Source organism: Balaenoptera ricei, chromosome 14, assembly GCF_028023285.1.
Source record: "Balaenoptera ricei isolate mBalRic1 chromosome 14, mBalRic1.hap2, whole genome shotgun sequence".
Taxonomy (NCBI): Eukaryota; Metazoa; Chordata; class Mammalia; order Artiodactyla; family Balaenopteridae; genus Balaenoptera; species Balaenoptera ricei.
The window spans coordinates 89,692,565-89,836,420 of record NC_082652.1 but is presented as its reverse complement, the minus strand read 5'-3'; the positions used below and the strand labels follow the sequence as shown (position 1 = coordinate 89,836,420).

The 143,856-nt window shown below is 45.4% G+C and overlaps 2 protein-coding genes across 3 annotated transcripts; one reads left to right on the top strand and one right to left on the bottom strand.

Moving 5' to 3' along the window:
• Window positions 1-50,535: 50,535 nt before the first annotated feature.
• On the bottom strand, window positions 50,536-58,046 carry TIMM21 (translocase of inner mitochondrial membrane 21). Of its 2 annotated transcripts, XM_059894463.1 has the most exons (6): window positions 57,425-58,045; window positions 53,867-53,929; window positions 53,673-53,770; window positions 51,352-51,425; window positions 51,160-51,265; window positions 50,536-51,064 (listed from the first exon to the last, which is right to left on the bottom strand). In XM_059894463.1, exons 1-6 carry the CDS (start codon window positions 57,723-57,725, stop codon window positions 50,969-50,971), a joined length of 738 nt encoding a protein of 245 aa, XP_059750446.1. In that variant the 5' UTR covers window positions 57,726-58,045; the 3' UTR covers window positions 50,536-50,968. The 2 variants fall into 2 exon arrangements, with proteins under 2 accessions (XP_059750446.1, XP_059750447.1); XM_059894464.1 differs by lacking the exon at window positions 53,867-53,929 and having other exon boundaries at window positions 57,425-58,046.
• Window positions 58,047-58,746: 700 nt separating this feature from the next.
• On the top strand, window positions 58,747-102,403 carry FBXO15 (F-box protein 15). The gene is made up of 10 exons (XM_059893819.1): window positions 58,747-58,884; window positions 65,941-66,051; window positions 71,076-71,180; window positions 74,664-74,906; window positions 75,471-75,680; window positions 79,095-79,221; window positions 80,372-80,454; window positions 81,411-81,553; window positions 100,429-100,553; window positions 102,031-102,403. The coding sequence occupies exons 1-10, from the start codon at window positions 58,757-58,759 to the stop codon at window positions 102,298-102,300; spliced, it is 1,545 nt and encodes a 514-aa protein (XP_059749802.1). The 5' UTR covers window positions 58,747-58,756; the 3' UTR covers window positions 102,301-102,403.
• The last annotated feature ends 41,453 nt before the right edge of the window (window positions 102,404-143,856 follow it).

Sequence of the window (143,856 nt, the reverse complement as noted above, 5' to 3'; positions counted from 1 at the left end):
TGACAAAGTATTAGAAATTACAACTCCTCACCGCTGGTGCTCACCTCGCCATTAAATCACTTCTCAAGCCAGCACAGGAGTAGATTAAAACAAACAAACAAAGAAACAAACCTTGTCAAAACTTCCTTTTCACTCCAAAATTTTGACCATGTTGATTTTAGGGCACAGAAGTTGAGTCAAGCCATCTTAAAGAGAAGGTAGGAGAGTGAGTAGTATGGGATGGAGCCCCAGCTGGGAGCCAGCAGGGTCAGAACCGTCTCCAGGGTCAAGTGGCTTCCTGCTTATTTCTGTCGCGTTCTCTCTTTTTGTACCATTATTTGCCCACTGAATTTGTCCCCAGCCCTTCTCTTTACTTCTGGTGGCCGATATGCTTTGCATTCTCTAGTACAGATGCTGGGAGGACATTTTTGGCTCTGCTAACTATTGGCTAGAGTCTTCTGCACCCCATGGATGAGCCCTCCTGGGTCGGGGGATCTCCATGGTCCAATGGGTGGCCCTGGTCACAGCGTGCAGCCCTAGTGCTTCCCGGTGACAGTGGTACTTCCTCCTGGGGGTTGTTTTGGAAACGTGTGGGGCCCTTTTTGTCTTCTGGCAAAACTGCCCTCGAGCGTTTATGTATTAAAGTATATATTATTCAGTTACGAACTGCTTTCATGGTATTTTCCCTTTATATTAGATTTAGGTTGTTATGATGATTCTTTTCAAAAGTGTGTACAAGCGATATCATCTAGGGATCTTATTTCAGATTAAGATGGCATTAGAAAATCTTAGTTTTAAAAGGGTGAATACGGGGTCTGATAGCATTGAGAACCTATAACTCACATGCCTCCTACATATGAATATAAATTATTTGATTCCAAAGAACGATATATCTTTTCTCATGTTTCACATGTTGACCCGTAACTTGGAACAACCTATAGCGTTTTGGGGAGACACTTCCCCCAGAGTGTACACTGAAGTAATGAATCTGTTGATACATGCACCACAGTGAATGCAGGATGGAAGTCACAGGTGTGGAGTGGGGGGGGGGGGAGTGAGCCCCCTTAAGCTGCTCAGCAGGGTTCAGCTGAGGAAGAGTCAGCGTGCGCCGAGTGCGTTCAAGTTAAGCAGGGTGGTCGAAAGCCTTTGGTAGGCACTGCACGCTTGTTTGATTTTTGCTCTGTCTTATCAGTATGGTGTTTATTTGCTCTTGGTTCCTGCTGCGTCATCTAGACCTTTGATACAATCCTTGGTCACGCATGATCATTACCTCCGGTTCGGAGTGGGTGCAATTTGTTGGACTGGGGAATAGCCCGGGAAGCATCTGGTGCAGAACTCAGTCACTTTACTACACGGCGTTCTCACACTTGCAGTCCCCAGAGCCTTCTTGCTCATTTCTGCCTGTGTCTGGGGCAATGGTTCTATGGAACAATGTACGTCAGTCCCCGAATTGAGAACCGTTTCCCTTTATAGCGACCGCCGTCCATGTGCGCCAGTGGACAGCCACACGCCTAGTTCTCATCCACACGAGGAGTGTTGTTACGCTCCTCCACCTCTTTACCCCAGCTGACGAGGCACTTCGCCTGCAGGAGTATCTCTGGCCGGTCATCTCACCTTCTCACGAATGCCCCAGACATACCCTTTGGTCATCTTTGTTTTTTCCACGTCTCTCCACAGAGCAGAGTTTAAATGTCAGTGTTTAGTCCATGAACACCTGGTCGAGGTGCTGCTTGGGTGAACCGCAAGCTTCCTTTCTGTTGGTCTGAGGTTCAAACCACCCACGATGGCTCTCTAAGCCCCAGGCTACCGTGACAGGGCTGCCTGCCATGTGTCCCCTCGGCCCCCTGCAGGGATGACGTTCCCCACTGAGCCTGCCTCTGAAGTGGGAGGAGGTGGGAGCACAGACATTCCCCCAGGGAATGCAAGTCCTTGGATCGGGTTCCAGCGTTTCTTCTATGCTGTCTGTGCCTGACGGAAGCAGGTGGCCGTACCTACCGTTTCCCGACCACTGCGTGCTAAGCATTGGGCATCCATCATTTCACTCCACCCTCACAACAACCGTGCAAGCGCAGTTAGTTTACAGAGAAGGAAACTGAAATTCAGCAAAGCTCGGTGACTTGCAGAAGGTGGCTCGGCTCGGAGGGCCCACGCGTCTCTGAGTCTTACCTCTTCGTTCTGGCTTCACACAGGTGCAGGCTTCTGGTCCCGGCCCTGCTTTCTGCATCCTTTTCGCCTCTGGTGCCCAGCATCTCTGTGCTCATCCCTGGCAAGCTTTCCTCCAGCCTGGCTTGTAGGAGCTCCTACATTTATTCTTTACAGGTAAAGGAATGTTGATGCCCTGGGTTTTAGGATAGCAGCATTGTATAAGACCTCCAGGTATTGGTGGCCTCTAGAATTTCACATGTCGGTCTGGATAAGGCAGACATGTGATTTTAAGTTGTGGGGAGGTTGATAATCTGTACTTTATTTGGAGCTACACCTGTGTGCTTATTTATAGTGAAATCATATGTGAGAGAGGAACGTTATAGGTTGAATTACGTCTCCCGAAAAAAGACATGTTGAAGTCCAAAGCCCTAGTACCCGAGGATGTGACTTCATTCAGAAATAGGATGGTTGCAGGTGTGATAAGGTGAGGTCTACTGGAGCTGGGTGGACCCTCATCCAATGACTGGTGTCCTTATAAGAAGATGGCCACATGGAGACAGGTGCAGCGGGAGAACGCCTTGTGCTGATGAAGGGAGAGAAAACGAGGGATGCAGCCAAAGCTCAGGGATGACAAAGGCTGCCAGCAGCCACCAGAAGCTGGGAGAGGCGGGAAGGCTCCTCCCCTCCCTGCCAGCACCTTGGTTTTGGACTTCTGGCCTCCAGAGCTGCTGCGGGAGAATCAATTTCTGTTGTTTTAAGCCACCTGGTTTGTGGCCTCTTGTTATGACAGCCCCAGGAGACTAAATCAGGGGAGAAACCGGGATGTGCCCTATTTGAGACGGCTGGTTAGGAGGATCTGAACAGCCGTCATTTACCCGCATGATAACCGGTCATGCGTCTCTCTGTACCTGTGGATCTTGGCCTCATAACAAATCCAGATATTTAAACAAACAAAAAAGTTTAAAGAAAAGGTGTCAATTAGATAAGAATGAACATTAAAAGGCAATTTTAAGGAGTGTTTCGTTTTGTTTGAAAGGCTGTAAAATTAGTATGTTTTTGTTTGTTCGTGCTAAGGATGATGGTAATGCGACGCTGTCTGTAATACGAGCCATCACGGAGAGAGCAGTTTACCAGAAATGCACTCTGGCAGCCACACGGTGGAAGCCTGTGAAAGACTCTCCTTCCACAGCTTTGGAAAAGAGGACTTGGGTTTCCTGCGATCAATGTGCACCAGTTCGTTGGTGCCCAGCTGTCAACTAGCTGTGGGGGCCGCCTTTCAGCTGAACCCGTGTCAAATTCCTAGAGGCGTTTTCCTTAGTTAGAAATGCCTCTTTCTTTCTGTCCCTTCCTTTGGACTTTTGTCACCTGCTTAATGGCCCCCAGAAACATACCCTTTCTCTCATACTTCTTATCACCACATCACCCACTGGGTTTACCACTCACTGGGTCACTGGATAATTTCTCCTGAGCTAAACATTCCTCGTATATTAAGAGCTAATTTGACAATCAGCCACGTCCAGGATGTGGGAAATTGTGTAAGAACCCTGTTTCTTCAACAAGTAAATGGGATTAAAAAAGAGGGAGCACTGTTAAGGGTTAAAATACTCTTACGAGATGGATCCATCACGTTGAATGTATGGGCCTTGTTTATATCTTCATTTAAACCAAGTATAAAAAGACATTTTTGAGATAATTGGAGAAAATTAAGCATGGACTGGGTACTATTAGATATTAGATAATGAGATTACTGCTTTTCATTTTGTTGCAGATGATAATGGTGTTGTCCTTAACTGTTGGAGATGCATATTGAAGTATGTTTACAATTTGCTTTAAAATTTTTTTGCCAAAATGTATGGGGGAGGAAGGGGCGTGGATGAACTAAGAATGGTGGGTGAGGCCATACAGGTTCTTTCATGATTGCGTGTGTTTGAAATTGTTTATAATACAATGGTTTAAAAAGAGGACACGGGCCACGTGCTCTTTGGTGCTGGTGCTGCCCCAGAGTCGTGCATGGGCATCCTGGAATTCATTTCATCGACATGATGGCAGGTGAGGGGTTCAAGGAACTCCCTGTGATTTCCACGAGTATCCCAGAAAGTTCACTGCTCCGTTTTCTGGTTAAAATAACCTGGTGTCTTGCTGTCCAAAGTCACGGGAAAGATTCAAATCCAGCGACCAGTGCCGGGGATCAGATTTTGAAAGCCCCGTCCCGAGTGGGGCTCTCGGTCCCAGTAGCTCCTGCTCAGAGTGGTGCCCTTTTGCACTGGGAGCCCAGTCCTTTATCACAGTGTCCTTATTGATTTTTTCCTCTTAGCCTGAACTCTAGGCCTCTTTGTCCCTGGGAGAGAACATAGAAAGAACCCTGTTATATAATGCTGGTTCCAATAAAAGCTGACCTTGGAAAGGACACCCCGTGATAGAAATGCACTCATTTGTTCAGTCACTCAAGGCATTGTTGAGTGCCGTGTCCACTGAAAGGCCTAGAAGCAAGTACACCTCGGCGGCAATGAACACCTTGTACCCAGACCTTGGTGTCAAATACTATTTCCCACCCAAAGGAGCCAGAACTCCTCCAAGAAATGGCTGATTTCAGGGCTAAGACAGTGTAGGTCCATGAGCGTGGGGTACCTTATGCCACAAAATAAGGAGTGATTAAAAAAGAAAAAAAGATGGGGCATGTCGGAAGGACACAGGAGCCAACTTGATGGGACTCTCATTGGCTAAATCTGGCCCAATTTCAGCAGCCAAACAAGTACAGTAGTGACTTATTAACTATTCAAAAAAAATAGGAATCCTCGAGTTCATAATGATAATTAAAGGATAAATAAATGGGGGGTGCTTCCCTGGTGGTGCAGTGGTTAAGAACCCGCCTGCCAGTGCAGGAGACACGGGTTCGATCCCTGGCCCGGGAAGATCCCACATGCCGCGGAGCAACTAAGCCCGTGCGCCACAACTACTGAGCCTGCGCTCTAGAGCCCACGAGCCACAACTACTGAAGCCTGTGCGCCTAGAGCCTGTGCTCCTCAACAAGAGAAGCCACCACAATGAGAAACCCACACAACGCAACGAAGAGTAGCCCCCGCTCACCGCAACTAGAGGTAGCCTGTGTGCAGCAACAAAGGCACAATGCAGCCAAAAATAAGATAAAAATACAATAAATTTTACAAAATAAATAAATAAATGGGAGAGAAAGGAGGGTTACAGGAATGCCGAGTGTCGGCTGGTGATGCGTGAGGAGTGCCAGCGATGGGAAATCGTGTGCAGCCGTCTCAGTAAAGATGGATTCGGGCAAGAATTACTGATGGATGCTGAGTCTAAGGGGATTATTTTATGAGGACCGGCCTCCGTGTGTCTCCCCACAGTCTGCTTACTCACTGCAGGGGAAGCAGTAGAACCACGCAGTCGGGAAACTGGGTGATGCCTGTGATGGGTACTGCTAGAGAGGGGTCGGTGGGCCCCGCACGTCTGCAGTGGACGCGGCATCGCTTATGTGGTTTACTGGCCAGGAATGCATCAAACCCTAAATGAGGGCAATTCCATTAAAAAGGGGGGAGGAAATTGTTCTTCAGAAATGCAGTGTCAGAAAAGATTTTTTAAAAAGCTGTTGGAATGTTCCAGAGAGTAAAGGTGACTAAGGAGACGTGGCGAATGGATGCAGTACCAGATCCTGGGTGCTGTGCTGTGCTGAAGGAAAAAACTGGTAAAAGGCTATGGGGGTCCACTGGCAAAATCAAAATACAGATGGTGCCCTGGTGGTAGGAGGGGATTGGAGTGTTTCTCACAGTGGCTGCAGGGTGTCCTGTGAGCCCTGGCAGGGCCCTGGGGCGGGACTGGGTTCTCCGTGTCCGCTGCACACGTGTTTCCAGGAGCTGCCCGTCAGGAGCCGGGACACACCTGCCCTGCTTGGTCCGCCCTCCACGCTGCTCGCCCTTGACCCCTCCTTGCACCTCCGTCCTTTCCAGTCGAGCCCAGGCCAGGCCTTCTCTTCTCCTCTAGTTTTCCCTGAAAAGTGCCGAAAGGTACAAACTGTTCATTCTTACTTAGTAGATGGGCTGCCAGTTGGTGAGCTAAAAGACATATTGTTTCTAGCACATTTGACATTGGAGAGTAGTTAATGACTAGCTTCCCTGGTTTTGTTTTTTACGAGTGAATCTCTTCCTTTGGTGTCCTGGGTTCTCAAATATTTGCTTCTGAAGCGGCATTTCTGATCCAGAAGTGTATATAATCGGCGTGCGTGGGTCTCATTAATAAAAGTGTAGTATTTCAGCGGCACTGCCATCACTGGACCGCGCTGTAGCGCCCCTCACTTGGGGCGGTCAGAACCGTCCCGGAAGCTCGGGCGGGCCCTGTGCGTTCTAGAGGATGATTGGGCACTGCAGTGGATATTCACCTGTGAAGAGACCTCGATGATGCCTAAGTCTGTGTAGATGCCCCGGGGTTCGCAAGCCTAGTGAGGGCAGAGGGCAGGGCATCTGACCTGCGTATTTTCAGCCTACCTGAGGAGTCCTCTAAGGCCTGCTCTCCTTGGGGCTGTCGGCTTCCCGCATCTCTCTGCCTGAGGGTGTTCTCTGGCTCTTCCTGGGACCATGGCTGGCCGGCCGGTGGGCAGGCTCAAAGTGCCAGGGAGCCTCTGGGCGGGATGGTGCTGAGGCAAGCTCGACGCCCCCGCCGAGTCCCTGTTACCTGTGCCTGTGTCCCTGCCTCACTGTCACAACCTTCGCTGCTTGTCCTCCCTTCCCTGGCTCACCTCCCACGTTCACTCCTTGCGCTTGTGGGCTTGTCCCAGGGTCGACCTCCGGGTGTGCCCAGTTTGAGACCACGGGCTCCTCCAGCAACAGCCCAAGCTCACGAACTCAGGTTGCATCCAGTCTGTGTCTGTGCTAATGTTCACTGGGTTTATCTTTTCATTTTCCTTTTTAGAAATAATTTTCTAAATAAATCACTCAATGAAATCTTAATTTAAAAAAACCAAGATATCAAAGGGCATATTAACATACTTAAGAAAAATTTCTGAAGTAAAAGCAAGAATGTTCACATTAGCCCTTTATATAGTGCTAAGGTATAATGCTATATAATATTATTATATGACAAGAACAAACTACCTGTAAATATTCTTCCAACAAATATTTTAGGAATTATACTTGTCAGCTCTAGGTTTATTAGAAATCAATATCAAGGACTGTTAACTTGTCACTACTTCACATATATTGCCTGGTTGATTGAGGATACCAGCAAAATAGGTACAGGTGACACATCATCTTTAGAGCTATAGGAATTGTCAGTCTCCAGAAAGTGTAATGACTGGCCATCGCCTTCTACTCATTTGTGCATTCATTTATTGAGCAAGTATTTCTCAAGTGCTACTATGTGTTGGAACCACTTGTTTCTAGAGACACAGAACTGTGAGCACCTAGTGCAGGTGGAGGGCAGGTGCAGGAAGGAAGGGCAGTGGTCTGCTGTCACAGACGTTTTGCCCCATATTCCATGAGAGCCCAGAATGAGAAGCAGACAAGATAACTAAATGTTCGTGACACGTAGAATTCGAAATACTGTACCCTGCACTTTCTTCCCAAATGAGAGCCAGGGTTGTCCCAAGTCTGGCCTTCTCTCAAATTTTTCATTTGAAGTACTGTCTGTTACAATCGTGATTGATATTTCAAGCCCTCTTGCGACACAGATTGGACTGGTGCAATTGTTTGCAGGGCCGACTGGCCTCAGGGGCCACTGGGGCAGGCAAGATGGCTGTTGCCTCATTTTAATCTCCCGGGCTATAAGTGAGAGCACTTCTCTTGTTCTTGGCAACCACCACTGGTTGAAACAGAAAGCAGTACTGGATTAGGAGTTGCGAGAGGTGGGTTTTAAATTTGGGCTTTGCCTTTGACTCTGTGACCTTGGGCAGTAAGCCACGCTCCTCTTTGGGCACAGATGTCTTCACTTGTAGAGCAGTGGATGGTGATGAGCACATCTTGTTGCACAAGAGCCAGTTTAAGGAAAACAGGGTTGACAGGTCTCCTTTGAAAAAGGAAAGAAATGGTAACTTTTAAAATCAGACATCACAACACTGTATCTGCCTTTGAATGTAACTTCTGAGATTTCTTTCTCCTGAAAATAGTGTGTTGCTTGCAGGTGACTCCTCATTAGATGAGGTCATCCTAAGACCTCTTGCAGCTTTATAAGTTTGACCCCCACTATTCTAGCCTCCGGTAGCATTGACGGTCTGACATGTTTTGAGATACTTGATATGTCTTGAAGTTATATGTACAGGGTTGCAAAAGAGGTGTTTGAAATCTGTGGCCTGTGTTTGCCTGTGCATAGTTCCGAATATACCATGAACTTGATGAGTGGGCTAAGCGGCCAGCCCCATTCCAGCTCTACCCAGAGCAAGTCCATGCGCACCTCCGTTGTGTATTGAAGGGATCTGCTGGGCCCAGAACATCACAGTGGGAATGATGAACTCCTTATCTGACATATATGTTTGCTTGTTCGATTTTTTTCTACATCATGTTTTCTTTCCTCTTGACATTTATTCACATTCAGTAGTTCTATTTACAAGTCACAAGAGTTCATTCAGAAGCATCGCTCCAAGTCTTTGGGGTCATTGCACACCAGAGCGCTTCTTTTGGGCACAACCTGCTTTACGTACTTGGGTTCTACTCATCCCAAGCCTGCCTTGCAGGGCGCTGGTTCTTGGCAGTTTTTGCTATCAGATCTATTCCTCACCTGTCCCCTGTTTGGCTCTGTGTCACTTGGGGGTGACCCCAGCAGGCTTCATTTCCTAGACTCTCAGAAGAGCTGATTCAGCCAGTGGGGACCAAGGTTGGAGATTGGCCAAGCAGGGGGAAGGGACAAGCCGCAGGGGTTTCCCTCCCTGTGTTTCCTGGGGTGTCTCAGGCAGTGGCTGCACTTTCTCTTTGGTACTAACTTCTGTCGGATGGGCCTGCCATGATTCCCACCTCCCTGGTCTCTAGGAGTCCCACCTCTTCCCTTTGTCCCTCCAGCCCATCATGGGGTGTCTTCTTTTGTGACTGATCTCTTTGGGTCCTTGATTTGGCTTCTCTGCCTTTCCATCGCCTGTATAACCAATTCCTTTCATGAAATTCCCTCTGTTTTTAATCTTTAAATGATCTTTGTTTTTCAAGTTGGCCCCTGGCTGATCGAGTTCTTGTTACAAGAATTAGTGCCAGAATCAGATCTTCGGGGTGGGATTGGGGGACTTGGCTGCTTCCCTGCTTGAGCACACGGTGGTGCCCTTCGTGCAGATGGAGGAGGGGGATCCTCACTGAGGACATGGATTTGTGTCATGACTGCCTAAACCATCACCTGTTGTTTGAGTCGGAATGCTGGTTGGGTTCAGGGCGTTGGGATACTAACTAGAGGCTGCATTCCACTGATGTGCAGTAATAATGATCACGAAGGTGGTGCTGGAGAGTTTCCAAACGACAATCCTGAATTGCAAGAGCTGGAAGTCTTGGGTTAGGCACAAATGCATCCAGAGGTCAGCCTTGAAACAATCATTCATTTCTTGTAGCCACAAGGCAGGCACGGCTGGGAATCAGGCCCAATAACTAATTGTGTGGGCAGCAGAGATGACAACCATACTAAATCCCTTATGTTAACTTGGTGGCATTCGTTGGGGAGAGGTGGGACCCAGGGATTTGGGAAGGAGACATTTGAGTGGCCTCAACTAAGAACCTTGACAGCCGCTACCCCCAGTTCCTCCAGCCTGTCTTGCTAGATTCCTCCCTGTCTGAGGAAAGGCTTTCTTGCATAAGGACTGTGTGTTGAGGTCTGTTCTCACCAGCTGTCTTGGCCTCCAGACCTATAACTACGGTGGGTCCCAGCATCTTTGTTCCCTGTAAGTGCTGCAGAGAAGGATCTCTGCTGCAGAGAAGACTCAATAATCAGTGGGCAAGATGGTCCATTCCGTGGAGAACAGCATCTTCCTCCAGCTACCTGGAGGCTCAGTGGGCCATGGCAGCGGGGACGGAGATTTTCTACAGCTCAGCACGGACATCCTCTTTCTCAAGTCAGCCTGGGTACCAGCACCGCTGAGGGCCCAATCTGCCAACAGCAAGGCCAGTACTGAGTCCCTGAAAGGATGCGGTGGCCTGGTGGTCGTGGCGGGCAGGGGTGGGAGGGGCTGCTGGAAACCTAGCGGTCAGTTGATGATGTTATGCTCATCTTATCGTGATGGATCCGTCCTGAAGGGAAAGGCATCCTTTCTGGGTATGGATTTGCCCTCCCCGCCTGAAATGCTTTTGTGGACTTCAGACACCCCTTGCCCGTGGTCACGGAACCCTGCATGGGGGAGCATTGTCCATTCAGGTGAAGAAGTGCAGCTTTGGGCCTCTCGCTTCTCACCATGTACGCCACCATCACGTACCCCTTCAGTGGCCTGAAAGAACAGAGGAGCAGCCGGTGTTGGCTGGGAGGCAGCCCCTTGGGAAGCTGGGTACCATCCTACGGGACGTGGTGTATGTCTTAAGCCAGTGATGGGTTGATGATGCTCTTTGTCCCACAGTCTGGGAACAACAGGGTGGGACCTAATAACCCATTGAAGAGTTTTTGCCTTCTGTTCCCACAGCCTTGAGGTCTGCTGGTTTAGATGCCTTAGTTCTCATTGCAAGAGAGGAAAGCTTCAAACAACAAGGTCCTACTGTGTAGCACAGGGAACTATAATCAATATCCTGTGATAAACCATAATGGAAAAGAATATGAAAAAGAATATATATATTATTTTTCATATATATACATATATATAGATATAACTGAGTCACTTTGCTGCACAGCAGAAATTAACACAACATTGTAAATCAATTAAACGTCAGTAAAATAAAATTTAAAAAAGAGGAAAGCTTCCATTAAGGGACATACCACCATGGTTCCATGAATTTGGAAGTTACCTCGATCGCCACCTGACTGTCTTGAATTCCTTGTGCCACACACAGCCACGGGCTGCTTCTCCCCTGCATCTTGCCTTACAGGAGAGATTCTAGATAAACTTTGTTTAGCTACCTTTTTATCAACTGGGAAGGTTTGAAGGTGGAGTAATACCATGTTTTGATCACCTGGAGGGAAGGGTTGACATTAGATAAACTCTTAATAAATCTTAGCATGAAAATATTTGAATGCAGAAGAGAAAGCAGTAATTAGATTAATTCGTAATTAGCAACAGGAGTTTAGAGCAGAATTGGGGAGAAGGTGGGCACCTTTACTGATTCATGTTTTCACATTATGATTTGGAGGGAGGCTTAGGGCTAGTTAGGGATGTCTCTACCTGCTAAACATTGGTGTATCTTTCCGGAACAGCCGAGTAACCTCTCTAGAAAGTTTTCAGCCCATCAGAGACATGCAGCAGGACCGTGTGGGTCCCTCCATTCTTCAGGGTGGAATAGCGATGGGATGGAGAAGAATGCACAGAGCAACTTCCAGAATTCCCTCTTTAGGGTCCAGGAAAGGGAGGGAGCAGGCCCTGCTTCCTTCCTCCAGGCTCGTGGTCCCGGGGGAGCATCTGACGTGGACAGTGCAGCTGGCAGCCCTCGGATTCAGCCAGCCCGTGGTGAAGCCAACCTAGCACCTGGTCACTGGACAGTCATGCAGCCCTGCCTTGCTCCATGTTGCCTTGGGAGTCCCTGGTCCAAATTCATTCCTAGAGGGCACTCTGACCCAGATCAACTCTGGAAGGAAGTCCATGGGGTTCCTAGGGCTGTAGGATGCCAGTGATGGTAGTGCCGAGGGGTGTCCTAGCTGTCCTCTGGGCCAACCCCGGTGTTTTACAGCTACTTGATTCCAGAGGCCCTTACTCTGACTTCCAGTTCAATGCCTTTCCACGGCATCTTGTGTGGAGCTTTGAAAGGGCACACAGTGGTGTGGGGGTATGGCCAGAGGGCCACCGGGAGGCCTCGACTCCAGGTGGGCTCTGACTGGATGACAGAGCAGGCACTTGACCTCGGTTCTCCGGGCTCTACTAGCCTAGACCCGATTTAAGTGTCTGCACTTGGAGCCACGCTGCCTGAGCTCGGAGGCTGGCTCTGTCCCTCGCCAGCGGGGTGACCGTAGGCAATCTGTACAAACTCTGTGTCTGAGTTTCCTCTTTCATAGGACAGAGACAGTAATGGCACCTACTTCTTGAAGTAATTGTGAGAATCCAGTGAGCTAGTTCATGTAAAGGGTTTGGAGCATCTCGTGGTATTTAGTAGGCGTTCAATAAATGGGTTTACCTGGGTTTTGGTAGTAAGGTGATGTCTATCTAGGCACAAGTTCTGTGCCAGAATTTTAACATGTTTAGATTGATGAAATCTAAATAATGAACCATAGTTTAGAAAATACTCCTTGAAGGTATACATGCTTTATCTGCGATTTTTGTTGGTATGTTTGTGTTTTAAATACAGTACATGCCCTGTTTTGTTTTTTGACAGCTTTATTGAGATATAGTTCACATGCCAATACATGCTTTATTTTGAGAATGGAAAATATTCTAAATCTGGAATACTGGCCAAGATTGCAATAATAAGACCATTATTGGACATGCACAGCTAAAAACAAGATTTCTTTTATACATCATGTCCCACAGTTAGAACTATGTCTGGTTATTTTAACATATAATTGCATTTTCAAAGGTAACATGAATTACACAGCAGGCACTAGTTCAAATTAAACATTCTGTAATAATTCTATTATTTTACTTTATTTCTCTCCTATGAAGATCTTTAATTCTGAGTGCTTACAGCATAATGCAAGTATATCACCTTACTGATGAATGTTTACAAGAAACTAAATAAAATTATTGTTAAACACTCAGCATTTTTGTTATCAAACGTGGGTATTCATTTTCTTAAGCTGCTTTTGCTTCTAGCACTGAGTGGAATTGAGCAGACGCGAATAGGAGCAATTTCACTGTTTACTGTTTACTGAACCAAAGTGTTGGACCTTGTCTTCTCCGGGCTTTTTTTTTTTTTTTTTTTTTTTTTTTTTTATTTGACTGCGTTGGGTCTTAGCTGCAGCATCTGGGATCTTTTGTTGTGGTGTGCGGACTCTAGGACGCGCGTGGGCTTAGTTGCTCTGCGGCATGTGGGATCTTAGTTCACCCACCAGGGACTGAATCTGAGTCCCCTGCATTGGAAGGCAGATTCTTAACCACCGGACCACCAGGGAAGTCCCTGGGCTTTTTAATTTCTACCATTTGAATGACATGCTGCTCTCTTTTGATTATATGTCACGGGCTTAGAAATAATATTCCCATATCACACACATGGTATAGTTTTTCTGATAGATGCCATTTCTCATTCTTCCACACTGATTTATTTTTGGTTGACAAAACTCAAGATCTTAAGGCATTTGCTCTTTGGAAAAGAAAAACTAAATGTCTCACAATCTGACTCATGCTGATAATACCCTGGTGTCAATGTCTGCATGAACCTGCTACTGTCCTCTGCCACCTCCTCCCATCCCCTGTCCCTGCTGCCCTTTATGTGGCAGAATTTTCTAGAAGGGACTCCTGGGTGCTCAGTCATAGTCAGTGAAAGACAAAATTTTTACTAATCTCATGGCTCTGAGAAAAAGTGAGTTGCTCACTCCCAGACCACTTAAGCATAGCAGCTTTTAATCTCCAGGAAGTTCAAAAGTGCTCTTAAAACCTAAAGACCATGACCAAAACTTCTCATTAAGTTTTGTCTAAAAAATATATCAGTAAGGTCAAAGGCTACCTCATTGCACCTCATGTAGTGTTTCTTACACTTGAGTGACATTATTCACATTAAAAAACTTGACGATATTTTAAATATTATTTTAAACTCTCCTTTCTTTAACTTCACTTACAAAGACTTAATTTTTCTTGTCCGGCTATTATGACTGTCAGCCTCTAATTATTCAGAATAATTGAGACATGATATCTTTGATGAACTCTTAACTACTTTAATTAGATAACTGGAACTGTCCCAAACTGTCAATTACGTTTCAAATGTAATTTGAATTTATTACAATTATCATCATTACAAATTTAATATTGTGGGAAATGGAAGGTAAACAATATTTACCATGATTGGATTTCCAAAATGAAAATAAATTAGAATAATACATATTTAACATCACCAATTAATAGAACATAACTGATCGCGGATGTTTTAGAGTGGGGGGCACTACGCCGTATGTCTCCTTGTTACAACAGGCAAGGTGGTGTTAATGGTCTCAATTATTCTGATGAAGAAACTGAGGTTCTGCGAGGCTAAGTCACCCAACGACCATGTAAGAGGCTCCCATTTAGCCTGATCAATGTACTCTCGGCACTGGTCATAAGCCCTGAAGTACGCTAGGCATACCCTGAATGGCTGTTGAAGGAAAGATGGTTTTGAATAGCTGGTCTCTATATAGAGCGCTCTTGATTAAAAGAAGGGATAAAAAACTGAGTTATGTATGATCTGACCCCAGGAAGTTGTCTTAAAAAAATAAACACCCCAAATCAGCTTACATACGTGTCACTTGGTTACACCCGTCTGTGCATTGCCAGGTGAGAACCATCCTCCCTCCTCCGCACCCCCCCGCAACAACTTGCCACTTATTTGGAGAATGGCTCCCCCTTCCCCCGCCATTCCAATTCTAACCACGTGGCTCTGGTGCAATTGCTGGGCTCCCGCTAAGACCACACGTGGTGGTCGGGGGTGGCTGTCTCCTAGGACTTTCTGCTGAGAAGGAGCCGGTCCCCTGAGCTCAGAGGCGGTGGGCAGGGAGGTGACCTCCCTAACATTTGGCTATTCAAGCCCAGATTCCAGGGGCTGTTCAATTTCTTTCATGCCCAAACTTGCTGATCTGGTTTCGGACATTTGAAGCTAAAAGCCTGACTTGCAGGAGATTAATTTGTTATGCATGGTGTCAGTTTACTCATGAACAGCACCCATGCGTGCATCCAGATATGTATGGGTGTTGCGTCTGACCCGAGAAGCTGAGTTAGCACTTGGAAGGTGAGCAGATTTCCGAGAAGGGGGATCAGGGCTGTGCTTGCCCCATGGCGGCAGGTCTTCCTATAACCCTGGTTCTCAGGCCTGCAACACACGAGCTGATGGCTTCTCACCTTCCAGTGTTCTTTTCTCTAGAATCTGTGCAGCTCACCACCCTCCTAAACACATTTCTTAGTGTAACATCATCCTTCTTAATTTAGACATATTTTTAAAGCATATTTTTTTTTTAAAATTTCAGCTTTATAGTGGTCTAGTCGACATATAAAATTGAAAGATATTTGAAGTGTACATAGTGGTGATTTGATATACATATACGCTGGGGAAGGAGTGTATATGTATCTAGTTAATTAACCACCTCACATATTTATCTTTTGTGTGTGTGTGTGAGATCATTTAAGTCCTACTCTTTTGGCAAATTTCAGTTATACAACAGTGTTGTCTACTTTAGTCAGCGTGTTGTACGTTTGCTCCTCAGACCTTATTCATCTTATAGCTGACAATTTGTCCCCTTTTACCAACCTCTCTCTATTTCCCCCAACCCCCAGCCCCTGGCAACTACTTTTCTGCTCTCTGTTTCTATGAGTTTGACTTTTTTTTTTTTTAAATTTTATTTATTTATTTATTCATTTATTTTTGGCTGTGTTGGGTCTTCGTTTCTGTGCGAGGGCTTTCTCTAGTTGTGGCAAGTGGGGGCCACTCTTCATCGCGGTGCGCGGACCTCTCACTATAGCGGCCTCTCTTGTTGCGGAGCACAGGCTCCAGACGCGCAGGCTCAGTAGTTGTGGCTCACGGGCCTAGTTGCTCCGCGGCATGTGGGATCTTCTCAGACCAGGGCTCGAACCCGTGTCCCCTGCGTTGGCAGGCAGATTCTCAACCACTGCGCCACCAGGGAAGCCTTTTTTTTTTTTTTTTTTTTTTTTGATTCCACATATACGTGATACCATGCAGTATTAGTCTTTCTCTGACTTACTTCACTTAGCATAATGCCCTCAAAATCCATCCATGTTGTCACCAACAGGTACGTGAAAAGGTGCTTAGCGTCACTAACCATCAGGGAAATGCAAACCAAACCACAATGAGCTATCACCTCACACCTGTACGGATGGCTACCATCAAAGAGAAAAGAGATAAGTGACAGTGAGGGTGTAGGGAAAAGGGAATCCTGGTGCACCACTAATGGGAATGTAAATTGGTGCAGCCACTATGGATGGGGGTTCCTCAAAAACTTAAAAATAGAACTACCATATCATCCTGCCATTCCAATTCTGGGTATATATCCAAAGGAAATGAAAACAGGATATGGAAGAGTTATCCGCACCCCCATGTTCATTACTGTTTGATTCACAATAGCCAAGATATGGAAACAACCTAAGTGTTTTTCAGTGGATGAGTGGCCAAAGAAAATATGGCAAATATATACATATAATATTCCATTATTATATTATATATGTATATATAATGGAATATTATTCAGGCATGAGAAAGAAGGAAATCCTACCATTTGTGAAAACATTTTTATATTCAACTATCAAATTACATTTTAAGTGAGATGATTGCTTTCTAAAGATGTATAAGGAGATGTTAAACTTATCTTTCTTGGATAGTTTCCTTTTAGAAATATTCTCAGAAGGTACTTGATCTTTTTCCTGGTATGTAGCTACATGCTAACTTTCTTCTCAGACTGATACTTGGTTAAACCATTTCCAAGCTTAAAGGAATCTAAAACTCCAACTTATTTGGATGTATTCTTTATTTCTTAATAAAAACTCGATATAAGGACTCTTTCCCCTCCTCAGTGCATGAGATCTGCAAAGCTAAGTTGCCACATTTAGAGATTTGCCTGTTGCTGAATTTCAGTAACTTCACAGTCATGACTTTTGTCTCATGACTTTTGTTCATTAGAGAACTTTTCTTTTGGGGAGACTTTCATGATTATAAGTTACTTAACTGCTCAATTATAGCAAACTACCATTATTCCCTGATGCATTAATGTGCTTTCGCTAGTACTTTTTATATTTGGATATGCTTGCATTTTAAGATAAGTTGGATACTTTTGTCTCAGAACCTGGGAAACAAAGCAGACAACTCTTGAACATTTTTGAAATGTTCTTGTTGGAAGAGCACAACTTGTAAGGTACCACCAGCCTGGGGGCCAGTCTTTTGGAGTTCCTGGACCCCCAAATCTTGGACTCCTGATGCCATGGAAGTCAGAGCTAGAGGAGGGCTTGGAGATCATCTGGCTGACGTCCCTCACCTTACAGACCTGTCAGTGGAGGCTGGGAGGGACTGACCCCAGGTCCCTCTGCCATCACAGAGGAGGACTGTCAGCTCAATACCTTCTTTCTGCTCACCTCCAGACTTCCCGGGCCAAGCTAGGCAGGACTTGGGCGCGTGGAAGCATCCAGTCACCAGCTCGGACCTCGAATCTCTCCTGTGAGGCAAGATGCAGGGGAGAAGCTGCCCGCAGCTGTGTGTAATTTGTGCATTTGAAAGAGGATTAATCAAAGCCCAGGGGCTTTCACTTTTGAGTTCTCAGGTGACAGCAAGGCTATCAAAGCCCTTCCTGAAAGTATTTATATTCCCAGTCCGTGGGGAAGAGGAAAGAAAAGGGACGATATCTTAACACTCAGTAAGCATTTACTTACGTAATCGCATTTAATCCTCACAACCTGCCTGTGAACTAGGTTACTGTATGAGTTTCTCAGGGCTGCCATAACAAAGTATCCCAGGAAGACTTATTCTTTCACAGTTCTGGAGGCCAAAAGCCCCACATCAGGGTGTCGGCGGGGCCAGGCTCCCTCTGAAGGCTCTAGGGGAGGACGCTTCCTGCTTCTTCCACCTTCTGGTGGCAAATCCTTGGTGACCCTTGGCTTGTGGACACATCACTCGTCTACCTCCCCCTTCTCTGTGTCTCTCTGTCCTCTCCTCTTGTCAGGACACCAGTCATTGGATTTATTAGGGCCCTCCCTAATCCAGTCTGACCTATCTTAATTTACATATTAATTACATCTGCGAAGAAGACTCTATTTCCATATAAGGCCACATTCACATATCCTTTTGGGGGACACAACTAACCCCAAGAGTTACCATCATTTTACAGATGAGTGAGCCAACGTGTAGCGCGGTTAAGCCATTTCTCAGGTTTTCGTCTGTAGGAGGTGGGATTCAAAGCCAACTCTGTGCAAGTAGAATCAGTGCCCCTCCTGCTGGGTGGGGCAGCCCTCCCAGCGGCTTGCATCAGCCCTCCCTCACCCACAGCGCAGTCTGCTCCCAGGCCTGTAGCACCTGCACAAAAGCTTCTCCACAACAAACTCAGCTACGATTCCGCAGCATTTGGTTATAAGGGAAGGTGCCAACACAGCCTGCGTGCGGGAGCGACACCCAAGCACGAGGACAGCTGGGCGGTGAGATCAGCCTTGCCGGTGACGCCCGGGCCGCACGCAGCAGGCCAGGGCACGGACCCTCGCAGAGCCGGCTCTGCTTTCGGGGAGAGGCCCTTCCAGAGGCAGGGAACCCACAGGACCGTGTCGCCTAGGCCTTCCCGTCAACACTCAGGCGACTGGAAGGTCTTGGAGCAGCAAGAGAAACTGTGCACGGCCTAAGAGAAGACAAGGAGAATGTTAAGTCCAAGAGCCTTTTGTTCTGTCATTGTGATGTTTAGCAAATCGGGAGGAACGTGAAGAAGGGCAAGCCACTTCACTTATTTAACAAATATCTTAGTGAAGATACACAGATGCTCTGACCTCACGCCTCTCCCAGGAAAGGAGGCCTGCGGAAGAGCTTTTGTTCCAAACAACAGGAAGGGAGATTTTTGGGTCATCTTCCCTTCCCTTTTCTGTTCCGCCTGGCAGGAATCTGAGTAATTTACATCGTTTTCTTTTTTTTTGTTGTTTGTTTTTTTTGTGTGTTTTTTTTTTTAATTAATTAATTAATTTATTTTTATTTTTGGCTGTATTGGGTCTTCGTTTCTGTGTGAGGGCTTTCTCTAGTTGTGGCAAGCGGGGGCCACTCTTCCTCGCGGTGCGCGGGCCTCTCACTATCATGGCCTCTCTTGTTGCGGAGCACAGGCTCCAGACACGCAGGCTCAGTAGTTGTGGCTCACGGGCCCAGTTGCTCCGTGGCATGTAGGATCTTCCCAGACCAGGGCTCGAACCTGTGTGCCCTGCATTGGCAGGCAGATTCTCAACCACTGCGCCACCAGGGAAGCCCCTCTTTTTTTTTTTTAACTGAAGTATAGTTAATTTAGAATGTTATGTTTCAACTGTACAGCAAAGTGATTAGTTATACATGTATATATATCTATTCTTTTTCAGATTCTTTTCCATTATAGGTTATTATAAGATATTGAGTATAGTTCCCTGTGCTATATAGTAGGTCCTTGTTGTTTATCTATTTTATGTATAGTAGTGTGTATATATAAATCCCAAACTCCTAATTTATATCTCCCCTCCCCTCCCCAACACCTTTGGTAACTGTAAGTTTGTTTTCTATGTCTATGAGTCTATTTCTGTTTTGTAAATAAGTTCATTTGTATCATTTTTAAAGATTCCACATATAAGTGATATCATATGATATTTGTCTTTCTAATTTACTTCACTTAGTATGATAATCTCTAGGTCCATCCATATTGCTGCAAATGGCATCATTTCATTCTTTTTTATGGCTGAGTAATATTCCATTGTATATATGTGCCACATCTCCTTTATCCATTCATCTGTCGATGGACATTTAGGTTGCTTCCATGTCTTGTCTATTGTGAATAGTGCTGCTGTGAACATTGGGGTAGTAATCTGAGTAATTTACAGACACCGTATTTCAACTTTTCCTTCCCCACAGATTTTAAAAAACTGTTTTTATTTTTTCTCATGGATTTTGGCTAAATTGAGCACTCCTTACATTAGACATTTGAGAAAATCAGGAGACCTATGCATTTGAGTTTTGTGACCAAAGATAGAAGTGGCACCTTCTGCCCCCCACCCAGAGCCCAGAGCCCAGGGAAGACCTGCCAGCATCGTGCTTCCTGCTGGACCGAGAGCAGAGGGTGGTGGCTGGCAGAGCTCCGCCCCACTAGCCCAACCTCAGCTGTTTTTATGGAGCGCCCCCTGCTCCTGGCCTGCAGGGTAGGATCTGCTTCTCTCCCATCTCTTCTTCCCAATAACGGGCTTATCTCCTTCACGACCGGCCTTAAGAGCCTGAGCCTCATTGGCACAGAACGTGACTGTTGTGAAATAAGATTATTATACCAAGACACATTTTTCTTGTCTCGTTATGCTGATTGTCACACAGTGCACGTGACTGGTATGACTTCTACTTCTCTTTCCAGGGAGAAGGTAATTATAACAATGACTGTTAGCACTCGCTGAGCCAGGCGCTGTCTGAGTGCTCGATGTCTGCTCCCTCATTGCCCTCCTCCCAGTGAGATTTGAAGGGACTGCAAATATCCTGGTTTGCAAATGAGGAAACAGAGCTACCAAGAGACTGAGGAGCTTATTCCAAGTCTCTCAGTTAACAAGACCTCCAGGCTCCATGCTTTTAACCACCATGAGTCTCCTTGTGCAGGAAGCTTCCCAGTGTCCAAGGTGACATCTGCTTTCTTCTCCTCATCATCCAAGGTAAAATAATTACAAGGGAATGTTTAGAGTTTCTATGTGTTGTCCGATGGTTTCCAGAATGGCATGCCAGTCTAGCCTGCCATCATCCTGCACTCTTTCCTGCCTTCCCATCCTCTCCCCAGACAATAAAAACCTTCACTCAGGCAGCTGGGGGGAGCAACCTAGAGAAAGAGGCCACACCAGCACAGTGATGACACTTCCCGCGTCCCTAGGGCATTCCAATTTGAGAGAGGACAGTCATCAGTGGATCCACAGTTCTCCAGTCAGTGGTGTGTGTGTCAGCTTTGTGTCTGGTGTGGGGAGGGGGCAAGATAGACACTTAAAAGTGAGAGCTCTGGTCCTCTTACCAGTTCTGTAACCTCTTCACCTCAGTGACAGGCTGGAAATGCTTCTGAAGGGTGCCCCATGTTGGCATAAGGCTTTTCCAGTTCTACTCTGTACTTCCTAATTGAAATATTTGGAGGTTACGAGCCTCTTCTTGGAACTTGATTGCACCAAAGTGGAGTAGAAATAGATGAAATCCAAAATTAAAAATAATCCCAGGAACAAAGAGCCCATCTTTAGAGGAATAAGAGGCTATTCTGGAATGCAGCATCTAAAAAACCTCCATTTTATCTCTTGGCCCTCTAGCTCCATCACCAAAGTTTCATCCTCCAGTAGCCCTGGGCATTTCCTTTATTAAGATACCTGTCAAATATTAGACAGTCACCCTCAGCCTTCATGAACTTGTTCATGGGGCGAGCTAAGTTGAACTTTTCAGGATGGTGTCTCTGCATCGGCAGAACAGGCTAGTGGTGTAAATACAATTTCAAAGGTGTTTCTAAACACTGAAATGATGGATGGAATGTTTGTAAGTGCCCTCAAGTGTGTCAGAAGCATAATTTATAATCAGGGTGCCACTTGCCAGTCGTTCTTGTGTATTCATCAGCTCGAGTCCCCTAAGACTCGACTCGACTCTAAAATCAACTAACCCTGATTTTAGTTATTATATATAAATGATAGTAATCACCCTGATGTGTACCTGACATATATTATCCTCCAGCTTTTTACTACTTCACACTGCCTTTTCCCCAGCCCCTTGCCTTCAGTGTTTCCCAAACCAAACTCCTCTTTGACAACCTGTCCTTGGTGTCCAAGTTCAAAAACTTGCTGACATCTTCGAATCAACCCTCAACCCTCCCAGTCATTCAGAAACCAAATCCTGTTCATTTTACTGGCCGAACTCCTCCTCTCTTGGTGGCACACCAGCGCTGTGGCCCCAGCCCAGCCCCTGCCAGCTCCCTGGACCTTTGCTGCCGCGCCCACCGTCTCCTTCCGACCCCGCCTGCCCGGGAGCAGCCTTGCTTACCCCCTTTGCACAACAGCGTGAAGTGTCAAAGCGACACAAAAAGGAGAACACGTGGATCCCGCTTTAAGGAGCTTACGGTTTCAGCTCATCCTCTGCGTTGTGTGCAGAGAGACCGCTGCAACACACGTCACCTGGGCCTCCCTGGCCCCCCGCCGTCCCCCACCCCCACTAGTGTAGGACCTCCAGCCCCCATCAGAGCACCTATAATTATGTCTGCGGGTCCCAGAGGGCGTGTCTGGCCTCCCGGACAGCCTGGGTACTCCATGGGGGCCCGCCGCTGACTTCCTTCCCAGGCCCCCTGCTGCGGGGTCTGCTGGCCTCCAGCATCAGCCCAGGAGCCACTTCCTGCCAGACTGGGTCGCTCCTCCGCGCCGGGTCGGCTCTCCCACCTTGGGCATCGTGCCCCGCAGCTGCGCTGGGTTCAGAGTGGGGGGCGGAGGCGGGCGGCTCTTTGAGTCTGCGTCACCGCCGTTACCTGAGCACTGAAGCTGCGTGCTTATCTAAGTGACCGTCCCCGGGCCCTGCTCGCCGGGACCCTGGGGTTTAGGCCTAAATACAAGTGCGTAGGGCCCAGAGGTCACTCACGGAGCTGGACTGTGTCCTCCCAGCCGGCCTTCCTGGGGGGTGCCCTGAGGCACAGCGTCCTCTCTCACCCCATCATCCTCTTCCGCTTCATGCCCACAGATACCTTCCATTCTGATCACGCACCTTCCTGCCTGAAAGCTTAGCGTTTGCTGCCCCGGTGAAGTCCGTTCAGGAGCCTGAACTGCAGGGCTCTGGAGGCACCTGTTCCCCTACACCCCTGACTTGAGCTGTGTGTCCCCCACGCGGGGCTTCGCCAGCACTTCTGATGCCCTTCTCTCCCTCTGCCTGCGAATCCCCCCGCTGGCCCAGGGTCTGGAGTTGGGGGGCCCATTGGGTGCTGCCGCAGCTTGTGGCTGGATGGTTGAGGGCCAGAACCCAGTATCAGACATGGTTTTCCAGGTGGGTCTCTATACCCAGGTACCTCTGCCCCTGGTTTCCAGTCCTGGGAGCTCCTGGGGACAAAGGACTGAACCAAGGCCTTTCAGGGCTTAGAACTCCCTTGACTGTTCTCTAATCTGAGCTGGCTCGGAGCCTGGGGCAGAGGTAAGTGGGACAAACAGCAAGAGTCCTTACCTTTGGACTGGCAGGCATTTCATTTCTTCAGGTTCTCCGTCACCTCCTCCTTATGCCAAAGAGAAGGCACGTTCCCTTTCACCAAGCAGGACACAGCGTGACACCCACCGGATTCGGATTTCTCTGGCTTCTCAAAGCAGGAGGGGAGGGAGTTTCCCTGTCAGGCTACATGGCATGGCTTTTGGAGAAAATACATTTTGCTTTTACCCTTTCTAAAATTAAAAATGTCTTTTAAAGGGTTTCAAAAACTTCCATTTCTTATGGTGCCAAGCAGGCCTCTTTAGATTTCTAATGCAGTCGGGTGTTGGGGATGACCCTGGTTTTTTGTTTGTATGTTTGTTTTCTCTGATCAATCCAATGGTGAACAAATCTCTTTGGGACAGTGTGGGGTGATTACAGACTCCCTAACTCTCAAGTAATAAACACTTGAGGAGTATATAGATTGCCCCACTTTGCACAGGAAACGCATGTTGCTTTACATCGGGGTCAGAGGTCATATTCCCTCTGTGCTCCTGGTCTTTAGCTGACACACACACACACACACACACACACACACACACACACTGCTGAGCCCACTCTCACCAGCACTGCCTTTTCCTGTGTCTACGCTGACGCTTGCCATCCAATGCTGTAATGAATTCTTTACGCTTCTAATCCATCCGTTCTTGAAGACAAGGATTGAGTCTTTCTCCGTTTTGTGGCCTCACTCGTACAGAATGCATGACGCAGCATTTAAATGTTTGTTGAATACTCGGAGGCTATGTGAATAGCTTTTTATTTTAAATTGGACTTCTTAGGCGATCTTGAGATTGAAATGAATACTATATATAAAATGAATACTGAAGAAACAAATTCTTTAACAGACCATCTAAAAGAAACGATTGTCTTAAAAGAATGCCTTTGTAGAGTAAGTAATTGCCAATTTATTGAATTTCATGCATCTGAAATTCATTTTGGTGGGTGTCTGTGGCCCTCTAGTGGGCGCAGAGTGTTAAAGTCTCGGGAAACTTCCCTCAAGATGGCAGCTCACAGGGGAAGCGAGACAGAAGAGAAGGATCCGAAGGTCGGAGGAAGACGGATGTTCCCAGCAGGAAGGGTGTGATCAACTCGAACGGTGACTTGGCCTTTTATACAGACTCCTTAATACTCTTCCTCTGGTTACAAATCAAGGAAACAAAGACCCCAAAGCCTTAGGTGCTGGGGAAACAAAAAGCAAGATCTCCCTCTTTTGAGGAAATGAAATTCTGAACACGTTTGGGGCCCTTGCAGAAAAGTGAAACACACCCCAGTAAAGAGGAGAATGAGTCCTGTCTTCTTTACCTGCATTGCTCATCTCTCCTCTGGATCAACGGGTAAGATAAAGATAAGATTTATTACTCTGTATGTTTCAGAATATTATGAACTATTTTGGTTCCACTTCCCATTTTCCATCATGTGGAATCATTATTTTTAAGCAGCTGATAATTCTGGGTCTGGGAAAGTTGCTTGCGTACCTAGATTCACACACGGGGCAGTCAGCAGTGTGTTCTTTTCCCTCAGGGCCCAGGGAGGCGGGTGAGGAGAGGGAGACCCTCACCTCAGGCACATGCTTTGGGTTGGGGGTGGGAGGTGCCAAATACAGAGTAATCAAGATAAATAACATTTTCATGAAATATTTAAAATATCAAAACGAATGCAAAATATCCATGATAAAATATCAACGTTTTAGGTAAAGACAGGATCCGTAGAGCTGGTTTTTCTTTCCACCTCAGTCTCCAGTGTGGCTCAGCCTGGCACCGCTTTCCCTTTGCTGTTTTTTTGTTAGGAAATCAGCGTCTTCGACTGGTTAAGATACCTGGGTTTCAAACCAGGTGCTGCTACTTACTAGGTGCCTGACATAGGTCGACGTTCATCACGTGGGTCCTTAAAAGTGAAGCATCATTGCTGTCTGGGTTGGAGAGAGGAGAGGGAGGAAGGAGGAGAGATTCATTTGGGGCGCCAGAGGGATGCCGCCCATCTTGCTGGCTTTGAAGATGGAGGATGGGGACCAGGAGTTGCAGGATGGGAGTGGCCCCTAGAAGCTTGGAATGGCCCCCAAATGACAACCAGCCAGAAAACAGTGACTTTTGTCCTACAACCTCAAGGAATTGAGTTTGCCTACAAGTACATGAGCAAGGGAACAGACCCACCCTGTCAACTACCAACTGGCACTTGACACTGGCACTTGCCATCTACCTCTACAAGGATTAAATCATGTGCTGCTGCAGCTGTTGACTTTCAACACCCCCTGAAAGTGGTTCAGGGTGCAGAGCAGAAATGAGGCACTCTGTGCTCTGGCAGAAACTGGAAAAACAGGTCTTCAGACAGTTACTTTAATGAGCTGATTTTATGAGCCCAATTCTTGTATCTGCTCCTATCTAGAAAAGCACTAAGCTCCTTCATGGTGACATCTGCTCCACGTGACTAGCAGTTACCTTCACGAGACTAGCAGAAACCTCTGGAAAATATATGTGCTTGATTGCATGTACTCCCCCTTCACCAAAGTCACATATACACTGACCTTCCCCCCTACCTCTTTGGAGCAGTTTCTCAGAGATATCTGAAATGCTGTCTCCCGGGCTATAGTCCTCATTTTGCCCCCAATAAAACTTAACTCACAACTCTCATGTTGTGCATTTCTTTTAAGTCAGCATCCCCTAGAGCCTACAGAAAGGACTGTGGCCCTGCTGGCACCTTGATTTTAACCTGGTGAGAACCAAGTTGGACTAATGACCTACAAAACTGTAAGATGACAGACTTGTATTGTTTTAAGTCATTAGATTTGTGGAAATTTGTTATGGCAACCATTAAAAATGAATATTTTCCAAATGGCGGAAGCTGGGGTGGTGCTGAGAGCCTTGCCAACATCTACAGGTGCTGGCAGTTAATACTGGGAAACAACACTAAACTGGTGAGAGTGGGGATACAGGTGGGCATCAGTGGTGTTGGCCAGAGTTCTCAATGAACAAGATGGAAACACAAACACACACGCACATGCACACACGCGTGTGCACACACGCAGTGGGGAGGAACAGCAGTCAGACATACACTTCATTTTGTAAACCACCTATGTATAATTTCAAAATGTACCAAGAGGTCACAATAAATGGATTTATTGTCCAAGCCCCAGGGTGTGTGATGAGGGCTGTTTCAGATGCAGATGGAACATGGGTTGTCTTATGGACACAGTCTTACATTTTTGCTTGATTGGACCATATTTCAATTAGTCATTCTTTAAGGACATGTAGTGATGCTAAATAATTTCATATTGATTTCCTCCTTTCTGTTTTGAGGTGGAGAGTTAGAACTACTATAAGAATTAAATGAAACTGATGAAATAAGAGCAAGAAGTTATTACAACTGTGAGACAAGTGGTATCAGGCTATCTACTTGGAAAGAAACCTTCTACTTACCCTCAGGCAGCTCAAGCAGGTATTTCCTGAATCCAGAAAGAAGTTCCTGCTAATTATTTATAGCACCTCATCCTCCTTTTCTTTTTGATCTTTTTTCTCTTTTCATTCTACCATTTCCCTTAGTAATCTCAGCTGCCTCCATATTTATATGCATTTCCAAATCTTTTTGGAAGAAAGGATTTTCCAAATCTTCATCCAATCTATATATTCTGTATTGAGTATTGCCACCTAGATATCCCATGGTTATTTCATAAGTTAATACACCCAAAATAGAACTCATTATCCGCCAGAAAATCCTGTTAGACTTAGCTCTCTGTCTGTCTGCCTGTCTTCCTCTATTTCTGTTTCTCTCCTTTCTATCATTTGAATCAGTTTATAAAAATGCATACACTGCCAAAGGTCAGAAGGTCCCTTCTAGATCCTTCCTCACTGAATTTCTCACTGTTCTCAGAGCCTCTGGGGACTGACAGTCTACGTAGGACGGGTGTGTCCTTGGAAGAGAGCTTTCATTCTAGTCACCCAGGACTTTGACTCTCCCTGTTCTGTCCCCAAACTGCTCCTGTGCGGATCCCTGCCCTATTGGACTGTGAAGTGTTGCTCTGAAAAGCGATCTTCTTGAGAATAGTCTCCCTCTTTTTCTCTCCATCCTTGTGTGTGTCTCTGTGTCTGGTTTGTGGCCCCCTTTTGTCTGAGCTGTGGGAGGATGTCATGGGCTGTGTCCCATCTTGTACCCAGGGAATAGCATCCAGGTCACACAGCACCTGACAGTCTCCTGCCACCGGGCAGGTGCTGCACACTGTCTGCTGCCCCTTCAGATGCAGGAGATGGAAGAACCACAGGAAGATGGCCTAAGGACTTGTTCCTTTATATTAATTTTTGGAAGGACATTATTATTTCCTCTTACCGTTTGTTTTTTTGTTATCCTCTAAGGCTAATTCTGATTGTAGATTGGCAGTTTTCAACAGTGGGAGGAGACAGGGAGTGAGGATGGTCTAAAAAGCTCCTCAGGGAGTCTCAGTTCTAAGATGGCAGGAGAGAGGGTGGCTGTGCCCCCTTCTCTCTTGAGAATTCATCGTGTGGCACCAAGGGCTGGGCTGGGGTGCTCGGCAGAGCTGGAGGACCAGGACTTGGAGGAAGTGTCTGTTGGTGGGTGATGTCGAGAGGAGAGGGTCGGAATCCTGAGCAGTCTCATTCTATGTAAATTATATAAATCAAATTGTTGAGCCCAATTGGAGGTTTAAAAATTAATCAAAATAACTAGGAACTCAGAGTCCCCAGGGTATAATAATCAGCTTAATGTAGTTTTGTCTGTTTTCCCTTTTCCATATTTGGTGAAATTTGTCAATTATAGTGGACAAGGAAGAGGATGATGGTAGTTAATTCAACCTCATCCTTTGTTGTGTTAACGATGTGACATATGCTTTCCCTGCCATTTCATTTATTATCTCCAAATATTTATTCAATAACGTTTTTCATTTTCTTCTCTAGTAGCTTTCAGTTTTCTATTTTCTGATCCAAAGTTTACTTTCTGACACCGGGAAAAAGTATTTTATCTTAGAAATGGAGACATTATAACAATATGCAACATGCTTCTAAATTTTAATAGCATTAAATTATCATCTTGATGAAAACTCTGTAACAACAAATAAACAATTGCTACATTTAGTGTGTTATTATAATATACCTAACTTACTTATGTGTAATCCTTGCCTTGTGGGTTATCATGGCAAATGGATATTATTGCATAGAAACGTGTCACAGTGAAAGTGACGAAAGACTTAAGGTGGCTTCTCAGCAACACCATCCAGGTAAAGACTCTGAGAAGTGCTGTGTGAGGCAGTATACCTCCTCATCCATCTCACGCCAGTGGGGGTTCTTCTCGAGTTTTAAGATGCCTACTGGGGCTCTCCTGGTGGCTCGGTGGTTAGGAATCCGCCTGCCAATGCAGGGGACACAGGTTTGAGCCCTGGCCCGGGAAGATCCCACATGCGGCAGAGCAACTAAGCCCTTGCACCACAACTACCGAGCCTGCGCTCTAGAGCTCGCGAGCCACAGCTACTGAGCCCGTGTTCCGCAACTACTGAAGCCCACACGCCTAGAGCCCGTGCTCCACAACAAAAGAAGCCACCGCAATGAGAAGCCCGCGCACCGAAACGAAGAGTAGCCCCTGCTCGCCACAACTAGAGAAAGCCTGCGCCCTGCAACGAAGACCCAATGCAGCCATAAATAAATAAATAAATTTATTTTTAAAAAATGCTTACTAATCAGGGTATTAGCTAGAGTTGCAGCTCTTGTTTATTGATGATCACATGTAGTCCTCTTTAGTAAATTGGAGCAGAATTTATATTATATATATCATGTCCTGTTACATATATAATATATATAATATAATATTATCTATTACATATAATTTATAATAATATATGCCTTTATAATTTAGAATAATAGTTAATTTTCATCATCAGAATGTTGTCATAATGCACTAGTTTTTGTTAGAAGGAGAGATTTTACTACCATCTGTCAGAAAATGGTTATAAACATTAAAAAATGTCCATTTTGGGGGTTAGCAAAATTATTTTAAGAATAGAAAACATTTCAGCATAGTGGAGATGTCTGCGACGGGAATGGTGGCCCCTGGGTGTGGCGTGCCTGTAGCGCTCACAGCGGGACGGGCCCCTGAGCCCTGCACCCGGCTGCTTGCACCAAGCTCCCCTCCCCTGGGGCCTTTGCACAGCCTGCCCCTGCGTCTAAAATGCCCTCTCCTCCCTGCCCCACACTTCCCCTACTCATTCCTTTGTCCTCCGCTTAGATATCACACCCTTAGCTGATATCTCCCTGCCCCTCTGGGGGCATTTTTCACACTCTGATGATGGCTGTTTTCTCAACTTCTCCACTTGAACGTGTGGTTTCCTCCAGGACAGAAGTGTATTCCTTCTCACCTTTCTGTTCCCGGGACTTAGCCCAAAACCTGGTGCAAAGTAGGGACTCAAAGTTTGTGGAATGAAGGAAGAGGACTTTGGTCTACATCTTCACTAGAAACATCTTCATTTCCTTATTGATAATGGCTCTTATTATGAGTTATTTCCAACATTTCTTTTGGATATTGGTGTTTAGCCTCTTCTCTGATTTTGAGGTGTTTTCCATAGCCTTGATTGTTAGAATAGAAGCCATCACTTTTTAAAAGCCACTTGAGCAAGATAAATCTAACAATGAAATATTTTTGATATATTCTCTGTGGATGTATTGATACTTCTTTTTTTTTTTAACTTAAAGTCCTATATAGTGTATGAAGATGAGCATGGAGTTGGGGGAAATCAGCAAAGTTACTATGTTACTATGAGTTACTATGAAAATGCTCCTTGTTAGTATTTTTGTTGCTCCTCTTCCTATCCTGATGGTGAGTTAAATAACATTGAATGATTACTTAGTAATTATTGCCATGTCGGGAGTTCTATGATCTTGGGAGTAGAAGCATTATGTTCCCCTCAGTTTTGGATGATTTATAATTTACTCTTTGTGGTAATGTGTGTGTTTCTTTCAGATATTTGAGATTTTCATATGTATGTGTGGGGCGGGAAAGAGAGAATGTTTGCAAGTATGCGGGCTGAAACTGTTGCTGGAGTGATTAGAACATTTTTAACGGGAGGATCACCAGAGAAGGCACTTTTTTTTCTCTTGAAATATGTGAAAAGCACTTTTTCATTCCACAATAAGAGCATAAGAGAAGGCACTTTTAAAATAGAGATTTGAAAGTCAGAATGATTTTATTTTTAAAGCAAAGAAGGGGGTTGAAGTTATGGTATGTGGGGTGGGAAAGATAGCATTCTATGGAAAGTGAAAGATGGTGAGTGAATAGAGTGGCTTCATCGTAGCTGGCTCTGGAGACAGGATATCGTGGGAAATAGAGAATTCTCGAAGTATGAGGTGGAGGGTGGAGGTTGGTCTTTGAGAGGCAGTTTGGAAACACAGCATATTACTGAGCAGAGTAATGACATTCTCAGAAGGGCAATTGGGAACACCTGGAAAATGCTTGAATAATGTTATAGATTGAATTACAACCGTATTGAAAATGTTCAACTCCTTAGGCTCAATGAATAACAACTATTTGAATCCAAGAGTATCCCTTTAGGGTAAATCCCTATTTACAGGGAAGAGTTTGTTTGATACAGGCCCAAACTCAGGAGTGGGTCTAACAGTGGAAAATAAGACAATGGGGAGAATTAATGAAGCCCAGCACTAAGTGTCTGACTTGCCAGCGGCCACATTGTGAATCAGGGCTGCCACAACTTAATCTTTACCCAATGCAAACCTCTGAGGGACCCCTAAAGGATGAGGAGACAAACTGTAAATGTGCAAGGAGGCTCTCAAACAAGTAGCTGGACTGACAGGACGCTTGGGCTGTTACTCTGAGTTGTTACCCAAGGGATCTATCCAAGGATTTAAAATTTTCTTCTGCGGCTCCACAGAGAGACAGACATCGTGATTGCTTTAGTTAATTCTGTCTTCGGGGTTTTAAGGGGGACCAATGGGCTGATTTGCACGTTTAAAAGTACCCCTTCCAATGTCGTGCGGAGAACAGATGGGAGAGGAGAGAGGGGCTGGGACCAGCAGGCAGAGAGATCGGAGAGGGTGTGGTGGAGATGGAGAGAAGGAAAGATACTTGGGCTGTTTGGAAGGGACAGCTGGTAAAACTTGTTGAAAAGTTAGATCGAGGTACGAACGGTGAGGGTGTTGATGCTACTTACCAAGGTGGGAAGTCTGGAGGAGGGAATTTTTTGAGTGGTAGCAATTCAGTGCTTTGCTTTGAACATGTTAGGTTTAAGATGCCTATTAGAGACCCCAGAGGAGACGTCCCAGAATCTGCTGCTGAAGACACCTCCTCAATGCTGAGGGTAAACAGGATTCATAGATCAACACTATTAAAGGCCATGGGACCAGGGTGATCGACTAAGGAGAGGGTGCAGACCAAGAAGAGAGGAGGGCTGTGAACCAAGGTGTGAGATTTTCCAACCTTTAAAGGTCAAAGAGAATAGAATAAACCAGCTGAAGCAATGAAGAAGGATAGCGGAGAGGATGAGGGAAGCCCGTGAGAATAGCACGTGGAGGACAGGAGAGTTGTCACTGGCTACTGTCACTGCTGGCAGATCAGGTGTAACGGAGGCTGATGGGATGACTGGATTAGCCACGGGGACAGTGTCGGTGACCTTAACAGGAGCAGTTTTGGGAATGACGAGGAGAGAAAACTCAGTGGAGGAGGTCAAGAGAGAAGGGGCTCACAAACAGTTTTATTTCCTAACCTAGATGATGGGCACATGGTGTTTATTAGGATATTTTTTCTTTGCCTGAAGAATTTCATAATTAAATAACTCAAAGAAAGTACCGCTTATTCTAAAACTTTTTTCTTAATTTGTGACATTCTAAGGGTTAAAATTAATTTAAAAGGTATACTGTCAATTTTATGCCGGTGAGATGTTAAGATGAGCAGCAGAGGGAAAGCGGTGGAAGGTCAGGGTTGGGGGGAGCAGGTGAGGACTGTCAACAGTTATTATGACATGTTACATGGTGATAGTACATCCACAGTATTACTATCATATCAGCAATTATTGTCAACTCTGGGAGCAGAAGAATAAGTCTGGGGTCTAGACTGGATCTATGATTTATTATTTTTTTTAAAACATAAGTGTGCAGAAGTAGACTAGCTAGACTAAAGGACAGTACATTATGAAGGATTTTGATACATGCGACCAGATTTCCCTTCTGGCCGGTTGTGTCCATTGAGATTCTCACCTGCAGAGGATCAGCTTATCCGATTTATCACACCTTTAACCGGCTTGAGTGAATTCTTTAAAAAAAAACCAAAATAACTCAATAGAGGCAGAAAAGGAGAAATGTAGGAATGAAAAACAGAGGAGGCAAAGAAGAAGGTTGGAGTGGAGGTACTCATACGAGATAAAGGGAATTTCAAAGCAAAATGCATTACTAGAGATAAATAAGGGCACTTCATAATAATAAAAGGGTCAATTGAACAGGAACACATGCCAGTCATTCACCTGTGTGTGATCAATAATGGAGCTTCAAAATTTGAGAGGTGAAAATTGACAGAATTAAAGGAAGAAGGAGACAATTCCATAATATAACTTGAGATTTTAACACTTCTCTCTCAAGAAATTGGTGGAGCAACTAGACCAAAATTCAGCAAAGATGTACATTATCTGAACAACGCTATCAGCATCTCGGCTTATTTGTTATTTATATCAATTGTTAGAGCCACAAGGATGGGTCCTAGCCCTCCATGCTTTAGGCTTTTTTTTTTTTTAATTATTAGCACCTTTATTTATTTATTTATTTATTTATTTATTTATTTATTTGGCTGCGTTGGGTCTTCGTTTCTGTGCGAGGGCTTCCCCTAGTTGCGGGAAGCGGGGGCCACTCTTCATCGCGGTGCGTGGGCCCCTCACTATCGTGGTCCCTCTTGTTGTGGAGCACAGGCTCCAGACGCGCAGGCTCAGTAGTTGTGGCTCACGGGCCCAGCAGCTCTGCGGCATGTGGGATCCTCCCAGACCAGGGCTCGAACCCGTGTCCCCTGCATTAGCAGGCAGATTCTCAACCACTGCGCCACCAGGGAAGCCCCCCACTATAGGCTTTTTAACATTCTGGGTGATAATCTAAAATTACTGTCCCTGTGGCTTTCTACAGGAACTTCATCACTGTGCATTGACTTTCTCATTTGTAAAATGAGAATGATCATGGCACCTACATAACTTAATATTATAGGAGATAATGAATAAAAAGTAAGTTAGCATAATGCCTGACACATAGTAAGTGTTCAGTACATGCCAGTTATTATTGTAAAATCAAATAGAAACCATTTGGCTGCCTGGCAGAATTTTAGGGGATTTTAAAAATGATCATTATTTTTATCTTTACTGGAAATCAACCTGCCGTGGAAACATCATCCTGGACCAAGCCTCACTCAGAGTCATTTCCAAACTTTTCCTGTATCCTCTCATTTCAAGTCTCCTCCCCAAACCATGAAGAGCTCACAATCTTTTTAATATTTCAAAGAGGCCTTAGGTGCCCATGCCAAACCTCAAAAGTACCAAATTACCTACATTTAATATTCCACCAAGAAAGGCACACATTTTTCACCTTTCCCATATTGCCCAGTTCTCACAGGCCTGAACCTATCCTAAGTGACAATCATCCAGACCTTCTAGGGTGTTCTGCCGCTCTTGGTAGAAGGAGAAGCACCAGCTCCACCGGGGGTGGCATTGCTGGTGGAAAAGGTCAGACCTGCACTCTCCACCCTTTTGTGCTATTAGGTCTTTCAAAATTAATGTCACACCTCTGCATGATTATTAGTAATATTCCATGGTATATAAATCATCACTGAATTGAGCCAAGGGTCTTGCTTTTACAAAGAAACTAGGTTGAAATGTTTGGTGAAGAGAAGAATCCTTCCTTGGTGCACGTCATTGCTCCATAATTTGTGCATTCAGATTTTTTCAGAGAAGAACAGTCAATAAAAGAAGTATAATAAATAAAATCAAGCAAATTGCCCCTTTCAAGTCTGTCAGTTGTCACACGTCCAGAAGAGTGTTTTCCTCTTGTTCTTCTAAGGAGCAAGGCTCATTTACTTATAGGTATGTGTTCAAGAGTAATGAGGCAAGTTGGAAAAGATCTTCCAAAATACTCCTAGTGAAATCTTATCGTTACTAAGAACTTATGAAAATTTAAAGCCATTTCCCTTTATTAAAACACATGAGCAGTGAAGCTTGCTACATTGGCTTTCTGGAAACCAAAGGAAAGAACCTTGCTTTGCTAAATTTCTCTAAGACAGAAAATACCTTGTGCGTTGGCCTCATTGAGCCAGGATGGTCCAAGAGGTTCTCAAAATGGCAGCTTTAGAGGGACAGTCCTTGAGCCCTGTTCTGTGGTGGTGGCCAGAGTGACCAGACCCATGGTGGAGGGACTGAGAGAAATTGGGAAGGGTCAGTTCTCCTAAAAATCCCCCCTCCTCCCTGGTTTGTGCCTTGCACCCTACAGTCTATGCTCCTGTACTTGGGTGTAAGATTTCAATTCCGCAAACACAGGTACGATGGGCTTCGTGAATGGAGCTGTCAATGGCCTGACTACGGAATGGTGGTTAATGAGTAGTGTGGAGCTTATTCGGGAGAAGGAGGCATGATTATGGTTTTGAAGAGAGGTTTAAAAATAAAAAGAGATAGGTTTTAGAAGAACTAAAACAGAAACACAATTAACAATTTAAAAATATTCAGTACTTAAACTAATTTCAATTGTAATTGATTAAGTTAAAATTAATTTAATTTAAAAGTATGACCTTGAAAAGAAATATTTTCTCCAGCTTCATCATGAAAAGTGGCCCAGTAAGGGCAGCAGGAGCATCACGTCTGTCCTCCCCCACCTGCACACTCCCATGTGTACACTAGGTGTCCAGACGATAGGCTCTAATGTTATACCCGCCCCACCAGCGCTCCTAGAGAGGTAATCTTCTCCATAGACGGGGTCTCAATGATATCAGGACAAAGGAACTAGCACAAAGGGCTTTCTGCTGATCTAATTGCAACAATTTGAGCATCACAAAGAAAATGGCACCCTTAATTCAAGTAAGATAAATTTTTGAAAGTCTGTGAATTTGTAATGACACTCAGGAAGGAAAAGTTAATATCAAATGTACCAAAAAGTACTGTGAATGCAATAGGGCATGTTTTGATTTTCGTTGGTCTTTAAAAGTAGGGGACTGTTAGTGTATGAGTGCATGAGTGGTTATTCTTTTGGGTCCACGTCTATTTATGAAGTACGGGTGTGTTCTTGTTTGGTGGCATTGCCTAGATGAACGAGCCTAAACAAAGCTGGTTATGTGACGGTGGAATCTCTTGACAGCGTATCTCAGTGAAGATGCAATATCGTGATTAGGTCAGACGGACCTGAAGAAAGTAAGAAGCAGGCGTTCGTGTGGGGACTGCCGGCGGTTCCTAGTAGAGCAAAGGGGAGTGAAGAAGGTGATGGTATGGCAGAGGTTCTACTCATGACAGGGAAAGCACGTGTGGTCTCTTCGTGAAGGTCACCTGTCCTGCAGAGGGGAGGAAATGAATGACAGTATGCAGAATAACACATCCTTAGGGGACAGAGGGGAGATGTATGTAAAATTAGGAGGAGTAACGGCCAGAACCTGAGGGACTAAAGCTGCGCTCTCAGTTCAGGTTCTTCATCTCAAGACCATAGAGGCACTTGCTCCCCACAGAGCATGGCTTCCCTCTGCTGGGTTCTGTGCTCCACTCCTGCTGCTAATTTTTCAGTCTTTTTATTACTCTCCACCATCTGTTCCCAAAAACTGAAGAACGTTTGTGTACAGATGAGAATTTTCCTCAAGTGAGGCAGAACAGACAGCAGACCGTAAATATTTTATACTTTCCAGGATCATTTTCTTTCAGAGTATTAAGAATTCATGCCGACAGCTGGTAATGGGTTATCTGAAGAATACTTTGCTTGGTAAAGCATTTATCTTGGTAAAGGATAGGAAGAAAGAACTTGAATAAATTCAGAGCTGAGGTTTCAAAGTGCTACGCCATCATTTCATTCATCGTGGTAGACTTACCTACCTATTAACAACATTTTGTTGTTGTTGTTGTTGTTAATCAGTAATTGGGTTTTTTAAATTTTTTTTACTTTTTGGCTGTGTTGGGTCTTCGTTTCTGTGTGAGGGCTTTCTCTAGTTGCGGCGAGCGGGGGCCACTCTTCATCGCGGTGCGCGGGCCTCTCACTGTCGCGGCCTCTCTTGTTTCGGAGCACAGGCTCCAGTCGCGCAGTCTCAGTAGTTGTGGCTCACGGGCCTAGTTGCTCCGCGGCATGTGGGATCTTCCCAGACCAGGGCTCGAACCCGTGTCCCCTGCACTGGCAGGCAGACTCTCAACCACTGCGCCACCAGAGAAGCCCCTTAACAACATTTTAAATTCTCCTCTCTGAGTATTCTTCTTCAACAATTTTTTTGGAAACAGTCTCCAACTTACAGAAAAGTCGCAAATAAGTGCAGTACAAAGAACTCTTTTTTCTTACACCATCTGAGAATAAGCTGCTGACATGATGTCACATTACTTCCAAATCCTTTACTGAATATTTCCTACAAATAAGGATATTCTCCTACTTTAATGTGCTGAATTGTGTCTCCCCAAAATTCATATGTTGAAATCCTAACCCCCAGGACCTCAGAACGTGACTGTGTTTGGAGATGGGATCTTTTTTTTTTTTTTTTTATAGATCTTTATTGGAGTATAATTGCTTCACAATACTGTGCTAGTTTCTGTTGCACATATGGAGATGATGGGATCTTGAAAGAGGTAGTTAAGTTAAAATGAGGTCATACAGGTGAGCCCTAATCCAGTATGGTGTCCTTATATGTAGAGGAGATCAGGATGCAGACACACACAGAGGGAAGACCATGAAAGGATCGGGGAGAAGACAGCCGTCTACAAGCCAAGGAGAGAGGCCGCAGAAGGACCAACTCTGCTGATACCTTGATCTCCGACTTCTAGATTCCAGGACTGTGAGAAAGTAAGTTTCTGTTGTTTAGCTTCTCAGTCTGTGGTACTTTGCTGTGACAACCCTTGCAAACGAATACACCTACACAACCACAGTACACAACAAGCACAGTACACAGTTACAATACACAACCACAGTACACAGTAGTCATACGTGTTAAATCTATATTTACTTCTACCTCCATCCACGTGAATGAACAGCCACGGGTTCTCCCTGTGCCTCCATCTCTGATTCAACAACACAAGGCTTATTCTTGGTTTTTCCCTTTTCGTATTTGCGGCTCTCTTCTCTGACAGTGTTCCTTGGCTTGTAGCTGCATCCCTGCAATCTCTGTGTCCACCTTCACGTGGCCTTCCTTTCTCTGGATGCCTCTTTCTGTCTCTTAGAAGGATGCTGTCATTGGGTGCAGGGCCCACCCTAACCTAGTATGATCTCACCTCAATCCTTACCTTAATTGCGTCTTCAAAGAACCAATTTCCAGTTAAGGTCACGTTCTGAGGTTCCAGGCGAACAGGAGTTTTGGGGACACTCTTTAATGCAATGCAGGATCAGTGTGGGGCTTGTCTTTGGTTCCCTACGTCCACTGGTGGCTCTGACCACAATGTCCATCAGGCTGTTGCTCTTCGTCCAGTCTCGCCCTGAGTAAGATGGTGGTGTTCACTCTCATTCTTGTGGCTCATCGGACACTGGGAGGATGCATAAGCACGGCATGCAGTTCTGGTCTCCAGTCCTGAGCTGTGCAAAAGTCTAATAGGTTCAGCTCCCTGTCCTTTATCCCAGCATAAAGGGATACCGGGATACTGACACTGAAGTCTAGCGTATCCGGTATGAACTCATTTTTGCTCTGTCCCCAGCCAGGGCCACCTCCGAGCTCCTTTACTGTGTCAGAGCCATCTTTATTCTTAGGCTAAAATTCTTAGGGTCATCTGTGATGTAGCAATTTGAGAATTTATGGCAATGAAAGAGAAGCAACATGTCCTATAATATGCTGATTGGGGAAGGAAATTATGGGGGCTACTTTCCTTTAAAGGTATATTCCCTTTGGGTAGATTATGAGTTAGCTCAGAGTTGCTAAATGTATTATTGTAAATCATTATATTGTTCACAGCTTCAGTTAAAATAATCAAAATTTTTGCTACTTTCCAAGTATTTAAAAACCAGGACCAGTAGCTATCACTAACTAGAGGGAAGGTCATTTATAGGGGGGAAATAATAAGAAAAAAAGATAGTTTTTTAAAAAATGACATTTGATAAAGTAGAAGGGGGATAAAGGGCACGTTTTTCTTTAAAAATATACTGTTGTGGTGGCAGTGTGATTTTTCCCAATTTCTCATTTCTACATCGTCCTTTTGCATTTTGACACTGCATACTTGGTTTACATATGTTAGACTGTCCCTGGAAAATAAAATTGAATTCTTGTGGTCACACATTTCCACTGTACAGAAAAATGTGGCATTAATTTCAAAACTTCTAGTCTTAGTCAATGTGGATAGTTATTTTTGAACAAGGCAAGTAGATGAAGTGGTAATTGCAGATCCTGTTTACAAGCATACTGTATTCCAAGCCTCATACTCAGCTGAATATGTATATTCACCTCTGACCCTCACACTCCTTGGTCTCTGTGTCACCTGCAGATAAATTGACACTCAGCGAGGTTAAGTAAATTTACCCACATCACTCAGTCATGTCAGTGGCAGAACAAGGATTCCATTTCTGGGTCTATGTTGCTGTGCCCCTAGCTACTTGACCATAAAACATTTACTGATTTTCAAAATAGAGACACAGATGTAGAGAACAAAGGTATGGACACCAAGGGGGGAAAGTGGCGGGGGGGCGGGTGGTGGTGGAATGAATTGGGAGATTGGGATTGACATGTATACACTAATATGTATAAAATGGATAACTAATAAGAACCTGCTGTATAAAAATATAAATTAAATAAAATTCAAAAAGTCAAAAACAAAGTGAGATCATATATATAATGGAATATATATAATGGACTATTACTCAGCCATAAAGAAGAATGAAATATTGCCATTTGCAGCAACATGGATGGACCCAGAGAATATCATACTAAGTGAAGTAAGTTAGGCAGAGAAAGACAAATATCATATATCACTTATATGTGGAATCTAAAAATTAATACAAATGAATCTATATACAGAAACAGACTCACAGACATGGAAAACAAACTTATAGTTACTGAAGGAGAAAGGAGGGGGCTAAATTAGGAGTATGGGATTAACAGATACAAACTACTGTACATAAAATAGATAAGCAACAAGGATTTACTCTACAACACAGGGAACTATATTCAATATCTTATAACCTATAATGGAAAATAATCTGAAAAAAATATATAACTGTATCACTTTGTTGTACACCTAAAACTAACACAATATTGTAAATCAACTATATGTCAAAAAAAAAAAATTAAAAGATTAAAAAAAAACATTTACTGATTTTCAAATCATAGTTTAACACTATCTTGCAGCCAAAAGCAACAAGGAGGAGCATCTTTCTTTCTCCTGCCAGCCAGTGGCTCAGCGCTCCTGGTCCAGCACGCTGAGTGGGAGTGTGAGATCGGGGACCCGTCTCCCCAACTCCTCGTGCTTCTGGGACTGTATAGCTGATGCCCCCTCACATGTGAAAACAGTCCCAGGGCAGGACAAAACCAGACTCCCACAAGTAAAGTCGTAATAACAAACAAGGGCAGTGGGAGGAGATAGTCATAATGATAAAAGAAAATGTTCTATGCAGTATGCAGAGGAAGGACTTCATAGCACAAAGAAACCATTTCAGGGATAAATTCAGACCCTAAGTTTAAAATATAGTTGAACTCAATGACAAGGTTTTAAAACAGACACACAAAACAGCTTTAATTCTTCTCCGAATAGTTCTGCTCAATGTAATTTTGACCAAGGTATTTGAATGGCATATTAAAAATGCTTCAGAGCTAAGGATTTATTTCTTTTTTGATATGTAAGTTATTTTGACCAAGAGACAGAATCTAATTAAGCTAAACCCTTTAAGCACATTAAACAGTTCTATCTCCCTTCTCATTCTGCAAATATGCTCAAATCTGAAGGCTGGTCTCCTACAGAGTGTAATGTACTGTTGGTTTCTTTGAATACTACTTCATAATGTCACAATTTCCATAAAGAGCCAAAGGATATTTCTGAAGTCCATTGCAGGTAAGCAGAAAAATCACATGTGGGATTTCCCTCTGGCAATCCTGTTAGGGGACTTCATGGTAACATCTGTAAAAGGCATTAAGGTGGACAAAGACGTGAATTATTTTTTTGAACTCAAGAAATTCACTGCAGTTTTAACCTTGAGCAGATGAGTGGCTGTGTCCATAATCTACCGTTAAATCCCTTCAGTTATTTCTAACCAGGGCTCCTAACGTCCGATCAGCTGAATTATAGGGCAGCAGAATTGTGGAATAACATCATCTGTGGTTTTAGGGTTTTCAGGGGAAGAAAGAGACAGCTCTACTAGAGTCAGGATTGTGGTGGCACTTTGTCAGTTACAGTCTGCTCTCTGTTCCTTTTCGACACTTGGCTCTAAATGGCTCTTCCACTGCTTGGAGCACAGGGAAATCTCGGCTGGAGGAAAAGGCTTTGTTTGCTGCTTCCCTTCGGGCACACAGGGAGCCGGACAGAAGCTGCATTCAAGGCAACCTTTGCTCTCACCAGGAATAGTCAAATAATTTACTTCTGTGGCAGGTTAATTGCCTTTCCCAAACTGAGCTACCGTCTGTGTGCCAGTGTCTATTAAATGACCGCAGATGTCCTGTTAGCAGATGGGAGCGGAGCCCTGGGAAGCATGGCTGTGGAGGGACAAGGACGTGACATTTGAGTTCAGGAGAAATAGCTGTGCGAGTACAACCCAGGGATGTCCAGGACTGTGTGTTTACCGAACCCCTGCTAAGGCTCTCGTCCACAGTAAGAAGATGGCCTCCTTAGAGAGACACCAGCGTGAACAGGAAAGTCAGAGAGTGACAGCTTGCTACAGCAGGTAGAGCCGACGGTGGGCGTTCCCTTGGCCGGCTGTTCCCAACTGGTCCATGTTACTTGGATATGAATCCATTAAAAATGACAGATTCTTGGGCCCTGTCATGGATTAAATGGTGCCTCTCCCAGAAAAAGATATGTCCCTGTTGGAATATCTGGACCCTGTGATTGTGACCTTATTGGAAAGAGTCTCTCTTTTTTTTTAACTTTTTCTTTTATATTGGAGTATAGTTGATTTGCAATGCTGTGTTAGTTGCAGGTGTACAGCAAAGTGATTCAGTTATACATATACATGTATCCACTCTTTTTCAGATTCTTTTCCCACGTAGGTCATTACAGAATATTGAGCAGAGTTCCCTGTGCAGTACAGTAGGTCCTTGTGGATAATCTAGAGTCTCTTGCAGACGTAATCAAGGATCTTGAGATGAGACCATCCCATACGGGTGGGCTCTACACCCAATGACAAGTGTCTTTTTTTTTTTTTTTAATTTTTCAATTACATGTCTAGCTGGTATTATATTTCTTTCTTTCTTTCTTTTCTTTCTTTCTTTCTTTTCTTTCTTTCTTTCTTTCCTTTCTTTCTATGGCTGTGTTGGGTCTTCGTTTCTGTGCGAGGGCTTTCTCCAGTTGCGGCGAGCGGGGGCCACTCTTCATCGTGGTGCGCGGGCCTCTCACTATCGCGGCCTCTCTTGTTGCGGAGCACAGGCTCCAGACGCGCAGGCTCAGTAGTTGTGGCTCACGGGCCCAGTTGCTCCACGGCACGTGGGATCCTCCCAGACCAGGGCTCGAACCCGTGTTCCCTGCATTGACAGGCAGACCCTCAACCACTGCGCCACCAGGGAAGCCCACAAGTGTCTTTTTGAGGGAAGTGGCGGGGCAGAGACACGCAGAGAGAAGGAGGCCATGCGATGAGGGAGGCGGCCATGGGAGTGACGCAGCACAAGCCAAGGAACAGCCAGAGCACCGGAGGTGCACAGAGGCGAGCAAGATGCTGTTTTCCCTCTGGAGCCCCCGAGGGGCGTGGCCCTGCCCACGGCTGGTCCTCGGGTTTCTGGTCTCCGTCTCTCCTGTGTACATTTCCATTCCTCATCAGTCCTCCTTCCTAACATCTCCCTGGTCTCCTTCTGCCTCAGTCCATCGCCCTTCCGTTAGGCCTCCGTCACCTCCTGCGACCTCTGCACAGACTCTGAGCGAGCCTCCCTCTTTTTAATGTCTCGTCTCGTTAATCCAGTCTTCACTCTGCTGCCAGAGTATCTTCAACACAAGTCACCTTCTTTCTTAAGACCTCTCAATGGTACCCTTCCCTTGGAGGAGGAGGTGAAATCTCCTCAGCAAAGGAGCGAACATTTTCCTGACCAGCCCTTTCTCCTCTTAGCCAGGCTCCCTCCCAGCGTTGCTGTGAGGCCCCGGGAGGCTTCTGGGAGGCAAAAGAAACAGGACAGCAGGCTTGGAGGTGGGGCAAGGCTCGGGCAGGGCGACAGGGGGCACGGTGGTACCTGGGAGACCAACCTTGGGACCACAGCGCTGGGCTGTGAGGAGAAGGCAGAGCGTGGCCGAGCTGAGAGCCAAAGAGAGGTTCCGGGGCAGAGGGGGTGCAGCGGAGGGAAGAAAAGGGGACCTGGGGGGGGCGTGGCAGGGCCGAGAGGAGGCGGCAGGGAGGATGAGAGCTTCGCCGCTGCGCATCCTTCATGCAGACCCGACCCTCAGCTAAGGGGGGGGGGGTGCCACGCGGACATTCCTACCCCACCTTCAGCGGCTTCCCTCCAGGGACCTTACGCTTCAGCCCTCCGATGGCCGAGAGCCCCTGGTCACTTCCTGCCCCGCTGGGCCTGGCTCATGGAAAAGGTGTGGATTGCAATGCCACCGCCTAATAGATGCTCCTCCTTCTTTAGTTCCTCAGAATTTGACTTCTCTATTTTTGACATTTTTCTGCTTTATTTTAAAAATCAACGCTTTACTTTTTTAGAGCAGTTTTAAGTTCACAGTAAAGTAGAGGGGAAGGTACAGAGATATTCCACAAACCCCTTTCCCCACGCAGGGTACAGCCTCTCCCGTTATCGACACCCCCAGCAGATGGTACACTTGTCACAACTGATGGACCCACAGTGACATCCTTATCTCCCAAAGACTGTAGTTCTCATTAGTGTTTATTTGGAGTAGATTCTGTAGGTTTGGAGAAATGTATGATGACGTGTATTCATCACAGTACCCTATGGGGTATTTTCACTGCCCTAAAAATCCCCTGTGCTGCACCTATTCATCCCCCATGCCTGCCCGCAAACCGCCCCCCCAACTCTCCCCCTCAACCCCTGGCAACCACTCTTTTTATTGTCTCTATAGTTCTGCCTTTTCCAGAATATTATACAGTTGAGATCATAAAGTATGGAGTCTTTTCAGGTTGTCTTCTTTCACTTTGTAAGACACATTTAAGGTTCCTCCATATCTTTTCATGGCTGGATAGCTCATTTCGTTTTAATGCTGACTGATAATCCATTGTCTGGATGTACCGCAGTTTACTTATCCATTCACCTACTAAAGGACATCTTGGTTGCTTCCAAAAAATTGCAGAGGAAAGAACACTTCTGAACTCATTCTATGAGGCCACCATTACCCTGATACCAAAACCAGACAAAGATACCACACAGAAAGGAAAATTACAGGCCAGTATCACTGATGAACATGGATGCAAAAATCCTCAACAAAATACTAGCAAACAGAATCCAACAATACATTAAAGGATCATACACCATGATCAAGTGGGATTTACCCTAGGGATGCAAGGATTTTTCAGTAAACGCAAATCATTGTGATACACCATGTTAACAGATTGAAGAATAAAAACCATATGATCATCTCAATAGATGCAGAAAAAGCTTTTGATAAAATTCAACACCCATTTATGATAAAAACTCTCCAGAAAGTGGGCATAGAGGGAACCTACCTCAACATAATAAAGGCCATATTTGACAAACCCATAGCTAACATCATACTCAATGGTGAAAAGCTTAAAGCATTTCTTCTAAGATCAGGAACAAGACAAGTATGCCCACGTTTTGGCAATTATGAATAAAGCTGCTGTAAACATCTGTGGGCAAGTTTTTGTGTGGACGTAAATTTTCAACTCCTTTGGGTAAATGCCAAACGTGATGGCTGGATTGTGTGGTAAGAATATGTTTTGTAAGAGGTTAGTTTTGTAAGAAACTGCCAAACTGTCTTCTAAAGTGGCTGCACCCTTGTGCGTTCCCACCAGCCATGAATGAGCGTTCCTGTTGCTCCACATCCTCGCCAGCATTTGGTGTTGTCAGTGTTCTGGATTTTGGCCATTCTGTTAGGTGTGAAGTGGTGTCTCATTGTTTTAATTTGAATTTCTCTGATGACATATGATGTGGAGCATCTTTTCATATGCTTATTTGCCATCTGTCTGCTTTATTTTTCAGTACTTTGTTTATAATTTTGTTTCTACATGCTGGAGCTTGCTGCAGGGCTAGTTGGGACTGTGGGGATTTGTCACTCTTGATCTCAATGTTTCTTTCACTTACTGAGTGTTTAGTATGTGCAGGCACAGTGAGATGATCTACACTAATGAATTCATATGTTGTCCTCAAAATAGAGGATGCCTTTTCCCTTTATTCAAGTCTTTTTTTTTTTAATCTCCCTCAGTAGAATGTTAAATTATTCTTTATGAAGTTCTTGTGTGCTTCTTGATATGTTTCTTCCTAGGTGTTTTCTAAGCACTTTACACATAATTATCAAAAGAAATTGTGAGATAGGCACTATTATTATTCCATTTTACAGAGAAGTAAATTACCTATCACACAATGGTGGGCAAAATTGGGACTTTAACTCAGTTAAGATTTTCTGAGTCCTGAGCCCAAATGCTTGATCATAAAACTGAATAGGTTTTTAAGAAAAGTAGATTGAGTCCTTGGACCTATTCACTGCAAATAAGAAAACAAAATTTTGAGCAGCTGCTTTGAGAATAAAATGGGATCCTGGTGCAAGATCATTAGCAAGATCGGTGGGATTCTCGGTGTCACTTAACTGACTTAATGAAATGACACGTTTCTAATTCTACGCTTCTTCCAATTGGTGAGACTCATCTTCACCTCTCCCGATCCAGTGACAGCCACAAGATCTATCTTGCCCAATTTAAATCAGGAAGAAGGAACGTGGATGTTTGTAAGTCTTTATTACAGTCTGTTAAGGAGCAAATAGGGAGAAGATGGAGAAATGGAGGAGGGAGGAGGGAGGCTGGAGAGAACAGAGACAGAGAGTCGGAGAGTGATAGAAAGAAGGGGACACACTGAGGAAGAATGTGGGGGAAACTGAGGCTTGATGGGTTTTAGACGAGAGTTAGAGACTGCATCCTGCCATTTCCCCGGGGCATGAGCTTCTGTGCGAAGTCGCCTGGGTATTGGAGTGTGTGGCCTCTGTGTGCTTCCCTCCCTGGAATCCCGAATCTCTAGTCCAGCCTCTAGAAGTCTGCAGGTGCCCTTTGTATAGAAGGAGTGTCAGCAGCCCACTTAAAACATGTCCTCGGGGCTGCAACCACAGGAACCAAATCAAGAACGCTTCAAAGACCGGAAGCAATCAAGCCACGGGCTGCACTCCTGTCCCCCACTGTTAGAGCGTAAGGCGAGCCCTGCAAGAGTGGTAGCTGCCAGGTGGCATCACTAATGAGAAGCTGGGCACACGCATTGGCACGCCCCGGTTACATAAATTAGAAATAAAATACATCAGTATTAATAATAACACAAACGATGCCGTCATGCTCGATAAAGACAAAAATTAACATTTTTATAACTCTGATATGAAAAACAATAAACCTATTACAATCCGATTATTTGAAACTACTTGAAATGACATATTATTTTTATGTATTATGTCCATTTTGTATAAGTGTAGGTTAAATACAATTGATACCAATGACTGTGACATTTAGCTTAATAGGTTTATGGTTTTTATCTGAATTGTTCCTAAACAAAATTGGCAGCATTTACTGGCAGCCCATCACACACGGTGGCTTCCTGGGAAAACATAATAGCTGGTTTTCATCGTCTGTGCCTGTTTGGGTCCTTGTGAAGTCAGTACATAGTCCTTTAGTGTCTCCTCTGTAGGCAGAAAGCCATGTGCCTTGCTCAGCACGCATTTGTTTTATACTGTTTACTTCTCTCTGAAACAGTGCTGACAGTTTTGCTTAAATAAATGAACATTCCCATTGCCACGTTCTCACGTGGCAGGAACAGTACGTGAATGTGAACAGTGGGTTCTCATAAACGAGGCTCCCCTGGACTGAAGCATCATTACTGACAAGTCATTTGATTCTTCTCTTCATTGTTGTGCTGCTTCCTTCCCGTAATTCGATGCTACAACACCTATCAAATACAACGTGAGCAATACATGTCCCGATTGATACCGATTGCCTGCAGTAAAGTCAGGATTCTCCAGCTGATGAATTTGACCTTTTCAACTAACTTTTCGTTTCGGCATGCTTCCTTTTATTATTATTTTTTAAATGGCTCAGATCTTAATCAATGGAACTGACACATGTTAAACATCTCATGAGGTCTTTGCATTGCTGTTAACTGTTTTTTTAAAAAAATAAATTAATTAACTTAATTAATTTATTTTAGCTGCGTTGGGTCTTCATCTCCACGCGCGGGCTTTCTCCAGTTATGGAGAGCGGGGGCTACTCTTCGTTGCAGTGCGCGGGCTTCTCATTGCGGTGGCTTCTCTTGTTGCGGAGCACGGGCTCTAGGCGCGCGGGCTTCAGTAGTTGTGGCTCGTGGGCTCTAGCGCACAGACTCAGTAGTTGTGGCGCACGGGCTTAGTTGCTCCGCAGCATGTGGGATCTTCCCAGACCAGGGCTCGAACTCGTGTCCCCTGCATTGGCAGGATTCTTAACCCCTGCGCCACCAGGGAAGTCCCCTGTTAACTGTTTTTAACAAAAGTTTGCCATTAATTCCATGAAGAAGGGGAGAGGACAGAAAGAGGAGAAGGAGAGGCATTTTATAATTTACCAGAGATCTTAGTATGATGGTTGTAAACCAGAAGCACTGACTAATTTTTTCTAGGTTGGGTGGGGGATTTGGAAATGGGATGTTGGTGGAAGAGGGACAGAGTACCTCTGCAAGTCGTCTGGGTGTCAGGGGAGATGGGGGGGCACCTTCCTTACAAGCTCTGTGTAAATCACTGACTGCTGGCAGCATCACATGCCTCGTGGTGAGAAGAGGGGTGGCGCCGGGATGCCACCTTGCACAGTCCGTGGATAATTGCAGAATATCCGACGAGTCTGGTTAATGCCAATGGTTATTCTGAGCTGCTTATGTTGGAGTTTTTGAGTAAATAGTTACACAATTTTCACTGCAAAGAAATGTTTTACCACAAAAACATTTTCTAAAAGTGCACAAAACACTTTAGAGTCAAATCAATAGACATCAATCAAAGCATTTACCGTGGTTCTACTAACTATTTGATCAAAATATTACTTTCTTTTCTTTGCATTTTTGTTTTATCATATTATGAAGTGGTTTTACAAGTTGGTTGTTCCATGAACCATCTTTTGCTGGTGTGTGTGTGTGTGTGTGTTCTGAAGAGGAATGTATGTTTTCCTTTTTCCAACCCTGCTCCTAGTGGAATTTCAACCTTTTAAAGGCATTAGATTTCTGTTATTTTGGTTGTTATTTTGTTTCACTGGTGCAGGAATGCTTTTGACTGTGACAAGGCTGCAGCCATAATTTTTGCAGTCTTCTGTTTCTTAGAGCTGGCATACTAGGACTTCAGCAGCTTTTAAAGTCACCTTCTGAGAATTGTGCTGCCTATGTTTTAGAAGTATCTATAGATGCTTCTAAGGCTTAGGTTTAACAGAACTTTTGAAAACGTACTATCGTCCAAATACGCTAAGAACTGATGGTACAAAAATGAAAATGGTACCTCCTCTGTCTACCATCTAAACCTAAAGGGAAGACGAGATCCTCCAATAGCTGCAATCTAACCAGCTGCCAGCTGTTGAGGAAATGCCTCTGCACCAGCACATGGAATCCTTATAAAAACCTTACAAGGTGGTATTACTGTCCTCATTTGAGAGACGAGGAAACTGAATTGCAAAGAGGTAAAGAAATGGGAAGGCAACATCAGGTTAAACACTTAGGACGTGAGTCAGACCAACCCGTTCATATCCCAGGTTCCGAGGTCACACAGAGTGGATGAGTTTGAGCCCCTTGCTGCTGTAGCAGATGCTCTTGGTTGCTCCTGAATGCTGGGCCCCAAAAGGTAAGTCCACGTTGTGAATATTACCTTATAAGGCCAAAGATGTGAATAAGCTGGAGATCTTGAGGGGATGAGTTCATCCCGGATTATGCTGTTCAGTGGGTGGAGCGTGATTTGGCCCCAGGCTTCCTGTTCCTGGAGGTTTCGTCCTGACTTTTCTCGTGTGATGGGGCCAGTGTCCACCAGCCCCATGACCTTCGCCTGGACCATTTCCCTAGCGGTGCTCCCTCTGTTGTCACCGTCTCCTGCTTTGGTTGGCATATAGTGTATATGTCCTTTCTGAGATACTATGAGCGTCTGGGAGGTGCAAAGGAAGGTGAAACAAAATGGGAATCAGAAGAGGTTGGTCCCAATCCCCTAGCGGGTAGCGACCCCTCACTCTTGTTCCACATCAGGTAGACCCAGCAGGTGTTAAAAGACGCTAAAAGGTTGAATGGATGAATGAGAAATCCTGTTTCTGGTTCCCAACAAATAATAAAGCCCCATGTTCCCCATCAGTAAAACTAGAGCCCCTAGTCAGCCCCCTATAGCTGTGAGGACCTAAAGAGAGAATGTTTGGCAAGAGGTGCTTCTGGCTACGCAAACATACGGCCGGGACTGTGGGAGATTTGGCAGTCTACTTCTTTGTGTGCTGTAAATGCACTGTCAATAATTATGGGGCAGAAACAATGCCTTGTGACCCCAAGGAGTTTTATGGAATGCAGTAGAAGGCTTTTGAAAATGCCACTGAGGGGAGGAGAAATCCTACCCCGCCAAAGGTTGGCCTGATTAAGCATTAAGAAAATTCCAAGTGCCTGAGAATGTTTAGTAGCAAAACACACATAACCTTCTTAAAACAGCCTACCAGCAGAACTTTGGAACTTAAGGGTCTGAAGGAGTGGCCCCGTGGAGTCTGAGCTGGTGCAGGGTGGCTGGACTAGGCCTGGGGGAGGGTGGGTCAGGGGGAGGAGACTGAGGCAGAGTACTGGGACCTGACGGGATTTACCGTTTTCAGGGCATCTGGGAATCACTGAAGGATGTGAGTGGGGACAGGGCGCAACCAGACCAGAGTTTAGAAAGCGGCTCTTGTGCCATGAGGAGGGAGATTAGTTGGGGAGAGACAAGGGGCAGAGACTGGTGTGGAAGCCGATTCTAACTTCCTGGCCGAAGGCCTCTGGGAGCACCCAGCACACAGGGGCGGTGGGAACAGGGAGCAGGGGGTGGATTAAAACTAATGAATGCAGGAAGGAAGGAGAAAAAAGGCGTAGCCGAAATGGTAAAATTAGATACAAGTTAGGCTACTGAAAGAACAACACAATGTTATTATAGTGGAGAAGACCAGAAAACAGGGTTTTGACATATCTGTATACTAATGCATAAAGTCTGGGGAGACTTGAGGATTTAGGGTAATAAGGTAGATAAAATCTAAGGCTGAGACTAGGCTAAGGACACACTCAGGCCCTCTTCCAGGCTGCAGACATCCTGCTGTGTCCTCACTTGGGGGAGGGGTGAAGGAGCTCTGTGGGGTCCCTTTTTGTCATAACAAAAAAAGTTTTATTAGAAGATGTGGGGTCCCTTTTATAGGACACCAATCCCATTCACAAGGGCTCCACCCTCATGACCTAATCACCTCCCAAACCCCCCCCGCCCCCCCCAACACCATCACCTTGGGGCTTAGAATTTCAACATATGAATTTTGCAGGGACACAACCATTAAGACCGTAACTGAGATTGCATACCACAGTATCTTAAAAATCATCCTTCCACCCAAACTTGCCAGGTTTCTGCTCTTACGTATCCTGTACTTGGCTCCGGGTACATGGGACAGAGCGAGGTCTGATAACGCTAAGGTACCTGCAGAGGCCCACACACCTGGTGAGAGCCCAGGTCCACCCAACTTTAGAGCGTGCACGTGTCCTACCGTGCACGAGGCCCCCAACTCACAGAGGGGGAAACATGAGACAAACTAGATTACTAAAAACCATGCAACGCATACACCTATCTATGATAATTTTGAAGAGTGTATCACTTGGTTCCCTATAGTTCTCAAATATTTTCAAGTGTTTCTCAAGTCATATTCCAAAATACGTGGAAGGAAGCTGCTTCTGACATCTTCCTGTTAGTTTCAATTTTATTTCACAGACTTTTTACAGTTATACAACATGAAAAAGCATTAAATACCTCTATTTTCTTATTTACATGGTGTAAAATTTTTAATAACAAAAGTTTCTTATCATAAAAGATGATGTTAAGTACAGCAGAAACACTGCTCATGATCAGCAATTCAATGATTTAACATAAGGTGTGCTCTATTTCATGATTTTTCACCGTACAAGAAAATCTCTAATTCAGTTTGTCTAAATGCAACAACTACCCAGTTGCCTTCACTTTTATGAGCTACACTCCTTCCTATTTTATTCAAAATAGACTCTGGAAGAGGGCTGTGAAGATCAGAGCCTTCATGTGCATTTTCCCATGTCCGCCAGGAAACACGTGGTTGCTTGTTCTTTTAATTGTCTTAAGATCGATTATCTTCAATGACAATAGTTCTTCTAGAATACGGTTCAAGTTCTACAAATATATATTGAAATTCATATTCGCCACTTTCCGGGTTCTGGAAAAAAAAAATGAGTGTCAAGGTGTTGCCCTGCTCTTTGGCGCTTTACGTTGAGTCTGCGTTCAAGAAACCCCATCCCCACACGATCTCACCTCTTTAACTTCAAGATGCACGGTTCCTTGCTTCCCGGGCTCGGAGCCCTGGATGTAGAATTTCACACGCATGTGTTTCAGCCCATCTTTTACGTATTCAATAAAACTGTCAAGACAATGAAAACGCACAAGCCTGAATTCCTCCCACTTAAACATCACCCCAAGCTCTCGAATCCAAGCCGCCTGCAGTACCTGACATGCTGCCTTCTGCCACGTCTCGTCATCTCCCCGTAGCCTTTAACGGGCTCGCCGAAGACACTTAGGACCTGCAGAGTAAGGTGATGCTTCCTCAGTCAGGGCTATTTTTTTTAAGCTTCCTAGGGAACTATTTTCTGACAAACTGAGTGATTTATTTTAGAAAAAAAAATAAGCCTGGGACTCTTTCAAAATGATATCTCCAATGATAAGAAAAGTGGGAAAAGAGTTATTATGCAAAAATCATCCCATAATTAACACTCAAACTTTTCATGCACAGAGAGTGAAATAGGTAACTTTATGGTGTTACTTGTAGTTTCAGAACAGTTAGGCTGAAGTGGAGCTGTTTCCACTCCCCTTTTACAAAAAGAAACACGATGTAACAAAGTGTTCAAATATTTAAATGTCTGAATAGTTTTAGTGAAATTTACCCAATGGGGTCTAATACTAAAAGCTATGAGATCAAAATAATTTTTTGGTCATTAATACACAAATAAAAACAAGTAATGATTTATTTAAAACAAACCGGATCTAGAGGTAGGAATCCATTATTCCTAATGGGAAAACTCACAATGAAGTGGAAATGTAATTTTTACTGAATTTAAAATGCAAATACTTTGGAACCTTTTCAAAAAAATAGAAATTTGATATCAAACTAAAAAAATATTGCTTCAACTCTGAAAATTTTTCTTATTTGGTCTGTTGGGCATCTTCAGTATCAAAATTTTCAGGCACATATACAGACTAATTTGTAAGATGAGACATATTTAAGAACTGTGTAGCTGAATGATTGTTCAAACAACTTAATAGATTAAACATGTCTGTATCAAAACATAAGTATTTTCTATTTTTCAACCAAGCAAAGTGCCCGGCAAACAACAGGCCCCTAATAAATGCTGACAAAATCGAATTGTTGAAGTTTAATCATTCTTCGTAGAGCTCTTTTAGGCGGCAAATTAAGTTATGACCTTAATAATATCTCGCTCTTTGTGTTTATTCTGTGAAGTTCTGTTTTGTTCAAAAGGCTGAAGATCTATGAAAGGCCGAGTTTGGGAATAACACAGCAACTCTTCATCTCTTCTTAGAGATGCACCCTAACATTTAATTATGCAAATGCTCATGTTTAGTTTTGTACCCTGTAAAGGGTTTCTTGTTAGGTATAATTAGGACTCCCAGTAACTCTAATGGGAACCTCCTTTACTCCCTGCTGAGTTTCAACTCAGAGGGACACCTCCCCCTCTGCCTTCTCCTCCGCAGTTCTCAGACTGCCCCGAGTCCAGTAAAAAGATGCCAGAGGCCGTTAGCTCCTGCCGTTTCCGCCCTGACATGATTAGAGACACTCATGGAGCATTTGGAGGTGGTGCCCCAGGGAAACCCAGGGCAGGGCATGGACGCTGAGAGGATCTGCGGGTTCGAAAGCTTCCCCTCCCCAGGGACCTCACGTTCTGTTTCTCTGACATTCCTCCTGGGTCTGTGTGAGAAACAGCCCTGATATTTATGATGCTACCTGCCATTTTCTTTCAAAGTACAAGAATTAAGATGTCAATGAGTAAGATGTTTCAGTGCCAAAGTTTTCCACCCAGGAGTAAAATCTGGCACCGCATGGGCTACACTGGCTTTCTGTCTGTGACTGGAAAGCCTTATGAAAAGCTTCCTCTGGACGGGATCCTTAAAAGAATCCAGGCGGCTTTTCCACATCTGCATCTTCCAGGGCGTGGCTCAGGCAGGCTGTGCTTAAGAGCCTAAGATGTGGAATCACCCAAACTGGGATTGAGGTTCTGGCTCTCCCTCTCACCGGTTCAGTCATCTTAGTTGAGTTACTTAATCTCTTTAAATGTCAGTTTCCTTCTGCAAACAGGATAATAGTAGCACCCAACACAAGTGGTTCTTGTGAGACTGAATAAAGACGATGTGCTCAAACACTGAGCAGCTCAGAGTGCTTGGTGCATAATATGCTCTCAATAAGCATCGACAGTTACTATTATGATCACAAGATTATGAATCAGGGTTTTAAAAAGACTAGTGAGTTTAATACTCTGGTATATTCTAAGCATTTATTATTGATGACAACTAGTAAAACGACTCTCTTGTACCGTTAGGATGGAAACACCCCCGCACGGACCTTTGGGTGCTACTCGTAATGAAAGCATTTCAAGTACAAAGAGCTAATAACATAATCACAATCCAACCATTATGATTTTATTATTATATGAATTCATTAGTCTCAGAACTAGCACATGACTTCTGCCTGCCCCTCCCCACCACAACATTCTTCTCCCTGTTATCAGAGTCTGTGTAACTCAATCTTGAGGACTAACCTCGGGATGTAATCTGCATTTTTCTAGGGCTTTCCCATATATCTTATTAGGACTGGATGAAGAAAAAAGTTCTCTGAAGATCGTGTAAAACAAGCCACCTGAAAATCAAAGAAAAAGCTCAAGCAGAGCAAGAGCGAGACAAACGGAAAGTGAAAAAGATATTCAGGGGTTTTATACTTGCTGTGTTTTTCAACCTGTAATGGTGATTCCAATAAGCACCACTATTAAATAGGTAAAATCTCTTCCAGCTTCTTTCACTGTAAAGAGAAAACACCACTGGTTACACGTGTGCTGGACGTGAGCCGGGATGCTTCTGGCTTCAGGATCTCTAGCAGGTGAGACGCGGGCTCAGGACCTAATGGGGTCGGTACATGTTCTGGAGCAGCTGTTGTCAAATCTCTCTGTGAATCAGGACCACCTGAAGAAACTTTCTGAAAGAACCGCAGCAGGATTCTGGGAGCAGGGCTTAGGAATCGATTCTTTACTTTAGGTAGCATTATGATTTTAATGCCTCCTTATTGTCTAAGATGAGGAAACCCTTTGAACAAGTGATCCAGTCCCTCTAAGTGGAAACAACAGTCCTTGATTAGGCACCACTGGATACGGTCTGCTGTTCACACATTAAGAGACGTGTTGGCTTTGTCAGCTCCAGTCAAAGGGATCAAAACGGGCCTCGGCCCTCAACAGTCAGTGACCTTCCCAGCCTGCCACCCTGCTGCCTGTGAAACAACAAAACAGGACTTTGCTTGGCCAGGCAGATTTGTGAATCGAAATGCTTTAGAAAATGAAGAACCTGCACAGAACCTGCACAGATACTGCACTTTTTTTTTTAAAAAAAACCCATCTCATTCTAGTCTCTACCAAGGTCACAAAACACACTTAATAAGCATTACCTGCCAGCTGTGAGCCCGGCGGCACGCTGAGAACACGACACTGAATGCGGTGGTCAGGAGCCGCGATGTTCCCCGTGACCCAAATCAGGCCTTTGCCCCAACACCTTTGCTCCCGATTCCCGCCCGGCACACTCACCGCTGCTTCGCTTAGGCTCTCGGGAAGGCTCTTCCCCATTTATTCAACCACAAACACCGACTGTATGTGCTGCGTGCAAAGCCCGCGCCGAGTATCACTCATAGCCCACGCATTCTCGAAGTTTGTTTAAGCGTCATGTTATAGCTGTCTTCAGTAGAAGCTGCTCATCGTCTACCTTCCTCTTCTTGACCCTTTCAGACCGTATACTTTCACACAAAACCCCTCCTGCCATCTGTCTCTGCAGTGAGGGGTGCTGTGGTGACCACCCACGTGCTCCCCGCAGGACCAGGGCTCCCGTTTCCCGGGTTGGGGGAGCCGACGTGGCTGCTGGCTGGCGGAATCCCTGCATCCAAGGCCCTGGCCCTCCCCACACCCAGTGCCTGCATGGTGCCCAAGCCCCACATCTTGAGATAAGAGGACTGCAAGGGCCAGCCCAGCCCCCGCGCTCCTGCAGGACCGGCGGAGGCCCTATCGCAAACGCCCCGTGCTTCAGCTTCTCCCTCTGTCCAGCCCAGCCTCCCTCCTCCCCACGGGAGGCCCCCAAACCTCCTGCCCGCAGACCCCACTGAGTCTGCTTCCCTGGAACTCGCCCTACGACGGGGCTACAGGAGTGGTCCCAGGAAGCAGCTCCAAACTGGGATTTTGGAGCTGGATCACTGGCCACCGGCTGGCCTCGAGGACTCGTCCCTGGTGGCGGGAGGAGCTGAGAGGCCCGGCAGGGAGTGGTCGCACAACTGTCGCGGCTCTCACCGATGGTGGCCTGGAGCACTGGTGGGACGGAATGCACTGATGGGTGTCGTGTTTTGGGAATTTAGGGGGAATAAGCAATTATAAGGAGTTGGACTGATGGCTGTGGTAGCGGGCTGCCAATGCACTGGAGAAAGGCAGTGAGAGGACGAGGTGACTGATCACCAATGAAGGTCAAGTGTGAAAGTCAGGCGCCTCCTAGACAGCAAAACAGGAGACTCCTTTGTTGCACCCAGAGGGCAGAAAAAGCTGAGGGCCAGGCCCAGGGCAAAAGAGTAGCAGGGAGGCTGGACTTTCACCCCACCAGGTCTCTTGTGCCAAGGCCAAGGTCGTGACTTGGGAGGAGAGGGAGCCTGCAGCTTGGCAGGGGGGTATCAAGGCTGACGCACTCCAGAATCTTGAGTCCGCAGGTTCTCCTGAACCCTAACGCGTGAAGCAGCAGCTCATGCCTTCCAGTTCAAGGCTAGCTCTTCTTCCTCCTTGAAGACCTGGCGGGGGCTTCCATCTAGCGAGACATGTGCTCTGGTCAGGTTACGACATAACTGGGAGGAAAGAGGAAACGGGCCATCCCCAAAGGGGCTGGAAGCCCCACCAGCAGAGCCGGCTGTATCCTAAGGGCAGCATGAAGGGTCACAGAATACAGAACCGGACAAGTGAGAGCTGATCGACAGGGCAGTACTCTCCTCTGATCAAAAACTCAAGTTCGACAAGCAGCCTGGGAGCTGGTGCATGGCTAGGTTCGCTCTTGGAAAGACGGAGAGAGCGTGGTCCACCTTAAGTGAAGTAAAAACGAAAGAACTGCCATGGAAAACTGTGGGCATGCTAGAGTGGCAAAATCCACCAGCCGGCTGTCCTGTAGGAGGGCCTGGAAAACACTTCACATCGTTACAGAACAAGGCGCCCTGACAGCCATGGGGACGGCAGTGGCACTGAAGCCAGGTGGGAGCAACCATGATAATCAATGGCTCAATTTCTGGACATGAATCAGCCTTCAGACCTGGAATCCATTTACTGAAGGAAGGCCGGCCTCTATACTGAGCAAGTATATGTGATTCCCCTGGTCCTTCACCACAGCCCTACGGCCATTCACTTGGTGACTGTATGCTGGAAAAGGGGGACACCCAAACACGTCAAGGTCTGCTGGACAGAGTCTGAGCTGACATCAATACCGCAAGGAATCATTATGGTCCCTCTGTTATGTACATACGGTGGCTCTGTAATAAAAAGCCTGGCTTGTAAGAGGGTCACAGCTGGGTCCATGGACTTACCTGGCAGTCATTTCCCTGATTCCCAACATATAACTGGAATGGACATATTCAGTAATTCCCAACAACAGTCCCTACTTTAGTTCCCTTGAGGCAGGTTAAAAGCTACCATAATGGGTAAAGTCCAATGGAAGCCTGTGAAACTGCCTCCTACTGACCAAAATAGTAAATGAAAAGCAGTATCACATCTAAGGGGGAATGCCAGAGACAGTGCTATTCTGAAAGACTAAAGATACAGGAGTGGTGTCCTGGATATCAGAAAACTGAGACTGGGAAAATCTGCATTCAATTTTTAGTTGTGTGAAGTTGGGGAAATATGCCTTACACATACTAATGAGTACTAATGTCTGTCTCACACAGTAAATTTGAGGCTCAAATGAGATGAACGAACATCTGGGAAATCTACTTGTTTATTATAAAGTACTAAACAATGGTTAAGTTTTATATAGCTGTCACCAAACTAAGAAAAGTTGAGAAAAATTTTATAGACATAATTCAGCAAAGTTATATCAAAACCAACTTTCAAATCTGAGTTCAGATTTGTGAAGAAAATTGTGGGCCTGTATTCTCTGGTTCTAAACTGTGTTTAACGGTTCTACCTTTTAGTTTGTGTCAACTGTTTATTCTTAGCACTGAACTTGTGTAAAAGGGCACTGGCAGCTCTGGTCACGTTTGCTGAAAGACTCATCGTTACAGGGACTTCCCTTTTACCTTTCTGTGACGTTGAGATGGCGGTTTCCCCGCTCTGACTTCTGTGCGCAGACACTTGTTTGCTGCCGTCCTCCTTCGCTCTCTGCGGGCTCTGTCCTTGCGTCCAGATGGTTTTCTGGGTGACTCCCAAAATACACCTAGGTCGCACCGTTCTCTTCTGCTCTTGCGGCCCCCATCTCCAATTGGGCTCAGTCTTCAAGCAAGCTTTGTTAAGTACAAAGTGTGCCAGAAACAACCGCTTCCCCGAGGACCTGTGCAGCTTCTCCGTACACCGTACAGCTCGTAGGAAAGTACAAATCATGTTCCCGGAAAGCCGCTCCGCTTAGGGAAGATGCCAGCTGTGACGAGCAAACCTTCACTACCCACCACACACCCAGCCGAACACGGACTCCAGTCCTCGCGTTCACACCGGTAATTCTGCAGGGCGTGTTCGGAAAAAACGCTGGCTCCAGCAGCGTAAATCAAGACAGAAAGTCTCCCGAAAAGAGTTGATGTCCTCCTTCCCTTCTCTTCGGCCCTCTTTTTACTGGAATTAAAGTCGTTTGATTACTTTCTACGCAGACATTCACCCCGTCCCCGCCAGGCCTTTGCAAAGCAACCGGGGAAACCCCTAGGAGTCCTGGGAATAGTAGTTTGAGGGCGTCACTTCTCCCAGAGTTGCCGCAGCGGGGAAGGCATAAGGACTACATCTCCCACAGTGCAAGGCGGCCAGAGCACGCGCTGACCTCTCGCCGCCTCCCAGACTCCCTTGCGCGGACCCCTGCGCACGCGCCGCAGTACCTGGCGCGACAAGAAGGCGGGGCCGTGTTGGTGGTGGGCGGGGTTTGTGGCCCTGGCGCTGTGTAATTCAAAAAGAACTTGCAGAAGTCAAGTTAGCAATTATAAACTGCTTGTTCCTGCGACCCCTAGAAAGCCCCCTATAAACAGAAATTCTCGGTTTGATTGTCGCTATCATGTTCCTTATGGGCAGATGATGTAGCCTTTGCGTTTGTTCTTCCTAAGGAAACCAGACAGGAAACCGCGCAAACTACCCCAGAGCCAGCAGGTGGGAAGGGACAAAGCCACTACAAAGCCCACGCGGTGCCATAAAGTCGGCTTGACCTCTGGCCGCCAGGCGTCCTCGGCGTCAGCACGTCGGGCGTGCGTAGAAGCCGGGCCCTGGAAGTTTCTAGAACCGCCCCTGGAGCCCGTGAAAAAGCGGTTGTGTCCTCGGCCCCGCCCCGCTTCTGCGCACGCGCATGGGGGCGCGCGCTGGCGTCGGGTGGGCGTGGCCCGGGGCGGTGCTACGACAGGAAGGAGGAGCGCGCCGAGCAGCGTATGCGCTGGGTCTCCATGGCGACCGGACGCGGCCGGCTACTGCAGCCGCCCTGGCGCGGCCTCATGGCGCGGTTCCCGCCGCCCGGCGGCGACGGCTCGGCCCGCGGGAGAGCGGGGAAGGCAGCCGGGGGCGCGGGGTTCAGGTGACTCTCGGGGGGCGCGCGCCCGGGGAGCCCCTGCGAGGAAAGCCCTTCACTCCCCCGCCTCCCTTTCCCTTTATTTTCGTTGGTTCCGCCGTGGCGGGTCGCTCGCCGCTCCTTTAGCGCGGGAAAGGTCTGGAAGGACGGCGGGAGGAAGTCTCTAAAACTTGGAAGCGTGGGGTTACCCCAAGTCATGATACAAGTAGAGGAGCTTCCCGGGAATATTCTTTCCTCAGTTCGTTCAGTTAGTGGGCCCTGCGGGGAACGGTGGCGTGCGAGGCCCGCGACCCTGAGCAGCCCTCGCGGAGAACCGCCGCGTTGACGCGCTCACCTGCGGGGGCAGTTGCGCAGCTCCGCGCTCCGCCCGCGGCTCGCTGGCAGGGTCCCCTCCAGAACGCGTTCCCCAAGTTGCTTCCTAATTCGGGGACCGGGAGTCACCTTTTGTCTTTTTTATGACTTTATAACTTAGAGAAGTAGATTCTGCTTATCAAACATTATCGGTTTTCTCTCCCGCTACCAGTTCATGAACGGAGGCCTCAACCCCTAACCAGGTAACTCTGTTAGGCAGGTTGGTCGGGGAGCTGCAACTCCGACGTCAAGGCCAGGTCTGAGTTTCTAAGCAAACCGTGGAGGGATGCCTTCTAGACAGTCACCCCTTGGTGCTCAGCCTCTAATCCTCTTCTGCCGTCTTCATGTCCAAGCGCGGGGGCGTGTGGTGGTCTTTCTTCTGGTGTCTGGAGGCTCGTGTCTCCGTTCCATTTCTCTTGGGGTACCGTGGGCCTGAAGGCTGGTCCTCTTCCACAGTGAGAGAGTGAGCTGGGGAAGGAGCGGGTAGTGGGAGCCGGCAGCTGCTTTCCAAAAGGAACTTCAGCTTAACTCCAAGGATAATGGCTCACTTCACAAAGCGAGTGATCCAGTTTGTCAGAAATATCCACGTGCTGTCGTGATGCTTTGTTAAATCCCTCTTTCTTTTATCATGAGCTGGTCCCAGCTTTGCACCCATCGTCCCAGTTAGATTACCAGGTGGAGGGATAATGCTAAGGACCGTTTGCATTCTTGAGGACTGTCTTTTTCCTTGTAGGTATTCTCCATTTATAGATATAAAAAGTCAGGCATAATATGCCTTCTAGCAAACCAGATGTCTGTGTTTAAGCATAGAAAAGGATTCTGTTACTTACCAGCTCAACTAATTAAGGTATATTTTTTCCCCTGAATCTCCAGGACTATGTCCTCTGTCCATCCTGGGGTCCGCTAACCCTACTTACCCTGGTTTCAGAAGCAGGGCCCCCTCCCTTGGTATTATGGCAATAGTTGGTTCTTGAAAATAGCTGTAATGCTAGACATATCACAAGCCTCGTGACAAAATGGTGACAATGCCTGCAAAATTTCTATTATGTAGGAGAGAAAGACAGGAATTTAAAATAGGAAGCTTGAACTTTACATTAATTTGCCACTAAAAGTAGTGAAAAGTACTAAAAGTAGTCTTTATATATAATGCTCTTTTAGTGGAAGCGGAATGATTGTTATATGATGAATCTTTTATTACTTTGAAAGTTGAGTGAACTTTTTGTTGAAATGATGTAATTAGAATGCCTGTAATTATGTCTGGCATAGGAGTCTGCACCTCATCCTGTGATTTGGTGAGATGTAAGTTCTTTTTGGTAAAGAAAAGTCAGCTCCTAAGAATGATTATGGTCTACATAGGTGGTTATTTTTAATGTCTCAGTGCAGAAGAATTAGTTTTTAACAAGGAATCACACAAAATGTGTGATATGTGTAAACCTTTTTCACACAAAATGTGAATTTGTATAAATAAATACCTTAAACTGTAAGAAATATAGCAGAAAGCGTATCAAGTTGGCTTAATTTCTACTTGGTCTAATTTCTTTGATTTATCAGATATTAAAAATCAGGCCCAGAAAGTAGGTTTTTAAAATACCAAACTTAATTCAAAGCAATCAGATGAAGTTTGTCACTTGAAAAAAGGCGGTTTTAAGCTAAATGTCATCTTACTAATTGTATCAGCTAAATGTGTACTTAACTTTGTAGACGTACAGAGCTTGTTGCCGAAATCTTGGCTTCTATACACCGGTGCCGAATAGAAATACAGAGACAGAAAGGAAAGAAATACAGAGAGGAAAGAAAAAAAGTGGCTTTATTTCTCTGCCAGGCAAAGAGGGAACACGGGGGGCTAGTGCCTCCGAAAACTGTGACCCCCTTCCAGAGGGTAGTGAGAAGTTTTATAGTAATGGTTTAAAGAGGGCGTGATCAGCTCGTGGACATTGTTCTGATTGGTTGGTGGTGAGGTAAGTGGGAGTCGGCATCATCAACCTGGTTCCAACTGGTCTGGGGTCTCGGTGGGTGCTTGTGTTAATGGTTAACTTCTCCCACCTGGAGGACGTTTTAGCATCTGCAGAACGGCTCAAAGATGTGTGTATCCATTGATGGGGCACCAGGACCTTGCCCCAAGGCTGAACTATTGTTTTTCTTGACTTTTTCTCCCTTGTCTTGTATCCCCTCCCTTCCCTAATTAACAACTGTTTGAATATGCCCGTTGGAACTCAGGGAAGGTCATGGAGGCTGGATGAAGGCTATTTCCTATAATCAAAGAAATGGGGGGCACAGAAAGGCTTTGTGTCCAGGAGCCCCACAGGGCCCTGCTTGGGATCAAGCTCCATGAGCACACGCATGGAACTTACTGATTGTTAATTGTGTGGCCCTTAAAAATGTGCAGTTAGTTTATTTTATGGAGAAATGGAGATGTGCTTTCAATGGTACCAAAATCCAAACTGATAAGATGTAGAGTAACTATAGTAACACGGTGGAAGGAGCTCTGGAGGACAGTCAGGAGGGGAGGGTCCTGGGGCTCTTGACCTCTAGCTTGGGACCTTGAAGAAGTCACTGTTGGCTGCCTCGTTAGAGACTTAGTCTCCTGCTCTGGAAATGAGGGACTCAGGAGATCTATTTTAATTATGGAAAAGCAAAACAGCAACAAGTAGGCTGTACTTTTCAAACAGATAGGAGCCAGTGGGCAGGGGGCACCTTCCTGACGTGGAAAATTAATGTAACAGCTTTGGGGGAAAATGTTAAATAACTGGTGAGTCATATAATACATTTTTATGATAAGACAAACACTGATGTTATCCAGTAGAATGCAATATTTGCATTAATTTTTAGTATTAAATAAGAGACTTCAAAGAAGTTTTATGCTTTCTGCAGGCTGTGCTCCAAGATTTCGGGGGGCCTGGTACCCAGAATGCTGTGGAGGCCTTTGAAAACCACGGCTCCAGCCTAAAGGATGGTGCTGTGAAACTGTGCTCCCAAGCCTTCTTGTGTGTGGGCTCTCAGTTTTAAAGCAACAAAAACCCCACAATTCATTACATTTTCAGTATATTAAGAAACATTAGAAAGTACATGGTGTTCTGTCCCTTCAGTCTTCCAGCCCCCATTTAAAAACTACCACCTGTAATTCCATAATCTTGTGAATCAGATGTATTACCGGTTAATACCTTGTTATCTTTCCTCGAAGATCGCTTTTCTTTGTATGTATGTGTTTACATTTTCCCTTAAGAGAGAAATACAAAAATAAGATTATGTAGTATATACTGATATAACCTTTTTCAGTTGATATTATTAATTTAGCAGATATTTATTGAATGCCTTCTGCATGCTGGGCATGTTGTGGGTGCCGAGGAATCAGCAGGGAACAAAACTGGTGCAAAAGACCTGCCAGCATGGTGCTTACACCCCAATGACAGCAAACAAGGTAGACAAGCAAAATGTGTGGTGTCGGATGGCGGTAGGTGCTGGGGGGCATCGTGTGTGTGTGTGTGTGTGTGTGTGTGTGTGTGCGCGCGTGCGCGATATGGATTGGAGTTTTTAGAGAGCGTGGCTAGAAGATCTCAGGGAGACGGTGACATTTGAATGGCGGCCTGTATCCAGGAGGTGAGGGAACTGGCCGTGCAGACATCTGGGAGATGCCACGAACTTGTTTTTGTGCAAACACTTCCACCTGTATTGAAACTGTCCCTTTTTATTGGCTGAACGTGGCTCACTTTACGGAGGTCGTGGGGTTTAACCGATGTCTATACGGTATCTAGTACTTTTCCCAGTGCAGACAGCTTTGAGATGGACATTCCTGAGTGAAGTCTTTGGGCTCATTTTTTTGCCTTGGGTTATATTTCTAGAGATCCTTGGCTTAAAAAAACATGTGCCTTTTAAGGACTTGGCTCTCCATAGTGTCTCCACCAATTTTTGGTCCCATCAGTGAAGGAGAATGCCTGTTTGTCTGCAGCAGAGCTGCCCTTGTCCTTATCATTTATTTGGTCTTTGCCAACTTGCTAGATTGAAACTGATCGATATTGATTTGCTTTTCTTCAGTTCCCTTGGAAAGGTTTAGGGTAATAGTTTTGATTTTTTTTTTTGCATCTTTTGATTGAGGAAATACATAATGGCAAAAAGCTGTTATCAATTTACTAATGCTTCTAGACAAATTTATATTTGATCAACCACGGCAGTGTTCATTTAAGTTAAAAAATAGTGTATCAGGGAGAGTCGTTCCTCAGTCTTCATCAGTGTGTGTCCAGACTCTTAGACTTCTCGGCACGACCCTTCACACTTGAAGGGGTCTAAGGGTCACCACCTGGGAACTCTGGGTAGATATTGTTATTATTTGATGGAGGGGTAAAAGAAATTCCTTTTATTTAAAGCTTAAGTGTCAGAAACCTTTGTCTCCTGCAGATATTTTCGTTGAATCTGTAACACAGGTCATATGGAGTTTGCAGGATTAGTTAACCACTTAAAATAAGGAATGCTTTTAACTCATTTTAAAATACTTAAAAAAACTGTGTATCATGTTGGATAGTGCCCCCATCTCCCCCCGCAAAGTCATGTCCACCCAGAACCTCAGGATGTGACTTTATTTGGAAATAAGGTCTCTGCAGATGTAATTAGTTAAGATGAGGTCCTGCTGGATTAGGGTGGGTCCTAAATTGAATGTGACTGCTGTTCTATAGGAAGACACCCAGACACACACGCACAGAGGGAAGACGGCCTTGTAAGGAGGGAGCACAGATTGGAGTTAAGTTAGCTTAGCTGCCACGAGCTAAGAAACACCGAGGATTGTCAGCAGCCGTCGGAAGCTGGAAGAGGCAAGGAAGGATTCTGTCCTATAGTCTTGGGAGGGAGCATGGCCCTCCCAGCACCTTGATTTTGGGCATTTGGCCCCTAGGTCTGTGAGACAATAAGCCACCTAGTTTAAGGTACTTTGTTAAGACAGCCCTAGGAAATTAATACAATTAGGAAATTGTATTTTACCTCTGATTACTGTTAGAGCCAGGTCAATGGACTTAAAGCTTTTCTACTGTGGAAATCTTTGCTGAAACAACACAGAAGTATAAAATTACAGCACAGGTGGAATTCTCTGGTCAAAGGGGGAGAGGGCATTGCAAAGCTCTCCCAATTAGCATTTCTCCTTGCCCTTTCCCTGCTGCTCTGCATTTGGCTAGGAAGTCAGATAAGATGAAGAGCACCTTGAGTGCCTTTTGCTGAAGCTGGGATGGAGAGGCGTGGGTAGCAGCAGGATCTGGAATGGTTTACTGTATTCAGCCTCTCCTGGGTTGAGGTGCCAGCGTGCAGAGGATATCTCATGTTTATTGAGGGCTTACTGTGTGCCAGCCATTATGCTTGTTTCTGAAGAGAAAAATCTGTTAAGGGAAGAGAAGCTCATTTTCTGGCTGCTCAGAGTCACCTGGGGAATCGTCAGGCGACTTGAGCGCTTGCTGACGCGTACGTCTTGGCGTGTCCACCCCCGTGGCAGGCACCGGGCTACTCCGAATCCATGGGTGATGCACTCCCCGTGCCGTCTAAGAGCAGGTTATGCTTGGGGTCGAAGGCCACCCTCTGTTCAGATCTGCCCGTGTGGATTTCGTTCTTCCACTTCCAGAGAGACTGTTGCCCTTACTTCCAAGTTCTTAGGCCCCCCTCCATTTGCCCCCAATCATTGCCCATATCCTTTTTGAGTGATAGTCTAAATATATCCAGGAAGTCATCTTGGTGGGAAAAATGGGGCGGGGGAGTGGTTAAACCCTTGGTGAACAAAGGACATCCTCAGAGCCGTAGCGCTGGTGAACTAAGCATACAGAATTCGCGCACTCTAGATTTTAGTCATTTCTGAAATAGCATGCTGGCCGGGAGGTGGGTTCAGTTACTGGTGTGTGTATTGGGGAGGGGGTAAAGAGGCAGCTTCCAGATCTTCCCAAGAGAAGTCGTGTGTCCACCAGGAGCGCTCTCTGTGGACTGCTGCCTAGAAGTGGGAAACTGAGCTTGGTGACTCTCTGGGCATTTCAGCTCCCTGCCCAGCTGCTGTTGAGTACTGCTGGTCTTGAGGACTGATTTTAATAAAAATTTGTTTTAGGAGCTTCTGAAAAGGACTAACTGCATAAAATGTTAGATCTCATTAAGTCTTAAAAGCCATTGACTGTAAGATTCACTATTATTTTACGTTTATTATTTACCACTAAAATAAAAAGAATGCCAATTAAAACGTGTTCCTTTGAATGTGAGATGCAAAGGGTAAGCGAGTTTGAGGATGAGCGTTTGGTCCTCCTGTGGCTGTGACTGCCAGAGCTGGAACCAGCCGTTATTCCTCAAAGATCGGCAAACTCGGAGACTGTGGTGGCAGCTCTGGTTCACAAATTTACATTTTTTTACTCTATGGATGTTATCTTTATTAGGCTTCTGTTGTGTTATTGGCACTGGACAGCGGATGCATTTTATCTTTTCCCTTTTTATTTCCACTCAGTACACTTTATAGCAGCTCTTTGATATGCTGACAGCCTGTAATAAAAACACGTCAGTCAGAGTAAGTCCAGTTTTCAGGCTTGCTCAGGACACTGAATGTCTCACCATCCTCCCTCCTCCCCTCCCTCCCTCCCTCCCTCCCTTGCTGTAGATGAAGTTTCATAGTGAGTGGTCTTTGGAGTTTATGAATCCTTTATGTTTTGTAGAGGGGAATGGACATGCGCCTTTGTAATTTGTATTTGCCATGTTTGTTTTCAGATCCGGGCGAGGTGTCAGGCTGGCCGCGGGCTGTGCTGCTCTGAGTCACTGTGGCCGCCTGGATGAGCTCTGCGGGAAATCCTGCACCGGCTGCTCTGTGTCTCTGGACGGGTAAGGAGCAGAGGTGCTCTGCCGCTCCGCGGGGCTGGATATACCGGGTTGCTCTTTTGAGCTCTCTAAGAATAGAACTGTGTCGGAAGAATGCACAACACGGAGAGTATGATTATGAGTCATCAGGCTCTCATTATTAGACTAGTTTCATGAAGCTGAACTTCTAAAAGTGACAAGTAAATTTAATTGTCCTTTTTAAAAAAGGTTCTTCAGAATTATTCACTTCCCATTTGATAAAGACCCTTGAAAAAGGAGAAAGAAGATGAAAGTGTGTTCTTCTGAAAGCTTACGAGATCTCTGACTTTTTTAGCTTTCAGGATTTGGGGAGCCCCTTTTGCTACGGCAGGTTCTGTACTGTGACCCTCAGCAGAAAGATCTGTAGAAACTTTTTAAAAAAATTTATTATTTGAGATTGATGCTGAAATGCTTGTGGATTCGCACTGTACTAATGTTTCTGGAGCACCAGCTGTATGCTCAGTGTCGTGAGGAGTCCTGGAAGCTTGGCGCTGCTGTAGCGTCTTACAGTGGAGGGCGGGGGGTGCACCTGGTCTGCACATTTCCAATGTAAATTGCCCGACTTCAAGTTTTGGGCTTTTAACACCATGTCATAACTAGCTCAGGTAACAGTATACATACTTTCCCTATGATTTTGAAAAGAAAGAAAAAGACAAAAAAAGATGTACTTAAGGACACTGATTGAAACGTTGTGTACTCTGGGAATAGACTCCGTCGTAGGATAACCTGAGAGGAGAAGCAGGGCAAATACGCATCCAGCTTTCAGGAGAATGCAGGTGGCGCGCCGCTCACACGTGTCCTCACAAGGCTTACGGTCTTGTGGGGGGGACACAGGTTAAAACAAGGAATGGATTATACATTGGGGTACGTGCCATCAAGAAAACAAATGGACTCCACAGTCCAGATTAGTGGGCTAGGATGGTCAGGAAAGACTTTGCTGAGGAGCTGACATTGAAGCTGAGAACTGAAAACAGGTGAAAGGGCTTGGAGAAGAGCATCCAGAGGGGAAGCCAGGTGGGCAGAGAGGGGCCTGGACCTGCTGCAAGAGCAGGGGCGGTGGGCAAGGGGGAGGGGCCCGGGGGCCGTGGGGAGGAGTCTGGACCTTATTCACAGTGTGGGATTTTTTTTTTTAATAAATTTATTCTTTTTTTTTTTTACTTATTTATTTATGGCTGTGTTGGGTCTTCGTTTCTGTGCGAGGGCTTTCTCTAGTTGCGGCAGGCGGGGGCCACTCTTCATCGTGGTGCACGGGCCTCTCACTATCACGGCTTCTCTTGTTGCGGAGCACAAGCTCCAGACGCGCAGGCTCAGTAATTGTGGCTCACGGGCCCAGTCCCTCCGCGGCATGTGGGATCTTCCCAGACCAGGGCTCGAACCCGTGTGCCCTGCATTGGCAGGCGGACTCTCAACCACTGCGCCACCAGGGAAGCCCTATTCTTTTATTCATTTTATTTTTGGCTGCATTGGGTATTCGTTGCTGTGCGTGGGCTTTCTCTAGTTGCGGCGAGCAGGGGCTACTCTTTGTTGAGGTGCACGGGCTTCTCATTGTGGTGGCTTCTCTTGTTGCAGAGCACGGGCTCTAGGCACGCGGGCTCAGTAGTTGTGGCTCGCAGGCTCAGCAGTTGTGGCTCACGGGCTCTAGAGCGCAGGCTCAGTAGTTGTGGCTTGCGGGCTCAGTAGTTGTGGCTTGCAGGCTCTAGAGCGCAGGCTCAATAGTTGTGGCTTGCGGGCTCAGTAGTTCTGGCTCACGGGCTCAGTAGTTGTGGCTCGCGGCGTCTAGAGCGCAGGCTCAGTAGTCATGGCTCATGGGCTTAGTTGCTCCACGGCATGTGGCATCTTCCTAGACCAGGGCTCGATCCTGTGTCCCCTGCACTGGAAGGTGGATTCTTAACCACTGCGCCACCAGGGAAGTCCACGATGTGGGATTTTAAGCACGGAGGTGTGATGCCATTTGACTTCTCACGTTACCTTGTTTACTTGTTTACCTGTCTCCCTTGTCTAGGAGGAGGGGAGATGGAGAGACACTGGCCAAGTTGAGGTACATCTGGGGCATAAGTGACATGACTCGTTTATGAACCAGACGTGAGGCGGGAATCCTAGACTGTTGGCTTGAGCGGTGTGTCCGTGTGTCCGTGGAGGTGCTGCCTGTGGGGTTGGAAAGTGCTGGGGGTGGGAGGCAGAGTGACAGCCGGGCGCTGGACGCAGGCAGGGAGGATGCTGGTGGCGCCGGGGAGAGTGTGGAGGCGGCAGTGGAGGGGCCTCAGGACTGAGCTCAGAGGGCCCAGGAAGTTTCGAACCACCGGGGAGCAGGAAAGACCAGCGAGGTCCCAGAAAGGGAGGGGGGTGGCGTGTGACCCGGGAGAGGAGCTGGCTGCGAGAACAGGGGTGGCTGGTTCAGCGCGGCTGGGCGCGGGGCCGCGGCGGGAGGCCGCCTGGCAGGGCAGCGTCTGCAGCTGCTCCAGGCCAGTGGCGGGCCATGGGCTGGACTTCATTTCGCGTGTAGTGTTTGCATATTTCACACCAAATGTAGAAAGCCAAAAGGAAGTGGGAGGCAAGGTAGTGGAGGCTGCAGGTGTGTCCAGAAGCTTGGCAGTGAGAGGAGATGGGGGACGAGGAGAGCACTGTCTCAGGGTGCTGGGTCTTCGGAGGCTGATGTGGCTGATGGAGAAGAGCAGCGGCCAGAGGGGAGGCAGGGCTGGAAGGGCTGGGTCCCTGGACACACACGGGCCTGGGCACCTGAGCGTGGGGCCGCATGCGGCTCTGCAGGGCTTGGGCTTTCTCTGTGGGAACAGAGAGCAAGAACAGCGTGAGTGGGGATTGCAGAGGCTCCTCGCTGTGGACCATGAATTCCCACACACTGCGAACGAGCGCGCACAGGTTAAATTTTCTCGGGGAGGTTTTCCTGGACTGTCCTGCCCCTCACCTTCCTCTGTCCCTTTCTCTCCCCCGTCCCCTGCCCTAGCCGGTGTGATGTGAAGTAACTAGAATCCAACAGAAGGTAACGCAGGATGGGTGTGAACTTGGATTGCACCAGCTTTGAGGAAACCTTATGAACAATGGTTGAGAACATCTTTGATCTCGACTGTTTTAACATGAAATGGAAGTTTTCTTCGTTTGCCGGAAGTACCTAGACAGGACCCTCCCATCCCTTATTATGTTAGTCTGGTGGACAGGAGAGTAAAGGCTGTCTAATGCCCATCTTGAATGGGATTTTAGTCCAATTAAATAATTCTTACAGTTGCTGGATACCTTTCTGAGATGTTTTCTTGAAGCCCAATTCTGTGTTTTAGAAAAAACTTAAACTGATTTTAAAAATAATAACTGAATTTTTGTGAAATCAAAATATAAAAACTATATGCACTGGATAATTTAAATGGTCACGAAATGTGTTTTCTTGCACCTTTGCTATCTCTAGCATTAGAGACCTTTTCTCACGAAAAGCATCTAATTTACTGACTCTGAATATACAGAATTTCATTGGAGGGTAGGGATTTAACTAATATCTAAGCATGGCTACATGATTAATCTTTCAGAAAGCCTCTGCTTAAATATCTCAGAAAGTTTCGAGCAGGGGTGGCACTTGCACAGTAACACGTTGTATCAAGTATGTCTTGTTTTAATCGTCTTTTCTTCCAGGATCCACTTCATTCTGTCTCAGTATTATCAGAATTTTAGGATTGACTGTTTCCCTATGAAACGTTTGTTAACCTGGTTTTCATCATAATTAAAAAATTTAAAACAGTTAAAATCACAGGTGGAGAGAATGGGCAAACTGTTTTAAATTGGTCGGTGGAAAAAAAAAAAAAATAAACTGGTCGAAGGGTTTTACACTCCCTATCCTGTATCCCTAGACACGCCCTCCCCCCCCCACCCGCCACCAAGTACAATCTCCTGTAGCTGCTTTTTCATTTTTCCTTTCGCCTGAGGTTCAAAAGTGCCCATTCCTGACTTCCTAACACCAGTCATGCTTTCTAGGCATTTCAGATTCTTACAGTGTTTTGTAAAATTCTAAGATCATAGAAATAGATGGAAGATTAAGGATGCATCTCAACATCGTATTTATTTAGGCAGATGAATGAAATGAAAAGGACACTTCAGAGAACTTTCTGGGGCCTGGCGTCTCCTTGAAGCCCCAGACGAAGCATCACAGGCGTGAAGTCTTGCGCGAGGAGGGTGCAGGGGCGTCGCCTGGGCTGGGGGAGAACAAGTTGACATATCCTATTCTGCTCGTATGTCTTGGAAGCGGGGGTGGTTGTGTTTTTCTCATTAATCCGGCAGACCTCGTTTCACTGCGCTTCACTTGATCGTGCTCTGCAGATACTGCGTTTTTTACCAGCTGGTTTGTGGCCTCCCTGTGTCAGCACGTCTGTCAGCGCCAGTTCCTGACAGCATGTGCTCACCTCTTGTCTCTGTGTCACATTTTGGTAATTCTCACAATATTTCCAACTTTTTTTATTATCACTATATTATGGCAATCTGTGATCAGTGATGTTTGATGTTACTGCTATGATTCACTGAAAGCTCAGATGATGGTTAGCATTTTTTAGCAATAAAGTATTTTTCTAATTAAAGTATGTACATTGTTTTCTTAGGCATAATGCTGTGCACACTTAATAGACTACAGTGTGGTGTAAGCATAGCTTTTATATGCACCAGGAAATCAAAAAATTCCTGTGACTTGCTCTATTGTGGTGGGTCTAGAACCAAACCCACCTGCAGTAATATCTGAGGTCTGCCTATAGCCAAGAATGCATCCTCTGTCTTTCATTTCCATTTTCAGTGTGAAAACCTGATTAAAAATACCAAGGAAATTAGCTATTTGTACCTTTGGGTCTCTGCATTGGTTTAAGTCATGAGAATTGTAATAAGCAGAGCGTATCAATCGAGAAATGATTGAAAATGAGGGTGCAGTGTGCCTCTTGTACAGGAAGCGTGTGTTTGTTGCCTTCCATTTGGAGATGCATGGCCAGTTGTTTTCTGGATGTTTCTCTGATTCCTCCCTCTCTCAGTTTGCCTTCAGAAATCCTGCTGAAGATCTTGTCCTACTTGGATGCGGTGGCCCTGCTGTGCGCCGGATGTGTGAACAGGCGCTTTTATCACCTGGCCAATGACAAGTAAGGAGAAAACCAAACCTCTCTGTCGTGTTTGATGGTGTTTTGATGGAAGTCGTGAAAACTAGTAGGAGCTTTTTAACCATTTTTTAGAATTTAAAAGAATTTCAAGAGTAGTTTTATACATGAGTAGGAATATGTCTAATGTGTGATATTCTCAAAGGTCTGCATTTCTCTGCATCTCTTTGCGTGAACTGAAGAAGATGAAGCTTGTTGCTGGTGTAACTGTTGGAGAAAGTGGCTTTTGGTCTGCTGTCCCCGAGGCAGGCAGACGTACCCACAGTCTGCGGCGGCACTGCGGAGCCTGCCCCTGGCTAACCCCAGCCCGGGCCTTGCAGGGCAGATCCTAAGGAAGACAAGGCAGGGGCTCCCTTAGGTGTGTGTGGGGAGAACCGAAACTTGCCAGCCGTGGAACTTGCTTGGTGGGGAAGCGTAAAGCGGGCGGGATAGGAGAGAACATGCGCTCAGGGAGCCTTTGCCCTGGAAGCAGGAGGCCAGTGGGGCGCCCCTGGGCTAGCGGAGATCTGTGAAAAGAGGGATGAAACCCCTTCTTTTGTTTTGTCGCTTTGATCTTTGTCTGCAGCTCAGAAGTTTATCTTGGGGGCGAGACAGTGGAATCCTGCAAACTTCTGGTGAGGTTTGTGGTGTCTTGGCTTTGAGGTCCCTCTGTCCTTGAACATCGAAAGATCAGACAGATACTGATCCCACACGGAACCCCCGTATCAACCAGGGAAAAGAGCAAGATAAGGGGGAATGCGGATTTCACTGGTGGTTTCATAGGGTGAGGAAACGGAGAGTAACAGATGGAGGGCTGTGATATTGTTGAATCTTGGAACGCAGTGAGCAGGAAACGTCTGTACAGTGGTTCTCAGATGCCGGTCCATGGAATGGCTGCATTAGAAAACCTGGGAGAGTTCAAATAAATATTTGGATCCCTGATGTGTAGATTTCTGCAGATTTTAACTCTATGTTCAAGAATCTGTGTTAAAAATTTCTCCAGGTCGTATAATGAGCACCAAGTTCTCATAATGAGAAGGGGACGTGTATTATTCTCTGGTTGGGCAGGGCGGTTTTCTTATCTCTTAATTTAAAAAGATATTTCCTGTATTAGAGAATACACGTCTGTGTCAGTATACGTGCATAGTGTCAATTCCTGAAATAGTTCTAGAATGAATGTAGGGCAAGTTTTGTGTGTCTTTTCCTTAAAGACCCTTAGTAAGAGATGAAGACATTCACTAAAGCAAAGTGCAGTGAGGCATTTTTCAAGGAAGGGGTCAACTAAATGTTGAAAACTGTAGCTTTTTTGCAGGTTCTTACCTTACTCAAGGATAGAACTCAGACTATTTAGATAAACTAATAAATTATAAGTTTCTTAGTCTCTATATCGCCTCTATCCAAGACCCACACGGGGCAGGCACCAGGCCTCTCAGCGCATTTGTGGGCTCAGCTCTAGTGAGAGTCTTTGCATACTTGCCCATCCCACTTTCTTGGAAGTAGCTGTCCTCTAAAAAGCTGAGCTTCTTAGGAAGTTACCCTTAATAAAGTTTGTTTCCTTTTTTGGAGGAGAATCTTAATTGTGTCAGTTGAATTGTATTTTTTTTAAAATTTATTTATTTTATTTATTTTTGGCTGCATTCAGTCTTCATTGCTGCACGTGGGCTTTCTCTAGTTGCGGAGAGCCGGGGCTACTCTTCGTTGCTGTGCGTGGGCTTCTCATTGCTGTGGCTTCTCCTGTTGCAGAGCCCGTGCTCTATAGCACGTGGGCTTCAGTAGTGTGGCACACGGGTTTATTTGCTCTGCGGCATGTGGGATCTTCCCAGACCAGGGCTCAAACCCGTGTCCCCTGCACTGGCAAGCAGATTCTTAACCACTGCGCTACCAGGGAAGTCCCTGAATTGTATTTTTAAGAGTGTGCTTTCATAGCCAGACTTCATAAAAGGTTGTATTAACAACTGGATAGGTAAACGATGAATGTTTCTAAAAAGTTAACGGTACTTTCTAAGCATTGTCTGAGGAGAGGGCAGGAGCCCTGCTATAGCCAATTACACTGCTGACTTTTGGGAGACACGCTGCAAGGGTGGGGTCTCCCTGGCGCCCTGCTGTTCCGGTGGCGCTGCCTCCCTGCCCTGCGTAGGGCAGCCCTTGGCCTGAGCATCAGTCTCTGCGTGGGGTAACAGGGAGGCCTACATCGGGCTGGAGCTGGATCCTCACATGGGGGGTTATTTTCCAGCCCTCTGGAAAACACTTTATCAAAACATTAAATTGGCCCTATGTCCTGAACAACCTGACTGAAGTTTTTCTGTGCTTGACTGATAGTCAGATTAGACAAATATGCTCTTGTCCTTAAATCTGCTTTAGCTTTTTAACAAGGTGGAGCATTTTGTGATCAAGAAATGAATGTATTTGGGTTTGGCGACTGTCAAAAGCATCCTAAACTTGAACTTTGTGTTTTATAAATAATCAAGGGGAACAATATATGTAATATTTTAATTCCGTAAGATGTTTTCATTCTCCTGAGGCTCCACTGACCTTGAATTAAGTGAGATAACGTGTGTGAAAATGGTTCATCACAGGAGTGTTAGGATGGTTACTGTAACAACCGAGGGTATGGAGTCGAATTCCAGCGTTGTGGCTGATTGGCTCTCTGAATGTGGATACAGTTGTCTGGACCCATTTCTTTGTGCTGTTGAAGCGGCAGTGACATGCAGGGGTTGAGGCTGCGTGGATTCAGTGGCAGTTCTGTCACTTATGTACAGATCTGGGCCAGGGCACTTTGCATCTGGGCCTCAGTCACATCATTGGTTCAGCGGGGACAGTAGTAGCTGCTGCCTCATGGGTTTGCTGGGGGGATGAAGTGAGTTAATGCATACAAAGTGCTGAAGCAGCGCTCAACACCTGGTGCTCAAAAATGTTAACTGTCACTGTTAGTTGTCATTAATCATCTTTATTTTTTTCCTCTTTGAGCAAGCAGTCCATGTTCATTGTTGAAAAATTAAAATACAGAAAGGAAAAAGAACATACAATTCCATACATGTCAGTTACTGTTGGCATTTCTCTGTGTGTGTATATATCTGGATCTATCTATCTATCTATATAAAACTCCTTTCTGCTCTTTTCAGAAACATGTATGCATTAAAGATAGGGAATCATATTGTATACACTTCCTGCTTTTTTCTATAGTAGATCTTCTATTCAATTATTGGTGTAAGACGGCAGTTCTTATTAGGGATGGTACCAAATAATATGAGATCACTCACTTTAACTCAGCCCCGGGAAGCAAGCTTTTCCTGTGGGTTGGTGAATCTAAAACGCTTACCTCACACTACAGTTCAGTTTAACATATGAACAACTGTAAGTGTTCAGCTTGACTTGTTCATGGAAATAGACTATTTAAAAATGATTGCATATCTCTAATTTAATATATTCCTATTACAGGTGCATTACAGTGTCTCTTAGACAGTTAACATATTTCCTCTCTTCCCCCAGTTTTATTTGGATCAGAATCTACTCAACTGCCTTTTCACCTAAAAGATCTAATTGGAAAGTTAATTCAGTAGAGAAGACAGCCGTGTCTATGAACTCACTGTCAGTTGGGGATAAAGAAGCTGGATATTGGAAGAAAGAATATATTACAAAACAAATAGCATCTGTAAAAGCAGGTCTAGCTCGGGTTCTCAAACCTCTCCACCCTTACACAGGCCTCCCAGTTAAGACCAAAGAGGCCCTCAGGTAGGCAGGCGTGGCTTCTTGAGGTGGGCGTGGTGGTCATGAGAGGGCCGTTAAACACTGAGATACACCATCACCTTAAAGAAGAAGGGTGGTGTAAGTTCCGAGTATTGTGTGTATGGAACGGATGTGTGGTTTGTATTGTGAGGGACTGCTGGATATTTTGTGCTTTTGTGTATCTATAAGATATATAGTATTTTCCTATTGCATATATTTGGTTCAAAGGATTTATGAAAAGCAGAAGCAGCCTGGTCGTCAGCTGTAGTAAAGCAGGAGATTCATTCAAGGCATCCCTCCATGGGCAGAGCCCTTTGGGTTCTTTATCTGTGTATTGCCAGTTCCTGGAACAAAGCAGCTGTTCTGTGAGTGTTTGTTAGGTGAGGAGACAAGTCCTAAGAGAGAACTGTTGTGACTTGAAAATTTACGTCGGGCGTGTTCTAGGAACTTTGGCTTTGGCTTTTAGGGTACCAGGTGCTTTAGAGATGACATGTGATAGACTGCAGTTTTTTTGTTTTTTGGTTTTTTTTTCCACTAGGCAAACATTTTTGCTTGCTTTTCTTTCTTCAGAATATCTGGTTTAGGTTGGGTAATAATACTGAAAGAAAATAGTGGAAAAGAACACATCCTGGAACACGTTGATCTTTCCATCAACGATTCATCAGTCACGGCTGTGTGGTACGGCAAAGACTGGCCACGTCTTGTCACACTGTCAACCTTAGATTTGTGTGGGGTGACGCCAGTGTTTATGAACCGGTCTCAAACCCCCATCAAAAACGGGTAAGTACTAATCAGCAGAACTTCTGGGTGAGGACATCTTATATGTAAGTGCCAGTTGGCCTTCCTTTTGTCATTAAAAAATACCAGTGGTGTATTTTAATTTGATTGCATCTTAAAGCCTTCTCTTTCATTCTGGATCACTATCATATAGGAAAAGCAGGGGCTTATCACATTGATGACTAAGCCTGAGCTTAGGCTCTTCATACCTTGGTTATCTATAACTTAGGGAATGATATTCTCATAATAATTTCCTGGATGATAGATGGCCGGCCTTTTGAAGTTTTTAGTTTTAACCATTTTAACACAAAGATATATAAAACTATTATATTTTCCTTCTTTAGTAAGGGATACAGTAATCATAGTTTAGACAGTAGATCATAAAGTCATTTATTTTTTTTTATGTGCTTCTGTGTTGAACTTGGCTAGATATGCAGTCTTGTGCAGGTGACTTTTCTGTGCCTTTGTTTTCTCATCTGTAAAATGGGGTGATGACAGTCGTGATGTAGGCTGCTGTGAAGAAGAGCGAAACATTTCATCATCAAATGCATAAATCAGATGCGTGTGTGTCGTATTCTTATGCTTACTGAGTACTTATTATTATTCTGTCACGAGGTGGCTTTGCCCTGGATTCATACTCATTATCAGGCTTTTGCTTTTCCCAAGAACTCTCTCATGCTCACTTTTCTCACCACTAGTCATTTTCTTCCAAAGCTGGACTGTGGCACACATAGCACCCTGACTTCCTGACATAAAATGTATGGAAACGCGAAGGTAGCCGCCTTCTCCTTCTCCAGTGTTGGTTTCCTGTCCCCGGCCTCCTCCTTCCCGCTTTCAGGCCCCTGTGACCTTGCAGGGCATCTGCGGATGTTGTTCTTAGGCCTTGTGAGCTGCAACCCCACTGCGGGCTTCTCTCCCAGCCCTTGCCATGGAAGGTGTTGAGATCTCACTTTAGGGTCTGCATCTCCACAGAAGAACCACCTCCTTTGCTGGTTCCCCTGCGTACAGACACATTTCTGCGACTTGTCCCTGAGGACTTTGTTTGTGGTCCCTCCCTCTGGTGCTGGCTCTTTGAGGACTGTTTCCGTGATCGCTGGTCTGGTTGTCGTGCCGTGAACGTGGAGGCATTGTATTCCTAGTGCTAGTAAATCCAGGTCTTGCTGCATTCCGAAAATATCCTTACTGCCGTGAAGAAAAACGCGGGGATTATTTTCCCTGATTATGTTAACTGAAGATATTTTGGAACCAGTAATTTTTTTGAATGGTACGTTTATTTGCATAAATCTCTGCAATTCTATATGGTATCATGACGGACCCCAGATTTTTCTAATGCGGTCTTTAGGTTTTATGCACCATGAAATTATATTTGGAGAATGAGTCTGCAACCTCGGTACTAGTTTGAACACTATGTTACTTGATATCATGAGATATTGTTTACAGGGATTAGGACAGAATTGTTAACATCAATTAAATGATCATGAAAGTTCATAAATGAATAGTGTTGAATTGTAAAGCTCAGTTAAAGATACTATGTTCCTGAAATTGTCATCCAGGTCAGGAATACTAGATACTGCACAGTGACAGAAATGCCAAAATTCATTGGGAAAATTCATTTAATATAATTTATTTACATTAAAACTCAGTGGACTTCAGACAGCACTTGATAAACAGTGGTGAACAAACACTGAAAGTGTTTTTCAGGAATCTCTTTTGATCGGCACTTTTATCGCAAGTTTGTGAGCAGATGCTTTCATCGTGCGGAAACAAATCCTTGTGTGCGTCTGTGTGACAGCAGAGGAGAGACTCGGTGATTCTGACTTGGGTCTTTCTTGTTTCCTCCGTGAGACTTTTTTTTTAAAACAGTGAAAGCCTTATCTATGTAATTTGCAGTTTGCATGTCCCTGTCATATGTGCCTTCCTGGTCGGACACTTTGCGCTGTCACTGTGGCCAGCATTTTCCATTTTGCAGGTGACGCCCTGCGTCCCGAACTTCTGAGAAACGGGGGGTAGATGTCAACCTTAGTTTCTGCGCCCCGTGCAGACGAACGGGGACGAACCCGTGAGGCCGAGGCAAAGGGGGACCAGCCTGTTCTCTGTGGAGTCCGTGCAGCTGGTCTGGAGCCTTGCGTCTGAGGGTGCGGGCTTCGGGCACATTGAGGGGTGTTCTCCCAGCCCCGCCGCCTCGTGGCCACACTGATGATGTCACAGCAGTGGCTGCTGCGAGCGCTCTGGGGAGGTTCTCTCATTTCATTTCCCTCCCTCGAAGGTGGGGCCGTCTCCCCGGACACAGATGAAGGTCACGCTGAGACAGTCTGTAGGGCTGGAGCTAAGGTTTCAGCTCCGGTTCCCAGCCTGGCGTTCAGCTTCCCCCCAGTCTGCTCTCCCGCGCTGAGCGTATTTTTAGGTTCTCGCTCACGTGCACGCTCACCGACCGCCTCTCCCTGACCGGTGTAGCTCTCAGCGCAGGAAGCTCCCTGAGTGAGGGGCCAGGGTCCTCTGGCAGCCAGGCATCTGGTTTCCACGCTTACGGCCCCCTCTGCTTGGAAACAGCGCACGGCTGAATGCCTTGGCTTTTAACTTCTGCTTAATGAACAGTTGAATACCTGTCACCTGCTGGCATGTGTCTTAGGTGCTGGAGGCGCACCCTTGGCCCCAGCTCCTTGGAGACTTTCCTCTGGTGCTGAGCTGTGTTAACTGACCACTGAGATCGCCTCTCCCTCAGGGTGTCCTGAATTGCCTCTGGGAATGACAGACATCTCCGCCTACCATGATAGAGCGAACAGAATGTTTCATTCTGTTTATGTGTCATGATGAACAGTAGAGTTGAGTTGTGTTTTCTTACACATTTGAGTTACTTACTCTTAGACACTAATTCTAATGTCGAGTTCATGCTGTATCTCCTTCATGAAAACACTCATGATTTTGGTTTAAATTTATTTTCTGACGTTACAGTTTTCACCATCTCTGAGCTATTCTTGATAATAAGTTTAAAAGGTAACCCTGCTTTCAGGCCGCCTACTAGACCCCCAGCTTTTTTGTCATTTAAGGGATTTCATCTTAGCTTATGCATCCCGTACGTTGAGAATCTACTGCTGATCGTAGCGTTGTGCTGGGTTTTGAGGGGAAGAGGATAGAAGACGGTTCTTCCTCTCCCTCACCTGTGTGATTGTTCAGCTCACTGCTGGCGGGGCCGTAGAGTTGACAGTAAGAGCGGGGGTGGGGAGAATAAGATAGATGGTGAGAAATTTGGACTTGCCATTTTGCCTTTTATTTATACAAGTTGTTTCTCCTTATTAGCAATGTGTACATGATTAGCATGTTCTTAATAGTCTTTTTAGATGTGCCAAAGAGAATCAACAACACGGGGGAAGCCAGAGCTCATTTTTCTCTCTCCTTTCTTTGGCATGATGTTCAAAGACCCCGATGGCATTCTTTAATTGCGAAGTACAACCTGAGTCGCTTAACCGAGTCCGCCATGCTTGGCTGTGACGGGCTGATCCGGATCTTCTGCCTGCACCCGGGCCTCGTGGTGGGGCTCTGGAAGGTAAGCCCGGACCGTACCTGCCACGTTTGCTCCCGTCGTGCATGGGGTCAAGGGTTAAGTCCTTTAGACGTTCAGCGACCTCCTACGGACCTCACGTTCCCCGCTGCCTGGCCCTCGCGCCTTCGCGGCAGGTCTGCCGTTCTACCCTCGCCTGTGACGAACCAGCCCTTCCCGCCGGGCGCTTTGGTTCACGTTACCCCGCTAGCATCCTGGGACTTTCCCCTTCCTCCTCCAGCCGGTCCACATTCCATCCTTCTCCTTTCACGCCCTTCCTCTGCCGGAGCATCTCCTGTGCGTTTAACCTGGGGCCCTCAGACGCGTCTCGCCTGGAGCCATGTAAGGATGGCAGCTCCCAAGTTGACTGTGGGAATAGCACTCACGTCTGTACACGGCGGCCAGGCAGAACCCAGGTCCCCACGCCAGCCTCCGGACCTTTTCTTCCCTCGTCCTGCTCTGGCCGTCGGGTCGTCTTTCTCCCTCACTCCCTCTGTACAAGGTGACTGGGGGCCAGGCAGCACTTGGCTCGCTCTGGGCTCTTGAGTTGGTCCATCTGGGTTGGCCGAGCGGATGCCAGGACTCTGGTTGACCCTGGAGAAGGGCAGCTTCAGGCTGCCGTCTGGGTCACCTTCCCCCGGCAGGGCAGCTGTGCCCGGGGAGAAACGGGTGTCGGCTCCTGTGCCGTCCCGTCCTGTCTGCTGCTGCCCGACCTGCTGATGAGTGGACTTGGAGTCTAATCCCTCCCACCGGGTTTGCCAAGTCAAACAGGTCCTGCCGCGGCTGCTGAGTGTGTGTGGGATTAACCTTGTGAAGTTCGTACCAGCCTTCTCTTTATCTTTGAAAAGACTTTGAAACAACCTGGAGCTAACAAAATATATTTCCACAGTCATCATGTGTCAGACAGCACTTTGATGTTTCATAAATACTAGGGTGTTAATCCTTTTGGTACCACGTGCTCTGCGTATTTGGATGCATTGTGGTCCTGCTATGAATGTGACAGATAAGTCATATTAGACAGTGATAATGCTTTGGCACTGCAGGAATCTTAGGTTGTAAGAAACCACATCTATCTGTAAGATGAATGTGCTGCGATCTTCACAATGACCTTATGAAAAATTAAAATATTTCAGTTGAAAAATGTATTCTTTTTCAGAGGGAGGAAGAACTGGCTTTTGTTATGGCAAATCTTCATTTCCATCACCTTGTGGAGCGGAGCACGTTAGGCTCGGCTGCTATGTATGTATCTGTATGTGGTGTATTAAATTTTGTGCAGTCAGCATAAAGGATTCGGAGTTGATACCATCTTAGTATCCTGAGAATAGCTACAAAGACATTCTGTCTTTAATCAATAGACAGAAGCCAACAGACAAAATTACGTAGCTGTTGCTAAAAACATTGGATTATCCGTCAGTAGCTGTTTGCTTTACTTGTTCGGGTTCAGGGTGATGCACCTTGTGGAGTGTGATTTAAAGGGCAGGGAAGCTTCATTACTACAAGATGCTAGTGCACTGAGGTGCTGCAAGTTCTCTGCAGTAGTTTGCATTTTCCTGTCTTGAAAGGCAGGCAGACCCGTGGCCCACTTGGCCTGACCTGCAGATGTGTTTTTGCTTGGTTGGGACAGTGTGTCTGTTAATGAACTTCGGGTCATCAGGTGGGGGACATGCTTTCCGGCTCCCTGCTCCTCTCACCCTTCCCCTGGGGCTGAGACTCCCATAGGCCTTTTTTTTTTTTTTTTTTTAACGTGAATTGCTCCCCAGTGCTTCTGAGTTTGTTACCTTATATAGTAACGCGTTCCTTACTGAATGAAAACGCGTTCATTGTGGCTTTTGGTCTTCTTCCGGGGGGAGTCCCTGAGCTGTAGGTCTGTTGTTGGGTGCATTTTCCTGCTGCGCGTTCAGCCCTCTGGATGCCGGTCACCACTGCGGAGCGGAGCTGCTGCCCCGGGCGGATGTCAGAACCATGTTCTGTCATGGTGGTCCGGGGATGCGCAGGGAACACGCGCTTCTGCCCGTTTGTATGGAAGTTGGTAGAAGGAACGTGGGGCCGTTCTTCTGCGTCTGTGGTACTGAACGTGATTGGCAATGGTTTGATGGGAGCTGGTGCTTTGAAGGGGTGTTAATTTTTTAAAGAGTATTTCCAGTTCAAGCATTTTAGCTCTGGTGTTGACAGATACGTTTTGTTTTGCTTTTTAGCCCCTACGAGCTGCCTCCTCATACCCCCCTTTTGGATGACAGCCCAGAGCGTGGACTGAGTGACTACCAACTCCATGTTGATATGCACAGCGGGGGAGTTTTCTGCCTGTGTGGCACGTTTCGCAACCTCTCCACCAGCAAAGGTGAAACTCACTGAGTCTTTTGTTTCAGAGTGGAATTCCAAGGCTGGAGAGGCGAGGGGAGCATGTTGTATATCTGAGTTAAGAATGCCCCCTGGCTGGCCCCTTAACTGTGTCCTGGCCCTCCGTCCTCCCAGACCCTGATCACTAGGACTTGTGCAGTTCCTCAGATGCTGGCTCTGTCTCCGTCATCACCGTCACCCCTGCTCTGCCTTCTGGAATATTCTCTGCTCAGCCTTTCTACTGGCACTTATTGCTTTGCCCTACCATATCCCCCCTCTCCCACCCCAGCTTCTTCTCTTCTTTCTCAGAGGAATTTGGTAGATTTGCCAGCAGGGCCAGTGTAGAGCCCGTCCAGGATGAGAATAAAGGCAGCGAGCCCTCTGTACTGCACCAGCGTTTATCACGCTCACGGAAGCCGAGACACAGACTGGGGTGGACAGAGGAGGGAAGGGACACCAGTCAAGAGGAGGAAAAGAGGGAATGCAGTGCGCCCTGCTCTGGTTTCTCTGACTGGTTCCTCTTGCTCTCTTTGCTCTGTGTCCCAAGACCTTGAAGTTTGGTATAGAGACTTGCCTAGACTGAAGTTTAACATTTATCGTAAGAATATTTTATAGGGGAAACTATGCACTTCGTTTCTGAATATCCTGTTCCCCAAAATTCTTTTAGTTAATGGATTTGGCATCCATTAATACTCCTTGCCTAAATCAGTTTTTTTGAGTTTAGAAAATGGTGGTTTTAAAATTATGTCATTGTGTCCACATTTATTAGCTGAGCTTTTGTAAAGAGCTTTCCTTCATCAACTGGGTAGATTCCTGTAATGGTAGGGTAAATGCTTGCATCCTTTCTCTTTTAACCACCAATTTTCAGATTAGGAAATTGATGTAATTGTCGCCTCCTGTGGTGGGGAACGGTTTTGAGTGCACTCTCTCCTCTCTGTCTTTCTTGTTTAGTGTCACTTTGGACTCTTCGGTTTTTATTTACTCAGTAATTTATAATCAATTACAGATATTATTCTTTGGGAAGCTAAGTTTGTTCTTTGTGAAGTCCCCAGTTTGGTCAGTGGGATCCACTTCAGGCTGGCTTCTGTGCCCTTTTCATAACCTCCTTTCTTCTCTGAGCCGTCTTTGCATTTGTCTCGGGAAGATTTCTAGATTTTTCTGTGCTTGATGGCGCTTCTGATAGAATTACGACAAATGTGTATATTAACCTAGGGTGGATTGACATCTTCGTCGTTGATTTACCCTACCCATAAATGTGGAGTGTCTTTCAGTTTGTTCAGAAATACTTTTATGTCTTGTAGGAGTGTATCAGAATTTTCTTCATACTAATTTTGCACATTTCTTAAGATTTTTAGTAAGTATTTCATCTTTGTTATTTCTGATATTATATCTCCTACTTGTTTTGTAATGTCTTTGTGTGGTTTTGGTCTCAGGCCACTGCTGATCTGATAGAATGAGTTGGGAAGTATTCCTAACTCTTGAATTTTTCAGAGGATTTTGGATACAATTGGCAGTATTTCTTAAGTGGTTGGTGGAATTCACCTGTGAAGCCATCGAGGCCTGGAGCTTGCTTCGTGGGAAGGTTTTTAACTACAGTTTCAATTTCTTTTACAGATGTATGGCTATTTAGGTTATCTATTTCTTCTTGTGTGAGCTTTGGTATGTTGCGTCTTTCAAGCAATTTGCCTAAATATTAAATAGGTTAAGATTGATCAGTGGATTCAGGGATTTTTCAGCCTGCGTCTTCTGTAAATTTCTCCATGAATGTTTACCAGATGGTGGGTACTTATAGCCATCATTTTATTAGCGATTGTAAAATGATGATCCCCTAATTCTGTCATTCCTTCTACATCTATTATTAGCATTCTTTTATAAAGAAGGGTTTTCTATTATCAACTGTTTAATTACCATGAAATATAATTAATATAGGAAAGGCATGGTACATGCTTAATTCTTCATTAATTTACAACATAGTGATTAATGCTCTAATAGTCTTCGAAGATGACTTGTAAGTTTTTTGGGGGGGAGGTATTATTATGAATTCATGGATTAAAAAAATAGAGGTTATGTATTTTAGTCCACTTGAAGTCATTATTCTTTTTATTGTTACTGTGATGTTCAAATTGTGCTGTCATCTCATCTGCTTCTGTTCTTTTGATATGAGTGTGGTCATCTTTGGTAACTTGCTTGTGTTCTAACAGGACAAGATACCTCAAGCTCATTTTGTCTGTTTCCTACCCAGACCTGGAGTTGGCCATTTTCTCTAGGAGCTCTGGTTCCTTTTCGTTCCCACTACACTGTGGTATTTAGAGACCATAATCTGGATCCTAGGGATGCACATTGCTCTTGGATTTTCATTTCTTTTAGGGTTTTCAGTAGGCAGAGCTATGAGGTTTGTAGATTTTATAATATGTAGAAATAAATCATGCATTCATTTAAATTAAAGATCTTGGGGTTTTTAATTAACCTTTTTTATTATATACTTATATTTCTTTTCTTTTGCTGAAAGTCTTTGTTCTGAACAACATCAAAATATATAATAATTTCAAAAACAGTACTGAAATTATTAGTAATAACCTATTGAATGTTATTTTAATTAAGATTTTCCTTGTGGTTCTTTATGTGTTTAAGATATGTCATGTTAGAAAAAGTTAAGTCACCTAAAATAATTCTGCTGTGTGTGGTTATGCTACCTCTTTGATATACAATTAGAGTGATTTGTTTCAGTTGATTTTTTATTTTTTCAGGATTGCTTTGCTTCTATTTTTACATTTAAAAATTACATACAACATTTATATGGTCCAAAGTTGAAGTTACAAAACAATGTAGTTCAGAGACATTTACTTCTACCCTTGTCCCTTCACTTCTCTTCTTTTCCTCCCTTCAAAGTTAACCCTTTATATTAGCCTAAGGTTTGTTCTTTAAATGTTTCTTTTTGACTACATAATGCTATATATCAATATATTTATATTTCTCCCATTTTTTTTTTAAATGAGGCATACTGTACTCCCTTAAACTTAAAAAGTTCCTTCATTTTTCCCAATTAATAATTTATTCTGGAGATTAGTCTTTATTTATTTATTTTTTTAATGGGCATGTTGGTTTGTTTGTTTGTTTATTTATTTATTTATTTATTTTTGGCTGTGTTGGGTCTTCGTTGCTGTGTGTGGGCTTTCTCTAGTTGCGGTGAGCAGGGGTTACTCTTCGTTGTGGTGCACAGGCTTCTCATTGCAGTGGCTTCTCTTGTTGCAGAGCACGGGCTCTAGGCACGTGGGCACGTGGGTTTCAGTAGTTGTGGCATGCAGGCTTCAGTAGTTGTGGCTCGCGGGCTCTAGAGCACAGGCTCAGTAGTTGTGGCACACGAGCTTAGCTGCTCCGCGGCACGTGGGATCTTCCCGGACCAGGGCTCGAACCTGTGTCCCCTGCATTGGCAGACGGATTCTTAACCACTGTGCCACCAGGGAAGCCCTGGAGATTAGTCTTTAGAATGAGATACAGATCTTTTTCATTCTCTTTAAAACATCCACAGGTAGGTAGTTTGTTAATGTCTTTTTCCGTGGTTTCCAGTCTTTGCTGTTACAGACAGTGGAATAGCGAATATAAAAGGAATAGCCTTGTTCACACATTGCTTCATGTTTTGGCAGCTTGTCTTTGGGAGACTTGCTTAGAAATAGGGTTGCTAGCTCAGAGGGTAAATGCAAATGTAATTTTGAAGATCACTGGCAAATTCCCCTCTTATGAGGGTATTAACAACTTAATGGGGAATTAAGTTAATAAAATACGTTATCACTAAGTATGTTTGTTCTAGGTTTTTGTTATGTGTTCTTACAAGTTAAGGAAGTTTCTATTCTTGGATTTGTTGGGTTTTTTGAAAAAAATCAGGAATAATTGTTAAATGTTATCAAATACATTTGGGCAACTATTGATGATACGATTTTTTTTCTCCTTTACACTATTATAGTGAATTTCATTAATATATCTTCTATTGGTTAACATCCTAGAATCCCTAAGTTAAGCTTCTCTTGTCATATGTATGCTTATTTTTAAGGTACTGGTTTCAGTTATTTGGTTTTCAGTGTTTTCCATTTAAACTCAGGGTACAGTTTTCCTTTATTTTTTATGTTTTAAATCTATTTCTGATTCCATTATAATCAGGTTTTCTACTTTTAATTGAATCAGTTTTAGCATTTATATGATTTTCTAGAAATCATCTGTTTTCTTTAGGTTTATTTTGATCTTTTTCTAGCTTTTTTGAGTTGACTGCTTAGATTGTTTAATTTTCAGGTTTTCTTGTTTTTCTTCAGTGGTCTTTATGCCCGGAATCTTGGACTCTCAGAGCTAGGAAGGACTGGTGAGGTGATCTAGAGAATGACCCCTCCTGGGCTTGAATTTTCTCTGTCCGGAAACAGCCCACCCGCTTTTGTGAAGGTGTGAAAATTCGGCCTTTCACTGAGCCCAAATTATCTTCTTTGTACTTTAACCCATTTACCTTTATTATGTTATTTAAAATAGAGAATGAAATCTGTCCCTTTTCCCGGTATACACTGTCGAGGGGACTGCTGACATGCCCCCTGTCTATACCCAGGGCACAGACTCGTGTGCTTGGGGCTGGTGTTGGCAGAGAACTTGTTCTCTTGCTCTCTGGGGCTCCAGCCCTGCGTCCTCAGGGGCCCTTCACTTCCAGCATTTCCTACCTGACAGGATCTCTGTTCTCCAGGGGTTGGGTCGAGGTCTGTCTTAGGCGGGTGCTAGGACTTCAGAGGACAGGATTCCCCCTCCCCTCGTTCTCAGCAAATACAGCATCATGTTGATGAAGCTTTGTGTGTGTCCCTAACGCCTAAGCTGTGCCCGTGATGATGATGAGGACGGGACGATGGTGACAGAGAACACGGATGGGCACTCATCAGAGGCGCTTGCTGAACGTTTCATATTTATATTAACCTCCACGGCAGGCCTGTGGGCTGGGCACTGTGATCTCTCCCGTGTTGTTAACAGGGCAGCCGAAGTGGACCGTAGGCCAGTTCTTGAATCACGAGCAGCTGGTGCGCGGCGGAGCTCCGTCTGCCCCCGAGCCTCGCCGCTGCCTCCTCTCCACTGTACTTTGCAGTGATGTGCTTCTAGAGCGGATCTTCTTGTGTGTGCGGCTCTGTCTTTTCAAGGTGTTGCCATCGTACGGGTGTCAGGCGGGGCCCGTCTCTGCTGGAGTGCTGACACACCCCTGAGAAGCTGAGATGGTTGTTAGGACACACAGGAGGCCAGGTAAAGTGAAGGAGGACAGGAAACTTCTATGGGAATAATTCACCGTCATCTGTTGTTTTCACAGTGAGGAACACTTTCACCCTAAGACTTCGCACAAGACTCAGGTGCTTCCTCTGCGTGTAGTTCTGCGACGAGGGTCAGCAGGGGGCGCCGTTGCCATCAGAGTTGTCACATTTCACCGGAGTACAGACTCAAACGCCTGCTACGGTTTTTGAGAAACTCTCTTGTGGTACCAGGGGGTATGTTTAGTAAATTCCAGCGATGCCATTGCAGGAGGGGGTGACAGCACTGTGCCCCGTCAAGGATAAGTGTTCTGTCATCACGTCCCTGGAGCTGGGAGCGTCCTCGCCTGGCTCTGAGGGGCAGCCTACGGGGAGTGGCAGGAAGGGGAGGGGACCAGGCCCGTCCGTGTGTCTGGCGCGTGCACTGACAGGTGCTGGCGGCGGATGCGCCCGTCTCACGCGCGTCGCCTGCCCTCCGTGACGGTGCAGAGAAGCCTGCTGGGCCAGGTCGCAGGCCCCGGGGAGGGTGGCTCCAGGGGCTCGCGGAGGGCTCTGAGGAGGGGCAGGCGGAGGGGGGCCGGGGCCGGCGTAAAGCGACTAGTGGTGGCGCTCAGACGGGTTAACGGGGAGTGGGCCGGACCCAGTTAGGAGGGGTCTCGAAGGAGCGGAAAGGTACAACTTTAAATATGACGTAATTGATGAACAGAGCCTGAGTTTGGTCATTTCGTAGGACCGCTTCCAGCATTCCATCTTTAAATAAAACATTTGAGGCTGTACCAATTCAGTCCACAAATTCATTACAGTTCTATTAAAAAATCCCAAAGGGAATTTATTATGAAACTTGCCAAATTGACTCTAAAATCCATTTAGAAATACACATGAATATGGAATGGCTGATAAAAGTTTTGTTTTAAATGTTTAAGTGTGAGGTAGTGTCATCTTTTCTCTGTACGATGTGTTTAGACTACAGAAAAACAATTAAACAGTTAAAAAAACCATGTACCTGCCACACAGTGTAAGAAGTAGACCATTACCCATAACTCTGAAGCCACCTGTGTGGTTAAACTTGTTTTGTATTGTGAAACGACACAAGGAGAAATGCGTAAAACAAATTATCATAAAGCAAACAACTGTGTGACCACCATCCAGGTCTTGATTAAATTTTGAAAATAGTAAGAGGGCTACTGGTCTTACCAAATGTTAGACACACAGTAAAACTACAGTGACTGAGAAAGCATGGGATCATTGAAGCAGCAGCTGCCCAAGATACCGTGCACATCTTTTGCAGTTCCAGATTCTCTTGTCAGGTATTCTGATAAATATTGGACTTATAGCAATTAGTAGCTATTTTAATTAGTTGTACCATGATATGTCTATAAATCTGAGCATGTCTTCATCCTTTAGAGGAAATGTATATATTTCTTTAGAGTTTTAGTATAGAATGCATTGTGTAGAATAACTTGCCTACGACGGGCTAAAAAGATCTCTAGAAATGACTGTGCAGTCAGTTCATATGCAGGGAATACAGATAATCAAAGGATTCACGCCATGTTTATATGCATACAGAGCAACCTCAGTGAAGCATTCAGAGTGAGTACTGGCCATTTGATGCTCTCTCCCTCTTGGTCACAGTATTTTCTCTGAATAAAATATCCCTCTGTTCTATTTTCTTAACTCTGTCTCATGTACTGTGCTACAAGGTTCTTTGGATTTTTATTGTTGTAGTTGCAATGCATGTTACTAAAATCAAACCAGAAGACCCTAGTTAGTTCTTGGAGCTGGAGTGAGATCCCTGAGACACAGAGCTCACCCTTGGGGGATGAGCACCCTGGGACCCTGACTTGGCCAGCGCTGTGAGGCCACAGCCAACGCCTCTGGGCTGTGAATTCCCACACTTCTCTGGTGGGCTCAGCTCCCACGTGGTGACACCACACCCTGCTGTACTGTTCACCTTGTCTGCCTTTCGGGTCAGAGCAGGCTCCGTGCTGGCGGCTCTGCCTGGTCCTCCAGTTTGCTAATGCAGAGCTCGAGCTCTAGACATTATTCTCCTCAGTCAGACGCTGTCCAGGGAGACGGTGTCCTACCTCTCAGCGCTGCTGATGGCGAATGCAGAGAATCCAGGTCCTTCCTTCTTTCCCGAAAGGTTTATTTGACGGCTTCTCCTTGGGACTTTGTCATATTCCTCCCCCAAGGACCTGGGATGTTTTCTCTTTGTATTTTCATGTGTTCTGTCACTTTGACGAGTCATGGCTGCATTAAGAATTTTCTTAAAAGGAACAGTGTTACCTTTTTTTTCAAAGGAAGATTCATGATTCCTGAGCCTGTCCATGTTTGCTACCTGCTTCTTTGGGTATTGCCACTAAAATTAAGCTAAAAGGAAGTTTAAGTGAAGACATATTTTGTTACCTGAATTGGATTTATAAGCGAAATAATTTGTAAATGGAAACTTGAAGTAAGCTTCTTCAAGTGCATTGTGGGTTTTCCTGTGCACATCATGATTTCTGTTCTTTTGCAAATGTGGGTAAACTGTTGGCATTGGGTCCCCAAGACCCAGTGGATCTGCTGGGAGGACTCACAGGTCTCAAGGTATAGTTTTATTAATGGCTAAGATTTATTACAGCCAGAGGGTACAGAGCAAAGTCAGTGGAGGGGAAAAGCCTTAAGGGGTGAAGTCTAGGGGAAGGAGGTGCAGGCATCCAAGGGTCCCCTCCCAGGATGTGCAGTCACACAGGAGTCGTGAGGACACCTGCGAAATGCTGCCTACCTGAGAAGTGTGTTGGAGACTCAGCACCCAGGGTTCTTTTTGGGGCTGGTTACGTGGGCACCTGCTGCCTGGCTCGCCCAAATTCCAGACTCCCAGGTGGAAAGATGTTCAGCAGGAACCACATTGTTGGTACAAACTGTTCAGGCAGGTGACCCACTCTTGTCAGTGAGGGATGGTGAGATGGGAACACTCCTGAAATCCATCCCCAGGCACCAGCCAAGGGCCAGCCTGGCAGGCAGGCCTTTCTAAGAATAGACGGTCTCAGGATGAGAATGGGTACAGTCCAGTGGAAGAGCAGACAGGAAGCAGTCCAGTTGTGTCTTTGAAGTGTGAATAGAGCTTGAAAAAGAGCATGATCGGCAGTGCAAAGTATGAAAGAATGCATATTTTTTGATCTTTGTATCAGGCTAATTATTACCAATTTTCAGAAGCTGAAGGAAAAAGGTTTTACATAGTACAGCAGATTGTAGTCTTTTTATCAGTATTGAGAGGGAGAGTGATGGTAAAGAAGCAAAGGGAAAGAATTTTTAAATAACAAAGTATGCTGCTTCTGTCATTTATTTGAGTTATAAAAATGCATTTAAAAACTAATGTCTTTTTCTTATTATGGGATTTGAAAATTCTGAATATATGGACACTTCTAAAGAAGCAAATAAAAGTCACCCAAGGACAACTCTTGTTTATATTTTGGTCCATTTTCAAATCTGTAGCTATATTTATATTTGTGGACCACATTGTGTGAACAGTGCTTGCTTTTCCCCCATGTCACTAAGTAGTAGTCTTAGGAAAAATTAGATTTTGAAAAGTTGTGTGACAATCCATTGTTTGGTTTTATCAGGATTTATTGACCCATTCTCCTTCTTTTGGGCATTTAGGTCTCCATTTTCATGATTATAGTACTATTATCATGAGCATTAATTTGAAAAATATTTGATGACTTGAGAGGTGCAAATGACATCTGATTGTTTTAAATTTGCAAATGTTGAATGTTAGGTTGACTATTTAAAAAAGCCTGTTGACTGTAGCAGAGGTTTATGGCTACTGTAGCAGCTATCCGGTAGGCTATTTCAGGGGCGTCTTCGTAGGATCCAGATTCCGGAGTACCTGTCACAAGTGTGTGATGGTGCAGTAGCATGAGAACCTTCCACGTAAGGTTCCCCGAGGACTAAAGTGAGGAAATAAGAGGAAGTAAGGAGTGCTTCCAGGAGGTGGGCATGTGCTAGTGTTGTCTTGTTTTTACATTTCTCTCCTGATTGAATGTCCATCTGTTTGTGTTTGGTTGGTTCCATTGTTTTAAATGTTTACAAGATTTATATGAGTTATATTTGCTGCAGGTGTTTTCTCCATTTTGTCTTTTGCCTTTTAATTTGGTATATGTTGCTTTGGATCCTTCCAAAGTTTTTAATGGTATGTAATCAGTCCTTTCTTTCTTGTTGTTTCTTCCAAAAATTTTTTTCACGTAGAAAGTACTCACTTGCCAAGATCAGGCGAATATTCACCTTTGTTTCCTTTACATTATTTCTCTTCATTTTTTAAACCCACACTTCCTTTTGATTAACATAAAGATTACACGCAGCCTGCACGTTCCTGTGCCCTTCCCGCTTCGGGCTCATTGTCTCTGCTGAGGATTGGCACCCCTTCTCCCTGTATCTCCACCAGGCAGGAAGGCAGTTCAAGCTTTACTTGTGAACTGTGTTATGAAAATGTGTCCCTCCCCCGATGTAACATTTCTTACTAGTGAACTTTCATCCAGCATTTCTCAGTTATTTTCATCCATTTATTCTTTTAGATATAATTAATAATCACCTGGCCAGATGTTAAATGTCTTATTTGGATGTTGATCAGATTTGTATTGAATGTGGACATTAATTTGGAAGGAATTGATGTGTTTTTATTTAGGGTTTTGGACTATCTCTCCATTTCTTTAAGTTTTCTTCTCTGCCCTTAGGAGAAATGTTTTCTTATGTAGGTCCTTCACCTTTCTCAACTCATTTTTGTGCTGCCATTGTGAAGGAATATGTTTAGATTATGTTTCCATTATCTGTTGTTAGATTTGTTCTATCTCCTATAGAGATTCTGCAATATGCTTTTCATTAAAGTACTGATTAAATGATAAATATTCAGTGCCTTACTCTGTAAGACACAATAGAAAATATTGAGGGGTTTGAAAGAAGTTATGCACCTGAGAAACTTATTTTTATTCTATGAAAAAAGTAGGGTTGTTCAACTTTTGAGCAGCAGACACTGGTTAGCCCAAATAACCTCTCTTTAAGAAATTATACTTTTAAAGTTTTTAGTGTTTGTTTAAGATACTTTTCATATATAGCATGTTATCCCATTTTTATTTTTGTGATTCCAAAAATAGATACTTTTTTGTTCCCTCTCTTCCTTGATACTAATTACTTTCTATGTTTCTAGGTCAGATTATCCTCTCTAAGCATTTATGATAACAGGAAGGCATTAGAAATAGTACAGTACTTTCTAGGTGGTGATTATCTAGAAAAATTAGAACAGATAATTCTTTAGAGCATCTTCATCAGCAGTTGTTAGTACATTTTTTCCCGTTTTGTACTTTTGGTGACTCATTATGAAAAATCAGCATTACAGATTCTGTTCACAGAGCAGGAGAACGCTGATCTCCATACGTTTTATGTCAGTGCTCACAGGTAGTCAGTGATCCTTGCCCTGAAGCAGAAGAGGCCATGTGATTTGTGGGACCCAGTGCAAAATGAAACCGCGGGGCTCCTCGTTAGAAAATTATTAAGTTCAAAATGCTGACAGCAGCACATTAAACCAGGAGGGGTCCCTTGTATCCACACAGGTTGTGGCCCCTGAAGCCAGCCCCGCCGGTAACACAGGACCTGTGAGGAGGAGCCTTTATGTGAGCCCTTTTCCTCTTCTTTTGCATTTCCGGACTCTTGACCGTTTGAGAGTCTAACTTCATGAATGCCCGGGAGTTCCTTGCAGGAAATCACAAATGCGTGTCCGCTGGGGCTGTCAGATTTCAACTCATCCCTTGTTGCTCCTCAGAAGTCTTTTAATCAACTCTTGTTAGTCCCGCCTTGTATTTCACAGAAAGGCTGTTTAAATGCAGTCGCGCTCATCTTCCTGTTCTCAAGGCTCGCTACCCGCCGTGCTAAGAAAAATGACTGTGCTTCCTGCTCTTCCTCCCTCATCCGCCAGCACATCTTCACGGTATCACAGTCTGTTTGTAGGCTTGTTTTTTTCCTATTTCAGAGAAAAAGATGTCTCACTCTCTTTCCAAAAGATTTCTTTTCCAAAGGATTTCCATTCCTAAATATATCTGCTCCTGCCTGTTCTGGGACCTTTATTTAGCCCTTGGTCTCTTATCTCTTCATTATTTCAAACCAGTTTTCCATCAACTCCTCTTCCACTTATAAATGTATTCATGTTTTCTGATTCGAAAATTATTTTAAAAGAAAAAACCACTTCTGTATAGATGGGAAAATTATTTTTTGTTTGAAAGCTACCTAGAACCTAATTTTCTACCTAGAAAACCTAACCTAAAGCTGGCTTAGCAAGAAGGATTCATGTTGAAAAACCCAGGGGTAGGTCTCCTTCCCAGTGCCGTTTGCCGGGTGGGCTTGTTGCGTGTCAGTGGGACTGGACGTGTCCAGCAGTCTTCTGTCCCTCCTTCTCGCTCCCATTCCCACGACTCTTGCTTTGCTGGGTTCTGAGTTGGGCTTCCTCCTCCCAGGGCAGCTCTAACACCCTCTAGATCCCACATCCAAGGCCGAGGTCTTGCTGCCGAGCTCCACCCACAGCCTGCCCAAGAGTCTCAGAGCATCTCCCTGGCTCTGGTCGGGTCATGAACCACCCCTGACTCAGTTAGTGGCCAGATGGATGGGGCTCCATGACCGAGCCTGGTTCCTCGCATCTGAAGCATGGGCACCGACCTGGCTGTGTTCCTCAGAGGATACCGGACTGTTCTTAGCGAGAGAAGCAGAGCAGGCGTCGGAGGGCCCAAAACAAACATCCGCATACTTTCGCCTTAAACGTCTTTGGAAGGACTAGTCTAGGAAAAAATAATTATACTCAGATGGACTGGACTGATAGAAAATAGAGCCAAAGGCAGGAAAATTGAACCAAGTCTTGTGAAAATACCAGTCTGAACCTTCGAATACAGCAATAGAAAAAACTATTTTCAAACACCATTGGATTAATGAACAGTGAAGTTTTAAAGAGTCTAAATATACAATTTATTCTCTTTAAAATCAAGTTAATTGTCACCAATATCAGGAACGACACCACCAGAAAATGTAGCCTGTGGGAGTCCTACTTAACATGAGTCCTACTTACTCCCACTGCCCCCGCTTCTCAGAAGATTATTGGAGATTTTATTGATGTCGTCACATCCTCCAAGACAGACATTGTTTGGGTCCAAGCCGGAACCGAGGACAGAAATTGTCCTAAAGATTTGGAAGTTCTGTTTTTCCAGTCTCTCACCAGTACAGCTCCAGTTCATTTCCCTTTTGCGACCTACATACGAAATGGAAGCGGAAGAGGGAGCTCTCATCCTCCTCGTGCTCAGGGACCTGATCTATGATTGTATTTAACTATTTACATTTTACGTATATGAGGGGTTTGGAAAATAACAGAGGTATCTGAAAATAATTAGCTGAGAGAAATAGAAAAGCCATGTATATGCCAGGGCAGATTTACATTAGACAACCAACAGGGAATGGCGGGATACTAAAGATTTTCTCTCCCTAAGAATTAGTGCCAGTTCTATTTGATCATTAGAGTCTAATGATTATACCATCTTGTTACTGATTATTACTTTGTAGCATCAGATCTCTGCTGTAAATTGTTAATGCTCTGTGGCAACTATTTTTAGGTTTATAGGGTCTTCCTACCTCTCTATCCAAGACTTAGAGACACCTGAGAGTTGCCTCCTGATGGCCGTTCCATTTATTTGTGTCCCTGAGTTGGTCTCCAGATGGTGATCGAGGGTTCTGTCTTGTTCAGCTTATCTGTTTAGTTAACCTGTGCTCTGTTGTCCTTGCCTCAGGCAGTTCTAATCTAACTGAACCCCCTTCCCTCTTCTTTCTCTTTGCTTCAGGAAAATTCAGTCACCAATCTCTCCTCCCCACTTTCTTTACTTCCCACTTTATCTGTGTTCTATTTATGATGCAAAAAATGAACTCTAATCAAAGCTGAGAAATGAGAAATGTTATTAGTAGTGCCATTAATATGCCACAGAAGACATGACCTTTATTCCCAAAGATGGTAGATTATTTCAGGAAACAGATCTAGCAGTCCAATGTATTTAAATGTTAAAGTGTACAGGGGTTTAGGAAAGGAAGAGATTAATGTAGGTAGAAAGGTGCTGTCATGGCTGAGTCATATTCCATTGTATATATGTATCACATATTCTTTACCTATATTCATATGTTGATGGACATTTTGGTTGCTTCCATGTCTTCGCTATTGTAAAGAGTGTTGCAGTGAACATTGGGGAAGATGTGTCTTTTCGATTTATGCTTTCCTCTAGATATGCGCACAGGAGTGAACTTGCTGGATCATCTGGTAGCTCTATTTTATTTTATTTTATTTCATTTCATTTCAATTTCAATTTTTTTGGAGAAGAGTTGATTTACAATGTTGTGTTACTTTCTGCTGCACAGCACAGTGAAGCAGTTATACATATATCCAATCCTTTTTGGATTCCTTTCCCATACAGGTCATTACAGAGTATTGAGTAGAGTTCCCTGTGCTACACAGTAAGCCCTTATTTGTTTTCTCTTTTATATATAGTGGTGTGTATATGTCAATCCCAATTTCCAATTTATCCCTGCCGCCTCCCCTTACTCTGGTAGCCTCCATTCTGTGCTCCATAGTGGCTATTACCAATTGGCATTGCCACCGATAGCATAGTATTGGTGGTGCAGTGGTTAAGAATCTGCCTGCCATTTCAGGGGTCACAGGTTCGTGCCCTGGCCCGGGAAGACCTCACATGCCACAGAACAAGTAAGCCCGTGCACCACAACTACTGAGTCTGCACTCTAGAGCCCACGAGCCACAACTACTGAAGCCTGTGTGCCTAGAGCCTGTGCTCCACAACAAGAGAAGCTACCGCAAAGAGAAGGCTTTGTACCACAACGATGAGTAGCCCCCGCTTGCTGCAGCTAGAGAAAAGCCGCATGCAGCAATGAAGACCCAATGCAGATTAAAAAAAATAATAATAAGTAGTAGGTTTCTCTTTTTCCCACACCATCTGAAGCATTTCGTGTTTGTAGACATTGTGATGATGGCTATTCTGAGTGGTTCCAGGTGATACTTCTTTGTACATCTGATTTGCATTTGTCTAACATAAAGCAATGGTGAGCATCTTCATATGTGCTTTTTTTTTGAACAGTGTGAGTAAAATTTACCCCTTGAAAAAGGGTTATTGAAAGGTTAAAAAAAAAAAAAAAAAGAAAGGTGCTGTCAGCCACAGGGGTGACTGATGAACTCCCTAAAGCAATGGGGGATGAGGAAGATCTGAGGATGCAGGTGGGCCATGCCCAGAGTTATAGGTTGGATAGGAAAAGAGGGGCCAGTGCAAAAAAAGCAGAGGGGCCTTCGGAGGAAGGTTGATACAGCTAACAACTAACCTTTATTGAGCGCTGCTTTTTCTGTAACTTTCTGATATACTTTCCAACTTAGAAAAAATTACAAGAATAGTCCAAAAACTCCCATACACATTTTTCTTATTTTTTCCACATTAGATTAGTTTTGCTAGTTCTAGGACTTCATATAAACGGGATCATACCATATGTACTCTTTTGTGTCCAGATTCTTTCATTCAGCATAATGTCCTTGGGATGCATCTATACTGATGCAAGGTTGATAGTCATTCCTGCTATTGATGAGCAGTATTCCATTGAATGAGTATACCAGAATTTGCTCACCAGTTTTCCTGTTGATAGAGAGGGAATTTGGGTTGTTTTTTGTTTTGGGCTGTTATGAATAAAGCTGCTATAGATTTCTTGTACAAGTCTTTTTTGTGAGCATATGTTTTCATTTCTCTTGGCTAAATACCTAGGACTGGGAAGTCGAATTAGGACAGGTTTAATTATGGATTAAAAGTTGCCAGTCTTTTTTTTTTTTTTAATGTATAAGACATTTTTATGTATTAGAAATTGCCAAACTTTTTTTAGAGTTGTTGTACCATTTTACACTCTATCATTTGTGTATGAGTGTTCTGGTTGCTCCGTATCCTGGGCAACCATTGATGTTATTAGTCTTTTAAATTTTAGCTCATCTGGTGTATGGTAGTAGTAGTTTCTCCCTAGTGGCCAATAGTGCTGAGCACTTTTTCACGTACTTATTATTCATTTGCATATCTTTTTTTGAAGTGTCTTTAATCCTTTTGTGGTGTTTTTTTTTTTTTTTAAATCAGTATTTGTTTCTTTATTTCTCAATCGTAGAAGCTCTTTATATATTCTGGATAACAGTCTTTTGTCAGATACATGTTTTGAAAATATTTTTTCCCAGTCTATGGCTTGCTTATTCATTTTCTTAGTGGTATCTTTTAGTGATCAGAAGTTTCTCACTTTGATGATATCTGATTTATTATTTTCTTGTTTTATGGTATTATTTTCTTTTTTCTGTCTTAAAAACTTTTCCTACCCTATCTCCAGGTTATGGAGATATTCTTTCTTCCAGCTGGATTATGGTTTTAGCTTTTACATTTAGGTCTGTGATCCATCCCTAATTAATTTTTGTGTGAAGTATGAGGTAAGGGTTGAGGTTCATTTTATTTTCCCATATGAATAGCAAGTTGTTATTGCACCATTTGTGAAAAGGCTTTCTTTTCTCATTGAATTATTTTGATGTCTTCATCGAAAATCAGTTGCTTGTAAAAGTGTTGGTCTGTTTCTGGACCTATCTGTTCTATATTGTTGATCTATTATTTGTGTATCTTTATAGTAATACCACACTGTCTTGATTGCTTTAGCTCTATAGTAAGTCTTGAAGTCAATTGTTTTTCGTTTTTTCAAGATTGTGTGGCTATTTTAGGTCTTTAGCATTTCCATGTGAATCAGCTTGTCACATCTTATGATTTATTTGTAAATTATTTATTAAATGCCTGCTGGGATTATGATTGGGATTGTATTAAGTCTGTATATCAATTTGGGTAAACAGATGTCTTAACGGTATTGAGTCTTGCATTCCATGAACATGGTACATCTTTCTGCTTGGTAGTGGGCTTGGCTCTTTAAATGGAGTATTATGGTTGAGATAATACGTTAAAGTGCTTAGCAACCTTAGTCTGGCATTTATAACAATTCACCCTGTAATGTTAATGTTTACTACTTGTTCCATTAATCACAAAGCTTTATAAAGTACTCTCTATTTGTGTCTCATTTTGCTTGGCTTGGACCTTGACCATGGTCATACCTCTAGCAAATGCCTGGGCAGGTTTGGAACGAGTTCCTTACGACTCTGAAATCCGTGCTTGTGCGTGCATATCACGGGAAGCCAATAGTGGTGAGCCTTGCATTGTATTTCTCTGCGTTTTGGGGATGGCCTTACGTATTGGTAGGTTAAAGTTAGAGTCTCCAACAACAGAATTTATTCTGAATGGTTTAAGCAGCACAGGAACGTATAAGGATATGGTAGTTCATAGTCTCTCTGGAAGAGCTAGACTCTGCGTTTGTATACGTGTGACACACTGTGGCTTCTCTTGTGAAAACATCGCCCTGTCACACCTAATAGTCGACCCCAGAGTGCTGCCCGTGCCCGCTCCGTGAGGACTTGGGCCTCTGCCCCTGCGTCTGTCAGAGGCGTTTTCCCTTCTCTACCCGCTCCCATGGCTCACTCTGACCCAGGCGAGCAGGGGCGCATCTCAGAGAAGGAGCCAGACCACTCACGACCTGGTTACAGGAGGGCTGGGAACGGGAGGTAGTGAGCATGGACAAATCAGCAACAGTTTTGGGAGCCATAAACGGTTCCCCAGCGCATCTGTCTGTGCATTTATAGATTTTTCTCTATTGGCAGTAAAATGAAAACAAAACTCCATGAGAATCTAGATCTACGTTATACATTCTCAGCTAGTATTGAAACCAATAGGTGATCGTGTGTCCCCACGTTCATATCTGTTTTAATCTGTTGTAACATGGACTCCAGACGCAGAACAGGTCTGGGTCACGTTTCTGCTGCTGACCACCGCGTGGCCTCGGGCAAGGCACTGCTCACCTCTCGGCGCGTAGCTTTCTCACCTGTGAGCTCAGAGAATTGCAGTGTCTAATTAATAGTACTATTCTAAGGTATTCTTTTAAGCTGCTGTACACAAAGTATGTAACATATGCTTGGTGTACAGTAAATACTCAAAAACATGACCTATTTTATTTGCATTCACCTTCACATATGCATTCTGTGTGCAGATTGCTTACATGTACAGAGAGCTTCACCTTGTTCTGTCTTAGAAAGCAAGCAGTTACACAGGGTCAGTGGGAAGAGCTCTGACCTTTTAAGATACCACAGTGTTCTAGCTTTCCTACAGGGAGGTTGTCTGGTGATAACAGAGTAGCAAGAGTCCTCGCTTCCTACAGAGATTTCATGTTTATCAACTCAGACAATTGCTGTTGAGCTGTTATTGGCTGTTGTACCTTGGGCTCCACTTTCTGCCATGTCTTGAGGACAAGCCAGCAGTCCTGCACGTGGCTGTGTGGTGACAAAGGGCAGAGCAGAGCCACATCTGCTGTTCAGGATGTCATTGCTTCGCCTCCTCCGAGGCCTCGCTTGACAAGCTGCACGGTTCTTGCTGAGCACTCAGCAGCAGGGGAGGGAACCTGGGCAGCCTCTGTCCTTGGACCAGACGGGCTAACAGGCCCTCCAGGGCTGGAGCTGCGGCACTGCCTAATGGGACTCCCGCTCAGAGCTAATGTCCTGGTCCTGATCTTTTGGCTGCACTTCCGTGAGGACACTGTCTAGAGTTTCTAGAATGGGGCTCTGACTCCCAGGGCAGCTTGGTTTTGGTTTTATTTTGTCCCGTGAGATAAGCAGCCATGGGGTCAGAAAGCATGTGCCTTTCTCTGCTCTCCTTTCTCTGCTCTGCCCGTGACTCACATCTCACCCTTGATCAGGTGTCGCCTCTGAGGAAAGCTTGCGTGCGAGTGAAGGCCTGTGACATCGTCACGGGTGATGCTCCCCTTTGCAGGATGCGTTAAAGTGGGCGCACGAGGCTCAGCCGTCCTGCAGGCCCCCAGGCATGCGTGCACCTGGGCCGTGACAGCGCTGGGTGGCGAGGCTGCTCCCGGGCAGCTCTGCGTTGGTCCAGGGAGGGCAGGGCTCTGGTCTCAGCTCCTGGTCAGCACGTGGTGGGATTTCGCTTGTTCATACGCTCCTGCGAAGACGTGCGCTGGGCTCCTTCCCTGACCGCTTTCCACCTTCACTGGCTCTCACCCCTCCTTCCTCTGGACGTCTCTCCCCTCCCTCACATCTAATGCCCTTTTTCTGTGCAGTTTCTGGCCTCTGTTTTCTTAAGTTTCACAGCTCTGGTTTCGCATTTTCCTAGCGGTTTGTTTAATCAAATCAGTGGAACCCTTGCCTCGCAGCAGTCTCCCCATCGGTGACAGGGTGCTGTCCTGTGCACCCCAGGCCTCTCCCCATCTCGCCATTGAGACAAGCTCATTTCTCTGTCTCAGGAATGCAGGTGGATATAGTAGTGCCCTCGCCTCAGCCAGACGCCTGCGTCAGCTGTGTCAGGGTCTCCTTCCACCCCTGAACCCAGTACTTAGCTCCATGAGGCTTCCTTTATAGAGCAGCAGATCTGAGGGGTCTTGACTTGTTGTCCTGCATTGGTTGGCATATAGTAATTTTAAAAATCTTTGATCTTTTCAGGATACATTGAAAATGAATATATGAAGCTCAGTGTGATAAGTTTTAAAAATAGCACAGAACACCTACCTCTTATTGGAAAAGTTGGCCTTTCTTGGAAAACTAATATTTTTGATGGCTGTATAAAGGTAATTTGTTTTTTTTTTTTCTTAAAGTACCTGGTTTCTGTATAACAAATGTGTCTATTGATGTATATGTTTGATGCTGCTTTGAAAGTCCTAGATTTATTGTTCTGGTGTCTGAAGATTTGTGCACGTCCTCTTAGCCAGTGGCAATCAGTCGATTGATTTATGCAACGCGTATTGAGTGCCTGTCGTTCTCCACCGAGCGTGGTGGAGTTGCCGGGTAGGTGGCACGCAGCACGTTGCTGAGCAGTGTTGATTGCACCCCTCTGTTCCCTCGAAGTCCTTCTGGCTGTTTGTTTTGTGGAGAAAGAGTGGAGCCGTAGGTTGGACCAGGCAAGTAGCATTTACTCAAAAACATCTTAATTACTTCTTAATTACATCTTAGGACACCAATTTAAAGTTTATTGCAGTTATAAGTTCCAGCATACAGATTTTTCCTTGAACAGTTAAATCAATTTTTACCTCTATCACAAACCAGCCACACGGAGGGGAGGGAGGATTGGCGGGGGGGAGGAGGGGGGTTCTCACCCAGTCTCACTTCTCCTGTGATCCCTGTGCCCGTGGGTGCCCTGGTTCTCACTCCTCTCCATCTGTATGTTGTGGGATGAACAGGATTTCCACAGGATGGATCTGCTGTGGACGCAGAGGGCCCCAGTTAAGCTGGCTGAATTCTGCCTACGAGCATGGATGCCTTGTGACAATGACTAGGGGTGATGACTGAGGCCAAGAGCAGCGTTGTTGTTGAGCGTGAAAAGCAGCACTTCAGTATCATTAAGGATTCTCTCTTGATCCACTTGCTATTTGTTACAATGAGATGTTTTATTCTACTTATTTGTGAGCAGATGTTTAAACCTTGGTAAAGATTTATCACATACAAAGGAATATTATTTCATGTCTTCAAGAGCACAGACCTGACTTTTTAAAATGGATTTAGATGAGTCTTACAAAAACACGTGCTAAAATGTTGAAGTCACAATGGCCTTGAGGACCAAGAAAGGCAAAATATCAACATGGCAGACTTAAAGGGTCAGCATAATATAAAAATAATATAATTTGTTTTGTGTTCCTTGGTAATCGAGAAGCAGATATTCAGTTCCCACTGGGGAGCGGGAAGGGAAGCGTTGTAATTGTACAGGAAACAAAGCTTTATCCCAGCTCTGACCATTAGAAAGGCAGTCTCTGCGTTTGCTGGTACCGGTTGCTGCACGCGGGCGCAGCAGTTCAGTGATGGCTGGAGCTGACCTGGCCGCCCTCCCCACCTCCCCGCATCCCCCCGCCTCCCCCCCACGCCCTGCCCCGTGCCGAGGACTGTCACATGCTCGTCACAAGCTGTTCCCTCTTCCTGTAATTTTGTTCTCTTTCCTCTTCTCCCTCCTCTTTCACTTAATCCTTCATGACAAGGCTCCATCTGCATTTACTAAGTCAGGTCTGATTGGCCGTTTTATGCTTACACTTATGAACATCTGTGTTTATTTTGTAGAGTTGCTCTATAATGGACTTAACTCTTTTGGAAGAATATGGGAAACCCTTCTGGTGTTTCAGTTCCCCGGTGTGCATGAGACCCTCTCCCGGGCCCTCGGACGGCCCTAATTTCTTGGGGGAGACGTACCGTGTGGACTACGCAGACGCAGAGGGAAGGGTGCACTTGGAGCTGGTGTGGATCGAGGAGACGGGAGAGTACTTTATCGTCAGCCTGGCGCTCTACCTGCGGGTGGCAAAGATAAACCACTGGTTTGGGACCAAATACTGAGCATTAGCAGTAGGTGGCAAATTATTGTTGCTGTTTGTTTATTTTGGACTAACTGGGTTTGTTCTTGGTGTTTGTTGGAAGTTAAAATAAAGCAGTAGTCTGTTCGATGTCCTCTTATTTCACACTAGAAATCATGATCTCTGAGTCATTTTAAAGTTAAGGTTAGAAGATTAAGTTAAATTTTAAAAACGTGAAAATAGCACATCACAGTGGAAATTCGTGTAAAATAAAAAGAAAAAAGGTATTTGCTTCTCTTCTGCACTTAACACTTAAAAAAAACAAGAAAACGGATCAGACTGAAAACAGATCAGTTTTCTCTTGAGGGTGTGTGTGTTGTATACGTAGGATTTTTTCTTTATTGGTTAGAACCCCAAATAAAGAAATATATTTAAATATGAACTTCATGGAATTAATTAAAATTAGAAAGTGCCACATTCATGGCACTTAGCAGCCACGTTAGTGTTCAATAAAGCAAAGTAAAATAGACAGATGACCTGCTTCACCAGGAAAGATGCATCTGTAGTCATCAGAGGAAGTTGTTATCCCTTAGAAGAGCGAAGCGTGATGCACATGCAGTTCAGACACCCAGCTCTGCACCGGGGGACAGGGAGGGAAGGACACGCCCTCTGCAGAAATGCTTTAGGAGGATCCGCAGACGCCTGGGGTTCAAATGGAGGTAACGTTCATCTAATTACGTTTTTCAGGGATTTGGTTGTAAATTTTTTTAAAATTAATTAATTTATTTATTTATTTTTGGCTGTGTTGGGTCTTCGTTTCTGTGCGAGGGCTTTCTCCAGTTGCGGCCATCGGGGGCCACTCTTCATCGCGCTGCGCGGGCCTCTCACTGTCACGGCCTCTCTTGTTGCGGAGCACAGGCTCCAGGCGCGCAGGCTCAGTAGTTGTGGCTCACGAGCCTAGTTGCTCTGCGGCATGTGGGATCCTCCCAGACCAGGGCTCAAACCCGTGTCCCCTGCATTGGCAGGCAGACTCTCAACCACTGCGCCACCAGGGAAGCCCCTGGTTCTAAATTTGTTGGAGATTGTATTGATTATCTTTTTCTATCATATTTTTATCTCCCACTTAAAGTTGTTCTCAGAAGTGATGGTTGAAATGCCGTGTTGCTCCCACAGGGACATACACGATTAAACTCCTCCCCCCTCTATGTCTCTTCTTCTCTTATTGAATTATCTGATCAGTTTTCTCTTGAGAGGTGTTTGTGTGTAGAATAAAGAACTTGAAGACAGCAATAAAAGTAAAGGTTCTCGACCAAAGAAACGTGAGAGTAAAAAGGATCCCTGCTCTGAAGCCATCCTCACCCTCCCGCCCTCCTAGGTCTTGGGCTGCAGATGTTGGGGAGGGAGAAATTTGAGATCCGTGTCAGACACTGAGAGCACGGGGTGATCCTACTTCGTGGTCTCGCCAAGGAGGGGATGTGGAGCACCTGCCCCACCTGAGCGGCATTTGGGGGGTGGAGAGGCAGTGGTTTGAGCCGTGAGCTCAAGATGAAGGTAGAAGAGGACAAGATGCCCTGAGAGGCAGGTGGCCGAAGCCATGCGTCACCAGCAGGACTGAACTGGAAACAACCACAGAATAGTGTGGGGTGACTCCTTGGACTCACTGGATTAGATGGTGGAGGGACTAGATGTCCTAGAAAATAGTGGTAGAAGTGAGGCGGCCCCGGAGAAAGAGTGCTGCTCTCTTTATCCCTGGTTGAATGGTATTTGGATGGAATGCGAGCCGGGTAATTCATATTGGCAATACCGTGGGGAAACTCGTAGGCGGGTGCTCACAGTTACAACACTTGTCTGCATCCCAGTCGGCTGGTCCAGGTCATGCGATGCCAGGCTCGTAATCCATCCTCAGTAGCTGTTTGTTACATCCATGGAAACTACTGTAAGGGATATACCAGCAGCTGTGGGAGCGTGCAGGAGGCAGGGATTGATGGGGGTGGGAGTCCTTCCCATCTGAGCTAACTTCTGAAGGAAAGTTTATTGGGCGGTGTTGGGGGAGGGGTGAACGAGGTAGTCACCGTCATGGCACCTCCCCAAAGCCGTGCGTGCACACCACATGTCACCAAGTGATGCTGAAGACTCAGCCTCGCCCCCACTTGCCCTTTTCACGGGTCTGGGATAATGTTCAGCTTTGTAAAGCTGTTATTTGTCTTCATATTTCTAAATGATAATCTGTGGCTGTTTCTGGATTTGTCAATTTTGGCATATATTGATTTACAGTACATAAAATATATCTCTTTTACACCAGCTGCTTCCCCTCTTGCATCATACCAGATAATTCCTGCAGCTGAAAATACGTTGTTGTGGTTTGTTACTATGACTGTAATATTGTTCCCAGTGACGCTTCTCTCTTTTACAGCTTTTTATTTTTCTTGGATTAGTAATTGCCTTCTTTTTTTACTTACATGGTTTTCAGTGTACCTAAAATTTTCCTTAAAGATCTGTCTCGTCTTTCATATGTTGGTCAGTGTTTCAGTGTTCCCCCCCAAATGCTTATTAAACGTATCAAATAATCTCTAAATTCTACTACTCCTTCCCCCCCAGGCTCATCCCCTGAGATCTGCCTCTGTTTGCTTTCATCTAAACTTCTCTCTAGCCCTACTGGACAGCCCACATCCTGGGAAGTTTCCTGTGTGAATCCTGCCTTATGGAATCTTGTCTTCACTCTTGATTTAAAGTTGACCCTTGAACAATGCCTGTGTGGACCCTCTACATAGTTGAAAATCTGAGTATAACATAAAGTCAGCCCTCCATATCCGAGCTTCCTCAATATGTGCTGGTTCAACCAACCTCAGATTGTGTAGTGCAGTCGTATTTCCTGTTGAAAAAAATCCAAGTATAAGTGGATGCGCACAGTTCAAAACAGTGTTGTTCAGGGGTCAGCTGTATATCCTTTCTTCAGTGGCACGCGTTCTCCTATAAGTCTCTAAGAAAGTGACACAAGAGATGCATTTGGGATCCATGAATTTCTGAGAACGTCTGTTAGATAGTTTCATTGGGTACAAATTGTAGCAGGAAGAATATTTTCTCTTAGAACCTGGAAGGCATTTTGTCGTGAGCATTTATCCTGTGGTTGTCCTTGACATATATAACGCCATTTTGGTTGGTCTTCCTTTGCATGTGCTCTGTTCTTTTTCTCTTCTCTCTGGAAGCTTTTGGAATTTATGCTCGGTACCTTGGAGTGGGTCTTTATCCTTCATTATGGGTCATTTTAATCTAAGAATTTGTGTACTTCAGCTATGGGTTAAAAAAATCTGTCAGTATTTTCTCTGTTGTATTTTTCTGTAACTTTTATTAATCAATGTAATCCCAGTCAGCTGGGATTTTCTGGGTTGATCCTATGAAGTCTCTTATTTTTTCCATCTTCTGTCTCTTAGTCCTTTGTTGTGCTTTCTGTAATAGTGTCTCAGTTTTGTTTTTCAACCCTTTTAGCTAATTTTCTTTTTTATTTTGATGACCAGGTTTTTACTTTATACGAATTTTTTTCTAGCTCCATATAAAACATTCTGTACCTGCTTCATACATGCAGTCTTTTCTCTAAGGCAGGGGTTGGCAGACTTTTTCTGTAAAGGGACCAGTGGTCGTTTCGGCTTTTGTGGAACGTACGGTGTCTGTTGCACCTACCCCGCTGTGCCGTTGAGCATGAAATCAGTTGCGGACAGTACACAAGTGAAGGGCCCGCGTTCCACAAAACCTTGATTTACCAGAACAGGTGCAGGCTGAATTTGGCCTTCAGGCGGCAGTTTGCAACCCCGCACACCAGTCTCTGGGGTTATCAATTTTAGTTTTCAAAAAAGTTTTCATCTTCACCATTTGGCAAAACTACAGCAAGAATCATCAGTGCTAAGTCAGTGGGTGAAAGTGTGATGGGAAACAGGATACTGACGTAGTCTCAGAGTATCTTGCCACAAGATACATACTGTTAACAAAGGAGAGGACAGTGAGTCCACAGTGGAGGGGCCCGGAAAGGCTACATCCCAACCCAGTTTCCTGTCGGCCCCCGCGTCCTCCTCTCCGCTTCCCGTTTGCTGTGGTGGGGTGCTGTGCCCTGAGGAAACCCTCTTCGTTCTGCCAGGGCCCCAGCGCCTCGTGCCTCGGGGGGCCCCCGCTCCTGCGTGTGCAGCCTCTGCACCCCGCCTGGGCCATGCGGGTCCCGCACACCGCCTGCTGCAGGAACGGACGAGGGGGAAGGTGGGATTTCTCAAGGATTAACATACTGACACCGTGTTAGTTCTGCACGTTGTGAATGTCCACAGATTCTGCTCAGTATAAATAAGTTAGCCCTGTTGGGGGCTGGCCATCTTAGTGTTACATGTATTGAAATTACGGTTTCAGGCATGAAATAAAAGCGTTTGCTAATCATAGTCCTTAGTCAGGAAGCCTTTTTGTCTGCAAAGCGAGAGGACTTACGCTGGGAGATCTTAAATACAAGGGATCGAGGGGCAGGGCTCGTTGAGTTGAGTCAATTCAAGAAGAGTAATGGGTGCAAACCCTTCCTTACGCAGTTGGCAAAGGAAACAAGTGTGAGTTACGCACAGAGAAACGTAGCTACCACTAGTGTGCAGTCAGAGAGACATACTTTTATTTGAAGTATACGCCACACGTAAAATCTTGTCTGATTTAAAATCACACCAAAGATCTGACTGGCCTTTGCAAAGATGATTTTTATATGTGACTTGATAGTTGTCTATTATTTTTATTAACATCTCCTTATGAGTCTAATGGTTATAACTGCTGCAGAAAGAAAATGTTCACACAGGAAGGTCTCTCTGTGCAAAATGTCTTTCCAGTGTTTGTAGGGTAAAGAAATGTGCCTTTAAAAAACCGCATGCAGAAGTGTTGGTCTCACACACCGGGTGTATTTTGTACGTGGAATAATACGGCATCCAGCTTCAGCACAGGGCGTCTTTTGTGGTCTCCCGCGGTTTCAAGGAGTAACACCTGGATTCTCTATGAGCTCCCGCTAGGCAAGCCCTGGGCTGCAGACGCCGCTGGGGCGGAAAGGCGTGCTCACGGAGCACAGCACGGCGGGACTCAGCACGAGGTGGGTGGGGCGGGTGGGCGGTGGGGTGCCCAGAGGACCGAGGGGCTGCTGTGGAGCGACGTAGCGAGGCCTGACCAGCAGCGGCTGCGCGCCGCGTCTCCCACTGCTGGGAGGCGGGGAAAAGGCAGGGCTGCTCTGGGGCCGCGGTGGGCTGAGAGGCCAGCTGTAGACAGTGGTGGGCCCCTCGGCAGAGCAAGAGAAGCCGGCTACTCAGGCGGGGACTCGGGCTCGCACACGTATCATTTCAGGTGCGCGGCAAATGCCGCTTTGTCCCTGAAAATGACACACAGGATGAGTGCATCCTCGGAGAAATGTGTAGAAATTGGGATTTGCTTTTCGAAGGTGGGATTTTAGAGTCTTCCTCAACTGGCTCAGCCTCAGCCAGGACTGCTGACCTTAGTTAACCCCTTCACTTCACTTTCCAGCCTCTCAGGGGATACAGTGAACTCCAGGAACTGCACCAAAGGCAAATGTGTGTTTGCTGGTTGACATACAGTCATGTGACTGAGTCACAGTGAAATGGGTGTAAGACATACATTCATTTTTATGTGTCTGCTTCAGAAAAGTGTCCGCGGACTTGAGATGAAACGCCTGTGATCTCTCACCGACTTAATGCTGCCTGTGGAGAAAGCGAGCAATTCACCATGATTAATAATAACAACTTGCGTTTACGAAAACTGGGAGCTTATCGTGTGCCAGGCACTGTGCAGCAAGCTTTACCGGTACCTTCTGAAGAAAGCCCTGTGGGGTAGATGGTACGATAGTGACATCATCCAGGGAGGAGCCGGGGCTCAGAGGTTAAGCACCCAGACGTGCACGACGCCAGGACCTGCCTGTGTCCGAAGCCGGTGCCCTCACTAGTGCCACGTCCACGGACTGTGTTCTGCCGTGTGCCCCGCTGCTCCGGGAGGTATAAGCACCATCGGGGACATTTAACACTCGAGCAAATGCCGTCAAGTGGACAGCATCATGTAAATAAATACGTACAATGAAGCCAGTCCTGCCTAACAGGGATACAACTGTTTAAAGGGGTTACGCCTTCAACCAGTGAAACTGGCATATACCCATGTAAAGACTAAGAGTAACCCAGTCACTCTGAAGAAGCCAAGGAGCAGGGCCTGCTCTACCACGAGGAAGGCTCGGCATAAAGCCGGGAAGTATGAGGGTGCCCCTTGTGCAAGGAAAGAAGGGACAAACGGAGTAGAAGACAGAGCCTTCCCAGACTCTGTCAGAAACAGACGCACACAGACATGTGTTTGACCGTAAAGGTGGCATCAGGGCAGAGGAGGAGAGGGGACTTTAATGGCTGACGCTGGGACAACTAGGTGGCGGTCTGGAGGAAAGAAAAGGAACCCACCCACGCCGTGCTCAGAAACACATTCCCGCTAGACTGTAGACCTAAGTGTGAAGAGCAAAATAAGAAAGCCTCTGGGAGACAGTATGGGCATCCTACAACTCAAGAGCAAAAAGCAGACAAACAACCCCAGATTACTTGCTTTAAAAAACGGGTGGAAGCCTTGATAGACATTTCTCCAAAGAAGAGATACAGATGGCCATCAGGTATGTGAAAAGGTGCTCAACCCGACTCATCAGGGAAATGCAAATCAGAACAACAATGAGATGTCATCTCTCACCTGTTAGGATGGCTACCATCGAAAAAAACCCAAAAGACAACTAGTGTTGGTGGGGATGTGGAGAAACTGGAACCCTTGTGCACTGTTGGTGGGAATGTAATATGGTGCAGCCGCTATGGAAAACAGTATGGCGGTTCCTCAAAAAATTAAAAATAGAACTACCATGTGATCCAGCAATCCCACTTCCGGGTATATAGCCTCAGGAATTGAAATCAGGCTCTCGAAGAGGTTTCTGCATCCCCACGTTCACTGCAGCTCTATTCACAGTAGCCAAGATACGGAAACAATGTAAATATCCACCAACAGATGAATGGTGAAGAATACGTGGTGTATACGTACAATGAAATGCTATTCGGTCTAAAAAAGGAAGGAAGTCCTGCCGTATAGGGGTGAACCTTGAGGACATTATGCTAAGTGAAATAAGCCAGTCACAGAAGGACAAATACTGGATGATTCCACTTACATGAGGCACCTAAGATAGTGAAGCTCACAGAAGCAGAGAGTAGATTGGGGGCTGCCAGGGGCTGCGGGAGGGGGGATGGGGAGTTGCTGTCCAGTGGGTGTAAAGTTCCAGGTATCAATACACCAGATGAATAAGTTCCAGAGCTCGGCTGTACAGCATGGTGCCCGTAGCTAACAAACAATACTGTATTACATACTTAAGAATTTATTAAGAAGGTAGATCTTAGGTTAAGCGTTCTTACCACTATTAAAAAAAGACAGCCTGGGCAGTATTTCCACGTGCCGGCATCCCTGGTGGGCACTCAACTCGGGCACCATTTTTAACTCTTTTAGAAACATGACCCTCATTGTCTCAGAAACATACTCCCTCTTTTTTTGTTTTGTTTTTTTAACAATCCTTACTCGTGTTTGTGTTCTTTGTTTTTAATTAATTAATTTTTTGGTCACTGCGTGGCATGCGGGATCCTAGTTCCCCGACCAGGGATGGAACCCGCACCCTCTGCAGTGGAAGCGCGGAGTCTTAACCACTGGACCGCCAGGGAGGTCTCAGCATACTCCCTCTTCTGATAACTCGTGCTGAGTATTCTTCCCTGTGCTGTGCCAACACCGGCCTCTAAGTGCCCCACAGAGATGCACAGAGTAAGTCAGATCCCACCTGGTCCTACCTCTGTTGTTTTGACCGGGAAGCTGAGGCAGGTCTCAAAGCATCAGCTGAGGAAGCCTGAGGAGTAATCTGAGTTACTGAGGGGACTTCAGTCAGTCATGGGTGATTACCCCTGCGAGAAAAAAGAGAAGGCTATTTACATAATGTATGCATAAATAAAGCAGAGTGTCTGGACTCGACCATTTTAGCTGCAGTGATGTTTTGATTACATACATTATTAGGGCAATTTAGACTTGGTGGAAATAGTAAACCCAAAATAAGACTGATAGTAGCTAAATCATCACCTGAGAACATTAGACTTGGAAGAAATGATGAGCGTGTAAGAAAATGCTTAGTGGCGAAAAACTGTTAATTTGTTAAATTTGATAGGCACCCAAAAAAATTAGTGCATTAAATCTGTGCTGTGAAATATACACAGGAAAGGATTGGTCCTGATGAAAATGAAAATATGCACACAGTTTACTTGTGTGCTCTAGAAAGCTGATCAAAGGACTATGTTGATTTAATGGCATTTAATCTTGCTAAATTCTAAGGAAAATGTTTTTATTGATAAACAAACAGAGTCTAAACATTCGCAGGGTCAAAATGATGGGGTTAAAACATTCTGCATTGATTTAAAATGTCGAGTACTTCTTCACTGAAGTGCGCTTTAAGCTATGCAAAAGTTATATATTTTTATTTAGCAGGGACCAGAAGGAAAAATGGACAAATAAATGCAGTTTGATTTGTTGAAGTCATGGGATTCTGAGTATATTTTGTTTGTAATTCTATTAATGTTGCTATAATGTAATAAAATACTTAAAAATCTGAAATTTAGATCATGGTAATATGAACGCTACTGTTAAATTCCGATGTAACTAGACTATGGGGTCTGCAATAAAAATTATTTGATCTTTTATTTACATACAACCTACACCCCAGTGGTCCTCTGTTGCCCCTGGTTCTTGTGCTTTTCCAATGCATATTGATTTCTTGCCTTCGATTAGGGCACAAGAAATCGCAGTTGTCATGGAATAAGATACTAAGTGGTATTTCATACAGGTTTATAAACCCCATCCGCCCATTTTTCCAGAACAAGATATGTTCTTTCTGTAATAAGATTCTGTCGGCCGCTGTTCCACAACTGAATTGCTAATTTGCCCCGGTTTTCCGTGCTGCGTGTGTGGAGTGAATGGTCACGCAGGAGGGGTTTGTTTCTGCGCAGCTCTCTGAAGGGGCCAAGCTGACGCTCCCCTTCACGACGTGCTCTCCGCGCCCCTGAAACAGGCCAGCGTGAGCTGGAGGCTCTTCTCTTCTCTCTTGCACGAGGGGATAATTATGGGACATTTATAACTGTCTTTTAAAGAGATTCTCAAAGCTTTCTGTAGGAGAAAGTCCCCAGGTGGCAAAACTTTGTTGCATGGTGGGGGGGGGGGGGCAAAAATGGAACTCCTTCCACACTGGAATTAGGGAAAGGTTAAAAGTTTCATTCTGGAGGCAGAGAGCAGGTGATGTAATCGCACGGATTTATGTCACCATTGCATTTATTCCGCGAGGGTGTTGTTACGTTAGGAATTATAACCATGCGTCTTAATCACTGTGATTTATGTTAAAAACCTAATCGTAGCGGGGAGCATCACGCCATGTGTGTGGCGTGTCCCCCCACCAATCCGTGGGTGCCTGGGCTGCGGAGGGAACTGTCCCCCTTGATGTTCTGTGTGGGCTTGAAACCTGGTCCCGTGTCAGGAGTTGGCATATGACTCCTTGGACAGAATACTGAGGGTTGCCTTCAAGTCTATGAAATTTGAGAAAGGGCAGATGAACGTGAGTGTTTTGACTCCCCGCGGGCTCTGGGCTTCAGCCGCGTGGGTTCTCCTTGAGCCGCAGCGAATACTCACGTTTCTGTTGCAAGGTCCTGCTCATACCTCACGGGCACTCATCCTAAACCACACAGGGGAAAGCTTTTTCCCCTTCGGCAACGGCCAGTGACCCTAAGGAGGAAACCCAGCAAACATTTATTGTGCACCGACTCAGCGCGAGGCGCTGCCCTGGGGGCTGAGGCACTGCCTGGGGGCTGCAGAAGCAAAGCTGAAGAGGTACCGCGCTGACTGGCAAAGCCGGTCGTAGAGCCGCCCGGCCTAGGGTCGTCGGGCTCGGTGGGCGGGAGCTGGGAAGACGCCACGGACCTTGAAATACGGGTTGATTTTTGTTTTGTAAGATTGAGGTTGTCGGGTTGGGAGAAGAGCATAAAAAAGGGCCTGAGGGGAGGAAAGAAAATGGAAACAAAATGTATGAAAAAGATGTGAAAGAAATCCCCAGTGGTTTCCTATTCAATATTCAGTAGACCTGATTTTCACATTGAGGAGGGAGCTCGTTTATCCAGATGCTCAGCCTCAATGAAAGGTTCTGAACAAGAGCGTGGAATGGGAAAGTGGAGGCCAGGGAGAGGGTGGGTCAGAGGGAGTCAGAGGCGGGAAACAGAGAAAGGGGGGGCGAGGCGGTGGGATGGGGGCTCAGCAGGGAGGGCGGGGGGAAGTGGTATGAGGGGCAGGCTGCACCCCTAAGTCCAGGGGTGCCTCTCCTTTCCCCCAGTGGAGTCAATATACTCTCCTTGTTACAGTGTCTCTCACAGGCCTTTTGGGGTGTAATCTTACCACGTTGATGTTTGTCAGTGATCTCGGCGGTTCCCATTTTCAGTCCGTGCCGGTGCCTGGGTAGCATATGCGTCGCCAGCTGGTACCCGCTAGGCAGGAGGGGTTCCCAGGTGCTGTCAGTACTGCTGTGTGTTGTTAGGGGCGATGCGTGTGGATGAGTCCTGGACAACAGGCTGTGATGGTGTCGCCCGGCAGCTCAGGTGGGCACAGTTTATTGAAATAACATCGAAAGAGTTTGTACGTTATACAGTTCGTTGTCATTAATTTTTCTAAATTAATATGTTACAGGACCCAGTTTAGTTGATTTCACACATGACAACCCATAATGTTTTCCCTTTGTAAATGACCCTAGGTGTGTACACTCCTGCCGTCCTGTATAAATAGAGAGAAACATGTTTTTGTGCAAAAGTCTAACAACAAGCACTTGTCTTCTCAGTGGGGCTGGAAGGGATATTTATGGGTCATGGTTTAGGAGGCCTCGTGCGTCACGGCCTGGCCTGGAGGGTACCGGCCCACGCAGGACGGTCTGAGCTCACACCTGGCTCTGACACGCGTTGGCTCTGTGACCTTGGGCAGGTTTCTTTACCTCCCTTAGTTGTCAAAGTCTGTCCCTACCCCTGAAAGGAGCAGTGGATTCCAGAGGTGATCACTGTGGGCCACGGGGCCTCTCGGTGCAGTGCGAGGGCTGGCGTGAGCCGGGAGGTTAATTCTTACCCTGTCTGTCTAGGAGGGGGCGAAAGCAGACCAGCGCCCCTCTCCGTGGAAGCGGCTGTTGCCTTAGATTTAACTTAATAACTGCCATGCTTTGATCCAAGTCAGGGAAGACTGGAGGCAGTGGCTGAACTGAGCCCGGGAAGGTGATGAAGGGCAACAGGAAACGTGCGTGCGTTGTGGTCATGGATGGGGTGTGTAGGGAATGGGGGGGTTGGGGAGATGGGCTGGGGGGCAAGGTGTCTGAGTTCTCCAGGAGCTGAGGTTCTCCTCTGAGTAGCACAGCCCCTACTCTAGGTTAGTTTTGTTAGGCTTACAGGCTTAAATCTCTAAATATGTTTTAAAAGGAGGGGTGTCTGGAAGGAGAAGATCTGCCCCTCACCCTTCCAGCTCTCCCCCTGCTCACCTCCTCGCATCTGCCCACTGGCAGCTCTTAGGTGTGTCCTGATATGCTGATGCTTCACCTGCAGATATTGATAAAGTGCATTTTGGGATCCAGTAGGTCCGGGTGGGCCCGGAGCTAACACATCTCTCACCAGCTCCCAGGGGATCACACTTGGAGTAGTGAGGCCCTAATTAGAGGGAGTGGCTCTGTTTACAGAAGGGTAGCTTACTGTGCCCTGAACTTAGGATCCTGGGTCTTGTCCCCTCTGCTTCTGGCCTCAGGCACAGACTGGACGTGGCCTTGGGGCCAGACTCCACCTCCCGTGCTCCCCCTTTTCACTGTTTCTGCAAGACGTGGAGCTGCTAGGTGGGCACAGGGGACGTTTCGGAACAGTTTGTGCCCCTGAACTTGGCGATGGGGACTTTGGGGATGGAGGAGGCAGATCGCTCACCCACTGCCTTGTGTCTAAGCCACACCCTCCAAGTTGGCACGAATGCTTCTTTTTTACCCTGTGCGTTGTGTAGTACTTTCTGACAGTTTAGCTTCCTAATGAAATTTGGGAGTGGAAGTGCTTGTCCTGTTTTCCAGATTTCTCCAGGAATGTTGGGGAAGGAGATTATGCCCCCTTGCATAATTCTTCAACTATTTTTCTTAATGGGGGGGGAAATTAATGTAATTAAATGATTAAAGCAGTAGACAGGCTAATGAAGAACACAATGTCTTAATAAATATTCATCAAACTCAGATTCCTTAATAATTATGCTAATGATTTTCAATAACCTTCAGGTTAGGGATTCTGTCTTACATACTGAATATCCCCAGTGCCTGATTTTGTGTCTTTAGTCGCTGTTCAATAACTATTTTTTGACTTCAGTTACTCGTGTCGGCAGCAAAATTGATCTGATGTTACCCTCGGGCCATGTGATCCTTGGGCTGAGACGTAATGCTGAAACCTCAGGTTTTCTGCCTTTGCTGGGACTGGGGTCCCCGGGGAACTGCAGTCTTCAATGGGACCGTCTGCTCTGATGCTGGTCCTCAGAAAATCTCCACCCTGGAGTCTGTGGTGGGTGGTCTGATGTGTCATGGTGGCCGGGCCAGGGTGCTTGTGGTTTCATCCGACACTAACCCGGCTGCTGCTGGGAAGGTATTTTGTAGATGGTGGTTAACACCTGTGGTCCGTTGACGCTAAGTGAAGCAGGTGACCCTCTGTTATCTTACTGTCGCTTCAGAGTCACCTGAGGTTTCCTGCAGAGAAGGTGGCTTTCAGCCCCGAGACTGCAGTACAGCTGCTGCCCGAGGGTCCAGTCTGCAGGTCTGCCCGATGGATTTTGGACTTATTAGTCCCCACATACAACCGAGCAGTTCCTTCAGATCATTTGTACACGTGCCATCTCCCGTTGGTGCTGATCCTCTGGGGACCCTGGTGGCACAGTGTCCCCACTTCCCGTCCCTGACTCTTGTCGCCCCCATCGCAGCCTCGACTCAGACGCGTCCCTCCTGAGGGCTCGTCCGAGCCCCAGAACTGCCCTTCTCGGCCAGAGTCACCCAGGAGGGTCTCAGGGGGTTGTTAGGTTAGGTTCGAGCAGGGGCTCGCACGGTCTAGCTCACGGCTGAGTCAGGGGAGACTTGTTAAAATGCCCTCGCTGGGCTCCACCGCAGAATTTCTGATGCAGGACACCTGGAGCGGGGCCCCGGAGCCTGCCCTGCCAGCGGGTTCTTGGATGCAGCCGAGCCTGCTCCTGGGACCCCACTTCGAGAACCCGTCTCCAGGCAGCCCCTCACGGCCGACTTCGTCACCAGAGCGTCAGGACCCAAAGGAGAGTAGAGGTTACGCGGAGCTCCTGACTCCAGGAGAGAGCTCTTTCCTAATTCAGGTGTGGAGTGAGCCAGGTCGGGGGTCATGGTCAAGAAGATTGGGGGGGGGTGAGGGAGCAGTGGGGAGTCCCAGTGAGAAACGGTCCTAAGAAGGGCTCAGAAAGAGAAGCAGAGGCTGGGTAAGATGACTTGCACCCTGGCTGGTTTTCTGGGACAGTGTCCCAGAAGCTTCACGCTGGTCTAGCTCATAAAAGACTCACTCGGTAGGTGCTCGTTGAATAAACATAACGTCCCTCTTGAAAGCCACGAATGGATATCCGATCCTGTGTAATGATGCTTGGTCAGGCCAGGAAGACTCTTCCTTCTCTATCTGCCCTGAGTCCGCCAGGGCACAACTGACATTTGTAGGTTTCCACCTGAGAAACTGACACTAGCAGAAGGAATCTAAGAGGAATGCATGTGTGCATTCATTCATTAATTCATTAATCCATTCACGAAACCCTCACTAAGCTCCTAGCACATGCAGGTGTTAGTCTATGTACCTGGGGATACCGCAGACCCTCCCTGCCTTCAAGATGCGCACAGCCTAGCCAGGGCCTCTCTTGGGAAGTGTGACCTCCAAGGAGGGAGTGTCCACGCTGTGGCCGAGCCAAGGCGTCTCCTGCCGCCAGGAGGGCCCGCCCTGACTAGGGAAGATGCGGCCGGTCGGGTAGAGGAGGCCAGAAGGGAACGTTCCGGGAGCTCGATACCAGGAGGTCAGTGCTGTTCCCTCGGTGGTCCCATGATGGGCAGAGTACGCCGTTCTCTGAGCAGGCAATCGTGCATTTTCTACACGGCGAGGATCCGCGTGTCCTGTGTCCCACGGAGTGGAGTTCTCCAAAGAAATCAATGAGCGATGAAAGGAAAAACGTCCGGTGTGGCCCAAGCACAGTGCACAGGACAGAGGTCCTCCCTGTATAAAATTCGCCGGGGGGAGGGGGGGGTAGAGGTAGGTGTGGATTTAGTCGCCGGCAGTGACAAACACCGGATGCAGCTCTCAATGTGCCAACATATCTTGTGCCTGCAAACTCCTTCTCCCCCTCCTTCCCCTAGAAACATTAACAAAGATAATTTTCTGGGAAAGTATTTCCTGAGAGTTCTGAATTGTAAATCAAGGCCACCAGGTAGATAATTGTGTTCTTCCTGTCCCACTGGTGCAGTGTGCAGCCTGACACATCACGCAGTAATGAGAGGAGAAATCCCAGTGGAGCTAATAACGTGCCCCCTTAGAAAGTCCGGTGGAGGGCAGGGTCCAGTGCCGAGAAATACAGAGGACACCACAGCTGTGATAGAGTGAGGAGAGCTGCTTCTATTCAGGCTCCTTCCCAAGTCGTTGAATCCAACACAACCGATGTTTACTGAGTACGGAGTGGGTACAAATTATTACCTGTGTCTTTACAGCATTTACTCTGCCGCAGCCTGTAATAAAATTGGTCTACGGTCCAACAGTAATTTCCCTGTTTTCACCCTTCAACATCTATTTAACTTGAAGATAGGCCGAAATCATCAGAGCTCAAATGAAAGTTCCCGGACAGCTTTCAGGGAGGAAATCGCAACTCCCCATGAATTAAAAACGGGCTCGTAACTCTGTTCTCCACCTGCTGAACTGGAATCTCAGAGACGTTGTTGCGTGTGAAAGGAAGCCAGCGATGGGATCCTGGGATCGGAAAGCTGATATATATAGAACACCCAGCTGCAGATGGCGTGGGTGCTGCCGCGTCATCCACCCCCTCCTCCTCAGCACCCGAGCTCGGGGACTCGAAAGGGAGACGTGGGCCGTGGGGATGAGGGAGCCGGGATGCAGCTGAGAGCGTTCCGTTTTAGGAGGCTGAGAGCATCGCGGCTGCCCTGCGGCTGCAGTGTTCCCAGCCACCAGCTGCGCACCGACGCGGGAGTGAAGGGTGTTGTGCCCTGGCTCTGGCTCTGCGGTCCGCCTTCAGAGTGACCTCGAGGATGGCATTTAGGGGCGGACGCTGAGCAGGAGAGCGTGCTCACGAAGCCCGCAGACGGGGCGCGTTGAGTTGGTGAGGCCTCACGCTTCCTTCAAGTGTGCCAAAGGAGAGGAACTAGTGGGATGCACTGACGTCGTCTGTCACCTGGGAGGGAGTCACCAAATGTCCCATCCAAGTGAGTCTGTAGAAGCGAATGCAACTCCGCGTCTTTCCCTGACTTGACTCAAACCATTAAATCTCTGGTATATCCGTTGGAAAAGCGGTGCTTTGTTTATGGGATGAGGCAAGTTATTTTTAGAGGCAAATGAACACTGGAAATTGTGTCCAAATCTCTGCTCCCAGCACATCTTATGGTCGTGTGTGTCCAGAGAAGCTAATAGCTTTGTTTTGGGGGAACGTAGCTCTTGTGAAATTCCTCAGCCGGAGCCAGTCTCTGGAAGAGGTACTGATTGGGATGCAATTCACCTAAGAAACATTGGGATGACTCCTCATGGTAATCTGGGAACCTTACAGGTCATAAATCACCACTCCAGACACCACGGCCGATGGTCATGGAGACAGTGAAGCGGTGTCCTCAGGACCGAGAGTGAGGACACGGGGTCAATGGGCTTCCCTTTCCGCACAGGAGCCAACGCAGCCCTGGGACAATGCAGACACACGGGTGAATCTGTTTCCTTCAATAGTCATCCCTGTACCCGCATCGTTATTTTAAAAGGTGTCACGTGACATCCATTTTCACGCACGGAAGTACATTTTAAACAAATCTGATCTGTGAAATGTTAGATTGTGAGCTAGACACATTAGTGTGAGATTTTTTGACTGGTGAGGTGCCTTTTCACATATGAAAGAATTCCCAGAGGCCTGAATTTTTTCCTCCCAAATTTGAAATAGACTTTTTAGATTGTTATCGATTATAAAGGTAATACATGCTTTTTGTAAGAAATTTTTTTCTATTACTTTTTTTTTTAAGTTTTTTGTTTTTGTTACAGAGTGTTTTTTTTTTTAAATTTATTTTATTATTGGCTGCATTGGGTCTTCATTGCTGCCTGCAGGCTTTGTCTCTAGTTGTGGTGAGCGGGCGCTACTCTTCGTTGCAGTGTGCAAGCTTCTCTTGTTCCGGAGCACAGGTTCTAGGCACATGGGCTTCAGTAGCCATGGCTCGCGGGCTCTAGAGCACAGGCTCAGTAGTTGTGGCGCACGGGCTTAGTTGCTCCGCGGCACGTGGGATCTTTCCGGACCAGGGCTCGAACCCACGTCCCCTGCATTGGCAGGCAGATTCTTAACCACTGCGCCACCAGGGAAGCCCTGTAAGAAATTTTAAAAGTACAAAGCAAAGTACATACAGGAAAATAAAAATCACCCTCAAAGGGGTAGATATAAAAAATAATAGCGATGAAAAGAGGACAAAAGTACCAATATGACAGAAACTTAAAAATATGAGAACATTACAAACTAGTTTATTTCAGTGGAAAACAGAGAAAATTAATAATTTTTTGGAAAGATACAGCAAAAATTGATTCCATAAGAAATGGAACATGTGAGTCGAATATAATCATTAAAAAATTCAATTAATAACCAAACCCACATATTTAAAAAAACCCCACCAAGTTCAAAGTATTTAAAGTTGAGTTTTCACTTTATATTCAAGGACCAGATAATACCAATATTGGTCAACTGTTCTGGAGCGTGTGAAAACAGAGACTGCTGTCCAGTTCATCTTTAAACAATTAAAAATTGTAAATTGTAGCACATATATAGAAATTGCATGCGGGAAAAATACCCGGATTGATGAATCACTATAATTCAAAACCATGACTGACCCTCACCCAGTATTACCACAACTCTCCTCAGGTGCCTTTCCCATCAAAACCCCTTCTCTTTTCCCTAAGGTAACCGCTTTCCTGACTTCTAGGTTGTCACATCCTTAGTTTTCCTCATATTTTATTAATCGAAGTATGCATTCCTAAATGCTTTAGTTTTGTCCATTGGTGAACTTTGTGTAAATGTTTTGGATGGAGGTCCAAGGTAGTGCAGTAGGACTGGAAAAAGAGGGGAAAAAAATGAATAAGGATTAGAAAGAAGTAATCAAACTGTTATTTACAAGTGACATGATTTTCTACATCAAAACCGCAAACTAGCCCACTGGGAAATTATTAAATTTAGAGACTTCATCAAGACTTCTGGATAAAATATCTACCTGTAAAAATCAATTTAATTCCTTTTAAAAACCAACAATCAGAAAGTTTAATTATATAATATATTATTGTAATTGCCAAGAAATTCACTCAAAACAAAAACTCTCTGGTACTTGGGATAAAACCCAACAAAGGATATGCAAGACCTTTATGGAAAAACTTACAACTCTCTCAAAAGACATCAACAGAAACGTTAAGTATATATAGAGTTACCATTTTTATAGATGGAAAGACAGACTCTTAACAGTGTCAGTTCCCAATAAATTAATCTATAAATTCAATACCGTTGCAATCTAAGTGCAAAAAATGTTTTACACTTAATAAGCTAATTATTATAAAAAGCCATATGAAAAACTACAAGACTAAGAATGGAGAAGACAGTTCTCAAGAAGAAGGTAGCTGGAGATGCTTTCAAGACTTATTTTGTAGTGACAGTGATCAAATCAGTGTGGAAATTAGCTCAAGGGTAAAACATTGATTTATAAACACACAAAACTGAGAACGCAGAAGCAAAATAATGTACAATGGAAACAATTTATGGCAAGGTAGCATTATAAATCAGAAGGGAGATGATGGTGGACTATTCAATAAATGGTGCCTGGACAGTTGGAAACCCATATGCAAAGAATTAAAATTAAAATTAGACACTCTGCACAAAAATACATCCTAGGTAGACCAAAGACATAAGCAGCATTTCAAATTTGAAATGAAAACATCAGAGAATATCTAACCTCAGTATAGGGATGGTTTTTAAATAAAAAAGGCATTAAAAAATACAAGCCATAGAAGAAAATGAGGATTAAATCGACTATGTAAACAAACCTTCCATTCATAAACAAATGAAAGGACAAACCACAGACTGAGAGAGATTTGTAAAACACGTAACTGATAAATATATTAAAGTATTTATTGAGTATAAATATATTTAAGTATATTTTAGTAAATATACTTAAATATATTTAATTATGATATATTAAAACTCCTTCAAAGCAGTAAGCTGAAGACCAGAAACTCGATAGGAGATTGACAAAAGCTATAGACAGACAAGTCACAGGGGAGGAACTGTGGATCCACCCTGAACGCACGAACGATGATCCACAGCATCAGAGAAGTGCAGATTAAACTCGAGCGAGAGCTGGTTCTCACTCTTCAGTTGGCAGAAATGAAAAGATCTGACAATTCCAAGTATTGGTGAGAACGCGGAGACTAGAAACTCATATGCTCTGCTGGTGGGCTTGATGCTACCACTTTGGAAAATAATTTTGCGTCTCTAATAAGTTTAAATTTTGCATACTCTACAATCTAGCAATTCCGTTTCTCAGTATATATCGGTGGGAGATTCGTGCACATGTGCACAAGGAGAGATGTTTAATATTTATGACGCTGTTGTTTGTGATGGCAAGAAACTGGAGAAATCCTGTATGTTCATCAACTGGAAAATGAACAAAATATTGTGGTATATTCATAAAATTTAACACAAGACAGCAGTTAAAATGAATGAACCGGAGCTACATGCATGAACATGAACAAATCTCAAAGACATAGCATGACAGTGTGATACAATTTATATAAAATTTAAAAATCTTCAAAACCAGCTTGCATATACTTTATGGAAACATGCATTCATAGAAAATTCATTTAAGGCATTAAAAACATGCATGAGAATGATAAACTTCAAATAAGTGCTTAAATTTGGGTAGAGAGAGATGAAAGAGGGTTGAGGGACTGAGAATACTTAACAAAATAAAGTGATATTTATCACGGCAAAATATTAAGAAGTGACCAAGTGACTATGCTTGAAATATTTCATATGGCAGTTAAAACTGTCATCAATATGTATCATATCTCCATCCATATCTATCTATCTATCGTCCATCATCTATCTATATTAGATTTTAAGATCTCTAGTGTTTCTTAGTAAGGACATACTATATTTCACAGACTTACATTAAATAGTGATTTCCTGATTGTAGTTTAATGTATATAAAGTTTGGGTTTATTTAAATTTTAGAAAGCTTTGCAGTATATAAATATACATACACCTATAATCTCGTTTACTGCATCAGTGGGCAGTTCTCAAGAACACTGTGAAAGAACAAAAGTGCATGGAAGTCTCTTCCTCTGACCTTCATACAATCCCCTCCTCCCCCTGCCGGTCCATGCCAATCCCTCACCTGAAGGTCTGAACAGAGGATATTGTGAACATAAATGAAACCTCAAATAGAACAACTGGATTGAGGAAGTGTCTGTGGTCTGAGTTTCAAGATATAAATTTTTCAGGCCAACAAGACAACAATGAGATTGCTTTGATGTCTTTTCCTTTGAACATGAGATTACCACCCCTTAGACTACGCTAGGTCCCTTATTCTTTGATTTGAAGAAACAACTCTATGTAGCTTTAGAATGGATGCAAAACAGGCATAATCTCTGCTGTGAGAAAGTGACCAGTGGTGCACGGCTGGGTCCTTAGATCTCCTACTCGGAGCTCTGCTGTCACTTCCAGATGTAACTGGGAAGAACTACAAAATCTCATAAGGCAAGAATTGCCCTGAGTCACCCTGGGGCCCATCATTACTATGTACCAATTTGCAGTGTCGTTTCAGGTGGTGAACAAATCAGTGGGCTTGCTGTGAGTGCCACCCCGGGGCACACTTACCGCTGCTCTCTTGTTAGAGATGCACTTCAAGGGCAGTCACATCAACTTTGGGATCTCGAAACGAGGTCTGCAAATAGGACTATGCTACCTTGCAGTAGAAAGATGGAACTTTGGTTAAAAATATTGGAAAACATCTGACCTAATATCTGCTCCTAGCTTTCTAAAGCTCCCAAGGTTCTCTCTCTCATTCACCAGCAGTTCCTCCTGCAAGTGCAGCATAAGCTGATACTAGAAGTGGGGTGTTGCCCCCAACCCCGCAGGTAGAGTCGTTCACCACGTCTGTTTCTGGATGCAGCTGGGAGGCTTTCTCCAGCTGTTGGATGAAGGAGGGTGCTGAAGGGGAAGGCAGATGAGATACTGAGCAGCTTATTTCCCCTGGAGCACGGGTAAAGCACAGTGCCTGGCACACAGTAAATGCCCGATAAAATGTAATTTACTTAATGAACAAAGGAATGGAAATCCATTATTAGTTTGCGGCCGTAGCGGGACTCGGTTTACTGGCTAGCACGTGCGCGGTGTTACGTCTGAACATACAGCGGCCTGTTTGACCAGCTTGGCAAATTTCTTTAACACTCTTGTACTTAAGGTAGGTCAAGGAGATGATTGCTCTTTAACATTTGAAAAGCAAAGAGATGTCTTGGATAGTGAAGGACAGTCCCGAGGCTTTGTATTCGTAGCTTTATTATCCTATGTCTCCATTTCATTCTTTGGCTTGGCCTATTGGTTCTGACCCTAGTTTGCTCAGTGTGAATCAGAAGGCCCTAAAGCCCCTGGAAAGAATAAATGCAAGGATGCCTCCAGTGGGCAGGTGCTTTGGAGAAGATAAAAGCATTTTATAAATGAAAGGTGGTGGCCTTATAATTTTGCTCGCATGTTTTATCAGGAGAGATAGGAAATGGAGAAGCTCCATCATTTGCTTTTTGTTGCCAAGGCCCGCAAGGTAGTCAGTGTGATGAAGAGAAGGGCAGTAGGGGCTTCTGCTGGGCCGGGTGCAGAGAGTGGTCAGCTGAGCTGGGCCTAAGGAGGGCCCGAGAGGGGAAGATTCCCACCAAAGCTACAAATCGAGGAGCTTTAGACCCTGAAGGAAAGCGTTGTTACCCCCGCCTTTGCGCTTTGGCTGTGGGTATATTAAAATAAAGTCCCTTTAACAATCTGCGTTTCTTAGAGAAACTGTACTTTATAAACTGTGAAGTTTGGAGAATGAAGCGGAAGGCATGGCCCTTGGGAGCCTCAGCAAATCAGATTCAAATCATAACCTTGTCAATTACCAGGATGGGCTCCGGGTGCCATCATGCTTCTCCCATGTACCTAGTGAATGGAGACTCACCATCACAGTGATCTCCTAGGTACCGACCTGGCCCCGCCTGCATGCTTTCCTCTTGCAGAGGGAACTTAGAAAATCTGAATGGATGTGGGGCTGCAAAGGATGTTCAGGGGGAACTAAGACTTTCCGTGACCTGCCACCTCGCCACTGTTGCACCAAGGGCTTCACACACTCAGATAAGCGTGTGTCTACGTTTCTGTGAAGGAGGAGGGGATGAGTGTACTTTTGAGCTTTTACTTTGGCTTTTTCACTTGCGTTAGAATGGCAGCTAATGGCACTGTGTTTTTATTGTACGTAATAGTAACGACACAAGCTGCTATGTCCAGTGCCGGAAGCTCTGGATGTCCCGGTGTTGTCTGTGCTGTGTGATTGGATGTGACAGCTAGTCTGCTTGTGCCTGTAGGGTACAGAAGGAAAGTGCTACTCCTCCAGCCCCCCGGTTGCAAGGGACCATGAGGGTGACACTGCACTGATGTGACTAAATCACGCAATTGCCCAGTTTAGCTGTGCTCTGTAATCAGCACCCTGAGAATTTTAGGAGGCATATTTTCATGAGACTACGTTTCTTAAAATATGTTTTATGACTGCTGTTTATATGGGGTGTTTAGAGTGGTCTGCCTGTCATGTTTGGTACAATACTTCTTGTTTCTTCTTAGGAGACAAGATAAAAAAGTGAAAGTATGGAGACCTCTATGTGCTAATGAAGGGAAAGAGAAAAAATTATGACCAGTGGTCAGGAGAACTGTGTGTGTGTGTTTAATAGAAAAATGCATTGTCACCTTTAGGGAAGAGAAGGGAATGTATAAACGTTTTGAGAAACAAAGAGAGTACGATACAATTGAAAAGGTTGCCTAGTCTCCTCACCAAATATTTTCTCCTTAAGTTTATAGAAAAGTTTTTTAAATTAATTTTTTTACATGACTTTATTTTGATGTAGTGATCTGAATAGAAGAGAATGAAGAAAAAATTATGTTAGAGATCAGATAATTTTTAAAACGGAGGAGTGTCTGTCACTTTCGGGAGAAATCACCAGTTGTCTTTCAAGTTTGGCTTTCATTTGTTTGTCAGTGACCTTCGGCGTGGAGGCAGCTAGTACAATGGCTAAGAGCATTGATTTTGGCATCTGATCGCCTCAGCTTCCATTCTGCGCTCTGCCACCCATTAATTGAGTAACCTTGTGTATGTGATTTAATTCTCTGAGTCTCACTTTTGTCCTTTGTAAAGTGTCATCTGGATAATACAGGATTGTGGTATTAAATGAGATGGGGCACCTGGCCCATAGTAAATGTTCAACTAACACAGTTATCATTTCTCCGTGTTTGTACTGAGAAGTGCATTATAAAGCACCCACTTTCTTCGGGGCATAGACTCTCTCACCACACAGGCAAGACACAATCCAACACCTCCTCAAAGTCTGTGCTGTACAATAGCCAATGCAGAAGAAACCCACAATCGACAATAATCCAATATTTGGGTAGTTAATTGAAAAAAAAATCAGTTAATCGGGGGAATCTTAAGGAAATGATGCCTGATACTCTAAATACTTTATTTTGATTTAGAGCCTAAGTGCGGACTTTCATTTGCGGTCCTGAGGCAGCACCGGTATATTCTCTGAGTACAGGTTCCAATTCTGTGTCCTCTTTCTTGCATAAACCACAGCATAGTTCATCAACTATGCTTTTTTAGTTTTAATCTCTTTAAAGTGGATTGAGATCGTAAAGACACTTGCAAAGGAATCTAAGTTCTGTGCCTCAACTATTTTACTTGCTCGTAATTCTGTGGGACAGCAGGAGAGTTGAGCGGTCCTCCTGGTCTTGCCTAAGGTTCCCTGTGGGGCTGTGGTCACCTGGTCGCCTCCCTGGGGCCCAGTGACCTAAGGCAGCCTCCCTGCCATGCTGGCTATCTCCTGGGCTACATGTCCCAGCACCTGGCAGGACGTGCAAACCCTGATGCTACTTTTAGAGTCTTGGGTGTGTTATTGCCAGGAAGTATTAGCATGATAATTGTGTAGTGGAATCACCAGAGTCAAAAACTTAGAATTTTCTGTAAAAGAGAACTTCAAAATTACATTTTTTTTTGTATTGGAAATGGCTCATAATTATACCCAGCGTGTAATATTCTGAATTGTCACCAAAATGATCACTCTTGGTAAAAAGAAATTATTCTTACTTTCAGAGCTTCTGTGATGACTGTTTATTACCAGACTCCATAAGGGGTGATGAATGTATCTATATAAGACTTATTATAAATATAACATCAGCAGTTGAAATAGAAAGGTACGAAAAAGTTGGGGCTGGCTTCATCTTTACTTGCTGGGCCATTTGTTTATTCGCCAAACTCATCCACTCAGCAGACATTTACTGAATACTCTTTTGTACTGGACTATAGGAAAAACATAGTTGAATAAAACAATTTGTTCTCCCAAGGAAATAATAATCCAGATGGAAGATGTGAGCTGTCCCTAAAAAATGATAATATCAGGCAAAGCCAGAAGAATGCCATGAGGGATTTTTGGACCACGTGCTACACGACTTGGAGGGGCAAATGTTTTCTTCTGGCAATGAAGGAAGGGGCTGATATTTATGAAGAAGATAATGTTAAACAAAGACCAGTCGTCTGGATCTTAAAAGACGGACTCTGGGTAAAGATGGAGGTCAGAGGAAAGTAAGAAGGGACTTCTGGGCGGGGGTGGAGTGACAAAGGCTTGGAGCTGAGGTGGCGGATGCTCCCGAAGCCGAATGTGGGCGGCATCTCCAAAGATGAACAAAGTGGCAAAGGGTAGATGGGTTTAGACCAGGCTGCAGAGGGATGCCAGTAAGCCATCTGGACTTTCCTTTGTAGGAAAAGGGAAACCAACACAGCTTTTTAAGCAAGAGAATGATGTGATCAAACTTCTGTTTTGGAAAAATTAATTTGAATGAATTCAGAGTTTGCTTAAAGCTCCTTTCTGAGGTGGGAGAAACTGAAACTGAGCTAAGAAGATACTGGAAAAACACAAAAGAGGGTTCTCCTAGTGGGGAAGGTGGTCTAACTGAACGTAGCCCCTGCACCCAGGATGACCGCACTGCTTCCTTCCTGGTTCTAATCATTAGTGGTGGCCTTCTTGTTTGTTGACATGTTTATTTGTTTAAAGTTCGCTCCCCTCTTCCTCCCCTCCCCTGACTAGAATAGAAGCCCAGGGACCTTGTCTACATAGTTTGTCCTCGGTGCCTAGAACAATGCCACACACACAAAAGGCAATCATGAATTATATTTTGAAAGGGTCAAGATTAATGGAATACAGAGAAAGGTTAGAAATGAGTGACTCTCAGTTTGATTTGATTTTCTCCAGGAAGAATGGGTTTTGGGACTGATATGGAGAAAGATCTAATTCTTGTGTAGAGTTGTACCATTTTCAAAGTACTTACACGTATTTTATTTATACATACCTCCCAGTGGCCGAAAAGCCAATCTGAAAGGTAGTCATTTATTCATTCGACGTTTATTAAGCACTTGCTCTGTGCCAGTGTTGTGCTGTGTGCTTACAATTGTGAGACAGTTCCTGCCCTTGAAGGTCTCACAGTCTGATGGAGAAAACCAAAATGCACAGAGAATTGTTACCTGTCACATCCATTAGTCGGGGTTCTCCAGAGAAACAGAACCAATACGGTGTGCACGTGTATAAAAAGAGATTTATTATAGGGAATTAACTCACATGATTATGGAGGTTGAGATGTCCTAAGACCTGCCGTCTGCAAGCTCAGTACCCAGGAAGAGCTGATGTTTCAGGTGGATTCCAAAGGCAGGGGAAAAACCAAGGTTCCAGTTCGAAGGCAGTCTGTGGAGGGTCGGCCTTTTGTTCTGTACAGGCCTCCCGTAATTGGGTGAGGCCCACCCACAAGGGGAGCACCATCCACTCTACTCAGTGTACTGTTTCCAGTGTTTGTCGTACCCAGAAACATCCTCACGACACACCCAGAATCATGTTTCACCAAATGTCTCTGCACCTGTGTCCCAGTCCAATTAACACATAAAATTAGCCGTCACAGCGTCCACTGCTATTATAGAGAAATAAACCAAGTTCCACTCAAAGTAATTCCATCGCGGGCAGTTAGAGAGGGTTTCGAAGGGAGGTAAGAAGAGGAACAATTGATCATCTCTATTTTTAAAGGAGGAAGTAGAAATTCAGGGAGATTAAGTAATTTCCCATCACACGCAGACAGGAAGTGATAAAGCTAGGAGTTGATAAAGCCAAATCTTATACTTTTGCATTATCCAAAATAAGCAACTCAGAGAAAGAATTTTATTTTAAGATAGTGAAAGAACGTCCAATTAAAAAACTGATTTGTGATTCAGGCCATAGTTCAGTTACACCCGAAGCTGCCAAAGGGTCTTGGGAGGGTCACTTTAGAGCCACGGTGGGAGAGGCTTTCCCTTAGCCACCTGGTGCCCATCAGCACCATCCTGAGCTGGTGGTGAGACGGGCAGAAGTGGCCCGAGGCTTTGGTACTTGGGGTTTCACAGTCATCTTGGTTTTGAATGAGGTGGTGCTGCAGCAGAGTCTCATAGCCTCCAGTTGTAGGAAGTGGGCCGTGGAGATGTGGGAAAGTGTCCCGAGCACTTGTGCCCCAAAGAAGCTTGTGTCTCTGGTGCTTCTTCTCGATGTTATATCTCTAGTCTGGTTCCCCTCGGGCTTTTTAGCTCTTGTCCCCTCGTGACATTGGCAAGCCAGTGGCTTCTGGGTGTGAGACGTGTCCCCCCCTCTATACGAGCTCACGTAGTCGGTTCCCAGCACCATCGTGCCCAGGTGGGATTTTTAAAAAAATTTTAATTCAAACTCTTAAGGTAAAAAAATAATGCTGTGAGTCCAGTTGGGTCAGTGTCCGCTCTGGCACAATGCTGGGTGTCTCTGAGAGCCTCCCCCTAACGCAGGACGCGGGTGGGATTCTAAAGAAGGGGTGGGCTCAGCAGGAACCTCAGATGTGTTTCTGCGAAAGTCCTACTTCCAACGTCCCTCCGTCTGGGACTCCAGTTTGCTCATCTCGTCAGTGACTGACTGTGTCCAGGCCTTTATCACGTGCTCCCCCCTGGGAACACAGCAACTATGACTCTTTTCCCCGGCTACTCCCAGGGTCCTCGAGAAAGCACAATGACCTAAGGATGCTAAGTGCATCCTGCTTCAATACTGCTGAGTTACAGAAGGAAAGATTACATAACCTCCACTCCCCCTATATCTGCAGTCAGATCACTTTCAAGGCTGCTCTTGCTGTGGGTTTTCAACTGCCATCTGAAAGGAGCATTAGTCATCTTAATAATGTGAATTAATCATAAGCCCAGCCTGGTGGACAATATTGCAATCAAAACAACGGAGTCTGAAATGTTCCAGCCAAAATGAGAACATATGAACATAGCTTAACTCAGAAATATTGCAGCTGCAGTCAACAAACTTCCAATCAAAAGAGACCTACAAGCCATATCGAAGATTTTTTTGTCTGTTGAAAGTGCTTTTGTCACTAAAGGGATATCAGCAGTGTAATTTCAGATTCAAACAAGGAAGAGAATTACAGTAATTAAGGGCATTCTGTGACCAGAACACTTCCAAGCAAATGATACAGTCGAAGTTGTATCTTTCTGAACCAATTGAATTCTGTCTTATCTATCAATTTTTGAAGAATGTAATTGTTATTAATAAGACATTAACAGGATATCATTTCCTTTGAGGATAACTTGGTCTCTCCATAAAAGTGAGTTATTAGAAAAGTTACAAACTGCATTAGAACCCACAATCTAGAGATGATACAGTGTTTTCTCTCATTTCTGACATATTTGATGCTTTTGAAAATGTGCCTCCTACTTTTTTTTCCAACTTGTTTTAAATTATATGGGAGTCAAAAACTGCCCCTTTGTTCTTTTTGAAGATTTTACAACAACTTGCTTTTTTTGGAATGTCTGTGCAACTTTAGAATTCTGTGTTCTCTTTACCCAATCATAGAGTTTAATAGAAAAAGAACAGAAACCAACACTGATCGTGTGCTAGGCACTGTGGAGATGCTTTCAAATCATGCAAGTATCTCAGGTATTTTTGAGAATTAGTTCCTATTACTAAAACTTCATAGCATAAAATAATGGTTTTAGAAGTTTAATCTGGTTGAAATGTATTTTCCCAATTAATGGTTTGTCAAGAAGTGGTTTGCAGTTTCCTATAAACATAGGTAGCAAATATAAGTGGCAGGTACAAATGCTGTAGAAACTTCGCCGTCCATCCACGTGATTTTAAATCAATGGATTGTGAAAGTCTTCTGTCAGAAAAATTGATTATGACTCTTTCGGCCCTACTATAAAATTATCCCTGTCATCCGTGTATTAAACGATTCTTTGCATCATGCGGTTCTCCTCGTGGAGTCGTCTATTTGCCCATGGCTGTCAGATGACCTTGTGTACGACATTGTCGCATGGTCGGGGCAGCAGAGTGCGGTGACCCTCACGAAGAAAGTTCTAACCCTCTACTAATGAAGGGCAAGCTAAAACATCAACCAGAAACCATTTCTCATCCACCAAATCAAAAGAGGCTAATTTAAAAAGCACGTGGCATCGTTAGCTCACAGATGTGGAGACCAGCAACTTCGTCCACAGCTGGAGGGAGAGGAATTGGGGCAATTTTTGTTCAAGGTAATTTGACCAGAGCCATCAAAAATGTTTAACCCTTGGAGGCTCTAATTACATGTCCAGAATTCATCCAAAGGATGTGGTGGAATATTTGTGCACAGATTTGTGTATAGGAACGCTCACTAGATGGCAGGTGTAGTGGTGACAATGTGGAACCACCCACTTGCCCAGAATCATCCCGTGAAGTAGGATGTGGCCACACGAGGAGACCTTGTGGAGCCACTGAAAATGTCACAGGAGAGAAGAATATGGATAATTAGTGAAAATGAAAAGTGCTTCTGAGGGACACGAGCAGACTACAGCATAGCTCCTGCATGTGCACAAAGGCACACATTCGTGGGTACGGGGGACGCGTGTGAGGGTGACGTCTTCGCCGTCCGTTGCTGTGTGACAATCCACAAAAATGCGGCAGCTTTGAACAACCACGACTTGTTATTTCTCATGGTTCTGCAGCTTGGGCGGACTTAGCTGTGTCTGAGGTGGGGTCCCTCACTTGACTGTGTCCAGCTGGACGTTGGGTCCCAGAAGCCTCCACCCTCCTCCGCGTGGCCTCTCCATGTGGCTGGCTGAGGCTCCTCAACATGTAGCAGATCCAGGGCGGTTGGGGGTTTTTACATGGTGGACCCTCGTCTCCAGGGAAAAAGGCAGAAACTGCCAGATCTCTGAAAGGCTAGACCCAAAGCTGGCGCGGCATTGCCTCTGCCCATTTCATTGGTCAGCATGGGTCACGAGGCCAGATTCAAGGGGTCGGGGTCAGGGAATGCACCTCAGGATGAAAAGGAATTGATAGCAGCTACCTTGGGAGATTATCAACTGCAATGTACACCTGAATTTTAAAAGCCATTTTCTCTAGTGGTGTGATTATAGGTTTATATGTATATTTTCTGTATGCTCTCTGTCTCTTTCAAATTATTTATGCTGAAGTTTTACTTTATCATCATCAAAAATGAAAAACAAAAAAACCCCAAACCCTTACTATACCAAGTTATAAAATAACCAAAAATTATAGCCGTAAATGTGAATTGACACTCACTACATCAGCATAGCACTTGTTTTCCACAAACTCTCCAGCTCAGGCCTGCATCTTATACGTGTGATGATCACCCTGAACGTATAATTTTGCTTGGAGATGAACATCCTGGGGAGTCAGTGAGCGTGGTCAGTGTTGGGAAGGCTGCTAACGAGTTGCCTTGTTTGGAACTATGCTCACCTCATAAACTGACAGCTTTTGAGACAGAAGATATTAACATCAAATCATACTACATGATTTTTTTATGAGTTGAAAAATCAATATATAAAAGTCATAAATAATGATGAAGATAATATTAAATGTAAGTCAGTTAATGAAGCTGTCTCTCTGTCCATCTAATGAGATACAATTTGACACCAGGCAGATTGGTAAGAGTGAAAAACTGTGATGATATTAAGTTTTGGCAAGTTTGAGGAGCACAGGGAACCCTTTATACACTAGTGGTGGGTATAAAAATTGGTCCATCCACTTTCCAAACAATCTGCAGAAAAGAAACATACACCTTTTGATCCAGCAGTTCCAGTCCTGGGCATTTTCTTGTACTTCCCCACCGGGAAGCATGCATTACTATGTTCATAGCAGCATCATTCAACACTGCAAAACTCTGGAAATAATCCGCCAACCACAGAATGGAGAAATAAATTCTGGTATGTTCAGACAGCAGGGGAAACGAATTATAGGTATGCATATTAACATGAAAGAATTTCACAAGATTGTTGTATCAGTTTGCTAAGGCTGTCCTAACAAAGTACCACAGACTGGGCAGCTTCAACGACAGAGATTTATTGTCTCACAGTTCTGGGGGCCAGGAGTCCAAAATCAAGGTCCTGGCAGGGTTGGTTCCTTCTGAGAGCTGTGAGGGAAACATCCGTTCCAGGCCTTTCTCCTTGGCTTGTGGATGACCGTCTTCTCCCTGTGCATCTGTAATCGGTCTTCCCTCTGTCTGTGTCTGTGTCCAAATTTCCCTTTTTTTATAAGGACACCAGTCATGTTGGATTAGGGCCCATACTCTAGACCTCACTTTAACTTGATCACCTCTTTAAAGACCCTCTCTCCACACAAGGTCACATTCTGAGGGACTGGGTAATTAGACATCAACATATGAATTTTGAGTGGACACAATACAACCCATAACAATCATTCTTTATATTTTATAATCAGGCTATGAATATTTATTTGTATTTATTTAATCAAAATACATATGTACATCAGTCCACCACCCTGAGGAGGATGTCTGTGACTTTCAGAAGATTCTCAGCAAGGCCTATGACCTTCACAAAAGTTTAGAAACACTTGGAGATTAGAAGTAGAACTTCTACTACTAGTAAATATTACCACTTCTATTACTTCTCTTACTAGTAACATCAGAACTTATAAGCTTTCCTGCAGAAGCTGATAAGGAAAGCACATAGATTGTTTTGTTTTGTTTTGTTTTAATTTAATTTATTTATTTTATTTATTTATGGCTGTGTTGGGTCTTCGTTTCTATGCGAGGGCTTTCTCCAGTTGCGGCGAGCGGGGGCTACTCTTCATCGCGGTGTGTGGGCCTCTCACTATCGCGGCCTCTCTTGTTGCGGAGCACAGGCTCCAGACGCGCAGGCTCAGTAGTTGTGGCTCACGGGCCCAGTCGCTCCGCGGCATGTGGGATCCTCCCAGACCGGGGCAAACCCGTGTCCCCTGCATTGGCAGGCAGATTCTCAACCACTGTGCCACCAGGGAAGCCCAGCACATAGATTCTTATTTGTAGGGCATTTAAAAAAACAGGATGCTTTTGTTGGAAATGGTTTATATGTATTATTGTGGGAAGTTATTTTAATACATCATCTAGTCAACTTCCTGTCTTTAAGAAGGATTGTATTTCAGCCATTTCAGAGGTATAGTTATCCAACTTTCTGTGAGAAATCTCTTCTAGTATATTATGTATCACCTCAGATGCTTTCCTTAGTATGTGCTTTTGGACACAGGAAATCTTTAAGACAATTTGAGGGAAATTGCGTGGTCCGTACGCTTCCTGTCACATCCTCCCACCGGGGGGTCTGCCTCAGGGCCACCCTTTGCCGCTGTAATGAGTAGCAAACCCAGGACAATGACCTTGTTAAGTACCTGCTGCTCTTCCTTTGGGGCCGAGTCTCTACTCTCACTGGCAGGTGGGGACCGGCTGGGTCCAGGCATCTACCTGTGAGCGATACCGAGAGGAGGGGTCTTTACTTTGGGACTTTATAGAAAAGGAGGCAAAGATTTGTCGGGAATGACTAATCTCATATTCTAAAATAAGAACTATATAATTTTACTATATATTAACTTAAATGTATAAAAAACATTGTAGAGATTTCCTGAGGGTTCTGATATAAATAGAATGTTATCGCCCTAATTGCCATAAATTAGGGCTGAAGTAAGTGGTGTGGAGTAGGGGTGGGTCACTGAACGTGCCGCTTTGGAGGGTGGGGTCTGGGGGCCCCTGTGCCCTGGGAAAGGAAGAAGGCAGTGGAGCATCCAAGGCCCGTGTGTCAGAGCTCAGTGTTCCAAAATGCACGCACATGGCCTCACGTGCAAGTGCCTGTCTCACGCCTCACGTGGACGGGCCAACATGAGCTTCACTCAGCTTTTATACGTTGTTTTCATGTACAGCACAAAGACCTTTGGAGAATTCTCAGCTCTTCATTTTTAGTGGAGTACAGTTGCTTTACAATGTTGTGTTAGTCTCTGCTGTACAGCAAAGTGAATCAGCTATACGTACACATAGGTCCCCTCTTTTTTGGATTTCCTTCCCGTTTAGGTCACCGCAGAGCACTGAGTAGAGTTCCCTGAGCTATACAGCAGGTTCTCATTAGTTATCTGTTTTATATATAGTATCAATAGTGTATATATGTCAATCCCAGTCTCCCAATTCATCCCACCCCCTCTTTCCCCACTTGGTATCCATACATTTGTTCTCTCCGTCTGTGTCTCTATTTCTGCTTTGCAAATAAGATCATCGGTATCATTTTTCTAGATTCCACATATATGCGTTAATATACGATATTTGTTTTTCTCTTTCTGACTTACTTCACTCTGTATGACAGTCTCTAGGTCCCTCCACGTCTCTGCAAATGACCCAATTTTGTTCCTTTTTATAGCTGAGTATATTCCATTGTATATCTGTACCACATCTTCTTTATCTATTCCTCTGTTGATGGACATTTAGGTTGCTTCCATGTCCTGGCTATTGTAAATAGTGCTACCTCTTCACTGTATATTTATCAAATGGAAATGCATTCAATTCCATTAATACTTACTGGGAACCTGCATTCGCAACTGTGCTGGATGCAGAAGGCTCTCCACTTCACTAGCGTCCTGAAAAGACTAAATCCTTGGGAAGGGCTTGGGGAGGGGGGAGCCACAGGGGCAGGACCAGTGCTGTCTGCTCGCCTGCCTCGCCCCTCGGTCTCAGAGCCCGTTCCAGTCCTGCTCTGTCCCGGACTGACTGTCAGGACCCAAGGCTCCCTGCTTTCCTCCTCTTAGGCCTTTCCTGGAGGATGGTATCAGCCCACAGAGACGTTGGGGGTGAGGGGAAACCCGGGAGGTGGGTGTACCCCACTTCTCTAGTTTGCTGTACATTCAATAATTAATCTCTCGGCTTTGTCTATGCAGATGGCTCTTTAAGTTCTCACTAAATTCATGGAAAGTTCCAATGCCCTTGTAAAATTCACGGAAAGTTCCTAGCTTGCAAAATCATGTTCATTCTCATGCGTTATAGTTATATGTAATAGAGAACAAATTTACTTGCTTTATGGATGCAGAAGTTGTATTTCAGCCGAGAAAGCTCTTTCTCAGCTGTGACAGCGAAGAAACATCTAAGAACTATTGTCGAAAAAAATGAAGGGATTGTGTCCTTTGTTTTAAGCTGAAGAAGAAAACTGAACGTTTGCAACGCATGCAGTACTGAAAATCACTGCATTTTAAAATAATTCACGGTGTGATTTAATCGTTGCTAATCTAGAATAGAATAAATTTTGAGTGGCTCCCTGCCGCTGACTCTGTTTAGTTTAGGATTTACTGCCTTTTATTATCCTTAGAGAGTATGAAGTCTGAATAAAATTACCTCCAGACCCAAGCCCTCTGCCTTCTAACTTGTTTTGCTCCCTTAGAATTGCTCTTAGAAGAAAGATAAATAAATTAGTCAGGTGTTTTACACTGTGTGGAACACATGTTTCATTCCAGAACACAGGCGTGGCGTGGACGCTCAGTGTGCTTTTTGACCGTGAATTTGGGTGGGTTCCATGTTAGCGCCACTTGTCAGCACCCTTGCTGGTGACGTTCGCGTCCCAGTGGGTGGTTGGTAGACATCGCTGACCTGCTGACTAGCTGACTCACACACACACACACACACACACACACACACACACACACACACAGGTTCAACCTGCTGGTGGCTTTGGTTAAATTCCCTTTGAAAGGACTGTAACGGGGCCTCTGTGTCAGCAGGGATGACGGTTTCTTGAGTGGGTCTCTGTGCTGGGGACATCCTTCTGCAGGCAGAAGGGGAGTGTTGTCACGGGGTGTTTCAAGGAGTGCCAGGAAGCTGCACCCCCTGCCTGAAGCCCTATCTTAGTGTTAATACAAATGCATCTAAGTGGTAAACCGCTTTGCCATTACCAGTACTGACGCTTCTGTGTGAATTAGTTGTCAAGTCCTTTCTTTTTTATTTTTAAATTTTATTTTATTGTGGTAAGAACACAACGTGCGATCTGCCCTCTTTAACAGATTTGAAGTGCGCCAGGCATTGTTGTAGATGGAGTGCGTTGGGTTTACTGCAGACTGACGGAGCCACGGTGTGGTTTCCCCAGTCCCTAGAACTTACTCATCTTGCTTCACTGACACTTTAATGCCCTTGATTAGCAGCTCCGCTTGCCCCTCCCCCAGCCCCTGGCAACCACTGCTCTACTCTTTGGTTCTAGGAACTTGACTATTTTAAACCTCATATAAGTGGAACCATACTTCCTCTCAAAGTTGTACCTACAACTATCATATGATCCGGCCATCCCACTTCCGGGTATTGATCCAAAAGAACTGAAACCAGGACCTTGAAGAGATACTAGATCTCCAGTCTTCACGGCAGCACTGCTCACAATAGCCAAGAGGTGGAATCAGATCCTCTCCGAGGTCCCATCTGGAGGGCAGGTGTCAATGAGGGCAGAGACAGGCCCAGGCGAGGCGCACCATATTTAGGAGGAACTGACAGTTTACAATCGAAATTGGTCCATTTGGGGGGCTGTGTGCGGCTCGGGGGGAGGTATTAACATTACCTGCGACCACAGGCATTAACGAGGACCGCCTACTGCATCACTTTGACAAGGTGCGGGCAGCGTTGTTGAGTCTCACTTTCTGAATCTCATGGTTTTGCCCGGTTGCATTTTGCGGGTGGAGGCGAGAGATGGACCAACACCCGCGTAGGGCTCCAGTCCAGAGCTCCGCACGCGGTCTTCTCTGGGGGCCGCGCAGCTTCTGGCACAAAGAGCACGTCCACGGAGAGGGGCCCTGGACACCCAGTCTGCAGGCGGCCACCTCCACCCCTCCACCTCAGAGACGCTCTGAGGCCCCCTGGATCCACTGAACCGTCCTTCGCTGATGCGATCTCGTTCTTCATTTGCTTACGTCTTCATTGTCCGTCTCTTTCCACCGGACGCAGCAGGAACTGTGTGTCTAGAGTGTTTGTAGGTCTCCGGTGCCCAGCACGATGCTGACCCACCAGCGCCAAATCGATGTTGTCCAAAGAATTCATCACTCCGTTAGCAGAGTCGCACGGCCTCAGAGTGAGGGAGGGACCTGGCCAGGCTGGAGGGGGAGGGGGCGGTTCAGCTTGATTTGCACTGACGAGGCGGGACCAAGGTGCCCGGCATCCCAGGCCAGCACGCCCTGACCTTGCAGGCAGCCGGGAGGACGGACGCGCCTCCCCCTGCCCACCGGCTCCGCCATGGCTGCCGCTCATGACAATTTCTCTTGTCACCCTAGAAAAATGATGCCTGCCTTGGTCCATTTCTTTTAATGGAAACCCCTTAATAGCCCTGAAACAAATGATTGTTTTTTGAGCAGCCAGCTCCATGGGACTCTCTCTAGGAAATAAAACCGAGTGATGGGAAGAGGGATCTGTGCTACTTACCAGCCCTGAAGTGAGATGAGATCTGGGTAAGGGAGGTGCCACGAACTTAGAATTGCAAGCCCCTGGAAGAGGAGATCATTAGACCCTTGGTCTGATGCTAACACCCACCAGTAAAGAAGAAAAATAGGACATAAGGAAATTTTGCAGTGAGTTTTCTTCTACTCTTATGACAATGGATTTCGGCTTTTCTTTTCCTCAAACGTGCCAAATGAAAAGAGAGATTCTCGAAAAGCATTTTCACACTTAGCTTGTATGAACTGCCCGGCTGCCTAAAACATCAGTGCAGACTTTCCCAGGGATGAGAAAATCTCTGCCATGTTAGCCCCCAGGAAAAGTAACTTTCGGGGCACCCTTCCCTCGGGGCAAGGAGACATTCTACAGACCGCAGTTAATGCCGGCGGCGTCTGCATAGAGGTTCTCAGCCCTGGTCACCGTGTGTGGCTGGAACCACCTTTCAGAGGTGCCGCATGAGCTGGGGAGCTTCGTGTTTCAACTTAAATGAAGTTTTTAAGGCAAGTTGGAATTTAGGCCAACTTCTTGTTGAAGCTGCCAACACCGCTTAATTCCAAGTAGCACAATCGGTGGTCCTGCAGTGATCTCCCCCGTGGAAGGGGACAGACCCGCTGGCGCTCACTGTTGTAATGAGCGCTTTGCAGAGCTCTACGGAGGTGGTAGGAGCTGGAGCTGGGAATATTTATGAAGCTTCTTGATTGACTCTTTCACATTTATTCTCAAGTGACAACTCCCAGCTACCTACTGAGACAGGCAGATCTCTATTTAAGGGAACACCTTATTTTTGGAATATTTTTTTTCCTAAAAGAGTAGGAGGCTGTAGCGATTTTTCTTTTCTTTTTTTGTTCCTGGAGAACTTTGTCAACGTGATGATGGCTTGACAGAGAGGAAAGTTTCAGCCAGGAGTGTAACGTGTTGTAGGATGTGGGAGCTGGAAGGGATCTTGGAATCAGCCATCCCAACTGCCGTCATTTTACAGATGAAAAAGGCAAAATGCAGAAAAGTGAGGTGGTCCCTCCAGGGCCCCACCGCACGTGTTGGGCAGATTGAGGATGGGAGATGACGTTTCCTGACCCCCGAGCTGCTCTGATTCTTGCACCTTCATTTCCCAAATCTTAGACTGATCCTTCCCTACCACCTTCCTCCCCTACCCCCTCCTTCAGACTCTTAATGTTGGTGAAACCTGGGCTCAGCTTCTTAAACTGGATCTGAGGGACCCCAGAAATCTGCTTCAGATGCACCATGAAGGCACTTATATTGTGTGAAGTATCCATCAGGGTTGTTCCATCGGTGCACTTTTCAGGAATAAGGGTCTAGAGCATCCATTATATTCCCTTGAGGGAATTCGTGACATAAACAACGTAACCACTTCTATTAGGAAGTGCCCCAAAGTAGGGAGAACTGCCTAAGCTCTGGTCCTTTCATTCATGTTCTCAATAGCTTTTTACTAACACTGACCATGGCTTTGTGCTGCGTTAATTGGTTCTCTGTGGTTCTGGTAAGAGAGCTGAGTATTGTCCCAAGTCATGCAGCCTTGAGTTTAATTGATCTCCGTCACTCTTATTTCCAATTCGTCTCCTGCAGGCAACGTACTTCACCTGATTGAAGCATCCTTAGGAAAGGGGGTGCTTCCAAACCTGCTGGTCTGGGTAAGCACCAATATGGAAAGTCCTGGAAAAGCCTGAAGGAGGGGGCTCACAGGACCAGTGTGCCTGGTACATTCAATCATTGGATGCATAGGAGGCTCACTGTCAACCCGGTCCTGATCTTCCCCAGATGCCACTCAGTGCGTGACGGCGACTGGGAGCATTACCACGTGGGCAAATTGCTGAATGGCTCGCACTTGTAAGATGTGAGATCATTTCCCGGCTCCCAGATGTATAGTTCATTTTAGATGCTTCTGGCCTGGATTCAAATGGATGAATCAGAAATATGTAGCTTTTGGTCTTGGCATTAGTTTCTCTACCATCTCAAAATCATTTCCAAACTTTTAAAAAATCTTACTTTCTCCAGAATTTAAATATAAATTGTGTCTTTCTTTTTAAAATCTACACAAGCATCTTAGGGGCTACAAGGAGAGCGGATGAAGCGACAAATATTTCTGTCCATAAGTGCCAACCAACCAGTTGACAAGGATTTGAGACCCTATCGTGTATCAGGATCACACTGGTGAAGACAAGCTGACCTTTCAGACGGTGAGAGGGATAGTAAAAAAGTAAAAAATACAGAAATAAGATAATCCTGGGTCATGGTGGGTACGAACCAGTCCTTGGTAGCAAACAACACAGATCCACCAACTGCAACGGAAAAGGAGCTTTGCAGGCGCGTCAGGCCGCTCACAGAATCCGCTGCGGGGAGGTCAGGAGCGAGGGGCAGACGCAACCAAGAGCCCAGCGTAGAAGCGACTGTGTGCCTCCTCTCCCAGCCTCTCCCCGTCCTTGACATTCAACTTCATGCAGCCCCCGCCAACCTCTGACCCCTCAGCGTGGGCCCCTCCAGCTCCTGGGGGACAGGAGAGAGAGCAGCTCGGTCCCCTGCCCTCAGCCTCAAAGCAGACATCTTGAGACTCCCCCAAAGTAGGAAGGGTGTTCGGAGAGATCGAGCAATGCCTTAGACAGTAATTTGGGGAGGTTTAGGGGCCGTCCGAGTGGGTAACATTTGAGCTGAGATCCGAGTGGTGAGAGGATGCAGCCAGGTGAGCCCAGAAGAGACCCTTGTAGCCAGAAAGTCCAGACACAGAAAGGAGCCGGCAGGGAGAGAGGGGGAGGGGAGAGCTGGGGGTAGGGTGGGGAGGTGTCCAAATAAGGACGAGGCGGGTATAAGGGCTGAAGTTAGAGGCTTGCCGTGTCTCATCAGGGAGGACCTCGCAGGTTCCTGCAGGAGGCTTAGCGTTTCCTGTGTTCGTGGTGGAAACCATGAGAGGTTTGGATGTTACTCGCTTTGCGAGGGGAGCACCAGCCAGAGGTGCCGTGAGCCTGTTACATTTTAACCAGGCTTCCTGGCTGCGCATGGAGACAGGATGTTGCAACCATCCAGTCGAACGATGGTGGCAGCTCGGAGGAGGCCGAGAGAGATCAGATGAGAAGGCAGGGTCAGCTTGTGGGAGGAGCTAATCCAGTGGGAGCTGGGGTGGTGATAAGGTGGGAATCAGTGGCTGGGCTTTAGCTGTGCTGAGGTTAAAATGATGATTAGCGCCTCAGGTGGAAATGCTAAGGATGCAGATGGATGTGTGAACCTGGAGCGCCGGGAGGAAGCTTGGTGATTCAGATTTGAGAATCCTCCTTGTGAAAATGGTACTTCAGGCCACAAAATGGGACATCACCACGGAGAGAGTGCAGACAGAGCAGAGGCGGGAGGGAACAGGCCAGGAGAGGAGGGTCTCATGGGGCAAGAAGGACGGGGCAGGTCGGAGGGTTTACAGGTGAGCGTGGTGTCGCGTATTGTACTGGGCAGCTAGAGCACCACTTTTTTTTTTTTTTGGTAGATCTTTATTGGAGTATAATTGCTTCACAATACTGTGTTAGTTTCTGTTGTACACCAAAGTGAATCAGCCATATACATACACGTGTCCCCATATCCCCTCCCTCTTGAGCCTCCCTCCCATCCTCCCTATCCCACCCCTCTAGGTGGTCACAAAGCACAGAGCTGATCTCCCTGTACTATGCGGCTGCTTCCCACTAGCTATCTATTTTGCATTCGGTAGTGTATACATGTCCATGCTGCTCTCACTTAGCCCCAGCTTCCCCCTCCCACCCCGTGTCCTCAAGTCCATTCTCTATGTCTACATCTTTATTGCTGCCCGGCAACTAGGTTCATCAGTACCTTTTTTTTTTTTTTTTTTTTAGATTCCATATATATGTGTTAACATACGGTATTTGTTTTTCTCTTTCTGACTTACTTCACTCTGTATGACAGACTCTAGGTCCATCCGCCTCACTACAAATAACTCAATTTTGTTTTTTTTATGGCGGAATAATATTCCATCGTATATATGTGCCACAGGATTTGCATTATTTCAAATAGGCATTGCAGAGCATTTTGAATTTTTTATATCACAAAGTTATTTTCCCTCCATGAATTTTATGTATTTATATTACATTTGCTTCCCAAAAAGGGCTTGAAGCAATTTGATATAATGTGATATTTGAGGAAAACCATTCAACTAGAAAATCAAAGTGATAAGGAAAGCAGAGGAAGCTAAATACTGTCTGTGCTAATGTACTGTACCTGGTTTCCATGGCTGAATATTACATTTAACTCGGTCTCCCAGAAGCCAACATCAGAAGGAACTGATGAGGTTATATAACTATCTTTAGCTGATATGAAGAATGCCCCAATGTAAGGGAGGCAAATTGTTTTTTCTTACCAAATGCTAAGGAGTAAGTTTCTCTTGAGTCATCCCATACATAATGATAAACAACATGCCTCCAGAATAACAGTGCCATCATATTTTATTCTCCCAGAAGCTCTTTGAGGGAGATCCTACTGTCATCCCCATTTTACAGATGAGGAAACTGAGGCTGGGAGTGGATAAGTGTATTGCTCAAGGTCACACAGCTGAGAGGAGGTGGAGCTCGGATTTGAACTCAGTTCAGTTTGGTGCCAGTCTGTGGGTGCTTAAGACCTGTGCCATGCTATCACCAGGCTATACTGCCACCGGACTGTACCACCACTAGGCTGTACTGCCCATCTTCAGCCCGGACTGCTTTCTGGACCCCTTATTTTCAAGTGGGACATCTCCAGTTAAATGATTACAGGTATCTCAAATTCAGCTTCTCCCAAACATGTACTCTTTGTCCTCTCAGGCCCGCTCTTTTTAAACTCTTGGGTTATGGCCCCACATACCAGACAGACATCTTTGCATCCTCCCACTCAGTAAATGTTTATAGTGAAGACGAATTATTGGGTGAAGTGACCTCACGTTCTCACTAGGTGGTGACCTCTCTGAGGGTAGTGACCGTATCTGTCAGTGTAATCCCAGGCCCTTGATGCTTAGTCAGTCCTTGCTTGTTGAACAGATACTGTGATTACACACCTAGTCGTGTGTACAGCCTAGTACGAGTCCTGGAGAGAATAAGGAGAAAATGAGGCTGGAGAAGGAGGTTCGATTGTGAAGGTTCCTGGATGTATACTCCCCCCGCCCCACCCCGTCTCCACTCCTTACCTTTCAGGTCTCAGCTTAGGGATTCGTTTCCCTGGAGTGAAACAGTTTTCACTGGGGGATTTCTCTCACTTCCCCTTGGGAGCTTCTCCTCCTCCCCTCCGTCCTGCCCCTCCCTCCCAGGCTGGGCTAGGACTCTCCGGTTTGTTCACTTAGCCCTCACCACGGTGTTCATCACTCAGTCTTACCATGACATTTCTCTTTCTTGTCTTCCCACATAAGGGTGGACACTCCTTAAGGAAAGATGTCTGGTGGTTAGTGCCAGCTGTCTACTGGGAGGTCATCTGGGGCTGTCTTATCACGGCCTCCTCCTGTGGCCTGGACTTCCTCATGGCAAGTGCACTGGGGGAAGGAGGGAGGAAAAGGGGGAGAGAGAGAGAGAGAACGCGAGCGAGCAAGCGCTGTACTGCTCTCTGTAACCCTGCCCCAGAAGTCACATTGTGCCATTTTGTTGCACTATTAGTCCAGATGGTGAACAAAGTCTTCCCAGTTCAAGGAGAGGGGACATAGACCCCACCTCTTGATGTGGCCATGACAAGGTCATAAGGTCCTATTGTAAGGAGAGAACATGAAATGGGAGATCTTTTCGTGGCTCTCATTTATTTATTTATTTTTGGCTGCTTTGGGTCTTCGTTGCTGCACGTGGGCTTTCTCTAGTTGCGGTGAGCGGGGTCTACTTTTCCATGCAATGCGCGGGCTTCTTACTGTGGTGGCTTCTCTTGTTGCAGAGCACGGGCTCTAGGCACACGGGCTTCAGTAGTTATGGCACGCAGGCTCACTAGTTGTGGCTTGCAGGCTCTAGAGCGCAGGCTCAGTAGTTGTGGCACATGGGCTTAGTTGCTCTGCGGCATGTGGGATCTTCCTGGACCAGGGCTCGAACCCGTGTCCCCTGCATTGACAGGCGGAATTTTTAACTACTGCGCGCCACCAGGGAAGCCCCTCGTAGCTCTCCTTTGAAAATACAGGCTGCCACTCTAGCAGAGAGGTTAGACGGGATGAGAATCCAGTGGGAGCTGACAGGTGAGCTTGGAGCAGCTTCAGAAC

Bases quoted from the DNA above. Each gene is read 5' to 3' on its own strand.
- FBXO15 (XM_059893819.1), top strand. From the start codon at position 58,757: ATGGCGACCGGACGCGGCCGGCTACTGCAGCCGCCCTGGCGCGGCCTC. The intron at 66,052-71,075 runs GTAAGGAGCAGA...TCCCTCTCTCAG, and splicing joins TGCTCTGTGTCTCTGGACGG to TTTGCCTTCAGAAATCCTGC. The intron at 81,554-100,428 runs GTGAAACTCACT...TGATCTTTTCAG, and splicing joins CAACCTCTCCACCAGCAAAG to GATACATTGAAAATGAATAT.
- TIMM21 (XM_059894463.1), bottom strand. From the start codon at position 57,725: ATGATTTGTACTTTCCTACGAGCTGTACGGTGTACGGAGAAGCTGCAC. The intron at 53,771-53,866 runs GTTGAAAAACAC...TTTGATTTTCAG, and splicing joins TATTGGAATCACCATTACAG to GTGGCTTGTTTTACACGATC. The intron at 51,266-51,351 runs GTACTGCAGGCG...TTGTCTTGACAG, and splicing joins GGCAGAAGGCAGCATGTCAG to TTTTATTGAATACGTAAAAG.